Below are 144179 nucleotides of genomic sequence, written 5' to 3'. Positions count from 1 at the left end.
AAACAATTGAGATTAAACCCAAACAATGGAGATTAAATTCAAACAACTGAGATTAAACCTAAACAATTGAGATTAAATTCAAACAACTGAGATTAAACCCAAACAACTGAGATTAAATCCAAACAACTGATATTAAACCCAAACAACTGAAATTAAACATACAGAACTGTGATTAAACCCAAACAAACTGAGATTAAAACCCAAACAAACTGAGATTAAATCCAAACAACTGAGATTAAACCCTAACAACTGAGATTAAATTCAAACAACTGAGATTAAACCCAAACAACTGAGATTAAATCCAAACAACTGAGATTAAACCCAAACAACTGATATTAAATCCAAACAACTGAGATTAAAAATAAACAAACTGAGATTAAATACAAACAACTGAGATTAAATCCAAACAAACTGAGATTAAATCCAAATGACTGATATTAAATCGAATCAATTGAGATTAAACCCAAACAACTGACATTAAATCGAAACAACTGAGATTAAATCCAAACCACTGATATTAAACCCAAACAACTGAGATTAAATCCAAACCACTGATATTAAACCCAAACAACTGAGATTAAATCCAAACAACTGAGATGAATTCCAAACAACTGATACTAAACAGACAGAACTGTGATTAAACCCAAACAACTGATATTGAATCCAAACAGCTGATATTAAATCCAAACAACTGAGATTAAACCCAAACAACTGATATTAAATCCAAACAACTGAGATTAAAACTAAACAAACTTAGATTAAATCCAAACAACTGAGATTAAAACCAAACAATTGAGATTAAACCCAAACAATTGAGATTAAATTCAAACAACTGAGATTAAACCTAAACAACTGAGATTAAATCCAAACAACTGAGATTAAACTCAAACAACTGCGATTGAATCCAAACAACTGAGATTAAACCCACACAACTGAGGTTAAACCCAAACAACTGAGATGAAACGCAAACAAACTGAAATTAAATCCAAACAACTGATATTGAATCCAAACAACTGAGATTAAACTCAAACAACTGAAAGTAAATCCAAACAACTGTGATTAAACCCAAACAACTGAGATTAAATCCAAACAAACAGAGATTAAACCCAAACAACTGAGATTAAACCCACACAACTGAGATTAAACCAAAACAACTGATATTGAATTCAAACAACTAGGATTAAACCCAAAAAACCTTAGATTAAATCCAAACAACTGAGATTAAACCCAAACAACTGATATTAAACACACAGAACTGTGATTAAACCCAAACAACTGAGATTAAACCTAAACAACTGAGATTAAATCCAAACAACTGAGATTAAACCCAAACAACTGAGATTAAACCCAAACAACTGATATTAAATCGAAACAACTGAGATTAAATCCAAACCACTGAGATTAAACCCAAACAAACTGAGATTAAAACCCAAACAAACTGAGATTAAATCCAAACAACTGAGATTAAACCCTAACAACTGAGATTAAATTCAAACAACTGAGATTAAACCCAAACAACTGAGATTAAATCCAAACAACTGAGATTAAACCCAAACAACTGATATTAAATCGAATCAACTGAGATTAAATCCAAACCACTGATATTAAACCCAAACAACTGAGATCAAATCCAAACAACTGAGATTAAACCCACACAACTGATATCAAATCCAAACAACTGAGATGAAACCCAAACAACTGAAATTAAACATACAGAACTGTGATTAAACCCAAACAACTGAGATTAAACCCAAACAATTGAGATTAAACCCAAACAATTGAGATTAAATTCAAACAACTGAGATTAAAACTAAACAATTGAGATTAAATTCAAACAACTGAGATTAAACCCAAACAACTGAGATTAAATCCAAACAACTGATATTAAACCCAAACAACTGAAATTAAACATACAGAACTGTGATTAAACCCAAACAACTGAGATTAAACCCAAACAATTGAGATTAAACCCTTACAACTGAGATTAAATTCAAACAACTGAGATTAAACCCAAACAACTGAGATTAAATCCAAACAACTGAGATTAAACCCAAACAACTGATATTAAATCGAAACAACTGAGATTAAATCCAAACCACTGATATTAAACCCAAACAACTGAGATCAAATCCAAACAACTGAGATTAAACCCAAACAACTGAGATTAAACCCAAACAACTGATATCAAATCCAAACAACTGAGATGAAACCCAAACAACTGAAATTAAACACACAGAACTGTGATTAAACCCAAACAACTGAGATTAAACCCAAACAATTGAGATTAAACCCAAACAATTGAGATTAAATTCAAACAACTGAGATTAAACCTATACAATTGAGGTTAAATTCAAACAACTGAGATTAAACCCAAACAACTGAGATTAAATCCAAACAACTGATATTAAACCCAAACAAACTGAAATTAAATCCAAACAACTGAGATTAAAGCCAAACAACTGAGATTAAACTCAAACAACTGAGATTAAATCCAAACAACTGTGATTAAACCCAAACAACTGAGATTAGACCCAAACAACTGAGATTAAATCCAAACAACTGAGATTAAACCCAAACAACTGAGATTAAACCCAAACAACTGAGATTAAACCCAAACAACTGAGATTAGACCCAAACAACTGAGATTAAATCCAAACAACTGAGATTAAACCCAAACAACTGATATTAAACCCAAACAACTGAGATTAAATCCAAACAACTGAGATTAAATCCAAACAACCGAGATTAAATCCAAACAACTGATATTAAACCCAAACAACTGAGATTAAATCCAAACAACTGAGATTAAACCCAAACAACTGATATTGAATTCAAACGACTAGGATTAAACCCAAAAAATCTTAGATTAAATCCAAACAACTGAGATTAAACCCACACAACTGAGATTAAACCCAAACAACTGATATCAAATCCAAACAACTAAGATTAAATCCAAACAACTGAGATTAAACCCAAACAACTGATATTAAATCCAAACAACTGAGATTAAACCCAAACAACTGATATTAAACCCAAACAACTGATATTAAATCCAAACAAGGGAGATGGAACCCATACAGCAGACATTAAAACCAAACAACTGATATTTAACCGAAACAACTGAGATTAAACCCAAACAACTGAGATTAAATCCAAACAACTGAGATTAAACCCAAACAACTGATATTAAATCCAAACAACTGAGATTAAAAATAAACAAACTGAGATTAAATACAAACAACTGAGATTAAATCCAAACAAACTGAGATTAAATCCAAATGACTGATATTAAATCGAATCAATTGAGATTAAACCCAAACAACTGACATTAAATCGAAACAACTGAGATTAAATCCAAACCACTGATATTAAACCCAAACAACTGAGATTAAATCCAAACCACTGATATTAAACCCAAACAACTGAGATTAAATCCAAACAACTGAGATGAATTCCAAACAACTGATACTAAACAGACAGAACTGTGATTAAACCCAAACAACTGATATTGAATCCAAACAGCTGATATTAAATCCAAACAACTGAGATTAAACCCAAACAACTGATATTAAATCCAAACAACTGAGATTAAAACTAAACAAACTTAGATTAAATCCAAACAACTGAGATTAAAACCAAACAATTGAGATTAAACCCAAACAATTGAGATTAAATTCAAACAACTGAGATTAAACCTAAACAACTGAGATTAAATCCAAACAACTGAGATTAAACTCAAACAACTGCGATTGAATCCAAACAACTGAGATTAAACCCACACAACTGAGGTTAAACCCAAACAACTGAGATGAAACGCAAACAAACTGAAATTAAATCCAAACAACTGATATTGAATCCAAACAACTGAGATTAAACTCAAACAACTGAAAGTAAATCCAAACAACTGTGATTAAACCCAAACAACTGAGATTAAATCCAAACAAACAGAGATTAAACCCAAACAACTGAGATTAAACCCACACAACTGAGATTAAACCAAAACAACTGATATTGAATTCAAACAACTAGGATTAAACCCAAAAAAACCTTAGATTAAATCCAAACAACTGAGATTAAACCCAAACAACTGATATTAAACACACAGAACTGTGATTAAACCCAAACAACTGAGATTAAACCCAAACAACTGAGATTAAATCCAAACAACTGAGATTAAACCCAAACAACTGAGATTAAACCCAAACAACTGAGATTAAATCCAAACAACTGCGATTAAACCCAAACAAACTGAGATTAAATACAAACAACTGAGGTTAAACTCAACCAAATGAGATTGTATCCAAACAACTGAGATTAAACACACACAACTGAGGTTAAACCCAAAGAACTGAGATGAAACCCAAACAAACTGAAATTAAATCCAAACAACTGATATTGAATCCAAACAACTGAGATTAAACTCAAACAACTGAAATTAAATCCAAACAACTGTGATTAAACCCAAACAACTGAGATTAAACCCAAACAACTGATATCCAATCCAAACAACTGAGATTAAACCCAAACAACTGAGTTTAAACCCAAACAACTGAGATTAAACCCAAACAACTGAGATTAAACCCAAACAACTGAGATTAAACCTACACAACTGAGATTAAATCCAAACAACTGAGATTAAACCCAAACAACTGAGATTAAACCCAAACAACTGAGATTGATTCCAAACCAACTGAGATGAAACCCAAACAACTGAGATTAAACCCACACAACTGAGATTAAACCCAAACAACTGAGATTAAACCCAAACAACTGAGATTAAACCCAAACAACTGAGATTAAACCCAAACAACTGAGATGAAATCCAAACAACTGATATTAAACACACAGAACTGTGATTAAACCAAACAACTGATATTGATTCTAAACCAACTGAGATTAAACCCAAACAACTGTTATTGATTCCAAATCAACTGAGATTAAACCCAAACAAACTGAGATTAAATCCAAACAACTGAGATTAAATTCAAACAACTGAGATTAAAGCCAAACAAATTTAGACTAAATCCAAATAACTGAGATTAAAACGTAAACAAACTGAGATTAAATCCAAAAATCTGAGATTAAACCCAAACAACTGATGTTAAACCCAAACAACTGAGATTAAATCCAAACAACTGAGATTAAATCCAAACAACCGAGATTAAATCCAAACAACTGATATTAAACCCAAACAACTGAGATTAAATCCAAACAACTGAGATTAAATCCAAACAACTGAGATGAAATCCAAACAACTGAGATTAAATCCAAACAACCGAGATTAAATCCAAACAACTGATATTAAATCCAAACAACCGAGATTAAATCCAAACAACTGATATTAAACCCAAACAACTGAGATTAAGTCCAAACAACTGAGATTAAACCCAAACAACTGAGATTAAACCCAAACAACTGAGATTAAACCCAAACAACTGAGATTAAACCCACACAACTGAGATTAAATCCAAACAACTGAGATTAAACCCAAACAACTGAGATTAAACCCAAACAACTGAGATTGATTCCAAACCAACTGAGATTAAACCCAAACAACTGAGATTAAACCCACACAACTGAGATTAAACCCAAACAACTGAGATTAAACCCAAACAACTGAGATTAAACCCAAACAACTGAGATTAAACCCAAACAACTGAGATGAAATCCAAACAACTGATATTAAACACACAGAACTGTGATTAAACCAAACAACTGATATTGATTCTAAACCAACTGAGATTAAACCCAAACAACTGTTATTGATTCCAAATCAACTGAGATTAAACCCAAACAAACTGAGATTAAATCCAAACAACTGAGATTAAATCCAAACAACCGAGATTAAATCCAAACAACTGATATTAAACCCAAACAACTGAGATTAAATCCAAACAACTGAGATTAAACCCAAACAACTGATATTGAATTCAAACGACTAGGATTAAACCCAAAAAACCTTAGATTAAATCCAAACAACTGAGATTAAACCCACACAACTGAGATTAAACCCAAACAACTGAGATTAAATCCAAACAACTGCGATTAAACCCAAACAAACTGAGATTAAATACAAACAACTGAGGTTAAACTCAACCAAATGAGATTGTATCCAAACAACTGAGATTAAACACACACAACTGAGGTTAAACCCAAAGAACTGAGATGAAACCCAAACAAACTGAAATTAAATCCAAACAACTGATATTGAATCCAAACAACTGAGATTAAACTCAAACAACTGAAATTAAATCCAAACAACTGTGATTAAACCCAAACAACTGAGATTAAACCCAAACAACTGATATCCAATCCAAACAACTGAGATTAAACCCAAACAACTGAGTTTAAACCCAAACAACTGAGATTAAACCCAAACAACTGAGATTAAACCCAAACAACTGAGATTAAACCTACACAACTGAGATTAAATCCAAACAACTGAGATTAAACCCAAACAACTGAGATTAAACCCAAACAACTGAGATTGATTCCAAACCAACTGAGATGAAACCCAAACAACTGAGATTAAACCCACACAACTGAGATTAAACCCAAACAACTGAGATTAAACCCAAACAACTGAGATTAAACCCAAACAACTGAGATTAAACCCAAACAACTGAGATGAAATCCAAACAACTGATATTAAACACACAGAACTGTGATTAAACCAAACAACTGATATTGATTCTAAACCAACTGAGATTAAACCCAAACAACTGTTATTGATTCCAAATCAACTGAGATTAAACCCAAACAAACTGAGATTAAATCCAAACAACTGAGATTAAATTCAAACAACTGAGATTAAAGCCAAACAAATTTAGACTAAATCCAAATAACTGAGATTAAAACGTAAACAAACTGAGATTAAATCCAAAAATCTGAGATTAAACCCAAACAACTGATGTTAAACCCAAACAACTGAGATTAAATCCAAACAACTGAGATTAAATCCAAACAACCGAGATTAAATCCAAACAACTGATATTAAACCCAAACAACTGAGATTAAATCCAAACAACTGAGATTAAATCCAAACAACTGAGATGAAATCCAAACAACTGAGATTAAATCCAAACAACCGAGATTAAATCCAAACAACTGATATTAAATCCAAACAACCGAGATTAAATCCAAACAACTGATATTAAACCCAAACAACTGAGATTAAGTCCAAACAACTGAGATTAAACCCAAACAACTGAGATTAAACCCAAACAACTGAGATTAAACCCAAACAACTGAGATTAAACCCACACAACTGAGATTAAATCCAAACAACTGAGATTAAACCCAAACAACTGAGATTAAACCCAAACAACTGAGATTGATTCCAAACCAACTGAGATTAAACCCAAACAACTGAGATTAAACCCACACAACTGAGATTAAACCCAAACAACTGAGATTAAACCCAAACAACTGAGATTAAACCCAAACAACTGAGATTAAACCCAAACAACTGAGATGAAATCCAAACAACTGATATTAAACACACAGAACTGTGATTAAACCAAACAACTGATATTGATTCTAAACCAACTGAGATTAAACCCAAACAACTGTTATTGATTCCAAATCAACTGAGATTAAACCCAAACAAACTGAGATTAAATCCAAACAACTGAGATTAAATCCAAACAACCGAGATTAAATCCAAACAACTGATATTAAACCCAAACAACTGAGATTAAATCCAAACAACTGAGATTAAACCCAAACAACTGATATTGAATTCAAACGACTAGGATTAAACCCAAAAAACCTTAGATTAAATCCAAACAACTGAGATTAAACCCACACAACTGAGATTAAACCCAAACAACTGATATCAAATCCAAACAACTGAGATTAAATCCAAACAACTGAGATTAAACCCAAACAACTGATATTAAATCCAAACAACTGAGATTAAACCCAAACAACTGATATTAAATCCAAACAAGGGAGATGGAACCCAAACAGCAGACATTAAAACCAAACAACTGATATTTAACCGAAACAACTGAGATTAAACCCAAACAACTGAGATTAAATCCAAACAACTGAGATTAAACCCAAACAACTGATATTAAATCCAAACAACTGAGATTAAAAGTAAACAAACTGAGATTAAATACAAACAACTGAGATTAAATCCAAACAAACTGAGATTAAATCCAAATGACTGATATTAAATCGAATCAATTGAGATTAAACCCAAACAACTGACATTAAATCGAAACAACTGAGATTAAATCCAAACCACTGATATTAAACCCAAACAACTGAGATTAAATCCAAACAACTGAGATGAATTCCAAACAACTGATACTAAACAGACAGAACTGTGATTAAACCCAAACAACTGATATTGAATCCAAACAGCTGATATTAAATCCAAACAACTGAGATTAAACCCAAACAACTGATATTAAATCCAAACAACTGAGATTAAAACTAAACAAACTTAGATTAAATCCAAACAACTGAGATTAAATCCAAACAAACTGAGATTAAACCCAAACAACTGATATTAAATCGAAACAACTGAGATTAAATCCAAACCACTGAGATTAAACCCAAACAAACTGAGATTAAAACCCAAACAAACTGAGATTAAATCCAAACAACTGAGATTAAACCCTAACAACTGAGATTAAATTCAAACAACTGAGATTAAACCCAAACAACTGAGATTAAATCCAAACAACTGAGATTAAACCCAAACAACTGATATTAAATCGAATCAACTGAGATTAAATCCAAACCACTGATATTAAACCCAAACAACTGAGATCAAATCCAAACAACTGAGATTAAACCCAAACAACTGAGATTAAACCCACACAACTGATATCAAATCCAAACAACTGAGATGAAACCCAAACAACTGAAATTAAACATACAGAACTGTGATTAAACCCAAACAACTGAGATTAAACCCAAACAATTGAGATTAAACCCAAACAATTGAGATTAAATTCAAACAACTGAGATTAAACCTAAACAATTGAGATTAAATTCAAACAACTGAGATTAAACCCAAACAACTGAGATTAAACCTAAACAATTGAGATTAAATTCAAACAACTGAGATTAAACCCAAACAACTGAGATTAAATCCAAACAACTGATATTAAACCCAAACAACTGAAATTAAACATACAGAACTGTGATTAAACCCAAACAACTGAGGTTAAACCCAAACAACTGAGATGAAACGCAAACAAACTGAAATTAAATCCAAACAACTGATATTGAATCCAAACAACTGAGATTAAACTCAAACAACTGAAAGTAAATCCAAACAACTGTGATTAAACCCAAACAACTGAGATTAAATCCAAACAAACTGAGATTAAACCCAAACAACTGAGATTAAACCCACACAACTGAGATTAAACCAAAACAACTGATATTGAATTCAAACAACTAGGATTAAACCCAAAAAACCTTAGATTAAATCCAAACAACTGAGATTAAACCCAAACAACTGATATTAAACACACAGAACTGTGATTAAACCCAAACAACTGAGATTAAACCCAAACAACTGAGATTAAACCCACACAACTGAGATTAAATTCAAACAACTGAGATTAAACCCAAACAACTGAGATTAAATCCAAACAACTGATATTAAACCCAAACAAACTGAAATAAATCCAAACAACTGAGATTAAATCCAAACAACTGATATTAAACCCAAACAACTGAAATTAAATCCAAACAACTGAGATTAAATCCAAACAACTGAGATTAAACTCAAACAACTGAGATTAAATCCAAACAACTGTGATTAAACTCAAACAACTGAGATTAAACCCAAACAACTGATATTGAATTCAAACAACTAGGATTAAACCCAAAAAACCTTAGATTAAATCCAAACAACTGAGATTAAACCCAAACAACTGAGATTGAATCCAAACAACTGATATTAAATCCAAACAACTGAGATTAAACTCAAACAACTGAGATTAAACCCAAACAAACTGAGATTAAAACCCAAACAAACTGAGATTAAATCCAAACAACTGAGATTAAACCCTAACAACTGAGATTAAATTCAAACAACTGAGATTAAACCCAAACAACTGAGATTAAATCCAAACAACTGAGATTAAACCCAAACAACTGATATTAAATCGAAACAACTGAGATTAAATCCAAACCACTGATATTAAACCCAAACAAACTGAGATTAAATCCAAACAACTGAGATTAAACCCTAACAACTGAGATTAAATTCAAACAACTGAGATTAAACCCAAACAACTGAGATTAAATCCAAACAACTGAGATTAAACCCAAACAACTGATATTAAATCGAATCAACTGAGATTAAATCCAAACCACTGATATTAAACCCAAACAACTGAGATCAAATCCAAACAACTGAGATTAAACCCAAACAACTGAGATTAAACCCACACAACTGATATCAAATCCAAACAACTGAGATGAAACCCAAACAACTGAAATTAAACATACAGAACTGTGATTAAACCCAAACAACTGAGATTAAACCCAAACAATTGAGATTAAACCCAAACAATTGAGATTAAATTCAAACAACTGAGATTAAACCTAAACAATTGAGATTAAATTCAAACAACTGAGATTAAACCCAAACAACTGAGATTAAATCCAAACAACTGATATTAAACCCAAACAACTGAAATTAAACATACAGAACTGTGATTAAACCCAAACAAACTGAGATTAAAACCCAAACAAACTGAGATTAAATCCAAACAACTGAGATTAAACCCTAACAACTGAGATTAAATTCAAACAACTGAGATTAAACCCAAACAACTGAGATTAAATCCAAACAACTGAGATTAAACCCAAACAACTGATATTAAATCGAAACAACTGAGATTAAATCCAAACCACTGATATTAAACCCAAACAACTGAGATCAAATCCAAACAACTGAGATTAAACCCAAACAACTGAGATTAAACCCAAACAACTGATATCAAATCCAAACAACTGAGATGAAACCCAAACAACTGAAATTAAACACACAGAACTGTGATTAAACCCAAACAACTGAGATTAAACCCAAACAATTGAGATTAAACCCAAACAATTGAGATTAAATTCAAACAACTGAGATTAAACCTATACAATTGAGGTTAAATTCAAACAACTGAGATTAAACCCAAACAACTGAGATTAAATCCAAACAACTGATATTAAACCCAAACAAACTGAAATTAAATCCAAACAACTGAGATTAAAGCCAAACAACTGAGATTAAACTCAAACAACTGAGATTAAATCCAAACAACTGTGATTAAACCCAAACAACTGAGATTAGACCCAAACAACTGAGATTAAATCCAAACAACTGAGATTAAACCCAAACAACTGAGATTAAACCCAAACAACTGAGATTGATTCCAAACCAACTGAGATTAAACCCAAACAACTGAGATTAAACCCACACAACTGAGATTAAACCCAAACAACTGAGATTAAACCCAAACAACTGAGATTAAACCCAAACAACTGAGATTAAACCCAAACAACTGAGATGAAATCCAAACAACTGATATTAAACACACAGAACTGTGATTAAACCAAACAACTGATATTGATTCTAAACCAACTGAGATTAAACCCAAACAACTGTTATTGATTCCAAATCAACTGAGATTAAACCCAAACAAACTGAGATTAAATCCAAACAACTGAGATTAAATCCAAACAACCGAGATTAAATCCAAACAACTGATATTAAACCCAAACAACTGAGATTAAATCCAAACAACTGAGATTAAACCCAAACAACTGATATTGAATTCAAACGATTAGGATTAAACCCAAAAAACCTTAGATTAAATCCAAACAACTGAGATTAAACCCACACAACTGAGATTAAACCCAAACAAGTGATATCAAATCCAAACAACTGAGATTAAATCCAAACAACTGAGATTAAACCCAAACAACTGATATTAAATCCAAACAACTGAGATTAAACCCAAACAACTGATTAATATCAAGGGAGATGGAACCCAAACAGCAGACATTAAAACCAAACAACTGATATTTAACCGAAACAACTGAGATTAAATCCAAACAACTGAGATTAAACCCAAACAACTGAGATTAAACCCAAACAACTGAGATTGATTCCAAACCAACTGAGATTAAACCCAAACAACTGAGATTAAACCCACACAACTGAGATTAAACCCAAACAACTGAGATTAAACCCAAACAACTGATATTAAATCCAAACAACTGAGATTAAACCCAAACAACTGATTAATATCAAGGGAGATGGAACCCAAACAGCAGACATTAAAACCAAACAACTGATATTTAACCGAAACAACTGAGATTAAACCCAAACAACTGAGATTAAATCCAAACAACTGAGATTAAACCCAAACAACTGATATTAAATCCAAACAACTGAGATTAAAAGTAAACAAACTGAGATTAAATACAAACAACTGAGATTAAATCCAAACAAACTGAGATTAAATCCAAATGACTGATATTAAATCGAATCAATTGAGATTAAACCCAAACAACTGACATTAAATCGAAACAACTGAGATTAAATCCAAACCACTGATATTAAACCCAAACAACTGAGATTAAATCCAAACAACTGAGATGAATTCCAAACAACTGATACTAAACAGACAGAACTGTGATTAAACCCAAACAACTGATATTGAATCCAAACAGCTGATATTAAATCCAAACAACTGAGATTAAACCCAAACAACTGATATTAAATCCAAACAACTGAGATTAAAACTAAACAAACTTAGATTAAATCCAAACAACTGAGATTAAATCCAAACAAACTGAGATTAAACCCAAACAACTGATATTAAATCGAAACAACTGAGATTAAATCCAAACCACTGAGATTAAACCCAAACAAACTGAGATTAAAACCCAAACAAACTGAGATTAAATCCAAACAACTGAGATTAAACCCTAACAACTGAGATTAAATTCAAACAACTGAGATTAAACCCAAACAACTGAGATTAAATCCAAACAACTGAGATTAAACCCAAACAACTGATATTAAATCGAATCAACTGAGATTAAATCCAAACCACTGATATTAAACCCAAACAACTGAGATCAAATCCAAACAACTGAGATTAAACCCAAACAACTGAGATTAAACCCACACAACTGATATCAAATCCAAACAACTGAGATGAAACCCAAACAACTGAAATTAAACATACAGAACTGTGATTAAACCCAAACAACTGAGATTAAACCCAAACAATTGAGATTAAACCCAAACAATTGAGATTAAATTCAAACAACTGAGATTAAACCTAAACAATTGAGATTAAATTCAAACAACTGAGATTAAACCCAAACAACTGAGATTAAACCTAAACAATTGAGATTAAATTCAAACAACTGAGATTAAACCCAAACAACTGAGATTAAATCCAAACAACTGATATTAAACCCAAACAACTGAAATTAAACATACAGAACTGTGATTAAACCCAAACAACTGAGGTTAAACCCAAACAACTGAGATGAAACGCAAACAAAGTGAAATTAAATCCAAACAACTGATATTGAATCCAAACAACTGAGATTAAACTCAAACAACTGAAAGTAAATCCAAACAACTGTGATTAAACCCAAACAACTGAGATTAAATCCAAACAAACTGAGATTAAACCCAAACAACTGAGATTAAACCCACACAACTGAGATTAAACCAAAACAACTGATATTGAATTCAAACAACTAGGATTAAACCCAAAAAACCTTAGATTAAATCCAAACAACTGAGATTAAACCCAAACAACTGATATTAAACACACAGAACTGTGATTAAACCCAAACAACTGAGATTAAACCCAAACAACTGAGATTAAACCCACACAACTGAGATTAAATTCAAACAACTGAGATTAAACCCAAACAACTGAGATTAAATCCAAACAACTGATATTAAACCCAAACAAACTGAAATTAAATCCAAACAACTGAGATTAAATCCAAACAACTGATATTAAACCCAAACAACTGAAATTAAATCCAAACAACTGAGATTAAATCCAAACAACTGAGATTAAACTCAAACAACTGAGATTAAATCCAAACAACTGTGATTAAACTCAAACAACTGAGATTGAATCCAAACAACTGAGATTAAACCCACACAACTGAGGTTAAACTTAAACAACTGAGATGAAACGCAAACAAACTGAAATTAAATCCAAACAGCTGATATTGAATCCAAACAACTGAGATTAAACTCAAACAACTGAAATTAAATCCAAACAACTGTGATTAAACCCAAACAACTGAGATTAAATCCAAACAAACTGAGATTAAACCCAAACAACTGAGATTAAACCCACACAACTGAGATTAAACCCAAACAACTGATATTGAATTCAAACAACTAGGATTAAACCCAAAAAACCTTAGATTAAATCCAAACAACTGAGATTAAACCCAAACAACTGAGATTGAATCCAAACAACTGATATTAAATCCAAACAACTGAGATTAAACTCAAACAACTGAGATTAAACCCAAACAAACTGAGATTAAAACCCAAACAAACTGAGATTAAATCCAAACAACTGAGATTAAACCCTAACAACTGAGATTAAATTCAAACAACTGAGATTAAACCCAAACAACTGAGATTAAATCCAAACAACTGAGATTAAACCCAAACAACTGATATTAAATCGAAACAACTGAGATTAAATCCAAACCACTGATATTAAACCCAAACAAACTGAGATTAAATCCAAACAACTGAGATTAAACCCTAACAACTGAGATTAAATTCAAACAACTGAGATTAAACCCAAACAACTGAGATTAAATCCAAACAACTGAGATTAAACCCAAACAACTGATATTAAATCGAATCAACTGAGATTAAATCCAAACCACTGATATTAAACCCAAACAACTGAGATCAAATCCAAACAACTGAGATTAAACCCAAACAACTGAGATTAAACCCACACAACTGATATCAAATCCAAACAACTGAGATGAAACCCAAACAACTGAAATTAAACATACAGAACTGTGATTAAACCCAAACAACTGAGATTAAACCCAAACAATTGAGATTAAACCCAAACAATTGAGATTAAATTCAAACAACTGAGATTAAACCTAAACAATTGAGATTAAATTCAAACAACTGAGATTAAACCCAAACAACTGAGATTAAATCCAAACAACTGATATTAAACCCAAACAACTGAAATTAAACATACAGAACTGTGATTAAACCCAAACAAACTGAGATTAAAACCCAAACAAACTGAGATTAAATCCAAACAACTGAGATTAAACCCTAACAACTGAGATTAAATTCAAACAACTGAGATTAAACCCAAACAACTGAGATTAAATCCAAACAACTGAGATTAAACCCAAACAACTGATATTAAATCGAAACAACTGAGATTAAATCCAAACCACTGATATTAAACCCAAACAACTGAGATCAAATCCAAACAACTGAGATTAAACCCAAACAAATGAGATTAAACCCAAACAACTGTTATCAAATCCAAACAACTGAGATGAAACCCAAACAACTGAAATTAAACACACAGAACTGTGATTAAACCCAAACAACTGAGATTAAACCCAAACAATTGAGATTAAACCCAAACAATTGAGATTAAATTCAAACAACTGAGATTAAACCTATACAATTGAGGTTAAATTCAAACAACTGAGATTAAACCCAAACAACTGAGATTAAATCCAAACAACTGATATTAAACCCAAACAAACTGAAATTAAATCCAAACAACTGAGATTAAAGCCAAACAACTGAGATTAAACTCAAACAACTGAGATTAAATCCAAACAACTGTGATTAAACCCAAACAACTGAGATTAGACCCAAACAACTGAGATTAAATCCAAACAACTGAGATTAAACCCAAACAACTGAGATTAAACCCAAACAACTGAGATTGATTCCAAACCAACTGAGATTAAACCCAAACAACTGAGATTAAACCCACACAACTGAGATTAAACCCAAACAACTGAGATTAAACCCAAACAACTGAGATTAAACCCAAACAACTGAGATTAAACCCAAACAACTGAGATGAAATCCAAACAACTGATATTAAACACACAGAACTGTGATTAAACCAAACAACTGATATTGATTCTAAACCAACTGAGATTAAACCCAAACAACTGTTATTGATTCCAAATCAACTGAGATTAAACCCAAACAAACTGAGATTAAATCCAAACAACTGAGATTAAATCCAAACAACCGAGATTAAATCCAAACAACTGATATTAAACCCAAACAACTGAGATTAAATCCAAACAACTGAGATTAAACCCAAACAACTGATATTGAATTCAAACGACTAGGATTAAACCCAAAAAACCTTAGATTAAATCCAAACAACTGAGATTAAACCCACACAACTGAGATTAAACCCAAACAACTGATATCAAATCCAAACAACTGAGATTAAATCCAAACAACTGAGATTAAACCCAAACAACTGATATTAAATCCAAACAACTGAGATTAAACCCAAACAACTGATATTAAATCCAAACAAGGGAGATGGAACCCAAACAGCAGACATTAAAACCAAACAACTGATATTTAACCGAAACAACTGAGATTAAACCCAAACAACTGAGATTAAATCCAAACAACTGAGATTAAACCCAAACAACTGATATTAAATCCAAACAACTGAGATTAAAAGTAAACAAACTGAGATTAAATACAAACAACTGAGATTAAATCCAAACAAACTGAGATTAAATCCAAATGACTGATATTAAATCGAATCAATTGAGATTAAACCCAAACAACTGACATTAAATCGAAACAACTGAGATTAAATCCAAACCACTGATATTAAACCCAAACAACTGAGATTAAATCCAAACAACTGAGATGAATTCCAAACAACTGATACTAAACAGACAGAACTGTGATTAAACCCAAACAACTGATATTAAATCCAAACAACTGAGATTAAACCCAAACAACTGATATTAAATCCAAACAACTGAGATTAAAACTAAACAAACTTAGATTAAATCCAAACAACTGAGATTAAATCCAAACAAACTGAGATTAAACCCAAACAACTGATATTAAATCGAAACAACTGAGATTAAATCCAAACCACTGAGATTAAACCCAAACAAACTGAGATTAAAACCCAAACAAACTGAGATTAAATCCAAACAACTGAGATTAAACCCTAACAACTGAGATTAAATTCAAACAACTGAGATTAAACCCAAACAACTGAGATTAAATCCAAACAACTGAGATTAAACCCAAACAACTGATATTAAATCGAATCAACTGAGATTAAATCCAAACCACTGATATTAAACCCAAACAACTGAGATCAAATCCAAACAACTGAGATTAAACCCAAACAACTGAGATTAAACCCACACAACTGATATCAAATCCAAACAACTGAGATGAAACCCAAACAACTGAAATTAAACATACAGAACTGTGATTAAACCCAAACAACTGAGATTAAACCCAAACAATTGAGATTAAACCCAAACAATTGAGATTAAATTCAAACAACTGAAATTAAACCTAAACAATTGAGATTAAATTCAAACAACTGAGATTAAACCCAAACAACTGAGATTAAACCTAAACAATTGAGATTAAATTCAAACAACTGAGATTAAACCCAAACAACTGAGATTAAATCCAAACAACTGATATTAAACCCAAACAACTGAAATTAAACATACAGAACTGTGATTAAACCCAAACAACTGAGGTTAAACCCAAACAACTGAGATGAAACGCAAACAAACTGAAATTAAATCCAAACAACTGATATTGAATCCAAACAACTGAGATTAAACTCAAACAACTGAAAGTAAATCCAAACAACTGTGATTAAACCCAAACAACTGAGATTAAATCCAAACAAACTGAGATTAAACCCAAACAACTGAGATTAAACCCACACAACTGAGATTAAACCAAAACAACTGATATTGAATTCAAACAACTAGGATTAAACCCAAAAAACCTTAGATTAAATCCAAACAACTGAGATTAAACCCAAACAACTGATATTAAACACACAGAACTGTGATTAAACCCAAACAACTGAGATTAAACCCAAACAACTGAGATTAAACCCACACAACTGAGATTAAATTCAAACAACTGAGATTAAACCCAAACAACTGAGATTAAATCCAAACAACTGATATTAAACCCAAACAAACTGAAATTAAATCCAAACAACTGAGATTAAATCCAAACAACTGATATTAAACCCAAACAACTGAGATTAAATCCAAACAACTGAGATTAAATCCAAACAACTGAGATTAAACTCAAACAACTGAGATTAAATCCAAACAACTGTGATTAAACTCAAACAACTGAGATTGAATCCAAACAACTGAGATTAAACCCACACAACTGAGGTTAAACTCAAACAACTGAGATGAAACGCAAACAAACTGAAATTAAATCCAAACAGCTGATATTGAATCCAAACAACTGAGATTAAACTCAAACAACTGAAATTAAATCCAAACAACTGTGATTAAACCCAAACAACTGAGATTAAATCCAAACAAACTGAGATTAAACCCAAACAACTGAGATTAGACCCACACAACTGAGATTAAACCCAAACAACTGATATTGAATTCAAACAACTAGGATTAAACCCAAAAAACCTTAGATTAAATCCAAACAACTGAGATTAAACCCAAACAACTGAGATTGAATCCAAACAACTGATATTAAATCCAAACAACTGAGATTAAACTCAAACAACTGAGATTAAACCCAAACAAACTGAGATTAAAACCCAAACAAACTGAGATTAAATCCAAACAACTGAGATTAAACCCTAACAACTGAGATTAAATTCAAACAACTGAGATTAAACCCAAACAACTGAGATTAAATCCAAACAACTGAGATTAAACCCAAACAACTGATATTAAATCGAAACAACTGAGATTAAATCCAAACCACTGATATTAAACCCAAACAAACTGAGATTAAATCCAAACAACTGAGATTAAACCCTAACAACTGAGATTAAATTCAAACAACTGAGATTAAACCCAAACAACTGAGATTAAATCCAAACAACTGAGATTAAACCCAAAGAACTGATATTAAATCGAATCAACTGAGATTAAATCCAAACCACTGATATTAAACCCAAACAACTGAGATCAAATCCAAACAACTGAGATTAAACCCAAACAACTGAGATTAAACCCACACAACTGATATCAAATCCAAACAACTGAGATGAAACCCAAACAACTGAAATTAAACATACAGAACTGTGATTAAACCCAAACAACTGAGATTAAACCCAAACAATTGAGATTAAACCCAAACAATTGAGATTAAATTCAAACAACTGAGATTAAACCTAAACAATTGAGATTAAATTCAAACAACTGAGATTAAACCCAAACAACTGAGATTAAATCCAAACAACTGATATTAAACCCAAACAACTGAAATTAAACATACAGAACTGTGATTAAACCCAAACAAACTGAGATTAAAACCCAAACAAACTGAGATTAAATCCAAACAACTGAGATTAAACCCTAACAACTGAGATTAAATTCAAACAACTGAGATTATACCCAAACAACTGAGATTAAATCCAAACAACTGAGATTAAACCCAAACAACTGATATTAAATCGAAACAACTGAGATTAAATCCAAACCACTGATATTAAACCCAAACAACTGAGATCAAATCCAAACAACTGAGATTAAACCCAAACAACTGAGATTAAACCCAAACAACTGATATCAAATCCAAACAACTGAGATGAAACCCAAACAACTGAAATTAAACACACAGAACTGTGATTAAACCCAAACAACTGAGATTAAACCCAAACAATTGAGATTAAACCCAAACAATTGAGATTAAATTCAAACAACTGAGATTAAACCTATACAATTGAGGTTAAATTCAAACAACTGAGATTAAACCCAAACAACTGAGATTAAATCCAAACAACTGATATTAAACCCAAACAAACTGAAATTAAATCCAAACAACTGAGATTAAAGCCAAACAACTGAGATTAAACTCAAACAACTGAGATTAAATCCAAACAACTGTGATTAAACCCAAACAACTGAGATTAGACCCAAACAAATGAGATTAAATCCAAACAACTGAGATTAAACCCAAACAACTGAGATTAAACCCAAACAACTGAGATTAAACCCAAACAACTGAGATTAGACCCAAACAACTGAGATTAAATCCAAACAACTGAGATTAAACCCAAACAACTGAGATTAAACCCAAACAACTGAGATTAAATCCAAACAACTGAGATTAAATCCAAACAACCGAGATTAAATCCAAACAACTGATATTAAACCCAAACAACTGAGATTAAATCCAAACAACTGAGATTAAACCCAAACAACTGATATTGAATTCAAACGACTAGGATTAAACCCAAAAAATCTTAGATTAAATCCAAACAACTGAGATTAAACCCACACAACTGAGATTAAACCCAAACAACTGATATCAAATCCAAACAACTAAGATTAAATCCAAACAACTGAGATTAAACCCAAACAACTGATATTAAATCCAAACAACTGAGATTAAACCCAAACAACTGATATTAAACCCAAACAACTGATATTAAATCCAAACAAGGGAGATGGAACCCATACAGCAGACATTAAAACCAAACAACTGATATTTAACCGAAACAACTGAGATTAAACCCAAACAACTGAGATTAAATCCAAACAACTGAGATTAAACCCAAACAACTGATATTAAATCCAAACAACTGAGATTAAAAATAAACAACCTGAGATTAAATACAAACAACTGAGATTAAATCCAAACAAACTGAGATTAAATCCAAATGACTGATATTAAATCGAATCAATTGAGATTAAACCCAAACAACTGACATTAAATCGAAACAACTGAGATTAAATCCAAACCACTGATATTAAACCCAAACAACTGAGATTAAATCCAAACCACTGATATTAAACCCAAACAACTGAGATTAAATCCAAACAACTGAGATGAATTCCAAACAACTGATACTAAACAGACAGAACTGTGATTAAACCCAAACAACTGATATTGAATCCAAACAGCTGATATTAAATCCAAACAACTGAGATTAAACCCAAACAACTGATATTAAATCCAAACAACTGAGATTAAAACTAAACAAACTTAGATTAAATCCAAACAACTGAGATTAAAACCAAACAATTGAGATTAAACCCAAACAATTGAGATTAAATTCAAACAACTGAGATTAAACCTAAACAACTAAGATTAAATCCAAACAACTGAGATTAAACTCAAACAACTGCGATTGAATCCAAACAACTGAGATTAAACCCACACAACTGAGGTTAAACCCAAACAACTGAGATGAAACGCAAACAAACTGAAATTAAATCCAAACAACTGATATTGAATCCAAACAACTGAGATTAAACTCAAACAACTGAAAGTAAATCCAAACAACTGTGATTAAACCCAAACAACTGAGATTACATCCAAACAAACAGAGATTAAACCCAAACAACTGCGATTAAACCCACACAACTGAGATTAAACCAAAACAACTGATATTGAATTCAAACAACTAGGATTAAACCCAAAAAACCTTAGATTAAATCCAAACAACTGAGATTAAACCCAAACAACTGATATTAAACACACAGAACTGTGATTAAACCCAAACAACTGAGATTAAACCCAAACAACTGAGATTAAATCCAAACAACTGAGATTAAACCCAAACAACTGAGATTAAACCCAAACAACTGATATTAAATCGAAACAACTGAGATTAAATCCAAACCACTGAGATTAAACCCAAACAAACTGAGATTAAAACCCAAACAAACTGAGATTAAATCCAAACAACTGAGATTAAACCCTAACAACTGAGATTAAATTCAAACAACTGAGATTAAACCCAAACAACTGAGATTAAATCCAAACAACTGAGATTAAACCCAAACAACTGATATTAAATCGAATCAACTGAGATTAAATCCAAACCACTGATATTAAACCCAAACAACTGAGATCAAATCCAAACAACTGAGATTAAACCCAAACAACTGAGATTAAACCCACACAACTGATATCAAATCCAAACAACTGAGATGAAACCCAAACAACTGAAATTAAACATACAGAACTGTGATTAAACCCAAACAACTGAGATTAAACCCAAACAATTGAGATTAAACCCAAACAATTGAGATTAAATTCAAACAACTGAGATTAAACCTAAACAATTGAGATTAAATTCAAACAACTGAGATTAAACCCAAACAACTGAGATTAAATCCAAACAACTGATATTAAACCCAAACAACTGAAATTAAACATACAGAACTGTGATTAAACCCAAACAACTGAGATTAAACCCAAACAATTGAGATTAAACCCAAACAATTTAGATTAAATTCAAACAACTGAGATTAAACCTAAACAACTGAGATTAAATCCAAACAACTGAGATTAAACTCAAATAACTGCGATTGAATCCAAACAACTGAGATTAAACCCACACAACTGAGGTTAAACCCAAACAACTGAGATGAAACGCAAACAAACTGAAATTAAATCCAAACAACTGATATTGAATCCAAACAACTGAGATTAAACTCAAACAACTGAAAGTAAATCCAAACAACTGTGATTAAACCCAAACAACTGAGATTAAATCCAAACAAACTGAGATTAAACCCAAACAACTGAGATTAAACCCACACAACTGAGATTAAACCAAAACAACTGATATTGAATTCAAACAACTAGGATTAAACCCAAAAAACCTTAGATTAAATCCAAACAACTGAGATTAAACCCAAACAACTGATATTAAACACACAGAACTGTGATTAAACCCAAACAACTGAGATTAAACCCAAACAACTGAGATTAAATCCAAACAACTGAGATTAAACCCAAACAACTGAGATTAAACCCAAACAACTGAGATTAAATCCAAACAACTGCGATTAAACCCAAACAAACTGAGATTAAATACAAACAACTGAGGTTAAACTCAACCAAATGAGATTGTATCCAAACAACTGAGATTAAACACACAAAACTGAGGTTAAACCCAAAGAACTGAGATGAAACCCAAACAAACTGAAATTAAATCCAAACAACTGATATTGAATCCAAACAACTGAGATTAAACTCAAACAACTGAAATTAAATCCAAACAACTGTGATTAAACCCAAACAACTGAGATTAAACCCAAACAACAGATATCCAATCCAAACAACTGAGATTAAACCCAAACAACTGAGTTTAAACCCAAACAACTGAGATTAAACCCAAACAACTGAGATTAAACCCAAACAACTGAGATTAAACCTACACAACTGAGATTAAATCCAAACAACTGAGATTAAACCCAAACAACTGAGATTAAACCCAAACAACTGAGATTGATTCCAAACCAACTGAGATTAAACCCAAACAACTGAGATTAAACCCACACAACTGAGATTAAACCAAAACAACTGAGATTAAACCCAAACAACTGAGATTAAACCCAAACAACTGAGATTAAACCCAAACAACTGAGATGAAATCCAAACAACTGATATTAAACACACAGAACTGTGATTAAACCAAACAACTGATATTGATTCTAAACCAACTGAGATTAAACCCAAACAACTGTTATTGATTCCAAATCAACTGAGATTAAACCCAAACAAACTGAGATTAAATCCAAACAACTGAGATTAAATTCAAACAACTGAGATTAAAGCCAAACAAATTTAGACTAAATCCAAATAACTGAGATTAAAACGTAAACAAACTGAGATTAAATCCAAAAATCTGAGATTAAACCCAAACAACTGATATTAAACCCAAACAACTGAGATTAAATCCAAACAACTGAGATTAAATCCAAACAACTGAGATGAAATCCAAACAACTGAGATTAAATCCAAACAACCGAGATTAAATCCAAACAACTGATATTAAATCCAAACAACCGAGATTAAGTCCAAACAACTGAGATTAAACCCAAACAACTGAGATTAAACCCAAACAACTGAGATTAAACCCAAACAACTGAGATTAAACCCACACAACTGAGATTAAATCCAAACAACTGAGATTAAACCCAAACAACTGAGATTAAACCCAAACAACTGAGATTGATTCCAAACCAACTGAGATTAAACCCAAACAACTGAGATTAAACCCACACAACTGAGATTAAACCCAAACAACTGAGATTAAACCCAAACAACTGAGATTAAACCCAAACAACTGAGATTAAACCCAAACAACTGAGATGAAATCCAAACAACTGATATTAAACACAAAGAACTGTGATTAAACCAAACAACTGATATTGATTCTAAACCAACTGAGATTAAACCCAAACAACTGTTATTGATTCCAAATCAACTGAGATTAAACCCAAACAAACTGAGATTAAATCCAAACAACTGAGATTAAATTCAAACAACTGAGATTAAAGCCAAACAAATTTAGACTAAATCCAAATAACTGAGATTAAAACGTAAACAAACTGAGATTAAATCCAAAAATCTGAGATTAAACCCAAACAACTGATGTTAAACCCAAACAACTGAGATTAAATCCAAACAACTGAGATTAAATCCAAACAACCGAGATTAAATCCAAACAACTGATATTAAACCCAAACAACTGAGATTAAATCCAAACAACTGAGATTAAATCCAAACAACTGAGATGAAATCCAAACAACTGAGATTAAATCCAAACAACCGAGATTAAATCCAAACAACTGATATTAAATCCAAACAACCGAGATTAAATCCAAACAACTGATATTAAACCCAAACAACTGAGATTAAGTCCAAACAACTGAGATTAAACCCAAACAACTGAGATTAAACCCAAACAACTGAGATTAAACCCAAACAACTGAGATTAAACCCACACAACTGAGATTAAATCCAAACAACTGAGATTAAACCCAAACAACTGAGATTAAACCCAAACAACTGAGATTGATTCCAAACCAACTGAGATTAAACCCAAACAACTGAGATTAAACCCACACAACTGAGATTAAACCCAAACAACTGAGATTAAACCCAAACAACTGAGATTAAACCCAAACAACTGAGATTAAACCCAAACAACTGAGATGAAATCCAAACAACTGATATTAAACACACAGAACTGTGATTAAACCAAACAACTGATATTGATTCTAAACCAACTGAGATTAAACCCAAACAACTGTTATTGATTCCAAATCAACTGAGATTAAACCCAAACAAACTGAGATTAAATCCAAACAACTGAGATTAAATCCAAACAACCGAGATTAAATCCAAACAACTGATATTAAACCCAAACAACTGAGATTAAATCCAAACAACTGAGATTAAACCCAAACAACTGATATTGAATTCAAACGACTAGGATTAAACCCAAAAAACCTTAGATTAAATCCAAACAACTGAGATTAAACCCACACAACTGAGATTAAACCCAAACAACTGATATCAAATCCAAACAACTGAGATTAAATCCAAACAACTGAGATTAAACCCAAACAACTGATATTAAATCCAAACAACTGAGATTAAACCCAAACAACTGATATTAAATCCAAACAAGGGAGATGGAACCCAAACAGCAGACATTAAAACCAAACAACTGATATTTAACCGAAACAACTGAGATTAAACCCAAACAACTGAGATTAAATCCAAACAACTGAGATTAAACCCAAACAACTGATATTAAATCCAAACAACTGAGATTAAAAGTAAACAAACTGAGATTAAATACAAACAACTGAGATTAAATCCAAACAAACTGAGATTAAATCCAAATGACTGATATTAAATCGAATCAATTGAGATTAAACCCAAACAACTGACATTAAATCGAAACAACTGAGATTAAATCCAAACCACTGATATTAAACCCAAACAACTGAGATTAAATCCAAACAACTGAGATGAATTCCAAACAACTGATACTAAACAGACAGAACTGTGATTAAACCCAAACAACTGATATTGAATCCAAACAGCTGATATTAAATCCAAACAACTGAGATTAAACCCAAACAACTGATATTAAATCCAAACAACTGAGATTAAAACTAAACAAACTTAGATTAAATCCAAACAACTGAGATTAAATCCAAACAAACTGAGATTAAACCCAAACAACTGATATTAAATCGAAACAACTGAGATTAAATCCAAACCACTGAGATTAAACCCAAACAAGCTGAGATTAAAACCCAAACAAACTGAGATTAAATCCAAACAACTGAGATTAAACCCTAACAACTGAGATTAAATTCAAACAACTGAGATTAAACCCAAACAACTGAGATTAAATCCAAACAACTGAGATTAAACCCAAACAACTGATATTAAATCGAATCAACTGAGATTAAATCCAAACCACTGATATTAAACCCAAACAACTGAGATCAAATCCAAACAACTGAGATTAAACCCAAACAACTGAGATTAAACCCACACAACTGATATCAAATCCAAACAACTGAGATGAAACCCAAACAACTGAAATTAAACATACAGAACTGTGATTAAACCCAAACAACTGAGATTAAACCCAAACAATTGAGATTAAACCCAAACAATTGAGATTAAATTCAAACAACTGAGATTAAACCTAAACAATTGAGATTAAATTCAAACAACTGAGATTAAACCCAAACAACTGAGATTAAACCTAAACAATTGAGATTAAATTCAAACAACTGAGATTAAACCCAAACAACTGAGATTAAATCCAAACAACTGATATTAAACCCAAACAACTGAAATTAAACATACAGAACTGTGATTAAACCCAAACAACTGAGGTTAAACCCAAACAACTGAGATGAAACGCAAACAAACTGAAATTAAATCCAAACAACTGATATTGAATCCAAACAACTGAGATTAAACTCAAACAACTGAAAGTAAATCCAAACAACTGTGATTAAACCCAAACAACTGAGATTAAATCCAAACAAACTGAGATTAAACCCAAACAACTGAGATTAAACCCACACAACTGAGATTAAACCAAAACAACTGATATTGAATTCAAACAACTAGGATTAAACCCAAAAAACCTTAGATTAAATCCAAACAACTGAGATTAAACCCAAACAACTGATATTAAACACACAGAACTGTGATTAAACCCAAACAACTGAGATTAAACCCAAACAACTGAGATTAAACCCACACAACTGAGATTAAATTCAAACAACTGAGATTAAACCCAAACAACTGAGATTAAATCCAAACAACTGATATTAAACCCAAACAAACTGAAATTAAATCCAAACAACTGAGATTAAATCCAAACAACTGATATTAAACCCAAACAACTGAAATTAAATCCAAACAACTGAGATTAAATCCAAACAACTGAGATTAAACTCAAACAACTGAGATTAAATCCAAACAACTGTGATTAAACTCAAACAACTGAGATTGAATCCAAACAACTGAGATTAAACCCACACAACTGAGGTTAAACTCAAACAACTGAGATGAAACGCAAACAAACTGAAATTAAATCCAAACAGCTGATATTGAATCCAAACAACTGAGATTAAACTCAAACAACTGAAATTAAATCCAAACAACTGTGATTAAACCCAAACAACTGAGATTAAATCCAAACAAACTGAGATTAAACCCAAACAACTGAGATTAAACCCACACAACTGAGATTAAACCCAAACAACTGATATTGAATTCAAACAACTAGGATTAAACCCAAAAAACCTTAGATTAAATCCAAACAACTGAGATTAAACCCAAACAACTGAGATTGAATCCAAACAACTGATATTAAATCCAAACAACTGAGATTAAACTCAAACAACTGAGATTAAACCCAAACAAACTGAGATTAAAACCCAAACAAACTGAGATTAAATCCAAACAACTGTGATTAAACTCAAACAACTGAGATTGAATCCAAACAACTGAGATTAAACCCACACAACTGAGGTTAAACTCAAACAACTGAGATGAAACGCAAACAAACTGAAATTAAATCCAAACAACTGAGATTGAATCCAAACAACTGAGATTAAACTCAAACAACTGAAATTAAATCCAAACAACTGTGATTAAACCCAAACAACTGAGATTAAATCCAAACAAACTGAGATTAAACCCAAACAACTGAGATTAAACCCACACAACTGAGATTAAACCCAAACAACTGATATTGAATTCAAACAACTAGGATTAAACCCAAAAAACCTTAGATTAAATCCAAACAACTGAGATTAAACCCAAACAACTGAGATTGAATCCAAACAACTGATATTAAATCCAAACAACTGAGATTAAACTCAAACAACTGAGATTAAACCCAAACAAACTGAGATTAAAACCCAAACAAACTGAGATTAAATCCAAACAACTGAGATTAAACCCTAACAACTGAGATTAAATCCAAACAACTGAGATTAAATCCAAACAACCGAGATTAAATCCAAACAACTGATATTAAACCCAAACAACTGAGATTAAATCCAAACAACTGAGATTAAACCCAAACAACTGATATTGAATTCAAACGACTAGGATTAAACCCAAAAAACCTTAGATTAAATCCAAACAACTGAGATTAAACCCACACAACTGAGATTAAACCCAAACAACTGATATCAAATCCAAACAACTGAGATTAAATCCAAACAACTGAGATTAAACCCAAACAACTGATATTAAATCCAAACAACTGAGATTAAACCCAAACAACTGATATTAAATCCAAACAAGGGAGATGGAACCCAAACAGCAGACATTAAAACCAAACAACTGATATTTAACCGAAACAACTGAGATTAAACCCAAACAACTGAGATTAAATCCAAACAACTGAGATTAAACCCAAACAACTGATATTAAATCCAAACAACTGAGATTAAAAGTAAACAAACTGAGATTAAATACAAACAACTGAGATTAAATCCAAACAAACTGAGATTAAATCCAAATGACTGATATTAAATCGAATCAATTGAGATTAAACCCAAACAACTGACATTAAATCGAAACAACTGAGATTAAATCCAAACCACTGATATTAAACCCAAACAACTGAGATTAAATCCAAACAACTGAGATGAATTCCAAACAACTGATACTAAACAGACAGAACTGTGATTAAACCCAAACAACTGATATTGAATCCAAACAGCTGATATTAAATCCAAACAACTGAGATTAAACCCAAACAACTGATATTAAATCCAAACAACTGAGATTAAAACTAAACAAACTTAGATTAAATCCAAACAACTGAGATTAAATCCAAACAAACTGAGATTAAACCCAAACAACTGATATTAAATCGAAACAACTGAGATTAAATCCAAACCACTGAGATTAAACCCAAACAAGCTGAGATTAAAACCCAAACAAACTGAGATTAAATCCAAACAACTGAGATTAAACCCTAACAACTGAGATTAAATTCAAACAACTGAGATTAAACCCAAACAACTGAGATTAAATCCAAACAACTGAGATTAAACCCAAACAACTGATATTAAATCGAATCAACTGAGATTAAATCCAAACCACTGATATTAAACCCAAACAACTGAGATCAAATCCAAACAACTGAGATTAAACCCAAACAACTGAGATTAAACCCACACAACTGATATCAAATCCAAACAACTGAGATGAAACCCAAACAACTGAAATTAAACATACAGAACTGTGATTAAACCCAAACAACTGAGATTAAACCCAAACAATTGAGATTAAACCCAAACAATTGAGATTAAATTCAAACAACTGAGATTAAACCTAAACAATTGAGATTAAATTCAAACAACTGAGATTAAACCCAAACAACTGAGATTAAACCTAAACAATTGAGATTAAATTCAAACAACTGAGATTAAACCCAAACAACTGAGATTAAATCCAAACAACTGATATTAAACCCAAACAACTGAAATTAAACATACAGAACTGTGATTAAACCCAAACAACTGAGGTTAAACCCAAACAACTGAGATGAAACGCAAACAAACTGAAATTAAATCCAAACAACTGATATTGAATCCAAACAACTGAGATTAAACTCAAACAACTGAAAGTAAATCCAAACAACTGTGATTAAACCCAAACAACTGAGATTAAATCCAAACAAACTGAGATTAAACCCAAACAACTGAGATTAAACCCACACAACTGAGATTAAACCAAAACAACTGATATTGAATTCAAACAACTAGGATTAAACCCAAAAAACCTTAGATTAAATCCAAACAACTGAGATTAAACCCAAACAACTGATATTAAACACACAGAACTGTGATTAAACCCAAACAACTGAGATTAAACCCAAACAACTGAGATTAAATCCAAACAACTGAGATTAAACCCAAACAACTGAGATTAAACCCAAACAACTGAGATTAAATCCAAACAACTGCGATTAAACCCAAACAAACTGAGATTAAATACAAACAACTGAGGTTAAACTCAACCAAATGAGATTGTATCCAAATCAACTGAGATTAAACCTAAACAATTGAGATTAAATTCAAACAACTGAGATTAAACCCAAACAACTGAGATTAAATCCAAACAACTGATATTAAACCCAAACAACTGAAATTAAACATACAGAACTGTGATTAAACCCAAACAAACTGAGATTAAAACCCAAACAAACTGAGATTAAATCCAAACAACTGAGATTAAACCCTAACAACTGAGATTAAATTCAAACAACTGAGATTATACCCAAACAACTGAGATTAAATCCAAACAACTGAGATTAAACCCAAACAACTGATATTAAATCGAAACAACTGAGATTAAATCCAAACCACTGATATTAAACCCAAACAACTGAGATCAAATCCAAACAACTGAGATTAAACCCAAACAACTGAGATTAAACCCAAACAACTGATATCAAATCCAAACAACTGAGATGAAACCCAAACAACTGAAATTAAACACACAGAACTGTGATTAAACCCAAACAACTGAGATTAAACCCAAACAATTGAGATTAAACCCAAACAATTGAGATTAAATTCAAACAACTGAGATTAAACCTATACAATTGAGGTTAAATTCAAACAACTGAGATTAAACCCAAACAACTGAGATTAAATCCAAACAACTGATATTAAACCCAAACAAACTGAAATTAAATCCAAACAACTGAGATTAAAGCCAAACAACTGAGATTAAACTCAAACAACTGAGATTAAATCCAAACAACTGTGATTAAACCCAAACAACTGAGATTAGACCCAAACAAATGAGATTAAATCCAAACAACTGAGATTAAACCCAAACAACTGAGATTAAACCCAAACAACTGAGATTAAACCCAAACAACTGAGATTAGACCCAAACAACTGAGATTAAATCCAAACAACTGAGATTAAACCCAAACAACTGAGATTAAACCCAAACAACTGAGATTAAATCCAAACAACTGAGATTAAATCCAAACAACCGAGATTAAATCCAAACAACTGATATTAAACCCAAACAACTGAGATTAAATCCAAACAACTGAGATTAAACCCAAACAACTGATATTGAATTCAAACGACTAGGATTAAACCCAAAAAATCTTAGATTAAATCCAAACAACTGAGATTAAACCCACACAACTGAGATTAAACCCAAACAACTGATATCAAATCCAAACAACTAAGATTAAATCCAAACAACTGAGATTAAACCCAAACAACTGATATTAAATCCAAACAACTGAGATTAAACCCAAACAACTGATATTAAACCCAAACAACTGATATTAAATCCAAACAAGGGAGATGGAACCCATACAGCAGACATTAAAACCAAACAACTGATATTTAACCGAAACAACTGAGATTAAACCCAAACAACTGAGATTAAATCCAAACAACTGAGATTAAACCCAAACAACTGATATTAAATCCAAACAACTGAGATTAAAAATAAACAACCTGAGATTAAATACAAACAACTGAGATTAAATCCAAACAAACTGAGATTAAATCCAAATGACTGATATTAAATCGAATCAATTGAGATTAAACCCAAACAACTGACATTAAATCGAAACAACTGAGATTAAATCCAAACCACTGATATTAAACCCAAACAACTGAGATTAAATCCAAACCACTGATATTAAACCCAAACAACTGAGATTAAATCCAAACAACTGAGATGAATTCCAAACAACTGATACTAAACAGACAGAACTGTGATTAAACCCAAACAACTGATATTGAATCCAAACAGCTGATATTAAATCCAAACAACTGAGATTAAACCCAAACAACTGATATTAAATCCAAACAACTGAGATTAAAACTAAACAAACTTAGATTAAATCCAAACAACTGAGATTAAAACCAAACAATTGAGATTAAACCCAAACAATTGAGATTAAATTCAAACAACTGAGATTAAACCTAAACAACTGAGATTAAATCCAAACAACTGAGATTAAACTCAAACAACTGCGATTGAATCCAAACAACTGAGATTAAACCCACACAACTGAGGTTAAACCCAAACAACTGAGATGAAACGCAAACAAACTGAAATTAAATCCAAACAACTGATATTGAATCCAAACAACTGAGATTAAACTCAAACAACTGAAAGTAAATCCAAACAACTGTGATTAAACCCAAACAACTGAGATTACATCCAAACAAACAGAGATTAAACCCAAACAACTGCGATTAAACCCACACAACTGAGATTAAACCAAAACAACTGATATTGAATTCAAACAACTAGGATTAAACCCAAAAAACCTTAGATTAAATCCAAACAACTGAGATTAAACCCAAACAACTGATATTAAACACACAGAACTGTGATTAAACCCAAACAACTGAGATTAAACCCAAACAACTGAGATTAAATCCAAACAACTGAGATTAAACCCAAACAACTGAGATTAAACCCAAACAACTGATATTAAATCGAAACAACTGAGATTAAATCCAAACCACTGAGATTAAACCCAAACAAACTGAGATTAAAACCCAAACAAACTGAGATTAAATCCAAACAACTGAGATTAAACCCTAACAACTGAGATTAAATTCAAACAACTGAGATTAAACCCAAACAACTGAGATTAAATCCAAACAACTGAGATTAAACCCAAACAACTGATATTAAATCGAATCAACTGAGATTAAATCCAAACCACTGATATTAAACCCAAACAACTGAGATCAAATCCAAACAACTGAGATTAAACCCAAACAACTGAGATTAAACCCACACAACTGATATCAAATCCAAACAACTGAGATGAAACCCAAACAACTGAAATTAAACATACAGAACTGTGATTAAACCCAAACAACTGAGATTAAACCCAAACAATTGAGATTAAACCCAAACAATTGAGATTAAATTCAAACAACTGAGATTAAACCTAAACAATTGAGATTAAATTCAAACAACTGAGATTAAACCCAAACAACTGAGATTAAATCCAAACAACTGATATTAAACCCAAACAACTGAAATTAAACATACAGAACTGTGATTAAACCCAAACAACTGAGATTAAACCCAAACAATTGAGATTAAACCCAAACAATTTAGATTAAATTCAAACAACTGAGATTAAACCTAAACAACTGAGATTAAATCCAAACAACTGAGATTAAACTCAAATAACTGCGATTGAATCCAAACAACTGAGATTAAACCCACACAACTGAGGTTAAACCCAAACAACTGAGATGAAACGCAAACAAACTGAAATTAAATCCAAACAACTGATATTGAATCCAAACAACTGAGATTAAACTCAAACAACTGAAAGTAAATCCAAACAACTGTGATTAAACCCAAACAACTGAGATTAAATCCAAACAAACTGAGATTAAACCCAAACAACTGAGATTAAACCCACACAACTGAGATTAAACCAAAACAACTGATATTGAATTCAAACAACTAGGATTAAACCCAAAAAACCTTAGATTAAATCCAAACAACTGAGATTAAACCCAAACAACTGATATTAAACACACAGAACTGTGATTAAACCCAAACAACTGAGATTAAACCCAAACAACTGAGATTAAATCCAAACAACTGAGATTAAACCCAAACAACTGAGATTAAACCCAAACAACTGAGATTAAATCCAAACAACTGCGATTAAACCCAAACAAACTGAGATTAAATACAAACAACTGAGGTTAAACTCAACCAAATGAGATTGTATCCAAACAACTGAGATTAAACACACAAAACTGAGGTTAAACCCAAAGAACTGAGATGAAACCCAAACAAACTGAAATTAAATCCAAACAACTGATATTGAATCCAAACAACTGAGATTAAACTCAAACAACTGAAATTAAATCCAAACAACTGTGATTAAACCCAAACAACTGAGATTAAACCCAAACAACAGATATCCAATCCAAACAACTGAGATTAAACCCAAACAACTGAGTTTAAACCCAAACAACTGAGATTAAACCCAAACAACTGAGATTAAACCCAAACAACTGAGATTAAACCTACACAACTGAGATTAAATCCAAACAACTGAGATTAAACCCAAACAACTGAGATTAAACCCAAACAACTGAGATTGATTCCAAACCAACTGAGATTAAACCCAAACAACTGAGATTAAACCCACACAACTGAGATTAAACCAAAACAACTGAGATTAAACCCAAACAACTGAGATTAAACCCAAACAACTGAGATTAAACCCAAACAACTGAGATGAAATCCAAACAACTGATATTAAACACACAGAACTGTGATTAAACCAAACAACTGATATTGATTCTAAACCAACTGAGATTAAACCCAAACAACTGTTATTGATTCCAAATCAACTGAGATTAAACCCAAACAAACTGAGATTAAATCCAAACAACTGAGATTAAATTCAAACAACTGAGATTAAAGCCAAACAAATTTAGACTAAATCCAAATAACTGAGATTAAAACGTAAACAAACTGAGATTAAATCCAAAAATCTGAGATTAAACCCAAACAACTGATATTAAACCCAAACAACTGAGATTAAATCCAAACAACTGAGATTAAATCCAAACAACTGAGATGAAATCCAAACAACTGAGATTAAATCCAAACAACCGAGATTAAATCCAAACAACTGATATTAAATCCAAACAACCGAGATTAAGTCCAAACAACTGAGATTAAACCCAAACAACTGAGATTAAACCCAAACAACTGAGATTAAACCCAAACAACTGAGATTAAACCCACACAACTGAGATTAAATCCAAACAACTGAGATTAAACCCAAACAACTGAGATTAAACCCAAACAACTGAGATTGATTCCAAACCAACTGAGATTAAACCCAAACAACTGAGATTAAACCCACACAACTGAGATTAAACCCAAACAACTGAGATTAAACCCAAACAACTGAGATTAAACCCAAACAACTGAGATTAAACCCAAACAACTGAGATGAAATCCAAACAACTGATATTAAACACAAAGAACTGTGATTAAACCAAACAACTGATATTGATTCTAAACCAACTGAGATTAAACCCAAACAACTGTTATTGATTCCAAATCAACTGAGATTAAACCCAAACAAACTGAGATTAAATCCAAACAACTGAGATTAAATTCAAACAACTGAGATTAAAGCCAAACAAATTTAGACTAAATCCAAATAACTGAGATTAAAACGTAAACAAACTGAGATTAAATCCAAAAATCTGAGATTAAACCCAAACAACTGATGTTAAACCCAAACAACTGAGATTAAATCCAAACAACTGAGATTAAATCCAAACAACCGAGATTAAATCCAAACAACTGATATTAAACCCAAACAACTGAGATTAAATCCAAACAACTGAGATTAAATCCAAACAACTGAGATGAAATCCAAACAACTGAGATTAAATCCAAACAACCGAGATTAAATCCAAACAACTGATATTAAATCCAAACAACCGAGATTAAATCCAAACAACTGATATTAAACCCAAACAACTGAGATTAAGTCCAAACAACTGAGATTAAACCCAAACAACTGAGATTAAACCCAAACAACTGAGATTAAACCCAAACAACTGAGATTAAACCCACACAACTGAGATTAAATCCAAACAACTGAGATTAAACCCAAACAACTGAGATTAAACCCAAACAACTGAGATTGATTCCAAACCAACTGAGATTAAACCCAAACAACTGAGATTAAACCCACACAACTGAGATTAAACCCAAACAACTGAGATTAAACCCAAACAACTGAGATTAAACCCAAACAACTGAGATTAAACCCAAACAACTGAGATGAAATCCAAACAACTGATATTAAACACACAGAACTGTGATTAAACCAAACAACTGATATTGATTCTAAACCAACTGAGATTAAACCCAAACAACTGTTATTGATTCCAAATCAACTGAGATTAAACCCAAACAAACTGAGATTAAATCCAAACAACTGAGATTAAATCCAAACAACCGAGATTAAATCCAAACAACTGATATTAAACCCAAACAACTGAGATTAAATCCAAACAACTGAGATTAAACCCAAACAACTGATATTGAATTCAAACGACTAGGATTAAACCCAAAAAACCTTAGATTAAATCCAAACAACTGAGATTAAACCCACACAACTGAGATTAAACCCAAACAACTGATATCAAATCCAAACAACTGAGATTAAATCCAAACAACTGAGATTAAACCCAAACAACTGATATTAAATCCAAACAACTGAGATTAAACCCAAACAACTGATATTAAATCCAAACAAGGGAGATGGAACCCAAACAGCAGACATTAAAACCAAACAACTGATATTTAACCGAAACAACTGAGATTAAACCCAAACAACTGAGATTAAATCCAAACAACTGAGATTAAACCCAAACAACTGATATTAAATCCAAACAACTGAGATTAAAAGTAAACAAACTGAGATTAAATACAAACAACTGAGATTAAATCCAAACAAACTGAGATTAAATCCAAATGACTGATATTAAATCGAATCAATTGAGATTAAACCCAAACAACTGACATTAAATCGAAACAACTGAGATTAAATCCAAACCACTGATATTAAACCCAAACAACTGAGATTAAATCCAAACAACTGAGATGAATTCCAAACAACTGATACTAAACAGACAGAACTGTGATTAAACCCAAACAACTGATATTGAATCCAAACAGCTGATATTAAATCCAAACAACTGAGATTAAACCCAAACAACTGATATTAAATCCAAACAACTGAGATTAAAACTAAACAAACTTAGATTAAATCCAAACAACTGAGATTAAATCCAAACAAACTGAGATTAAACCCAAACAACTGATATTAAATCGAAACAACTGAGATTAAATCCAAACCACTGAGATTAAACCCAAACAAGCTGAGATTAAAACCCAAACAAACTGAGATTAAATCCAAACAACTGAGATTAAACCCTAACAACTGAGATTAAATTCAAACAACTGAGATTAAACCCAAACAACTGAGATTAAATCCAAACAACTGAGATTAAACCCAAACAACTGATATTAAATCGAATCAACTGAGATTAAATCCAAACCACTGATATTAAACCCAAACAACTGAGATCAAATCCAAACAACTGAGATTAAACCCAAACAACTGAGATTAAACCCACACAACTGATATCAAATCCAAACAACTGAGATGAAACCCAAACAACTGAAATTAAACATACAGAACTGTGATTAAACCCAAACAACTGAGATTAAACCCAAACAATTGAGATTAAACCCAAACAATTGAGATTAAATTCAAACAACTGAGATTAAACCTAAACAATTGAGATTAAATTCAAACAACTGAGATTAAACCCAAACAACTGAGATTAAACCTAAACAATTGAGATTAAATTCAAACAACTGAGATTAAACCCAAACAACTGAGATTAAATCCAAACAACTGATATTAAACCCAAACAACTGAAATTAAACATACAGAACTGTGATTAAACCCAAACAACTGAGGTTAAACCCAAACAACTGAGATGAAACGCAAACAAACTGAAATTAAATCCAAACAACTGATATTGAATCCAAACAACTGAGATTAAACTCAAACAACTGAAAGTAAATCCAAACAACTGTGATTAAACCCAAACAACTGAGATTAAATCCAAACAAACTGAGATTAAACCCAAACAACTGAGATTAAACCCACACAACTGAGATTAAACCAAAACAACTGATATTGAATTCAAACAACTAGGATTAAACCCAAAAAACCTTAGATTAAATCCAAACAACTGAGATTAAACCCAAACAACTGATATTAAACACACAGAACTGTGATTAAACCCAAACAACTGAGATTAAACCCAAACAACTGAGATTAAACCCACACAACTGAGATTAAATTCAAACAACTGAGATTAAACCCAAACAACTGAGATTAAATCCAAACAACTGATATTAAACCCAAACAAACTGAAATTAAATCCAAACAACTGAGATTAAATCCAAACAACTGATATTAAACCCAAACAACTGAAATTAAATCCAAACAACTGAGATTAAATCCAAACAACTGAGATTAAACTCAAACAACTGAGATTAAATCCAAACAACTGTGATTAAACTCAAACAACTGAGATTGAATCCAAACAACTGAGATTAAACCCACACAACTGAGGTTAAACTCAAACAACTGAGATGAAACGCAAACAAACTGAAATTAAATCCAAACAGCTGATATTGAATCCAAACAACTGAGATTAAACTCAAACAACTGAAATTAAATCCAAACAACTGTGATTAAACCCAAACAACTGAGATTAAATCCAAACAAACTGAGATTAAACCCAAACAACTGAGATTAAACCCACACAACTGAGATTAAACCCAAACAACTGATATTGAATTCAAACAACTAGGATTAAACCCAAAAAACCTTAGATTAAATCCAAACAACTGAGATTAAACCCAAACAACTGAGATTGAATCCAAACAACTGATATTAAATCCAAACAACTGAGATTAAACTCAAACAACTGAGATTAAACCCAAACAAACTGAGATTAAAACCCAAACAAACTGAGATTAAATCCAAACAACTGTGATTAAACTCAAACAACTGAGATTGAATCCAAACAACTGAGATTAAACCCACACAACTGAGGTTAAACTCAAACAACTGAGATGAAACGCAAACAAACTGAAATTAAATCCAAACAACTGAGATTGAATCCAAACAACTGAGATTAAACTCAAACAACTGAAATTAAATCCAAACAACTGTGATTAAACCCAAACAACTGAGATTAAATCCAAACAAACTGAGATTAAACCCAAACAACTGAGATTAAACCCACACAACTGAGATTAAACCCAAACAACTGATATTGAATTCAAACAACTAGGATTAAACCCAAAAAACCTTAGATTAAATCCAAACAACTGAGATTAAACCCAAACAACTGAGATTGAATCCAAACAACTGATATTAAATCCAAACAACTGAGATTAAACTCAAACAACTGAGATTAAACCCAAACAAACTGAGATTAAAACCCAAACAAACTGAGATTAAATCCAAACAACTGAGATTAAACCCTAACAACTGAGATTAAATCCAAACAACTGAGATTAAATCCAAACAACCGAGATTAAATCCAAACAACTGATATTAAACCCAAACAACTGAGATTAAATCCAAACAACTGAGATTAAACCCAAACAACTGATATTGAATTCAAACGACTAGGATTAAACCCAAAAAACCTTAGATTAAATCCAAACAACTGAGATTAAACCCACACAACTGAGATTAAACCCAAACAACTGATATCAAATCCAAACAACTGAGATTAAATCCAAACAACTGAGATTAAACCCAAACAACTGATATTAAATCCAAACAACTGAGATTAAACCCAAACAACTGATATTAAATCCAAACAAGGGAGATGGAACCCAAACAGCAGACATTAAAACCAAACAACTGATATTTAACCGAAACAACTGAGATTAAACCCAAACAACTGAGATTAAATCCAAACAACTGAGATTAAACCCAAACAACTGATATTAAATCCAAACAACTGAGATTAAAAGTAAACAAACTGAGATTAAATACAAACAACTGAGATTAAATCCAAACAAACTGAGATTAAATCCAAATGACTGATATTAAATCGAATCAATTGAGATTAAACCCAAACAACTGACATTAAATCGAAACAACTGAGATTAAATCCAAACCACTGATATTAAACCCAAACAACTGAGATTAAATCCAAACAACTGAGATGAATTCCAAACAACTGATACTAAACAGACAGAACTGTGATTAAACCCAAACAACTGATATTGAATCCAAACAGCTGATATTAAATCCAAACAACTGAGATTAAACCCAAACAACTGATATTAAATCCAAACAACTGAGATTAAAACTAAACAAACTTAGATTAAATCCAAACAACTGAGATTAAATCCAAACAAACTGAGATTAAACCCAAACAACTGATATTAAATCGAAACAACTGAGATTAAATCCAAACCACTGAGATTAAACCCAAACAAGCTGAGATTAAAACCCAAACAAACTGAGATTAAATCCAAACAACTGAGATTAAACCCTAACAACTGAGATTAAATTCAAACAACTGAGATTAAACCCAAACAACTGAGATTAAATCCAAACAACTGAGATTAAACCCAAACAACTGATATTAAATCGAATCAACTGAGATTAAATCCAAACCACTGATATTAAACCCAAACAACTGAGATCAAATCCAAACAACTGAGATTAAACCCAAACAACTGAGATTAAACCCACACAACTGATATCAAATCCAAACAACTGAGATGAAACCCAAACAACTGAAATTAAACATACAGAACTGTGATTAAACCCAAACAACTGAGATTAAACCCAAACAATTGAGATTAAACCCAAACAATTGAGATTAAATTCAAACAACTGAGATTAAACCTAAACAATTGAGATTAAATTCAAACAACTGAGATTAAACCCAAACAACTGAGATTAAACCTAAACAATTGAGATTAAATTCAAACAACTGAGATTAAACCCAAACAACTGAGATTAAATCCAAACAACTGATATTAAACCCAAACAACTGAAATTAAACATACAGAACTGTGATTAAACCCAAACAACTGAGGTTAAACCCAAACAACTGAGATGAAACGCAAACAAACTGAAATTAAATCCAAACAACTGATATTGAATCCAAACAACTGAGATTAAACTCAAACAACTGAAAGTAAATCCAAACAACTGTGATTAAACCCAAACAACTGAGATTAAATCCAAACAAACTGAGATTAAACCCAAACAACTGAGATTAAACCCACACAACTGAGATTAAACCAAAACAACTGATATTGAATTCAAACAACTAGGATTAAACCCAAAAAACCTTAGATTAAATCCAAACAACTGAGATTAAACCCAAACAACTGAGATTGAATCCAAACAACTGATATTAAATCCAAACAACTGAGATTAAACTCAAACAACTGAGATTAAACCCAAACAAACTGAGATTAAAACCCAAACAAACTGAGATTAAATCCAAACAACTGAGATTAAACCCTAACAACTGAGATTAAATTCAAACAACTGAGATTAAACCCAAACAACTGAGATTAAATCCAAACAACTGAGATTAAACCCAAACAACTGATATTAAATCGAAACAACTGAGATTAAATCCAAACCACTGATATTAAACCCAAACAACTGAGATCAAATCCAAACAACTGAGATTAAACCCAAAAAAACTGAGATTAAACCCAAACAACTGATATCAAATCCAAACAACTGAGATGAAACCCAAACAACTGAAATTAAACACACAGAACTGTGATTAAACCCAAACAACTGAGATTAAAACCAAACAATTGAGATTTAACCCAAACAATTGAGATTAAATTCAAACAACTGAGATTAAACCTATACAATTGAGGTTAAATTCAAACAACTGAGATTAAACCCAAACAACTGAGATTAAATCCAAACAACTGATATTAAACCCAAACAAACTGAAATTAAATCCAAACAACTGAGATTAAAGCCAAACAACTGAGATTAAACTCAAACAACTGAGATTAAATCCAAACAACTGTGATTAAACCCAAACAACTGAGATTAGACCCAAACAACTGAGATTAAATCCAAACAACTGAGATTAAACCCAAACAACTGAGATTAAACCCAAACAACTGAGATTAAATCCAAACAACTGCGATTAAATCCAAACAAACTGAGATTAAATACAAACAACTGAGGTTAAACTCAACCAAATGAGATTGAATCCAAACAACTGAGATTAAACACACACAACTGAGGTTAATCCAAACAACTGAAATTAAACACACAGAACTGTGATTAAACCCAAACAACTGAGATTAAAACCAAACAATTGAGATTTAACCCAAACAATTGAGATTAAATTCAAACAACTGAGATTAAACCTATACAATTGAGGTTAAATTCAAACAACTGAGATTAAACCCAAACAACTGAGATTAAATCCAAACAACTGATATTAAACCCAAACAAACTGAAATTAAATCCAAACAACTGAGATTAAAGCCAAACAACTGAGATTAAACTCAAACAACTGAGATTAAATCCAAACAACTGAGATTAATCCAAACAACTGAGATAAAACCCAAATAACTGAGATTAAACCCAAACAACTGAGATTAAACCCAAACAACTGAGATTAAACCCAAACAACTGAGATTAAACCCAAACAACTGATATCCAATGCAAACAACTGAGATTAAACCCAAACAACTGATATTAAATCCAAACAAACTGAGATTAAACCCAAACAACTGAGATGAAATCCAAACAACTGAGATTAAAACCAAACAACTGAGATTAAACCCAAACAACTGAGATTAAATCCAAACAACTGAGATTAAATCCAAACAACAGAGATTAAACCCAAACAACTGAGATTAAACCCAAACAACTGAGATTAAATCCAAACAACAGAGATTAATCCAAACAACTGAGATAAAACCCAAATAACTGAGATTAAACCTAAACAACTGAGATTAAATCCAAACAACTGAGATTAAACCCAAACAACTGAGAGTAAACCCAAACAACTGAGATTAAACCCAAACAACTGAGATTAAATCCAAACAACAGAGATTAATCCAAACAACTGAGATAAAACCCAAATAACTGAGATTAAACCCAAACAACTGAGATTAAATCCAAACAACTGAGATTAAACCCAAACAACTGAGATTGAACCCAAACAACTGATATCCAATCCAAACAACTGAGATTAAACCCAAACAACTGAGATTAAACCCAAACAACTGAGATGAAATCCAAACAACTGCGTTTAAACACACAGAACAGTGATTAAACCCAAACAACTGATATTAAATCCAAACAACTGAGATTAAATCCAAACAACTGAGATTCAATCCAAACAACTCACATTAAACCCAAACAACTCACATTAAACCCAAACAACTGAGATTAAATCCAAACAACTGAGATTAAATCCAAACAACTCACATTAAACCCAAACAACTGATATCAAATCCAAACAACTGAGATTAAACCCAAACAACTGAGATTAAATCCAAACAACTGAGATTAAACCCAAACAACTGAGATTAAATCCAAACAACTGAGATTAAATCCAAACAACTGAGATTAATCCAAACAACTGAGATAAAACCCAAATAACTGAGATTAAACCCAAACAACTGAGGTTAAACCCAAACAACTGAGATTAAACCCAAATAACTGAGATGAAACCCAAATAACTGAGATTAAACCCAAACAACTGGGATTGAACCCAAACAACTGATATCCAATCCAAACAACTGAGATTAAACCCAAACAACTGAGATTAATCCAAACAACTGAGATAAAACCCAAATAACTGAGATTAAACCCAAACAACTGAGATTAAACCCAAACAACTGAGATTAAACCCAAATAACTGAGATTAAACCCAAACAACTGAGATTAAACCCAAACAACTGAGATTAAACCCAAACAACTGAGATTAAATCCAAGCAAACTGAGATTAAACCCAAACAACTGAGATGAAATCCAAACAACTGAGATTAAACACACAGAACTGTGATTAAACCCAAACAACTGAGATGAAATCCAAACAACTGAGATTAAACACACAGAACTGTGATTAAACCCAAACAACTGATATTAAATCCAAACAACTGAGAATAAATCCAAACAACTGAGATTAAATCCAAACAACTCACATTAAACCCAAACAACTGATATTAAATCCAAACAACTGAGATTAAACCCAAACAACTGAGATTAAATCCAAACAACTGAGATTAAATCCAAACAACTGAGATTAAACCCAAACAACTGAGATTAAGTCCAAACAACTGAGATTAAATCCAAACAACTGAGATTAATCCAAACAACTGAGATAAAACCCAAATAACTGAGATTAAACCCAAATAACTGAGATTAAACCCAAACAACTGATATCCAATCCAAACAACTGAGATTAAACCCAAACAACTGAGATTAAACCCAAACCACTGAGATTAAACCCAAATAAATTAGATTAAACCCAAACAACTGAGATTAAACCCAAACAACTGAGATTAATCCAAACAACTGAGATAAAACCCAAATAACTGAGATTAAACCCAAACAACTGAGATTAAACCCAAACAACTGATATCCAACCCAAACAACTGAGATTTTTTTTTTAATTATAGAATTATAGAAACCCTACAGTGTAGAAAGTGGCCATTCGGCCCATCGAGTCTACACCGACCACAATCCCACCCAGGCCCTACACCCATATCCCGACATATTTACCCACTAATCCCTCTAACCTAACCATCTCGACACTAAGGGTCAATTTTAGCACGGCCAATCAACCTAACCCGCACATCTTTGGACTGTGGGAGGAAACCGGAGCACCCGGAGGAAACACACGCAGTGATGCACCCCAATGAGCACCCGGAAACAAGGCTTTATAACTGAAGGCTTTAATCAGATAACAACGAAACTGCTAACACTAATACAACCGTTCAGACTGAAGGGGTCCTGCCGGAGCAGGGGGTCTTATACCCTGCCACCGGAGGCGGGGCCCCACTGGAGTGTGCCATGACAGCACTTAGAACAGGTAAACACCCTAACCCAACAACATAGTACTAACAACCCCAGTGGTGAACCAACGATGGTTCACCACATTCACCCCTCCTTTAGGAACCAAAGGTGGCGGGTGAATGAGAACAGACAATGACTAAAAAAAATAAATAATAAATAACAGGATTCACAAGTCCAGACGGTCTGGAGGACCACACCGACGCTGCGATCGTCTCAACACCGGTTGCGAAACCGGAGCAGGTGCTTGCGGTGGCTCTCTCAAAGCAACATCTGGCTGTCCCCTCAAAGACTCCCGGGCCGGCCGGCCCTGATGAGGCGATGGTGCAGGGGATCCTGGAACGATTGGTGGTGCTGGTGGTGGTGATGATGGTGGCGCCGATCTCCGAGTCTCAGGTAAGCTGTACATGGGAGTAAAAGTGTGATGCACTGGTCCCGGTGCTGACCGCGCCACGTCTGGGGAAGAAATGAGGAGTAGTGGATCTGTGACTGGGGGAATAGGAGCGACAGGAGTTGCTACGTCCCCTGCGGGCGCCAGGTCTCTAATGGAGACAGTGTCCTCTCGCCCGTCAGGATATGCCACATAGGCATACTGAGGGTTGGCGTGGAGGAGTTGGACCGGTTCGACCAAGGGGTCGGACTTGCGAGCCCTCACATGGCGCCGCAGAAGGACGGGTCCTGGGTACGTCAACCAGGCTGGCAATGAGGTCCCCGAGGACGACTTCCGAGGGAATGAGAACATCCTCTCGTGGGGAGTAGCATTGGTTGCCGTACACAGGAGGGAGCGGATAGAATGGAGCGCATTTGGAAGGACCTCCTGCCACCGGGAGACTGGAAGGCCCTTGGATTTTAGTGCCAGTAGGACAGCCTTCCAGACTGTAGCATTCTCCCTTTCCACCTGTCCGTTACCCCTAGGGTTGTAGCTCGTGGTTCTACTAGAGGCAATCCCGAATGAGAGCAGGAATTGCCTCAAGTCGTTGCTCATGAACGACGAGCCCCTGTCGCTATGAATATAGCAGGGGTACCCGAACAGGGTAAAAAGCTCACTGAATGCCTTGATGACGGTGGCAGTCGATGTGTCCGCACAGGGGAAAACAAACGGAAACCGGGAAAATTCGTCTATTATGTTAAGGAAATAGACATTCCGATCCGTTGAGGGAAGGGGGCCCTTAAAATCTACACTCAGCCTCTCAAAAGGGCGAGTGGCCTTGACCAAATGTGCCCGGTCTGGTCGATAAAAGTGTGGTTTGCATTCTGCGCAAGTCCTACAACTTCTCGTAACTGACCTGACCTCCTCCACCGAGTAGGGTAGGTTGCGGGCTTTTATAAAGTGGTAGAGTCTGGTGACTCCAGGATGACATAGATCATTGTGGAGAGCCTTCAAGCGGTCCTCCTGCATGATGGCGCATGTTCCGCGCGAGAGGGCATCCGAGGGCTCATTGAGTTTCCCTGGACGATACATAATATCGTAATTATAGGTGGAGAGCTCAATTCTCCACCGCAAGATCTTATCGTTCTTGATCTTGCCCCTCTGCGTGTTACTAAACATAAACGCCACGGATCGTTGATCCGTGATCAGGGTGAACCGCTTACCTGCCAGGTAATGGCGCCAGTGTCTGACTGCCTCCACAATGGCCTGAGCCTCCTTCTCCACCGCTGAGTGCCGAATTTCGGGGCCTTGAAGGGTGCGGGAAAAAAACGCGACGGGCCTGCCTGCCTGGTTTAGTGTGGCGGCTAGGGCGAAGTCAGATGCATCACTCTCCACCTGGAAGGGGATGGATTCATCCACCGCGTGCATCGTGGCTTTCGAAATGTCGCTTTTCAAAACCTTGAAGGCCAATTGGGCCTCCGGCGTAAGTGGGAATGTCGTGGACTTAATGAGCGGACGAGCTTTGTCCGCATAGTTGGGGACCCACTGTGCATAGTACGAAAAGAACCCGAGGCATCTCCTGAGTGCTTTCGTGCTAGCGGGCAAGGGAAGTTCAGTAAGTGGGCGCATACGGTCTGGATCAGGGCCAATGACCCCGTTTTCCACCACGTATCCGAGGATGGCTAACTTACGCGTACGGAATACGCACTTCTCCCTGTTATAGGTCAGATTCAGGCGAGATGCAGTGCGCAGAAAGTGTTGGAGATTCGTGTCATGGTCCTGCTGGTCATGGCCGCAGATGGTGACGTTATCCAGGTACGGGAAGGTAGCCCGCAACCCGTTCTGGTCCACCATTCGGTCCATAGCACGCTGGAAGACCGAGACCCCATTGGTGACACCAAATGGAACCCTGAGGAATTGGTATAGACGACCATCCGCCTCAAAGGCCGTATATTGTCGGTCCTCTGGGCGGATGGGGAGTTGATGGTAGGCGGACTTAAGGTCTATGGTAGAAAACACTCGGTACTGCGCAATCTGATTGACCATATCAGAAATGCGCGGGAGAGGATACGCATCCAGCTGCGTGTATCTATTAATGGTCTGACTATAGTCGATGACCATCCGAGGTTTGTTCCCGCTTTTGACTACCACGACCTGCGCTCTCCACGGACTAGCACTGGCCTGTATGATCCCTTCCTTGAGGAGCCGCTGAACCTCAGATCTAATAAAGATCCGGTCCTCAGCGCTGTAACGCCTACTTTTAGTAGCGATGGGCTTGCAGCCAGGTACCAGATTTTTAAAAAGGGATGGTGTCGTGATCTTCAGGGTGGATAGATTGCACGCGGGGCGCTTTGGGCAATTTGGAGGCTGCGGCTGGTTCCCTACGGCCAGTGAAGGGAGTGGCCCACCGTACTGTAGGATCACACTCTTCATGTGGACCATAAAATTTAGTCCGAGGAGAATTGGCGCGCAAAGGTGAGGTAACACAAGGAGCCTGTATTGCTCGTAAACTGTGCCCTGTACCTCAAGAGTTACCATACATCGTCCTTGGATCGGTACAGACCGGGACTGTGATGCCATGGAAATGGTCTGTTTGGCAGGGAGAACCCGGAGTCCACACCTTTTAGCAGTTTCAGGGTGTATGAAACTTTCGGTGCTCCCACTGTCAAACAGACAATTTACAGTTTTGCCACTAACCTTTACCTCCATCATAGAATGTTCCAGCCTGAAATGCCTGGTCTGATCCAGAGAGATCGACGCCACCGTTGGCCCCTGGGCGTCACTGCCTGCTGCCGATGTTGATGTTGAGGACCCCTGCTGGTCGCTGCTGCATGCTGCCGATGTGGATGCTGAGGACCCCTGCTGGTCACTGCTGCATGCTGCCGATGTGGATGCTGAGGACCCCTGCTGGTCGCTCCTAGTCGTCGTGGACCATGATGGCCGCCCCCATGAATCGCATGTGGCCGAGGGCTCCAAGCGCAGCGACTCCTGGTGGTCTTCCTGCTCCTCTGTTTGCCACGATGGCGCCGTCCTGAGGTCGCACGTGGTCGGACCTCGTGGGTACTGCAGCGCCGAAGGAGATGATCTCCGTTCTGGAGGGTTACCAGCTGCACTGCCGTTTTTAGGTTTGGACCTGCAGACTTTGCTGTAGTGGCCTTTTTTACCACACTGGCTGCAGATTGCCGTTCTTGCCGGACACTGCCGCCGTGGATGCTTGGCCCCACCGCAAAAATAGCATCGCTGGCCACCTGGAGCTGCCGCCGTCGTCGAATCGATCTGGGAGCGCGTGTTCGCGGGGCGAGGAGGGAGCAGAGCTTGCTCCAACCACGTTGACTGCACGTGGTCCTCGGGGTACAGCGCCAAGCTCTTCGACGCCGCCTCCAACCTCACGGCCATCCCCATTGCCTGGGTCAAATTGAGTTTCCCCTTTTCTAATAATTTTAGTCTGATGTATGAGGACCCTACCCCTGCTACGAACGCGTCTCGGGCGAGGTCGTGCATGTACTGCTCGGCGGAGACGTCCTTACAGTCACAAGCCCTGGCAAGCTGCAGGAGTTCATTGGCGTAGTCTTCTATGGTCTCGCCCGACTGCCGACGTCGTGTAGCGAGGAGATAACGAGCGTGAATCTCGTTGGGTGGCGTAATGTACCTATTCTTTAGGAGCTCGACGGCACCCTGGTAAGTGGAAGCTGCACGAATGGCTAGGTAAATCGTGTCGCTTACCCTAGCGTGGAGGACTTGGAGTCTATCACTGTCCGTAGTGATAGCTACCGAGGCTGCCAGGTAGTCCTCGAAGCACTTCCACCAGTGTTCGAACGTGTTAGCTGCACCGACCGCATGTGGGTCCAGTGTCAGACGATCCGGTTTTAGAATCTGTTCCATGTTCTAAGTTATCTGATTAAATTGATGCACCCCAATGAGCACCCGGAAACAAGGCTTTATAACTGAAGGCTTTAATCAGATAACAACGAAACTGCTAACACTAATACAACCGTTCAGACTGAAGGGGTCCTGCCGGAGCAGGGGGTCTTATACCCTGCCACCGGAGGCGGGGCCCCACTGGAGTGTGCCATGACAGCACTTAGAACAGGTAAACACCCTAACCCAACAACATAGTACTAACAACCCCAGTGGTGAACAAACTGAGATTAAACCCAAACAACTGAGATGAAATCCAAACAACTGAGATTAAACACACAGAACTGTGATTAAACCTAAACAACTGATATTAAATCCAAACAACTGAGATTAAACCCAAACAACTGAGATTAAATCCAAACAACTGAGATTAAATCCAAACAACTGAGATTAAACCCAAACAACTGAGATTAAGTCCAAACAACTGAGATTAAATCCAAACAACTGAGATTAATCCAAACAACTGAGATAAAACCCAAATAACTGAGATTAAACCCAAATAACTGAGATTAAACCCAAACAACTGATATCCAATCCAAACAACTGAGATTAAACCCAAACAACTGAGATTAAACCCAAACCACTGAGATTAAACCCAAATAAATTAGATTAAACCCAAACAACTGAGATTAAACCCAAACAACTGAGATTAATCCAAACAACTGAGATAAAACCCAAATAACTGAGATTAAACCCAAACAACTGATATCCAACCCAAACAACTGAGATTTTTTTTTTAATTATAGAATTATAGAAACCCTACAGTGTAGAAAGTGGCCATTCGGCCCATCGAGTCTACACCGACCACAATCCCACCCAGGCCCTACACCCATATCCCGACATATTTACCCACTAATCCCTCTAACCTAACCATCTCGACACTAAGGGTCAATTTTAGCACGGCCAATCAACCTAACCCGCACATCTTTGGACTGTGGGAGGAAACCGGAGCACCCGGAGGAAACACACGCAGACACGAGGAGAATGTGCAAACTCCACACAGACGGTGACCCAAGCCGGTATTCGAACGCAGGTCCCTGGAGCTGTAAAGCAGCAATGCTAACCACTGTGCTACCGTGCCGCCCAATTAAAGAGTAAACCCAAACAACTGAGATTAAACCCAAACAAACTGAGATTAAACCCAAACAACTGAGATGAAATCCAAACAACTGAGATTAAACACAGAGAACTGTGATTAAACCCAAACAACTGATATTAAATCCAAACAACTGAGATTAAATCCAAACAACTGAGATTAAATCCAAACAACTCACATTAAACCCAAACAACTGATATTAAATCCAAACAACTGAGATTAAACCCAAACAACTGAGATTAAATCCAAACAACTGAGATTAAATCCAAACAACTGAGATTAAACCCAAACAACTGAGATTAAATCCAAACAACTGAGATTAATCCAAACAACTGAGATAAAACCCAAATAACTGAGATTAAACCCAAACAACTGATATCCAATCCAAACAACTGAGATTAAACCCAAACAACTGAGATTAAACCCAAACAACTGAGATTAAACCCAAATAACTGAGATTAAACCCAAACAACTGAGATTAAACCCAAACAACTGATATCCAATCCAAACAACTGAGATTAAACTCAAACAACTGAGAATAAACCCCAACAACTGAGATTAAACTCAATCAAACTGAGATTTAACCCAAACAACTGAGATGAAATCCAAACAACTGAGATTAAACACACAGAACTGTGATTAAACCCAAACAACTGATATTAAATCCAAACAACTGAGAATAAATCCAAACAACTGAGATTAAATCCAAACAACTCACATTAAACCCAAACAACTGATATTAAATCCAAACAACTGAGATTAAACCCAAACAACTGAGATTAAATCCAAACAACTGAGATTAAATCCAAACAACTGAGATTAAACCCAAACAACTGAGATTAAATCCAAACAACTGAGATTTATCCAAACAACTGAGATAAAACCCAAATAACTGAGATTAAACCCAAACAACTGAGATTAAACCCAAACAACTGAGATTAAACCCAAATAACTGAGATTAAACCCAAACAACTGAGATTAAACCCAAATAACTGAGATTAAACCCAAACAACTGAGATTAAACCCAAATAACTGAGATAAACCCAAACAACTGAGATTAAACCCAAATAACTGAGATTAAACCCAAACAACTGAGATGAAACCCAAACAACTGAGATTAAATCCAAACAAACTGAGATTAAACCCAAACAACTGAGATGAAATCCAAACAACTGAGATTAAACACACAGACCTGTGATTGAACCCAAACAACTGATATTAAATCCAAACAACTGAGAATGAATCCAGACAACCGAGATTAAATCCAAACAACTGAGATTAAACCCAAACAACTGAGATTAAATCCAAACAACTGAGATTAAATCCAAACAACTGAGATTAATCCATCAACTGAGATAAAACCCAAATAACTGAGATTAAACCCAAACAACTGATATCCAATCCAAACAACTGAGATTAAACCCAAACAACTGAGATTAAACCCAAACAACTGAGATTTTAAACCCAAATAACTGAGATTAAACCCAAACAACTGAGATTGAACGCAAACAACTGATATCCAATCCAAACAACTGAGATTAAACCCAAACAACTGAGATTAAATCCAAACAACTGAGATTAAACCCAAACAACTGAGATTAAATCCAAACAACTGAGATTTATCCAAACAACTGAGATAAAACCCAAATAACTGAGATTAAACCCAAATAACTGAGATTAAACCCAAACAACTGAGATTAAACCCAAATAACTGAGATTAAACCCAAACAACTGAGATTAAACCCAAATAACTGAGATTAAACCCAAACAACTGAGATTAAACCCAAATAACTGAGATTAAACCCAAACAACTGAGATTAAACCCAAATAACTGAGATTAAACCCAAACAACTGAGATTAAACCCAAACAACTGAGATTAAATCCAAACAAACTGAGATTAAACCCAAACAACTGAGATGAAATCCAAACAACTGAGATTAAACACACAGACCTGTGATTGAACCCAAACAACTTATATTAAATCCAAACAACTGAGAATGAATCCAAACAACTGAGATTAAACCCAAACAACTCACATTAAACCCAAACAACTGATATTAAATCCAAACAACTGAGATGAAACCCAAACAACTGAGATTAAACCCAAACAACTGAGATTAAATCCAAACAACTGAGATTAAACCCAAACAACTGAGATTAAATCCAAACAACTGAGATTAAATCCAAACAACTGAGATTAATCCATCAACTGAGATAAAACCCAAATAACTGAGATTAAACCCAAACAACTGATATCCAATCCAAACAACTGAGATTAAACCCAAACAACTGAGATTAAACCCAAACAACTGAGATTTTAAACCCAAATAACTGAGATTAAACCCAAACAACTGAGATTGAACGCAAACAACTGATATCCAATCCAAACAACTGAGATTAAACCCAAACAACTGAGATTAAATCCAAACAAACTGAGATTAGACCCAAACAACTGAGATGAAATCCAAACAACTGAGATTAAACCCAAACAACTGAGATTAAACTCAGACAACTGAGATTAACCCAAACAACTGAGATTAGACCCAAACAACAGAGATTAAACCCAAACAACTGAGATTAAACCCAAACAACTGAGATTAAACCCAAACAACTGAGATTAAACCCAAACAACTGAGATTAAATCCAAACAACTGAGATTAAATCCAAACAACTGAGATTGAACCCAAACAACTGAGATTAAAACCAAACAACTGATATTAAATCCAAACAACTGAGATTAAACCCAAACAACTGAGAGTAAATCCAAACAACTGAGATTAAATCCAAACAACAGAGATTAATCCAAACAACTGAGATAAAACCCAAATAACTGAGATTAAACCCAAACAACTGAGATTAAAACCAAACAACTGAGATTAAACCCTAACAACTGATATCCAATCCAAACAACTGAGATTAAACCCAAACAACTGAGATTAAATCCAAACAAACTGAGATTAGACCCAAACAACTGAGATGAAATCCAAACAACTGAGATTAAACCCACACAACTGAGATTAAACTCAGACAACTGAGGTTAACCCAAACAACTGAGATTAGACCCAAAAAACAGAGATTAAACCCAAACAACTGAGATTAAACCCAAACAACTGAGATTAATCCCAAACAACTGAGATTAAACCCAAACAACTGAGATTAAATCCAAACAACTGAGATTAAATCCAAACAACTGAGATTAAACCCAAACAACTGAGATTAAATCCAAACAACTACGATTAAATCCAAACAACTGAGATTAAACCCAAACAACTGAGATTCAACCCAAACAACTGAGATTAAACTCAAACAACTGAGATTAACCCAAACAACTGAGATTAAACCCAAACAACTGAGATTAAACCCAAACAACTGAGATTAAAACCAAACAACTGATATTAAATCCAAACAACTGAGATTAAATCCAAACAACTGAGATTAAATCCAAACAACAGAGATTAAACCCAAACAACTGAGATTAAATCCAAACAACTGAGATTAAATCCAAACAACTGAGATTAAATCCAAACAACTGAGATTAAACCCAAACAACCGAGATTAAAACCAAACAACTGATATTAAATCCAAACAACTGAGATTAAACCCAAACAACTGAGAGTAAATCCAAACAACTGAGATTAAATCCAAACAACAGAGATTAATCCAAACAACTGAGATAAAACCCAAATAACTGAGATGAAACCCAAACAACTGAGATTAAAACCAAACAACTGAGATTAAACCCTAACAACTGAGATTAAATCCAAACAACTGAGATTAAATCCAAACAACTGAGATTAAAACCAAACAACTGATATTAAATCCAAACAACTGAGATTAAACCCAAACAACTGAGAGTAAATCCAAACAACTGAGATTAAATCCAAACAACAGAGATTAATCCAAACAACTGAGATAAAACCCAAATAACTGAGATTAAACCCAAACAACTGAGATTAAAACCAAACAACTGAGATTAAACCCTAACAACTGAGATTAAATCCAAACAACTGAGATTAAATCCAAACAACTGAGATTAAACCCAAACAACTGAGATGAAATCCAAACAACTGAGATTAAATCCAAACAACTGAGATTAAACCCAAACAACTGAGATTAAACCCAAATAACTGAGATTAAACCCAAACAACTGAGATTAAACCCAAACAACTGATATCCAATCCAAACAACTGAGATTTGTTTTTTAATTATAGAATTATAGAAACCCTACAGTGTAGAAAGAGGCCATTCGGCCCATCGAGTCTACACCGACCACAATCCCACCCAGGCCCTACACCCATATCCCGACACATTTACCCACTAATCCCTCTAACCTAACCATCTCGACACTAAGGGTCAATTTTAGCACGGCCAATCAACCTAACCCGCACATCTTTGGACTGTGGGAGGAAACCGGAGCACCCGGAGGAAACACACGCAGACACGAGGAGAATGTGCAAACTCCACACAGACAGTGACCCAAGCCGGTATTCGAACCCAGGTCCCTGGAGCTGTAAAGCAGCAGTGCTAACCACTGTGCTACCGTGCCGCCCAATTAAAGATTAAACCCAAACAACTGAGATTAAATCCAAACAAACTGAGATTAAACCCAAACAACTGAGATGAAATCCAAACAACTGAGATTAAACACACAGAACTGTGATTAAACCCAAACAACTGATATTAAATCCAAACAACTGAGATTAAATCCAAACAACTGAGATTAAATCCAAACAACTCACATTAAACCCAAACAACTGATATTAAATCCAAACAACTGAGATTAAACCCAAACAACTGAGATTAAATCCAAACAACTTGAGATTAAATCCAAACAACTGAGATTAAACCCAAACAACTGAGATTAAATCCAAACAACTGAGATTAATCCAAACAACTGAAATAAAACCCAAATAACTGAGATTAAACCCAAACAACTGAGATTAAACCCAAACAACTGATATCCAATCCAAACAACTGAGATTAAACCCAAACAACTGAGATTAAACCCAAACAACTGAGATTAAACCCAAACAACTGATATCCAATCCAAACAACTGAGATTAAACCCAAACAACTGAGATTACATCCAAACAAACTGAGATTAAACCCAAACAACTGAGATGAAATCCAAACAACTGAGATTAAACACACAGAACTGTGATTAAACCCAAACAACTGATATTAAATCCAAACAACTGAGAATAAATCCAAACAACTGAGATTAAATCCAAACAACTGATATTAAATCCAAACAACTGAGATTAAACCCAAACAACTGAGATTAAATCCACACAACTGAGATTAAATCCAAACAACTGAGATTAATCCAAACAACTGAGATAAAACCCAAATAACTGAGATTAAACCCAAACAACTGAGATTAAATCCAAACAACTGAGATTAAATCCAAACAACTGAGATTAATCCAAACAACTGAGATAAAACCCAAATAACTGAGATTAAACCCAAACAACTGATATCCAATCCAAACAACTGAGATTAAACTCAAACAACTGAGATTAACCCAAACAACTGAGATTAAACCCAAATAACTGAGATTAAACCCAAACAACTGAGATTAAAACCAAACAACTGATATTAAATCCAAACAACTGAGATTAAACCCAAACAACTGAGATTAAATCCAAACAACTGAGATTAAATCCAAACAACAGAGATTAAACCCAAACAACTGAGATGAAATCCAAACAACTGAGATGAAATCCAAACAACTGAGATTAAATCCAAACAACTGAGATTGAACCCAAACAACTGAGATTAAAACCAAACAACTGATATTAAATCCAAACAACTGAGATTAAACCCAAACAACTGAGAGTAAATCCAAACAACTGAGATTAAATCCAAACAACAGAGATTAATCCAAACAACTGAGATAAAACCCAAATAACTGAGATTAAACCCAAACAACTGAGATTAAAACCAAACAACTGAGATTAAACCCTAACAACTGATATCCAATCCAAACAACTGAGATTAAACCCAAACAACTGAGATTAAATCCAAACAAACTGAGATTAGACCCAAACAACTGAGATGAAATCCAAACAACTGAGATTAAACCCAAACAACTGAGATTAAACTCAGACAACTGAGATTAACCCACACAACTGAGATTAGACCCAAAAAACAGAGATTAAACCCAAACAACTGAGATTAAACCCAAACAACTGAGATTAATCCCAAACAACTGAGATTAAACCCAAACAACTGAGATTAAATCCAAACAACTGAGATTAAATCCAAACAACTGAGATTAAACCCAAACAACTGAGATTAAATCCAAACAACTACGATTAAATCCAAACAACTGAGATTAAACCCAAACAACTGAGATTCAACCCAAACAACTGAGATTAAACTCAAACAACTGAGATTAACCCAAACAACTGAGATTAAACCCAAACAACTGAGATTAAACCCAAACAACTGAGATTAAAACCAAACAACTGATATTAAATCCAAACAACTGAGATTAAATCCAAACAACTGAGATTAAATCCAAACAACAGAGATTAAACCCAAACAACTGAGATTAAATCCAAACAACTGAGATTAAATCCAAACAACTGAGATTAAATCCAAACAACTGAGATTAAACCCAAACAACTGAGATTAAAACCAAACAACTGATATTAAATCCAAACAACTGAGATTAAACCCAAACAACTGAGAGTAAATCCAAACAACTGAGATTAAATCCAAACAACAGAGATTAATCCAAACAACTGAGATAAAACCCAAATAACTGAGATTAAACCCAAACAACTGAGATTAAAACCAAACAACTGAGATTAAACCCTAACAACTGAGATTAAATCCAAACAACTGAGATTAAATCCAAACAACTGAGATTAAAACCAAACAACTGATATTAAATCCAAACAACTGAGATTAAACCCAAACAACTGAGAGTAAATCCAAACAACTGAGATTAAATCCAAACAACAGAGATTAATCCAAACAACTGAGATAAAACCCAAATAACTGAGATTAAACCCAAACAACTGAGATTAAAACCAAACAACTGAGATTAAACCCTAACAACTGAGATTAAATCCAAACAACTGAGATTAAATCCAAACAACTGAGATTAAACCCAAACAACTGAGATGAAATCCAAACAACTGAGATTAAATCCAAACAACTGAGATTAAACCCAAACAACTGAGATTAAACCCAAATAACTGAGATTAAACCCAAACAACTGAGATTAAACCCAAACAACTGATATCCAATCCAAACAACTGAGATTTGTTTTTTAATTATAGAATTATAGAAACCCTACAGTGTAGAAAGAGGCCATTCGGCCCATCGAGTCTACACCGACCACAATCCCACCCAGGCCCTACACCCATATCCCGACATATTTACCCACTAATCCCTCTAACCTAACCATCTCGACACTAAGGGTCAATTTTAGCACGGCCAATCAACCTAACCCGCACATCTTTGGACTGTGGGAGGAAACCGGAGCACCCGGAGGAAACACACGCAGACACGAGGAGAATGTGCAAACTCCACACAGACAGTGACCCAAGCCGGTATTCGAACCCAGGTCCCTGGAGCTGTAAAGCAGCAGTGCTAACCACTGTGCTACCGTGCCGCCCAATTAAAGATTAAACCCAAACAACTGAGATTAAATCCAAACAAACTGAGATTAAAACCAAACAACTGAGATGAAATCCAAACAACTGAGATTAAACACACAGAACTGTGATTAAACCCAAACAACTGATATTAAATCCAAACAACTGAGATTAAATCCAAACAACTGAGATTAAATCCAAACAACTCACATTAAACCCAAACAACTGATATTAAATCCAAACAACTGAGATTAAACCCAAACAACTGAGATTAAATCCAAACAACTTGAGATTAAATCCAAACAACTGAGATTAAACCCAAACAACTGAGATTAAATCCAAACAACTGAGATTAATCCAAACAACTGAGATAAAACCCAAATAACTGAGATTAAACCCAAACAACTGAGATTAAACCCAAACAACTGATATCCAATCCAAACAACTGAGATTAAACCCAAACAACTGAGATTAAACCCAAACAACTGAGATTAAACCCAAACAACTGATATCCAATCCAAACAACTGAGATTAAACCCAAACAACTGAGATTACATCCAAACAAACTGAGATTAAACCCAAACAACTGAGATGAAATCCAAACAACTGAGATTAAACACACAGAACTGTGATTAAACCCAAACAACTGATATTAAATCCAAACAACTGAGAATAAATCCAAACAACTGAGATTAAATCCAAACAACTGAGATTAAACCCAAACAACTCACATTAAACCCAAACAACTGATATTAAATCCAAACAACTGAGATTAAACCCAAACAACTGAGATTAAACCCAAACAACTGAGATTAAATCCACACAACTGAGATTAAATCCAAACAACTGAGATTAATCCAAACAACTGAGATAAAACCCAAATAACTGAGATTAAACCCAAACAACTGAGATTAAATCCAAACAACTGAGATTAAATCCAAACAACTGAGATTAATCCAAACAACTGAGATAAAACCCAAATAACTGAGATTAAACCCAAACAACTGATATCCAATCCAAACAACTGACATTAAACCCAAACAACTGAGAGTAAATCCAAACAACTGAGATTAAATCCAAACAACAGAGATTAATCCAAACAACTGAGATAAAACCCAAATAACTGTGATTAAACCCAAACAACTGAGATTAAAACCAAACAACTGAGATTAAACCCTAACAACTGAGATTAAATCCAAACAACTGAGATTAAACCCAAACAACTGAGATGAAATCCAAACAACTGAGATTAAATCCAAACAACTGAGATTAATCCAAACAACTGGGATAAAACCCAAATAACTGAGATTAAACCCAAACAACTAAGATTAAATCCAAATAACTGAGATTAAACCCAAACAACTGAGATTAAACCCAAATAACTGAGATTAAACCCAAACAACTGATATCCAATCCAAACAACTGAGATTAAACCCAAACAACTGAGATTAAAGTCAAACAAACTGAGATTAAACCTAAACAACTGAGATTAAACCCACACAACTGATATTAAATCCAAACAACTGAGATTAAATCCAAACAACTGAGATTAAACACACAGAACTGTGATTAAACCCAAACAACTGATATTAAATCCAAACAAACTGAGATTAGACCCAAAGAACTGAGATGAAATCCAAACAACTGAGATTAAACCCAAACAACTGAGATTAAACTCAAACAACTGAGATTAACCCAAACAACTGAGACGAGACCCAAACAACAGAGATTAAACCCAAACAACTGAGATTAAACCCAAACAACTGAGATTAAACCCAAACAACTGAGATTAAACCCAAACAACTGAGATTAAATCCAAACAACTGAGATTAAATCCAAACAACTGAGATTAAACCCAAACAACTGAGATTAAATGCAAACAACTGAGATTAAATCCAAACAAATGAGATTAAATCCAAACAACTGAGATTAAATCCAAACAACTGAGATTAAACCCAAACAACTGAGATTAAACCCAAATAACTGAGATTAAACCCAAACAACTGAGATTGAACCCAAACAACTGATATCCAATCCAAACAACTGAGATTAAACCCAAACAACTGAGATTAAATCCAAACAAACTGAGATTAAACCCAAACAACTGAGATGAAATCCAAACAACTGAGATTAAACACACAGAACTGTGATTAAACCCACATAACTGAGATGAAATCCAAACAACTGAGATTAAACACACAGAACTGTGATTAAACCCAAATAACTGATATTAAATCCAAACAACTGAGATTAAATTCAAACAACTCACATTAAACCCAAACAACTGATATTAAACCCAAATAACTGAGATTAAACCCAAACAACTGAGATTAAACCCAAATAACTGAGATTAAACCCAAACAACTGAGATTGAACCCAAACAACTGATATCCAATCCAAACAACTGAGGTTAAACCCAAACAACTGAGATTAAATCCAAACAAACTGAGATTAGACCCAAACAACTGAGATGAAACCCAAACAACTGAGATTAAACTCAAACAACTGAGATTAAATCCAAACAACTGAGATTAAACCCAAACAACTGAGATTAAATCCAAACAACTGAGATTAAATCCAAACAACTGAGATTAATCCAAACAACTGAGATAAAACCCAAATAACTGAGATTAAACCCAAACAACTGATATCCAATCCAAACAACTGAGATTAAACCCACACAACTGACATTAAACCCAAATAACTGAGATTAAACCCAAACAACTGAGATTAAATCCAAACAAACTGAGATTAGACCCAAACAACTGAGATGAAACCCAAACAACTGAGATTAAACCCAAACAACTGAGATTAAATCCAAACAAACTGAGATTAGACCCAAACAACTTAGATGAAACCCAAACAACTGAGATTAAACTCAAACAACTGAGATTAACCCAAACAACTGAGAGTAAATCCAAACAACTGAGATTAAACCCAAACAACTGAGATTAAACACACAGAACTGAGATTAAACCGAAACAACTGAGATTAAACCCAAACAACTGAGATTAAACCCAAACAACTGAGATGAAATCCAAACAACTGATATTAAATCCAAACAACTGAGATTAAACCCAAACAACTGAGATTAAATCCAAACAACTGAGATTAAATCCAAACAACAGAGATTAAACCCAAACAACTGAGATTAAATCCAAACAACTGAGATTAAATCCAAACAACTGAGATTAAACCCAAACAACTGAGATTGAACCCAAACAACTGATATTAAATCCAAACAACTGACATTAAACCCAAACAACTGAGAGTAAATCCAAACAACTGAGATTAAATCCAAACAACAGAGATTAATCCAAACAACTGAGATAAAACCCAAATAACTGTGATTAAACCCAAACAACTGAGATTAAAACCAAACAACTGAGATTAAACCCTAACAACTGAGATTAAATCCAAACAACTGAGATTAAATCCAAACAACTGAGATTAAACCCAAACAACTGAGATGAAATCCAAACAACTGAGATTAAATCCAAACAACTGAGATTAATCCAAACAACTGGGATAAAACCCAAATAACTGAGATTAAACCCAAACAACTAAGATTAAATCCAAATAACTGAGATTAAACCCAAACAACTGAGATTAAACCCAAATAACAGAGATTAAACCCAAACAACTGATATCCAATCCAAACAACTGAGATTAAACCCAAACAACTGAGATTAAACTCAAACAACTGAGATTAACCCAAACAACTGAGATTAAATCCAAACAACTGAGATTAATCCAAACAACTGAGATAAAACCCAAATAACTGAGATTAAACCCAAACAACTGAGATTAAATCCAAACAACTGAGATTAAATCCAAACAACTGAGATTAATCCAAACAACTGAGATAAAACCCAAATAACTGAGATTAAACCCAAACAACTGATATCCAATCCAAACAACTGACATTAAACCCAAACAACTGAGAGTAAATCCAAACAACTGAGATTAAATCCAAACAACAGAGATTAATCCAAACAACTGAGATAAAACCCAAATAACTGTGATTAAACCCAAACAACTGAGATTAAAACCAAACAACTGAGATTAAACCCTAACAACTGAGATTAAATCCAAACAACTGAGATTAAACCCAAACAACTGAGATGAAATCCAAACAACTGAGATTAAATCCAAACAACTGAGATTAATCCAAACAACTGGGATAAAACCCAAATAACTGAGATGAAACCCAAACAACTAAGATTAAATCCAAATAACTGAGATTAAACCCAAACAACTGAGATTAAACCCAAATAACTGAGATTAAACCCAAACAACTGATATCCAATCCAAACAACTGAGATTAAACCCAAACAACTGAGATTAAAGTCAAACAAACTGAGATTAAACCTAAACAACTGAGATTAAACCCACACAATTGATATTAAATCCAAACAACTGAGATTAAATCCAAACAACTGAGATTAAACACACAGAACTGAGATTAAACCCAAACAACTAAGATTAAATCCAAATAACTGAGATTAAACCCAAACAACTGAGATTAAACCCAAATAACTGAGATTAAACCCAAACAACTGATATCCAATCCAAACAACTGAGATTAAACCCAAACAACTGAGATTAAAGTCAAACAAACTGAGATTAAACCTAAACAACTGAGATTAAACCCACACAACTGATATTAAATCCAAACAACTGAGATTAAATCCAAACAACTGAGATTAAACACACAGAACTGTGATTAAACCCAAACAACTGATATTAAATCCAAACAAACTGAGATTAGACCCAAAGAACTGAGATGAAATCCAAACAACTGAGATTAAACCCAAACAACTGAGATTAAACTCAAACAACTGAGATTAACCCAAACAACTGAGACGAGACCCAAACAACAGAGATTAAACCCAAACAACTGAGATTAACCCAAACAACTGAGACGAGACCCAAACAACAGAGATTAAACCCAAACAACTGAGATTAAACCCAAACAACTGAGATTAAACCCAAACAACTGAGATTAAATCCAAACAACTGAGATTAAATCCAAACAACTGAGATTAAACCCAAACAACTGAGATTAAATGCAAACAACTGAGATTAAATCCAAACAACTGAGATTAAATCCAAACAACTGAGATTAAATCCAAACAACTGAGATTAAACCCAAACAACTGAGATTAAACCCAAATAACTGAGATTAAACCCAAACAACTGAGATTGAACCCAAACAACTGATATCCAATCCAAACAACTGAGATTAAACCCAAACAACTGAGATTAAATCCAAACAAACTGAGATTAAACCCAAACAACTGAGATGAAATTCAAACAACTGAGATTAAACACACAGAACTGTGATTAAACCCAAATAACTGAGATGAAATCCAAACAACTGAGATTAAACACACAGAACTGTGATTAAACCCAAATAACTGATATTAAATCCAAACAACTGAGATTAAATTCAAACAACTCACATTAAACCCAAACAACTGATATTAAACCCAAATAACTGAGATTAAACCCAAACAACTGTGATTAAACCCAAACAACTGTGATTAAACCCAAATAACTGAGATTAAACCCAAACAACTGAGATTGAACCCAAACAACTGATATCCAATCCAAACAACTGAGGTTAAACCCAAACAACTGAGATTAAATCCAAACAAACTGAGATTAGACCCAAACAACTGAGATGAAACCCAAACAACTGAGATTAAACTCAAACAACTGAGATTAAATCCAAACAACTGAGATTAAACCCAAACAACTGAGATTAAATCCAAACAACTGAGATTAAATCCAAACAACTGAGATTAATCCAAACAACTGAGATAAAACCCAAATAACTGAGATTAAACCCAAACAACTGATATCCAATCCAAACAACTGAGATTAAACCCACACAACTGACATTAAACCCAAATAACTGAGATTAAACCCAAACAACTGAGATTAAATCCAAACAAACTGAGATTAGACCCAAACAACTGAGATGAAACCCAAACAACTGAGATTAAACCCAAAAAACTGAGATTAAATCCAAACAACTGAGATTAAATCCAAACAACAGAGATTAAACCCAAACAACTGAGATTAAATCCAAACAACTGAGATTAAATCTAAACAACTGAGATTAAACCCAAACAACTGAGATTGAACCCAAACAACTGATATTAAATCCAAACAACTGACATTAAACCCAAACAACTGAGAGTAAATCCAAACAACTGAGATTAAATCCAAACAACAGAGATTAATCCAAACAACTGAGATAAAACCCAAATAACTGTGATTAAACCCAAACAACTGAGATTAAAACCAAACAAACTGAGATTAAACCCTAACAACTGAGATTAAATCCAAACAACTGAGATTAAATCTAAACAACTGAGATTAAACCCAAACAACTGAGATGAAATCCAAACAACTGAGATTAAATCCAAACAACTGAGATTAATCCAAACAACTGGGATAAAACACAAATAACTGAGATTAAACCCAAACAACTAAGATTAAATCCAAATAACTGAGATTAAACCCAAACAACTGAGATTAAACCCAAATAACAGAGATTAAACCCAAACAACTGATATCCAATCCAAACAACTGAGATTAAACCCAAACAACTGAGATTAAACTCAAACAACTGAGATTAACCCAAACAACTGAGATTAAATCTTAACAACTGAGATTAATCCAAACAACTGAGATAAAACCCAAATAACTGAGATTAAACCCAAACAACTGAGATTAAATCCAAACAACTGAGATTAAATCCAAACAACTGAGATTAATCCAAACAGCTGAGATAAAACCCAAATAACTGAGATTAAACCCAAACAACTGATATCCAATCCAAACAACTGACATTAAACCCAAACAACTGAGAGTAAATCCAAACAACTGAGATTAAATCCAAACAACAGAGATTAATCCAAACAACTGAGATAAACCCAAATAACTGTGATTAAACCCAAACAACTGAGATTAAAACCAAACAACTGAGATTAAACCCTAACAACTGAGATTAAATCCAAACAACTGAGATTAAACCCAAACAACTGAGATGAAATCCAAACAACTGAGATTAAATCCAAACAACTGAGATTAATCCAAACAACTGGGATAAAACCCAAAAACTGAGATTAAACCCAAACAACTAAGATTAAATCCAAATAACTGAGATTAAACCCAAACAACTGAGATTAAACCCAAATAACTGAGATTAAACCCAAACAACTGATATCCAATCCAAACAACTGAGATTAAACCCAAACAACTGAGATTAAAGTCAAACAAACTGAGATTAAATCTAAACAACTGAGATTAAACCCACACAGTTGATATTAAATCCAAACAACTGAGATTAAATCCAAACAACTGAGATTAAACACACAGAACTGTGATTAAACCCAAACAACTGATATTCAATCCAAACAAACTGAGATTAGACCCAAAGAACTGAGATGAAATCCAAACAACTGAGATTAAACCCAAACAACTGAGATTAAACTCAAACAACTGAGATTAACCCAAACAACTGAGACGAGACCCAAACAACAGAGATTAAACCCAAACAACTGAGATTAAACCCAAACAACTGAGATTAAATCCAAACAACTGAGATTAAATCCAAACAACTGAGATTAAACCCAAACAACTGAGATTAAATGCAAACAACTGAGATTAAATCCAAACAACTGAGATTAAATCCAAACAACTGAGATTAAATCCAAACAACTGAGATTAAACCCAAACAACTGAGATTGAACCCAAACAACTGATATCCAATCCAAACAACTGAGATGAAACCCAAACAACTGAGATTAAATCCAAACAAACTGAGATTAAACCCAAACAACTGAGATGAAATCCAAACAACTGAGATTAAACACACAGAACTGTGATTAAACCCAAATAACTGAGATGAAATCCAAACAACTGAGATTAAACACACAGAACTGTGATTAAACCCAAATTACTGATATTAAATCCAAACAACTGAGATTAAATTCAAACAACTCACATTAAACCCAAACAACTGATATTAAACCCAAATAACTGAGATTAAACCCAAACAACTGAGATTAAACCCAAATAACTGAGATTAAACCCAAACAACTGAGATTGAACCCAAACAACTGATATCCAATCCAAACAACTGAGGTTAAACCCAAACAACTGAGATTAAATCCAAACAAACTGAGATTAGACCCAAACAACTGAGATGAAACCCAAACAACTGAGATTAAACTCAAACAACTGAGATTAAATCCAAACAACTGAGATTAAACCCAAACAACTGAGATTAAATCCAAACAACTGAGATTAAATCCAAACAACTGAGATTAATCCAAACAACTGAGATAAAACCCAAATAACTGAGATTAAACCCAAACAACTGATATCCAATCCAAACAACTGAGATTAAACCCACACAACTGACATTAAACCCAAATAACTGAGATTAAACCCAAACAACTGAGATTAAATCCAAACAAACTGAGATTAGACCCAAACAACTGAGATGAAACCCAAACAACTGAGATTAAACCCAAACAACTGAGATTAAATCCAAACAAACTGAGATTAGACCCAAACAACTGAGATGAAACCCAAACAACTGAGATTAAACTCAAACAACTGAGATTAACCCAAACAACTGAGAGTAAATCCAAACAACTGAGATTAAACCCAAACAACTGAGATTAAACACACAGAACTGAGATTAAACCGAAACAACTGAGATTAAACCCAAACAACTGAGATTAAACCCAAACAACTGAGATTAAAACCAAACAACTGATATTAAATCCAAACAACTGAGATTAAACCCAAACAACTGAGATTAAATCCAAACAACTGAGATTAAATCCAAACAACAGAGATTAAACCCAAACAACTGAGATTAAATCCAAACAACTGAGATTAAATCCAAACAACTGAGATTAAACCCAAACAACTGAGATTAAAACCAAACAACTGATATTAAATCCAAACAACTGACATTAAACCCAAACAACTGAGAGTAAATCCAAACAACTGAGATTAAATCCAAACAACAGAGATTAATCCAAACAACTGAGATAAAACCCAAATAACTGTGATTAAACCCAAACAACTGAGACTAAAACCAAACAACTGAGATTAAACCCTAACAACTGAGATTAAATCCAAACAACTGAGATTAAATCCAAACAACTGAGATTAAACCCAAACAACTGAGATGAAATCCAAACAACTGAGATTAAATCCAAACAACTGAGATTAATCCAAACAACTGGGATAAAACCCAAATAACTGAGATTAAACCCAAACAACTAAGATTAAATCCAAATAACTGAGATTAAACCCAAACAACTGAGATTGAACCCAAATAACTGAGATTAAACCCAAACAACTGATATCCAATCCAAACAACTGAGACTAAACACAAACAACTGAGATTAAATTCAAACAAACTGAGATTAAACCTAAACAACTGAGATTAAACCCACACAACTGATATTAAATCCAAACAACTGAGATTAAATCCAAACAACTGAGATTAAACACACAGAACTGTGATTAAACCCAAACAACTGATATTAAATCCAAACAAACTGAGATTAGACCCAAAGAACTGAGATGAAATCCAAACAACTGAGATTAAACCCAAACAACTGAGATTAAACCCAAACAACTGAGATTAACCCAAACAACTGAGACGAGACCCAAACAACAGAGATTAAACCCAAACAACTGAGATTAAACCCAAACAACTGAGATTAAACGCAAACAACTGAGATTAAACCCAAACAACTGAGATTAAATCCAAACAACTGAGATTAAATCCAAACAACTGAGATTAAACCCAAACAACTGAGATTAAATGCAAACAACTGAGATTAAATCCAAACAACTGAGATTAAATCCAAACAACTGAGATTAAATCCAAACAACTGAGATTAAACCCAAACAACTGAGATTAAACCCAAAAAACTGAGATTAAACCCAAACAACTGAGATTGAACCCAAACAACTGAGATTAAACCCAAACAACTGAGATTAAACCCAAACAACTGAGATTAAACCCAAACAAACTGAGATTAAACCCAAACAACTGAGATTAAATCCAAACAACTGACATTAAACCCAAACAACTGATATCCAATCCAAACAACTGAGATTAAACCCAAACAACTGAGATTAAATCCAAACAAACTGAGATTAAACCCAAACAACTGAGATGAAATCCAAACAACTGAGATTAAACACACAGAACTGTGATTAAACCCAAATAACTGAGATGAAATCCAAACAACTGAGATTAAACACACAGAACTGTGATTAAACCCAAATAACTGATATTAAATCCAAACAACTGAGATTAAATTCAAACAACTCACATTAAACCCAAACAACTGATATTAAACCCAAATAACTGAGATTAAACCCAAACAACTGAGATTAAACGCAAACAACTGAGATTAAATCCGAACAACTGAGATTAAACCCAAACAACTGAGATTAAATCCAAACAACTGAGATTAAACCCAAACAACTGAGATTAAATCCAAACAACTGAGATAAAACCCAAATAACTGAGATTAAACCCAAACAACTGAGATTAAAACCAAACAACTGATATCCAACCCAAACAACTGAGATTAAACCCAAACAACTGAGATTAAACCCAAACAACTGAGATTAAACCCAAATAACTGAGATTAAACCCAAACAACTGAGATTAAACCCAAACAACTGAGATTAAACCCAAATAACTGAGATTAAACCCAAACAACTGAGATTAAACCCAAACAACTGAGATTCAACCCAAACAACTGAGATTAAACTCAAACAACTGAGATTAACCCAAACAACTGAGATTAAACCCAAACAACTGAGATTAAACCCAAACAACTGAGATTAAAACCAAACAACTGAGATTAAATCCAAACAACTGAGATTAAACCCAAACAACTGAGATTAAATCCAAACAACTGAGATTAAACCCAAACACCTGAGATTAAATCCAAACAACTGAGATTAAATCCAAACAACAGAGATTAAACCCAAACAACTGAGAGTAAATCCAAACAACTGAGATTAAATCCAAACAACTGAGATTAAATCCACACAACAGAGATTAAATCCAAACAACAGAGATTAAACCCAAACAACTGATATCCAACCCAAACAACTGAGATTAAACCCAAATAACTGAGATGAAATCCAAACAACTGAGATTAAACACACAGAACTGTGATTAAACCCAAATAACTGATATTAAATCCAAACAACTGAGATTAAATTCAAACAACTCACATTAAACCCAAACAACTGATATTAAACCCAAATAACTGAGATTAAACCCAAACAACTGAGATTAAACGCAAACAACTGAGATTAAATCCGAACAACTGAGATTAAACCCAAACAACTGAGATTAAATCCAAACAACTGAGATTAAACCCAAACAACTGAGATTAAATCCAAACAACTGAGATAAAACCCAAATAACTGAGATTAAACCCAAATAACTGAGATTAAACCCAAACAACTGAGATAAAATCCAAACAAACTGAGATTAGACCCAAACAACTGAGATGAAACCCAAACAACTGAGATTAAACCCAAACAACTGAGATTAAATCCAAACAAACTGAGATTAGACCCAAACAACTGAGATGAAACCCAAACAACTGAGATTAAACTCAAACAACTGAGATTAACCCAAACAACTGAGAGTAAATCCAAACAACTGAGATTAAACCCAAACAACTGAGATTAAACACACAGAACTGAGATTAAACCGAAACAACTGAGATTAAACCCAAACAACTGAGATTAAACCCAAACAACTGAGATGAAATCCAAACAACTGAGATTAAACACACAGAACTGTGATTAAACCCAAATAACTGAGATGAAATCCAAACAACTGAGATTAAACACACAGAACTGTGATTAAACCCAAATAACTGATATTAAATCCAAACAACTGAGATTAAATTCAAACAACTCACATTAAACCCAAACAACTGATATTAAACCCAAATAACTGAGATTAAACCCAAACAACTGAGATTAAACGCAAACAACTGAGATTAAATCCGAACAACTGAGATTAAACCCAAACAACTGAGATTAAATCCAAACAACTGAGATTAAACCCAAACAACTGAGATTAAATCCAAACAACTGAGATAAAACCCAAATAACTGAGATTAAACCCAAACAACTGAGATTAAAACCAAACAACTGATATCCAACCCAAACAACTGAGATTAAACCCAAACAACTGAGATTAAACCCAAACAACTGAGATTAAACCCAAATAACTGAGATTAAACCCAAACAACTGAGATTAAACCCAAACAACTGAGATTCAACCCAAACAACTGAGATTAAACTCAAACAACTGAGATTAACCCAAACAACTGAGATTAAACCCAAACAACTGAGATTAAACCCAAACAACTGAGATTAAAACCAAACAACTGAGATTAAATCCAAACAACTGAGATTAAACCCAAACAACTGAGATTAAATCCAAACAACTGAGATTAAACCCAAACAACTGAGATTAAATCCAAACAACTGAGATTAAATACAAACAACAGAGATTAAACCCAAACAACTGAGATTAAATCCAAACAACTGAGATTAAATCCAAACAACTGAGATTAAATCCACACAACAGAGATTAAATCCAAACAACAGAGATTAAACCCAAACAACTGATATCCAACCCAAACAACTGAGATTAAACCCAAATAACTGAGATGAAATCCAAACAACTGAGATTAAACACACAGAACTGTGATTAAACCCAAATAACTGATATTAAATCCAAACAACTGAGATTAAATTCAAACAACTCACATTAAACCCAAACAACTGATATTAAACCCAAATAACTGAGATTAAACCCAAACAACTGAGATTAAACGCAAACAACTGAGATTAAATCCGAACAACTGAGATTAAACCCAAACAACTGAGATTAAATCCAAACAACTGAGATTAAACCCAAACAACTGAGATTAAATCCAAACAACTGAGATAAAACCCAAATAACTGAGATTAAACCCAAATAACTGAGATTAAACCCAAACAACTGAGATTAAATCCAAACAAACTGAGATTAGACCCAAACAACTGAGATGAAACCCAAACAACTGAGATTAAACCCAAACAACTGAGATTAAATCCAAACAAACTGAGATTAGACCCAAACAACTGAGATGAAACCCAAACAACTGAGATTAAACTCAAACAACTGAGATTAACCCAAACAACTGAGAGTAAATCCAAACAACTGAGATTAAACCCAAACAACTGAGATTAAACACACAGAACTGAGATTAAACCGAAACAACTGAGATTAAACCCAAACAACTGAGATTAAACCCAAACAACTGAGATTAAAACCAAACAACTGATATTAAATCCAAACAACTGAGATTAAACCCAAACAACTGAGATTAAATCCAAACAACTGAGATTTAATCCAAACAACAGAGATTAAACCCAAACAACTGAGATTAAATTCAAACAACTGAGATTAAATCCAAACAACTGAGATTAAACCCAAACAACTGAGATTAAAACCAAACAACTGATATTAAATCCAAACAACTGACATTAAACCCAAACAACTGAGAGTAAATCCAAACAACTGAGATTAAATCCAAACAACAGAGATTAATCCAAACAACTGTGATAAAACCCAAATAACTGTGATTAAACCCAAACAACTGAGATTAAAACCAAACAACTGAGATTAAACCCTAACAACTGAGATTAAATCCAAACAACTGAGATTAAATCCAAACAACTGAGATTAAACCCAAACAACTGAGATGAAATCCAAACAACTGAGATTAAATCCAAACAACTGAGATTAATCCAAACAACTGGGATAAAACCCAAATAACTGAGATTAAACCCAAACAACTAAGATTAAATCCAAATAACTGAGATTAAACCCAAACAACTGAGATTAAACCCAAATAACTGAGATTAAACCCAAACAACTGAGATTAAACCCAAACAACTGAGATGAAATCCAAACAACTGAGATTAAATCCAAACAACTGAGATTAAACCCAAACAACTGAGATTAAACCCAAATAACTGAGATTAAACCCAAACAACTGAGATTAAACCCAAACAACTGATATCCAATCCAAACAACTGAGATTTGTTTTTTAATTATAGAATTATAGAAACCCTACAGTGTAGAAAGAGGCCATTCGGCCCATCGAGTCTACACCGACCACAATCCCACCCAGGCCCTACACCCATATCCCGACACATTTACCCACTAATCCCTCTAACCTAACCATCTCGACACTAAGGGTCAATTTTAGCACGGCCAATCAACCTAACCCGCACATCTTTGGACTGTGGGAGGAAACCGGAGCACCCGGAGGAAACACACGCAGACACGAGGAGAATGTGCAAACTCCACACAGACAGTGACCCAAGCCGGTATTCGAACCCAGGTCCCTGGAGCTGTAAAGCAGCAGTGCTAACCACTGTGCTACCGTGCCGCCCAATTAAAGATTAAACCCAAACAACTGAGATTAAATCCAAACAAACTGAGATTAAACCCAAACAACTGAGATGAAATCCAAACAACTGAGATTAAACACACAGAACTGTGATTAAACCCAAACAACTGATATTAAATCCAAACAACTGAGATTAAATCCAAACAACTGAGATTAAATCCAAACAACTCACATTAAACCCAAACAACTGATATTAAATCCAAACAACTGAGATTAAACCCAAACAACTGAGATTAAATCCAAACAACTTGAGATTAAATCCAAACAACTGAGATTAAACCCAAACAACTGAGATTAAATCCAAACAACTGAGATTAATCCAAACAACTGAAATAAAACCCAAATAACTGAGATTAAACCCAAACAACTGAGATTAAACCCAAACAACTGATATCCAATCCAAACAACTGAGATTAAACCCAAACAACTGAGATTAAACCCAAACAACTGAGATTAAACCCAAACAACTGATATCCAATCCAAACAACTGAGATTAAACCCAAACAACTGAGATTACATCCAAACAAACTGAGATTAAACCCAAACAACTGAGATGAAATCCAAACAACTGAGATTAAACACACAGAACTGTGATTAAACCCAAACAACTGATATTAAATCCAAACAACTGAGAATAAATCCAAACAACTGAGATTAAATCCAAACAACTGATATTAAATCCAAACAACTGAGATTAAACCCAAACAACTGAGATTAAATCCACACAACTGAGATTAAATCCAAACAACTGAGATTAATCCAAACAACTGAGATAAAACCCAAATAACTGAGATTAAACCCAAACAACTGAGATTAAATCCAAACAACTGAGATTAAATCCAAACAACTGAGATTAATCCAAACAACTGAGATAAAACCCAAATAACTGAGATTAAACCCAAACAACTGATATCCAATCCAAACAACTGAGATTAAACTCAAACAACTGAGATTAACCCAAACAACTGAGATTAAACCCAAATAACTGAGATTAAACCCAAACAACTGAGATTAAAACCAAACAACTGATATTAAATCCAAACAACTGAGATTAAACCCAAACAACTGAGATTAAATCCAAACAACTGAGATTAAATCCAAACAACAGAGATTAAACCCAAACAACTGAGATGAAATCCAAACAACTGAGATGAAATCCAAACAACTGAGATTAAATCCAAACAACTGAGATTGAACCCAAACAACTGAGATTAAAACCAAACAACTGATATTAAATCCAAACAACTGAGATTAAACCCAAACAACTGAGAGTAAATCCAAACAACTGAGATTAAATCCAAACAACAGAGATTAATCCAAACAACTGAGATAAAACCCAAATAACTGAGATTAAACCCAAACAACTGAGATTAAAACCAAACAACTGAGATTAAACCCTAACAACTGATATCCAATCCAAACAACTGAGATTAAACCCAAACAACTGAGATTAAATCCAAACAAACTGAGATTAGACCCAAACAACTGAGATGAAATCCAAACAACTGAGATTAAACCCAAACAACTGAGATTAAACTCAGACAACTGAGATTAACCCAAACAACTGAGATTAGACCCAAAAAACAGAGATTAAACCCAAACAACTGAGATTAAACCCAAACAACTGAGATTAATCCCAAACAACTGAGATTAAACCCAAACAACTGAGATTAAATCCAAACAACTGAGATTAAATCCAAACAACTGAGATTAAACCCAAACAACTGAGATTAAATCCAAACAACTACGATTAAATCCAAACAACTGAGATTAAACCCAAACAACTGAGATTCAACCCAAACAACTGAGATTAAACTCAAACAACTGAGATTAACCCAAACAACTGAGATTAAACCCAAACAACTGAGATTAAACCCAAACAACTGAGATTAAAACCAAACAACTGATATTAAATCCAAACAACTGAGATTAAATCCAAACAACTGAGATTAAATCCAAACAACAGAGATTAAACCCAAACAACTGAGATTAAATCCAAACAACTGAGATTAAATCCAAACAACTGAGATTAAATCCAAACAACTGAGATTAAACCCAAACAACTGAGATTAAAACCAAACAACTGATATTAAATCCAAACAACTGAGATTAAACCCAAACAACTGAGAGTAAATCCAAACAACTGAGATTAAATCCAAACAACAGAGATTAATCCAAACAACTGAGATAAAACCCAAATAACTGAGATTAAACCCAAACAACTGAGATTAAAACCAAACAACTGAGATTAAACCCTAACAACTGAGATTAAATCCAAACAACTGAGATTAAATCCAAACAACTGAGATTAAAACCAAACAACTGATATTAAATCCAAACAACTGAGATTAAACCCAAACAACTGAGAGTAAATCCAAACAACTGAGATTAAATCCAAACAACAGAGATTAATCCAAACAACTGAGATAAAACCCAAATAACTGAGATTAAACCCAAACAACTGAGATTAAAACCAAACAACTGAGATTAAACCCTAACAACTGAGATTAAATCCAAACAACTGAGATTAAATCCAAACAACTGAGATTAAACCCAAACAACTGAGATGAAATCCAAACAACTGAGATTAAATCCAAACAACTGAGATTAAACCCAAACAACTGAGATTAAACCCAAATAACTGAGATTAAACCCAAACAACTGAGATTAAACCCAAACAACTGATATCCAATCCAAACAACTGAGATTTGTTTTTTAATTATAGAATTATAGAAACCCTACAGTGTAGAAAGAGGCCATTCGGCCCATCGAGTCTACACCGACCACAATCCCACCCAGGCCCTACACCCATATCCCGACATATTTACCCACTAATCCCTCTAACCTAACCATCTCGACACTAAGGGTCAATTTTAGCACGGCCAATCAACCTAACCCGCACATCTTTGGACTGTGGGAGGAAACCGGAGCACCCGGAGGAAACACACGCAGACACGAGGAGAATGTGCAAACTCCACACAGACAGTGACCCAAGCCGGTATTCGAACCCAGGTCCCTGGAGCTGTAAAGCAGCAGTGCTAACCACTGTGCTACCGTGCCGCCCAATTAAAGATTAAACCCAAACAACTGAGATTAAATCCAAACAAACTGAGATTAAAACCAAACAACTGAGATGAAATCCAAACAACTGAGATTAAACACACAGAACTGTGATTAAACCCAAACAACTGATATTAAATCCAAACAACTGAGATTAAATCCAAACAACTGAGATTAAATCCAAACAACTCACATTAAACCCAAACAACTGATATTAAATCCAAACAACTGAGATTAAACCCAAACAACTGAGATTAAATCCAAACAACTTGAGATTAAATCCAAACAACTGAGATTAAACCCAAACAACTGAGATTAAATCCAAACAACTGAGATTAATCCAAACAACTGAGATAAAACCCAAATAACTGAGATTAAACCCAAACAACTGAGATTAAACCCAAACAACTGATATCCAATCCAAACAACTGAGATTAAACCCAAACAACTGAGATTAAACCCAAACAACTGAGATTAAACCCAAACAACTGATATCCAATCCAAACAACTGAGATTAAACCCAAACAACTGAGATTACATCCAAACAAACTGAGATTAAACCCAAACAACTGAGATGAAATCCAAACAACTGAGATTAAACACACAGAACTGTGATTAAACCCAAACAACTGATATTAAATCCAAACAACTGAGAATAAATCCAAACAACTGAGATTAAATCCAAACAACTGATATTAAATCCAAACAACTGAGATTAAACCCAAACAACTGAGATTAAATCCACACAACTGAGATTAAATCCAAACAACTGAGATTAATCCAAACAACTGAGATAAAACCCAAATAACTGAGATTAAACCCAAACAACTGAGATTAAATCCAAACAACTGAGATTAAATCCAAACAACTGAGATTAATCCAAACAACTGAGATAAAACCCAAATAACTGAGATTAAACCCAAACAACTGATATCCAATCCAAACAACTGAGATTAAACTCAAACAACTGAGATTAACCCAAACAACTGAGATTAAACCCAAATAACTGAGATTAAACCCAAACAACTGAGATTAAAACCAAACAACTGATATTAAATCCAAACAACTGAGATTAAACCCAAACAACTGAGATTAAATCCAAACAACTGAGATTAAATCCAAACAACAGAGATTAAACCCAAACAACTGAGATGAAATCCAAACAACTGAGATGAAATCCAAACAACTGAGATTAAATCCAAACAACTGAGATTGAACCCAAACAACTGAGATTAAAACCAAACAACTGATATTAAATCCAAACAACTGAGATTAAACCCAAACAACTGAGAGTAAATCCAAACAACTGAGATTAAATCCAAACAACAGAGATTAATCCAAACAACTGAGATAAAACCCAAATAACTGAGATTAAACCCAAACAACTGAGATTAAAACCAAACAACTGAGATTAAACCCTAACAACTGATATCCAATCCAAACAACTGAGATTAAACCCAAACAACTGAGATTAAATCCAAACAAACTGAGATTAGACCCAAACAACTGAGATGAAATCCAAACAACTGAGATTAAACCCAAACAACTGAGATTAAACTCAGACAACTGAGATTAACCCAAACAACTGAGATTAGACCCAAAAAACAGAGATTAAACCCAAACAACTGAGATTAAACCCAAACAACTGAGATTAATCCCAAACAACTGAGATTAAACCCAAACAACTGAGATTAAATCCAAACAACTGAGATTAAATCCAAACAACTGAGATTAAACCCAAACAACTGAGATTAAATCCAAACAACTACGATTAAATCCAAACAACTGAGATTAAACCCAAACAACTGAGATTCAACCCAAACAACTGAGATTAAACTCAAACAACTGAGATTAACCCAAACAACTGAGATTAAACCCAAACAACTGAGATTAAACCCAAACAACTGAGATTAAAACCAAACAACTGATATTAAATCCAAACAACTGAGATTAAATCCAAACAACTGAGATTAAATCCAAACAACAGAGATTAAACCCAAACAACTGAGATTAAATCCAAACAACTGAGATTAAATCCAAACAACTGAGATTAAATCCAAACAACTGAGATTAAACCCAAACAACTGAGATTAAAACCAAACAACTGATATTAAATCCAAACAACTGAGATTAAACCCAAACAACTGAGAGTAAATCCAAACAACTGAGATTAAATCCAAACAACAGAGATTAATCCAAACAACTGAGATAAAACCCAAATAACTGAGATTAAACCCAAACAACTGAGATTAAAACCAAACAACTGAGATTAAACCCTAACAACTGAGATTAAATCCAAACAACTGAGATTAAATCCAAACAACTGAGATTAAAACCAAACAACTGATATTAAATCCAAACAACTGAGATTAAACCCAAACAACTGAGAGTAAATCCAAACAACTGAGATTAAATCCAAACAACAGAGATTAATCCAAACAACTGAGATAAAACCCAAATAACTGAGATTAAACCCAAACAACTGAGATTAAAACCAAACAACTGAGATTAAACCCTAACAACTGAGATTAAATCCAAACAACTGAGATTAAATCCAAACAACTGAGATTAAACCCAAACAACTGAGATGAAATCCAAACAACTGAGATTAAATCCAAACAACTGAGATTAAACCCAAACAACTGAGATTAAACCCAAATAACTGAGATTAAACCCAAACAACTGAGATTAAACCCAAACAACTGATATCCAATCCAAACAACTGAGATTTGTTTTTTAATTATAGAATTATAGAAACCCTACAGTGTAGAAAGAGGCCATTCGGCCCATCGAGTCTACACCGACCACAATCCCACCCAGGCCCTACACCCATATCCCGACATATTTACCCACTAATCCCTCTAACCTAACCATCTCGACACTAAGGGTCAATTTTAGCACGGCCAATCAACCTAACCCGCACATCTTTGGACTGTGGGAGGAAACCGGAGCACCCGGAGGAAACACACGCAGACACGAGGAGAATGTGCAAACTCCACACAGACAGTGACCCAAGCCGGTATTCGAACCCAGGTCCCTGGAGCTGTAAAGCAGCAGTGCTAACCACTGTGCTACCGTGCCGCCCAATTAAAGATTAAACCCAAACAACTGAGATTAAATCCAAACAAACTGAGATTAAAACCAAACAACTGAGATGAAATCCAAACAACTGAGATTAAACACACAGAACTGTGATTAAACCCAAACAACTGATATTAAATCCAAACAACTGAGATTAAATCCAAACAACTGAGATTAAATCCAAACAACTCACATTAAACCCAAACAACTGATATTAAATCCAAACAACTGAGATTAAACCCAAACAACTGAGATTAAATCCAAACAACTTGAGATTAAATCCAAACAACTGAGATTAAACCCAAACAACTGAGATTAAATCCAAACAACTGAGATTAATCCAAACAACTGAGATAAAACCCAAATAACTGAGATTAAACCCAAACAACTGAGATTAAACCCAAACAACTGATATCCAATCCAAACAACTGAGATTAAACCCAAACAACTGAGATTAAACCCAAACAACTGAGATTAAACCCAAACAACTGATATCCAATCCAAACAACTGAGATTAAACCCAAACAACTGAGATTACATCCAAACAAACTGAGATTAAACCCAAACAACTGAGATGAAATCCAAACAACTGAGATTAAACACACAGAACTGTGATTAAACCCAAACAACTGATATTAAATCCAAACAACTGAGAATAAATCCAAACAACTGAGATTAAATCCAAACAACTGAGATTAAACCCAAACAACTCACATTAAACCCAAACAACTGATATTAAATCCAAACAACTGAGATTAAACCCAAACAACTGAGATTAAACCCAAACAACTGAGATTAAATCCACACAACTGAGATTAAATCCAAACAACTGAGATTAATCCAAACAACTGAGATAAAACCCAAATAACTGAGATTAAACCCAAACAACTGAGATTAAATCCAAACAACTGAGATTAAATCCAAACAACTGAGATTAATCCAAACAACTGAGATAAAACCCAAATAACTGAGATTAAACCCAAACAACTGATATCCAATCCAAACAACTGACATTAAACCCAAACAACTGAGAGTAAATCCAAACAACTGAGATTAAATCCAAACAACAGAGATTAATCCAAACAACTGAGATAAAACCCAAATAACTGTGATTAAACCCAAACAACTGAGATTAAAACCAAACAACTGAGATTAAACCCTAACAACTGAGATTAAATCCAAACAACTGAGATTAAACCCAAACAACTGAGATGAAATCCAAACAACTGAGATTAAATCCAAACAACTGAGATTAATCCAAACAACTGGGATAAAACCCAAATAACTGAGATTAAACCCAAACAACTAAGATTAAATCCAAATAACTGAGATTAAACCCAAACAACTGAGATTAAACCCAAATAACTGAGATTAAACCCAAACAACTGATATCCAATCCAAACAACTGAGATTAAACCCAAACAACTGAGATTAAAGTCAAACAAACTGAGATTAAACCTAAACAACTGAGATTAAACCCACACAACTGATATTAAATCCAAACAACTGAGATTAAATCCAAACAACTGAGATTAAACACACAGAACTGTGATTAAACCCAAACAACTGATATTAAATCCAAACAAACTGAGATTAGACCCAAAGAACTGAGATGAAATCCAAACAACTGAGATTAAACCCAAACAACTGAGATTAAACTCAAACAACTGAGATTAACCCAAACAACTGAGACGAGACCCAAACAACAGAGATTAAACCCAAACAACTGAGATTAAACCCAAACAACTGAGATTAAACCCAAACAACTGAGATTAAACCCAAACAACTGAGATTAAATCCAAACAACTGAGATTAAATCCAAACAACTGAGATTAAACCCAAACAACTGAGATTAAATGCAAACAACTGAGATTAAATCCAAACAACTGAGATTAAATCCAAACAACTGAGATTAAATCCAAACAACTGAGATTAAACCCAAACAACTGAGATTAAACCCAAATAACTGAGATTAAACCCAAACAACTGAGATTGAACCCAAACAACTGATATCCAATCCAAACAACTGAGATTAAACCCAAACAACTGAGATTAAATCCAAACAAACTGAGATTAAACCCAAACAACTGAGATGAAATCCAAACAACTGAGATTAAACACACAGAACTGTGATTAAACCCACATAACTGAGATGAAATCCAAACAACTGAGATTAAACACACAGAACTGTGATTAAACCCAAATAACTGATATTAAATCCAAACAACTGAGATTAAATTCAAACAACTCACATTAAACCCAAACAACTGATATTAAACCCAAATAACTGAGATTAAACCCAAACAACTGAGATTAAACCCAAATAACTGAGATTAAACCCAAACAACTGAGATTGAACCCAAACAACTGATATCCAATCCAAACAACTGAGGTTAAACCCAAACAACTGAGATTAAATCCAAACAAACTGAGATTAGACCCAAACAACTGAGATGAAACCCAAACAACTGAGATTAAACTCAAACAACTGAGATTAAATCCAAACAACTGAGATTAAACCCAAACAACTGAGATTAAATCCAAACAACTGAGATTAAATCCAAACAACTGAGATTAATCCAAACAACTGAGATAAAACCCAAATAACTGAGATTAAACCCAAACAACTGATATCCAATCCAAACAACTGAGATTAAACCCACACAACTGACATTAAACCCAAATAACTGAGATTAAACCCAAACAACTGAGATTAAATCCAAACAAACTGAGATTAGACCCAAACAACTGAGATGAAACCCAAACAACTGAGATTAAACCCAAACAACTGAGATTAAATCCAAACAAACTGAGATTAGACCCAAACAACTTAGATGAAACCCAAACAACTGAGATTAAACTCAAACAACTGAGATTAACCCAAACAACTGAGAGTAAATCCAAACAACTGAGATTAAACCCAAACAACTGAGATTAAACACACAGAACTGAGATTAAACCGAAACAACTGAGATTAAACCCAAACAACTGAGATTAAACCCAAACAACTGAGATGAAATCCAAACAACTGATATTAAATCCAAACAACTGAGATTAAACCCAAACAACTGAGATTAAATCCAAACAACTGAGATTAAATCCAAACAACAGAGATTAAACCCAAACAACTGAGATTAAATCCAAACAACTGAGATTAAATCCAAACAACTGAGATTAAACCCAAACAACTGAGATTGAACCCAAACAACTGATATTAAATCCAAACAACTGACATTAAACCCAAACAACTGAGAGTAAATCCAAACAACTGAGATTAAATCCAAACAACAGAGATTAATCCAAACAACTGAGATAAAACCCAAATAACTGTGATTAAACCCAAACAACTGAGATTAAAACCAAACAACTGAGATTAAACCCTAACAACTGAGATTAAATCCAAACAACTGAGATTAAATCCAAACAACTGAGATTAAACCCAAACAACTGAGATGAAATCCAAACAACTGAGATTAAATCCAAACAACTGAGATTAATCCAAACAACTGGGATAAAACCCAAATAACTGAGATTAAACCCAAACAACTAAGATTAAATCCAAATAACTGAGATTAAACCCAAACAACTGAGATTAAACCCAAATAACAGAGATTAAACCCAAACAACTGATATCCAATCCAAACAACTGAGATTAAACCCAAACAACTGAGATTAAACTCAAACAACTGAGATTAACCCAAACAACTGAGATTAAATCCAAACAACTGAGATTAATCCAAACAACTGAGATAAAACCCAAATAACTGAGATTAAACCCAAACAACTGAGATTAAATCCAAACAACTGAGATTAAATCCAAACAACTGAGATTAATCCAAACAACTGAGATAAAACCCAAATAACTGAGATTAAACCCAAACAACTGATATCCAATCCAAACAACTGACATTAAACCCAAACAACTGAGAGTAAATCCAAACAACTGAGATTAAATCCAAACAACAGAGATTAATCCAAACAACTGAGATAAAACCCAAATAACTGTGATTAAACCCAAACAACTGAGATTAAAACCAAACAACTGAGATTAAACCCTAACAACTGAGATTAAATCCAAACAACTGAGATTAAACCCAAACAACTGAGATGAAATCCAAACAACTGAGATTAAATCCAAACAACTGAGATTAATCCAAACAACTGGGATAAAACCCAAATAACTGAGATGAAACCCAAACAACTAAGATTAAATCCAAATAACTGAGATTAAACCCAAACAACTGAGATTAAACCCAAATAACTGAGATTAAACCCAAACAACTGATATCCAATCCAAACAACTGAGATTAAACCCAAACAACTGAGATTAAAGTCAAACAAACTGAGATTAAACCTAAACAACTGAGATTAAACCCACACAATTGATATTAAATCCAAACAACTGAGATTAAATCCAAACAACTGAGATTAAACACACAGAACTGAGATTAAACCCAAACAACTAAGATTAAATCCAAATAACTGAGATTAAACCCAAACAACTGAGATTAAACCCAAATAACTGAGATTAAACCCAAACAACTGATATCCAATCCAAACAACTGAGATTAAACCCAAACAACTGAGATTAAAGTCAAACAAACTGAGATTAAACCTAAACAACTGAGATTAAACCCACACAACTGATATTAAATCCAAACAACTGAGATTAAATCCAAACAACTGAGATTAAACACACAGAACTGTGATTAAACCCAAACAACTGATATTAAATCCAAACAAACTGAGATTAGACCCAAAGAACTGAGATGAAATCCAAACAACTGAGATTAAACCCAAACAACTGAGATTAAACTCAAACAACTGAGATTAACCCAAACAACTGAGACGAGACCCAAACAACAGAGATTAAACCCAAACAACTGAGATTAACCCAAACAACTGAGACGAGACCCAAACAACAGAGATTAAACCCAAACAACTGAGATTAAACCCAAACAACTGAGATTAAACCCAAACAACTGAGATTAAATCCAAACAACTGAGATTAAATCCAAACAACTGAGATTAAACCCAAACAACTGAGATTAAATGCAAACAACTGAGATTAAATCCAAACAACTGAGATTAAATCCAAACAACTGAGATTAAATCCAAACAACTGAGATTAAACCCAAACAACTGAGATTAAACCCAAATAACTGAGATTAAACCCAAACAACTGAGATTGAACCCAAACAACTGATATCCAATCCAAACAACTGAGATTAAACCCAAACAACTGAGATTAAATCCAAACAAACTGAGATTAAACCCAAACAACTGAGATGAAATTCAAACAACTGAGATTAAACACACAGAACTGTGATTAAACCCAAATAACTGAGATGAAATCCAAACAACTGAGATTAAACACACAGAACTGTGATTAAACCCAAATAACTGATATTAAATCCAAACAACTGAGATTAAATTCAAACAACTCACATTAAACCCAAACAACTGATATTAAACCCAAATAACTGAGATTAAACCCAAACAACTGTGATTAAACCCAAATAACTGAGATTAAACCCAAACAACTGAGATTGAACCCAAACAACTGATATCCAATCCAAACAACTGAGGTTAAACCCAAACAACTGAGATTAAATCCAAACAAACTGAGATTAGACCCAAACAACTGAGATGAAACCCAAACAACTGAGATTAAACTCAAACAACTGAGATTAAATCCAAACAACTGAGATTAAACCCAAACAACTGAGATTAAATCCAAACAACTGAGATTAAATCCAAACAACTGAGATTAATCCAAACAACTGAGATAAAACCCAAATAACTGAGATTAAACCCAAACAACTGATATCCAATCCAAACAACTGAGATTAAACCCACACAACTGACATTAAACCCAAATAACTGAGATTAAACCCAAACAACTGAGATTAAATCCAAACAAACTGAGATTAGACCCAAACAACTGAGATGAAACCCAAACAACTGAGATTAAACCCAAAAAACTGAGATTAAATCCAAACAACTGAGATTAAATCCAAACAACAGAGATTAAACCCAAACAACTGAGATTAAATCCAAACAACTGAGATTAAATCTAAACAACTGAGATTAAACCCAAACAACTGAGATTGAACCCAAACAACTGATATTAAATCCAAACAACTGACATTAAACCCAAACAACTGAGAGTAAATCCAAACAACTGAGATTAAATCCAAACAACAGAGATTAATCCAAACAACTGAGATAAAACCCAAATAACTGTGATTAAACCCAAACAACTGAGATTAAAACCAAACAAACTGAGATTAAACCCTAACAACTGAGATTAAATCCAAACAACTGAGATTAAATCTAAACAACTGAGATTAAACCCAAACAACTGAGATGAAATCCAAACAACTGAGATTAAATCCAAACAACTGAGATTAATCCAAACAACTGGGATAAAACCCAAATAACTGAGATTAAACCCAAACAACTAAGATTAAATCCAAATAACTGAGATTAAACCCAAACAACTGAGATTAAACCCAAATAACAGAGATTAAACCCAAACAACTGATATCCAATCCAAACAACTGAGATTAAACCCAAACAACTGAGATTAAACTCAAACAACTGAGATTAACCCAAACAACTGAGATTAAATCTTAACAACTGAGATTAATCCAAACAACTGAGATAAAACCCAAATAACTGAGATTAAACCCAAACAACTGAGATTAAATCCAAACAACTGAGATTAAATCCAAACAACTGAGATTAATCCAAACAGCTGAGATAAAACCCAAATAACTGAGATTAAACCCAAACAACTGATATCCAATCCAAACAACTGACATTAAACCCAAACAACTGAGAGTAAATCCAAACAACTGAGATTAAATCCAAACAACAGAGATTAATCCAAACAACTGAGATAAACCCAAATAACTGTGATTAAACCCAAACAACTGAGATTAAAACCAAACAACTGAGATTAAACCCTAACAACTGAGATTAAATCCAAACAACTGAGATTAAACCCAAACAACTGAGATGAAATCCAAACAACTGAGATTAAATCCAAACAACTGAGATTAATCCAAACAACTGGGATAAAACCCAAAAACTGAGATTAAACCCAAACAACTAAGATTAAATCCAAATAACTGAGATTAAACCCAAACAACTGAGATTAAACCCAAATAACTGAGATTAAACCCAAACAACTGATATCCAATCCAAACAACTGAGATTAAACCCAAACAACTGAGATTAAAGTCAAACAAACTGAGATTAAATCTAAACAACTGAGATTAAACCCACACAGTTGATATTAAATCCAAACAACTGAGATTAAATCCAAACAACTGAGATTAAACACACAGAACTGTGATTAAACCCAAACAACTGATATTCAATCCAAACAAACTGAGATTAGACCCAAAGAACTGAGATGAAATCCAAACAACTGAGATTAAACCCAAACAACTGAGATTAAACTCAAACAACTGAGATTAACCCAAACAACTGAGACGAGACCCAAACAACAGAGATTAAACCCAAACAACTGAGATTAAACCCAAACAACTGAGATTAAATCCAAACAACTGAGATTAAATCCAAACAACTGAGATTAAACCCAAACAACTGAGATTAAATGCAAACAACTGAGATTAAATCCAAACAACTGAGATTAAATCCAAACAACTGAGATTAAATCCAAACAACTGAGATTAAACCCAAACAACTGAGATTGAACCCAAACAACTGATATCCAATCCAAACAACTGAGATGAAACCCAAACAACTGAGATTAAATCCAAACAAACTGAGATTAAACCCAAACAACTGAGATGAAATCCAAACAACTGAGATTAAACACACAGAACTGTGATTAAACCCAAATAACTGAGATGAAATCCAAACAACTGAGATTAAACACACAGAACTGTGATTAAACCCAAATTACTGATATTAAATCCAAACAACTGAGATTAAATTCAAACAACTCACATTAAACCCAAACAACTGATATTAAACCCAAATAACTGAGATTAAACCCAAACAACTGAGATTAAACCCAAATAACTGAGATTAAACCCAAACAACTGAGATTGAACCCAAACAACTGATATCCAATCCAAACAACTGAGGTTAAACCCAAACAACTGAGATTAAATCCAAACAAACTGAGATTAGACCCAAACAACTGAGATGAAACCCAAACAACTGAGATTAAACTCAAACAACTGAGATTAAATCCAAACAACTGAGATTAAACCCAAACAACTGAGATTAAATCCAAACAACTGAGATTAAATCCAAACAACTGAGATTAATCCAAACAACTGAGATAAAACCCAAATAACTGAGATTAAACCCAAACAACTGATATCCAATCCAAACAACTGAGATTAAACCCACACAACTGACATTAAACCCAAATAACTGAGATTAAACCCAAACAACTGAGATTAAATCCAAACAAACTGAGATTAGACCCAAACAACTGAGATGAAACCCAAACAACTGAGATTAAACCCAAACAACTGAGATTAAATCCAAACAAACTGAGATTAGACCCAAACAACTGAGATGAAACCCAAACAACTGAGATTAAACTCAAACAACTGAGATTAACCCAAACAACTGAGAGTAAATCCAAACAACTGAGATTAAACCCAAACAACTGAGATTAAACACACAGAACTGAGATTAAACCGAAACAACTGAGATTAAACCCAAACAACTGAGATTAAACCCAAACAACTGAGATTAAAACCAAACAACTGATATTAAATCCAAACAACTGAGATTAAACCCAAACAACTGAGATTAAATCCAAACAACTGAGATTAAATCCAAACAACAGAGATTAAACCCAAACAACTGAGATTAAATCCAAACAACTGAGATTAAATCCAAACAACTGAGATTAAACCCAAACAACTGAGATTAAAACCAAACAACTGATATTAAATCCAAACAACTGACATTAAACCCAAACAACTGAGAGTAAATCCAAACAACTGAGATGAAATCCAAACAACAGAGATTAATCCAAACAACTGAGATAAAACCCAAATAACTGTGATTAAACCCAAACAACTGAGACTAAAACCAAACAACTGAGATTAAACCCTAACAACTGAGATTAAATCCAAACAACTGAGATTAAATCCAAACAACTGAGATTAAACCCAAACAACTGAGATGAAATCCAAACAACTGAGATTAAATCCAAACAACTGAGATTAATCCAAACAACTGGGATAAAACCCAAATAACTGAGATTAAACCCAAACAACTAAGATTAAATCCAAATAACTGAGATTAAACCCAAACAACTGAGATTGAACCCAAATAACTGAGATTAAACCCAAACAACTGATATCCAATCCAAACAACTGAGACTAAACACAAACAACTGAGATTAAATTCAAACAAACTGAGATTAAACCTAAACAACTGAGATTAAACCCACACAACTGATATTAAATCCAAACAACTGAGATTAAATCCAAACAACTGAGATTAAACACACAGAACTGTGATTAAACCCAAACAACTGATATTAAATCCAAACAAACTGAGATTAGACCCAAAGAACTGAGATGAAATCCAAACAACTGAGATTAAACCCAAACAACTGAGATTAAACCCAAACAACTGAGATTAACCCAAACAACTGAGACGAGACCCAAACAACAGAGATTAAACCCAAACAACTGAGATTAAACCCAAACAACTGAGATTAAACGCAAACAACTGAGATTAAACCCAAACAACTGAGATTAAATCCAAACAACTGAGATTAAATCCAAACAACTGAGATTAAACCCAAACAACTGAGATTAAATGCAAACAACTGAGATTAAATCCAAACAACTGAGATTAAATCCAAACAACTGAGATTAAATCCAAACAACTGAGATTAAACCCAAACAACTGAGATTAAACCCAAAAAACTGAGATTAAACCCAAACAACTGAGATTGAACCCAAACAACTGAGATTAAACCCAAACAACTGAGATTAAACCCAAACAACTGAGATTAAACCCAAACAAACTGAGATTAAACCCAAACAACTGAGATTAAATCCAAACAACTGACATTAAACCCAAACAACTGATATCCAATCCAAACAACTGAGATTAAACCCAAACAACTGAGATTAAATCCAAACAAACTGAGATTAAACCCAAACAACTGAGATGAAATCCAAACAACTGAGATTAAACACACAGAACTGTGATTAAACCCAAATAACTGAGATGAAATCCAAACAACTGAGATTAAACACACAGAACTGTGATTAAACCCAAATAACTGATATTAAATCCAAACAACTGAGATTAAATTCAAACAACTCACATTAAACCCAAACAACTGATATTAAACCCAAATAACTGAGATTAAACCCAAACAACTGAGATTAAACGCAAACAACTGAGATTAAATCCGAACAACTGAGATTAAACCCAAACAACTGAGATTAAATCCAAACAACTGAGATTAAACCCAAACAACTGAGATTAAATCCAAACAACTGAGATAAAACCCAAATAACTGAGATTAAACCCAAACAACTGAGATTAAAACCAAACAACTGATATCCAACCCAAACAACTGAGATTAAACCCAAACAACTGAGATTAAACCCAAACAACTGAGATTAAACCCAAATAACTGAGATTAAACCCAAACAACTGAGATTAAACCCAAACAACTGAGATTAAACCCAAATAACTGAGATTAAACCCAAACAACTGAGATTAAACCCAAACAACTGAGATTCAACCCAAACAACTGAGATTAAACTCAAACAACTGAGATTAACCCAAACAACTGAGATTAAACCCAAACAACTGAGATTAAACCCAAACAACTGAGATTAAAACCAAACAACTGAGATTAAATCCAAACAACTGAGATTAAACCCAAACAACTGAGATTAAATCCAAACAACTGAGATTAAACCCAAACACCTGAGATTAAATCCAAACAACTGAGATTAAATCCAAACAACAGAGATTAAACCCAAACAACTGAGAGTAAATCCAAACAACTGAGATTAAATCCAAACAACTGAGATTAAATCCACACAACAGAGATTAAATCCAAACAACAGAGATTAAACCCAAACAACTGATATCCAACCCAAACAACTGAGATTAAACCCAAATAACTGAGATGAAATCCAAACAACTGAGATTAAACACACAGAACTGTGATTAAACCCAAATAACTGATATTAAATCCAAACAACTGAGATTAAATTCAAACAACTCACATTAAACCCAAACAACTGATATTAAACCCAAATAACTGAGATTAAACCCAAACAACTGAGATTAAACGCAAACAACTGAGATTAAATCCGAACAACTGAGATTAAACCCAAACAACTGAGATTAAATCCAAACAACTGAGATTAAACCCAAACAACTGAGATTAAATCCAAACAACTGAGATAAAACCCAAATAACTGAGATTAAACCCAAATAACTGAGATTAAACCCAAACAACTGAGATTAAATCCAAACAAACTGAGATTAGACCCAAACAACTGAGATGAAACCCAAACAACTGAGATTAAACCCAAACAACTGAGATTAAATCCAAACAAACTGAGATTAGACCCAAACAACTGAGATGAAACCCAAACAACTGAGATTAAACTCAAACAACTGAGATTAACCCAAACAACTGAGAGTAAATCCAAACAACTGAGATTAAACCCAAACAACTGAGATTAAACACACAGAACTGAGATTAAACCGAAACAACTGAGATTAAACCCAAACAACTGAGATTAAACCCAAACAACTGAGATGAAATCCAAACAACTGAGATTAAACACACAGAACTGTGATTAAACCCAAATAACTGAGATGAAATCCAAACAACTGAGATTAAACACACAGAACTGTGATTAAACCCAAATAACTGATATTAAATCCAAACAACTGAGATTAAATTCAAACAACTCACATTAAACCCAAACAACTGATATTAAACCCAAATAACTGAGATTAAACCCAAACAACTGAGATTAAACGCAAACAACTGAGATTAAATCCGAACAACTGAGATTAAACCCAAACAACTGAGATTAAATCCAAACAACTGAGATTAAACCCAAACAACTGAGATTAAATCCAAACAACTGAGATAAAACCCAAATAACTGAGATTAAACCCAAACAACTGAGATTAAAACCAAACAACTGATATCCAACCCAAACAACTGAGATTAAACCCAAACAACTGAGATTAAACCCAAACAACTGAGATTAAACCCAAATAACTGAGATTAAACCCAAACAACTGAGATTAAACCCAAACAACTGAGATTCAACCCAAACAACTGAGATTAAACTCAAACAACTGAGATTAACCCAAACAACTGAGATTAAACCCAAACAACTGAGATTAAACCCAAACAACTGAGATTAAAACCAAACAACTGAGATTAAATCCAAACAACTGAGATTAAACCCAAACAACTGAGATTAAATCCAAACAACTGAGATTAAACCCAAACAACTGAGATTAAATCCAAACAACTGAGATTAAATCCAAACAACAGAGATTAAACCCAAACAACTGAGATTAAATCCAAACAACTGAGATTAAATCCAAACAACTGAGATTAAATCCACACAACAGAGATTAAATCCAAACAACAGAGATTAAACCCAAACAACTGATATCCAACCCAAACAACTGAGATTAAACCCAAATAACTGAGATGAAATCCAAACAACTGAGATTAAACACACAGAACTGTGATTAAACCCAAATAACTGATATTAAATCCAAACAACTGAGATTAAATTCAAACAACTCACATTAAACCCAAACAACTGATATTAAACCCAAATAACTGAGATTAAACCCAAACAACTGAGATTAAACGCAAACAACTGAGATTAAATCCGAACAACTGAGATTAAACCCAAACAACTGAGATTAAATCCAAACAACTGAGATTAAACCCAAACAACTGAGATTAAATCCAAACAACTGAGATAAAACCCAAATAACTGAGATTAAACCCAAATAACTGAGATTAAACCCAAACAACTGAGATTAAATCCAAACAAACTGAGATTAGACCCAAACAACTGAGATGAAACCCAAACAACTGAGATTAAACCCAAACAACTGAGATTAAATCCAAACAAACTGAGATTAGACCCAAACAACTGAGATGAAACCCAAACAACTGAGATTAAACTCAAACAACTGAGATTAACCCAAACAACTGAGAGTAAATCCAAACAACTGAGATTAAACCCAAACAACTGAGATTAAACACACAGAACTGAGATTAAACCGAAACAACTGAGATTAAACCCAAACAACTGAGATTAAACCCAAACAACTGAGATTAAAACCAAACAACTGATATTAAATCCAAACAACTGAGATTAAACCCAAACAACTGAGATTAAATCCAAACAACTGAGATTTAATCCAAACAACAGAGATTAAACCCAAACAACTGAGATTAAATTCAAACAACTGAGATTAAATCCAAACAACTGAGATTAAACCCAAACAACTGAGATTAAAACCAAACAACTGATATTAAATCCAAACAACTGACATTAAACCCAAACAACTGAGAGTAAATCCAAACAACTGAGATTAAATCCAAACAACAGAGATTAATCCAAACAACTGTGATAAAACCCAAATAACTGTGATTAAACCCAAACAACTGAGATTAAAACCAAACAACTGAGATTAAACCCTAACAACTGAGATTAAATCCAAACAACTGAGATTAAATCCAAACAACTGAGATTAAACCCAAACAACTGAGATGAAATCCAAACAACTGAGATTAAATCCAAACAACTGAGATTAATCCAAACAACTGGGATAAAACCCAAATAACTGAGATTAAACCCAAACAACTAAGATTAAATCCAAATAACTGAGATTAAACCCAAACAACTGAGATTAAACCCAAATAACTGAGATTAAACCCAAACAACTGATATCCAATCCAAACAACTGAGATTAAACCCAAACAACTGAGATTAAATTCAAACAAACTGAGATTAAACCTAAACAACTGAGATTAAACCCACACAACTGATAATAAATCCAAACAACTGAGATTAAATCCAAACAACTGAGATTAAACACACAGAACTGTGATTAAACCCAAACAACTGATATTAAATCCAAACAAACTGAGATTAGACCCAAAGAACTGAGATGAAATCCAAACAACTGAGATTAAACCCAAACAACTGAGATTAAACTCAAACAACTGAGATTAACCCAAACAACTGAGACGAGACCCAAACAACAGAGATTAAACCCAAACAACTGAGATTAAACCCAAACAACTGAGATTAAACCCAAACAACTGAGATTAAACCCAAACAACTGAGATTAAATCCAAACAACTGAGATTAAATCCAAACAACTGAGATTAAACCCAAACAACTGAGATTAAATGCAAACAACTGAGATTAAATCCAAACAACTGAGATTAAATCCAAACAACTGAGATTAAATCCAAACAACTGAGATTAAACCCAAACAACTGAGATTAAATCCAAATAACTGAGATTAAACCCAAACAACTGAGATTGAACCCAAACAACTGATATCCAATCCAAACAACTGAGATTAAACCCAAACAACTGAGATTAAATCCAAACAAACTGAGATTAAACCCAAACAACTGAGATGAAATCCAAACAACTGAGATTAAACACACAGAACTGTGATTAAACCCAGTAACTGAGATGAAATCCAAACAACTGAGATTAAACACACAGAACTGTGATTAAACCCAAATAACTGATATTAAATCCAAACAACTGAGATTAAATTCAAACAACTCACATTAAACCCAAACAACAGATATTAAACCCAAATAACTGAGATTAAACCCAAACAACTGAGATTAAACACAAACAACTGAGATTAAATCCGAACAACTGAGATTAAACCCAAACAACTGAGATTAAATCCAAACAACTGAGATTAAACCCAAACAACTGAGATTAAATCCAAACAACTGAGATAAAACCCAAATAACTGAGATTAAACCCAAACAACTGAGATTAAAACCAAACAACTGATATCCAACCCAAACAACTGAGATTAAACCCAAACAACTGAGATTAAACCCAAACAACTGAGATTAAACCCAAATAACTGAGATTAAACCCAAACAACTGAGATTAAACCCAAACAACTGAGATTCAACCCAAACAACTGAGATTAAACCCAAACAACTGAGATTAAACTCAAACAACTGAGATTAACCCAAACAACTGAGACGAGACCCAAACAACAGAGATTAAACCCAAACAACTGAGATTAAACCCAAACAACTGAGATTAAACCCAAACAACTGAGATTAAACCCAAACAACTGAGATTAAATCCAAACAACTGAGATTAAATCCAAACAACTGAGATTAAACCCAAACAACTGAGATTAAATGCAAACAACTGAGATTAAATCCAAACAACTGAGATTAAATCCAAACAACTGAGATTAAATCCAAACAACTGAGATTAAACCCAAACAACTGAGATTAAACCCAAATAACTGAGATTAAACCCAAACAACTGAGATTGAACCCAAACAACTGATATCCAATCCAAACAACTGAGATTAAACCCAAACAACTGAGATTAAATTCAAACAACTCACATTAAACCCAAACAACTGATATTAAACCCAAATAACTGAGATTAAACCCAAACAACTGAGATTAAACGCAAACAACTGAGATTAAATCCGAACAACTGAGATTAAACCCAAACAACTGAGATTAAATCCAAACAACTGAGATTAAACCCAAACAACTGAGATTAAATCCAAACAACTGAGATAAAACCCAAATAACTGAGATTAAACCCAAACAACTGAGATTAAAACCAAACAACTGATATCCAACCCAAACAACTGATATCCAACCCAAACAACTGAGATTAAACCCAAACAACTGAGATTAAACCCAAACAACTGAGATTAAACCCAAATAACTGAGATTAAACCTAAACAACTGAGATTAAACCCAAACAACTAAGATTCAACCCAAACAACTGAGATTAAACTCAAACAACTGAGATTAACCCAAACAACTGAGATTAAACCCAAACAACTGAGATTAAACCCAAACAACTGAGATTAAAACCAAACAACTGAGATTAAATCCAAACAACTGAGATTAAACCCAAACAACTGAGATTAAATCCAAACAACTGAGATAAAACCCAAATAACTGTGATTAAACCCAAACAACTGAGATTAAAACCAAACAACTGAGATTAAACCCTAACAACTGAGATTAAATCCAAACAACTGAGACTAAATCCAAACAACTGAGATTAAACCCAAACAACTGAGATGAAATCCAAACAACTGAGATTAAATCCAAACAACTGAGATTAATCCAAACAACTGGGATAAAACCCAAATAACTGAGATTAAACCCAAACAACTAAGATTAAATCCAAATAACTGAGATTAAACCCAAACAACTGAGATTAAACCCAAATAACTGAGATTAAACCCAAACAACTGATATCCAATCCAAACAACTGAGATTAAACCCAAACAACTGAGATTAAATTCAAACAAACTGAGATTAAACCTAAACAACTGAGATTAAACCCACACAACTGATATTAAATCCAAACAACTGAGATTAAATCCAAACAACTGAGATTAAACACACAGAACTGTGATTAAACCCAAACAACTGATATTAAATCCAAACAAACTGAGATTAGACCCAAAGAACTGAGATGAAATCCAAACAACTGAGATTAAACCCAAACAACTGAGATTAAACTCAAACAACTGAGATTAACCCAAACAACTGAGACGAGACCCAAACAACAGAGATTAAACCCAAACAACTGAGATTAAACCCAAACAACTGAGATTAAACCCAAACAACTGAGATTAAACCCAAACAACTGAGATTAAATCCAAACAACTGAGATTAAATCCAAACAACTGAGATTAAACCCAAACAACTGAGATTAAATGCAAACAACTGAGATTAAATCCAAACAACTGAGATTAAATCCAAACAACTGAGATTAAATCCAAACAACTGAGATTAAACCCAAACAACTGAGATTAAATCCAAATAACTGAGATTAAACCCAAACAACTGAGATTGAACCCAAACAACTGATATCCAATCCAAACAACTGAGATTAAACCCAAACAACTGAGATTAAATCCAAACAAACTGAGATTAAACCCAAACAACTGAGATGAAATCCAAACAACTGAGATTAAACACACAGAACTGTGATTAAACCCAGTAACTGAGATGAAATCCAAACAACTGAGATTAAACACACAGAACTGTGATTAAACCCAAATAACTGATATTAAATCCAAACAACTGAGATTAAATTCAAACAACTCACATTAAACCCAAACAACTGATATTAAACCCAAATAACTGAGATTAAACCCAAACAACTGAGATTAAACACAAACAACTGAGATTAAATCCGAACAACTGAGATTAAACCCAAACAACTGAGATTAAATCCAAACAACTGAGATTAAACCCAAACAACTGAGATTAAATCCAAACAACTGAGATAAAACCCAAATAACTGAGATTAAACCCAAACAACTGAGATTAAAACCAAACAACTGATATCCAACCCAAACAACTGAGATTAAACCCAAACAACTGAGATTAAACCCAAACAACTGAGATTAAACCCAAATAACTGAGATTAAAACCAAACAACTGAGATTAAACCCAAACAACTGAGATTCAACCCAAACAACTGAGATTAAACCCAAACAACTGAGATTAAACTCAAACAACTGAGATTAACCCAAACAACTGAGACGAGACCCAAACAACAGAGATTAAACCCAAACAACTGAGATTAAACCCAAACAACTGAGATTAAACCCAAACAACTGAGATTAAACCCAAACAACTGAGATTAAATCCAAACAACTGAGATTAAATCCAAACAACTGAGATTAAACCCAAACAACTGAGATTAAATGCAAACAACTGAGATTAAATCCAAACAACTGAGATTAAATCCAAACAACTGAGATTAAATCCAAACAACTGAGATTAAACCCAAACAACTGAGATTAAACCCAAATAACTGAGATTAAACCCAAACAACTGAGATTGAACCCAAACAACGGATATCCAATCCAAACAACTGAGATTAAACCCAAACAATTGAGATTAAATTCAAACAACTCACATTAAACCCAAACAACTGATATTAAACCCAAATAACTGAGATTAAACCCAAACAACTGAGATTAAACGCAAACAACTGAGATTAAATCCGAACAACTGAGATTAAACCCAAACAACTGAGATTAAATCCAAACAACTGAGATTAAACCCAAACAACTGAGATTAAATCCAAACAACTGAGATAAAACCCAAATAACTGAGATTAAACCCAAACAACTGAGATTAAAACCAAACAACTGATATCCAACCCAAACAACTGATATCCAACCCAAACAACTGAGATTAAACCCAAACAACTGAGATTAAACCCAAACAACTGAGATTAAACCCAAATAACTGAGATTAAACCTAAACAACTGAGATTAAACCCAAACAACTGAGATTCAACCGAAACAACTGAGATTAAACTCAAACAACTGAGATTAACCCAAACAACTGAGATTAAACCCAAACAACTGAGATTAAACCCAAACAACTGAGATTAAAACCAAACAACTGAGATTAAATCCAAACAACTGAGATTAAACCCAAACAACTGAGATTAAATCCAAACAACTGAGATTAAACCCAAACAACTGAGATTAAATCCAAACAACTGAGATTAAATCCAAACAACAGAGATTAAACCCAAACAACTGAGATTAAATCCAAACAACTGAGACTAAATCCAAACAACTGAGATTAAATCCACACAACAGAGATTAAATCCAAACAACAGAGATTAAACCCAAACAACTGATATCCAACCCAAACAACTGAGATTAAACCCAAATAACTGAGATGAAATCCAAACAACTGAGATTAAACACACAGAACTGTGATTAAACCCAAATAACTGATATTAAATCCAAACAACTGAGATTAAATTCAAACAACTCACATTAAACCCAAACAACTGATATTAAACCCAAATAACTGAGATTAAACCCAAACAACTGAGATTAAACGCAAACAACTGAGATTAAATCCGAACAACTGAGATTAAACCCAAACAACTGAGATTAAATCCAAACAACTGAGATTAAACCCAAACAACTGAGATTAAATCCAAACAACTGAGATAAAACCCAAATAACTGAGATCAAACCCAAACAACTGAGATTAAACCCAAACAACTGATATCCAACCCAAACAACTGAGATTAAACCCAAACAACTGAGATTAAACCCAAACAACTGAGATTAAACCCAAATAACTGAGATTAAACCCAAACAACTGAGATTAAACCCAAACAACTGAGATTCAACCCAAACAACTGAGATTAAACCCAAACAACTGAGATTAAATCCAAACAACTGAGATTAAATCCAAACAACTGAGATTAAACCCAAACAACTGAGATTAAATGCAAACAACTGAGATTAAATCCAAACAACTGAGATTAAATCCAAACAACTGAGATTAAATCCAAACAACTGAGATTAAATCCAAACAACTGAGATTAAACCCAAACAACTGAGATTAAACCCAAATAACTGAGATTAAACCCAAACAACTGAGATTGAACCCAAACAACTGATATCCAATCCAAACAACTGAGATTAAACCCAAACAACTGAGATTAAATTCAAACAACTCACATTAAACCCAAACAACTGATATTAAACCCAAATAACTGAGATTAAACCCAAACAACTGAGATTAAACGCAAACAACTGAGATTAAATCCGAACAACTGAGATTAAACCCAAACAACTGAGATTAAATCCAAACAACTGAGATTAAACCCAAACAACTGAGATTAAATCCAAACAACTGAGATAAAACCCAAATAACTGAGATTAAACCCAAACAACTGAGATTAAAACCAAACAACTGATATCCAACCCAAACAACTGAGATTAAACCCAAACAACTGAGATTAAACCCAAACAACTGAGATTAAACCCAAATAACTGAGATTAAACCCAAACAACTGAGATTAAACCCAAACAACTGAGATTCAACCCAAACAACTGAGATTAAACTCAAACAACTGAGATTAACCCAAACAACTGAGATTAAACCCAAACAACTGAGATTAAACCCAAACAACTGAGATTAAAACCAAACAACTGAGATTAAATCCAAACAACTGAGATTAAACCCAAACAACTGAGATTAAATCCAAACAACTGAGATTAAACCCAAACAACTGAGATTAAATCCAAACAACTGAGATTAAATCCAAACAACAGAGATTAAACCCAAACAACTGAGATTAAATCCAAACAACTGAGACTAAATCCAAACAACTGAGATTAAATCCACACAACAGAGATTAAATCCAAACAACAGAGATTAAACCCAAACAACTGATATCCAACCCAAACAACTGAGATTAAACGCAAATAACTGAGATGAAATCCAAACAACTGAGATTAAACACACAGAACTGTGATTAAACCCAAATAACTGATATTAAATCCAAACAACTGAGATTAAATTCAAACAACTCACATTAAACCCAAACAACTGATATTAAACCCAAATAACTGAGATTAAACCCAAACAACTGAGATTAAACGCAAACAACTGAGATTAAATCCGAACAACTGAGATTAAACCCAAACAACTGAGATTAAATCCAAACAACTGAGATTAAACCCAAACAACTGAGATTAAATCCAAACAACTGAGATAAAACCCAAATAACTGAGATCAAACCCAAACAACTGAGATTAAACCCAAACAACTGATATCCAACCCAAACAGCTGAGATTAAACCCAAACAACTGAGATTAAACCCAAACAACTGAGATTAAACCCAAATAACTGAGATTAAACCCAAACAACTGAGATTAAACCCAAACAACTGAGATTCAACCCAAACAACTGAGATTAAACTCAAACAACTGAGATTAACCCAAACAACAGAGATTAAACCCAAACAACTGAGATTAAACCCAAACAACTGAGATTAAAACCAAACAACTGAGATTAAATCCAAACAACTGAGATTAAACCCAAACAACTGAGATTAAATCCAAACAACTGAGATTAAACCCAAACAACTGAGATTAAATCCAAACAACTGAGATTAAATCCAAACAACAGAGATTAAACCCAAACAACTGAGATTAAATCCAAACAACTGAGATTAAATCCAAACAACTGAGATTAAATCCACACAACAGAGATCAAATCCAAACAACAGAGATTAAACCCAAACAAGTGATATCCAACCCAAAAAACTGAGATTAAATCCAAACAACTGAGATTAAATCCAAACAACTGAGATTAAACCCAAACAACTGAGATTAAATCCAAACAACTGAGATTAAATCCAAACAACTGAGATTAAATCCAAACAACAGAGATTAAATCCAAACAACAGAGATTAAACCCAAACAACTGATATTAAATCCAAACAACTGAGATTAAACCCAAACAACTGAGATTAAATCCAAACAACAGAGATTAATCCAAACAACTGAGATAAAACCCAAATAACTGAGATTAAACCCAAACAACTGAGATTAAAACCAAACAACTGAGATTAAACCCTAACAACTGAGATTAAATCCAAACAACTGAGATTAAATACAAACAACTGAGATTAAACCCAAACAACTGAGATGAAATCCAAACAACTGGGATTAAATCCAAACAACTGAGATTAATCCAAACAACTGAGATAAAACACAAATAACTGAGATTAAACCCAAACAACTGAGATTCAATCCAAATAACTGAGATTAAACCCAAACAACTGAGATTAAACCCAAATAACTGAGATTAAATCCAAACAAACTGAGATTAAACCCAAACAACTGAGATGAAATCCAAACAACTGAGATTAAATCCAAACAACTGAGATTAAATCCACACAACAGAGATTAAATCCAAACAACAGAGATTAAACCCAAACAAGTGATATCCAACCCAAAAAACTGAGATTAAATCCAAACAACTGAGATTAAACCCAACAACTGAGATTAAACCCAAACAACTGAGATGAAATCCAAACAACTGAGATTAAATCCAAACAACTGAGATTAATCCAAACAACTGGGATAAAACCCAAATAACTGAGATTAAACCCAAACAACTAAGATTAAATCCAAATAACTGAGATTAAACCCAAACAACTGAGATTAAACCCAAATAACTGAGATTAAACCCAAACAACTGATATCCAATCCAAACAAATGAGATTAAACCCAAACAACTGAGATTAAACTCAAACAACTGAGATTAACCCAAACAACTGAGACGAGACCCAAACAACAGAGATTAAACCCAAACAACTGAGATTAAACCCAAACAACTGAGATTAAACCCAAACAACTGAGATTAAACCCAAACAACTGAGATTAAATCCAAACAACTGAGATTAAATCCAAACAACTGAGATTAAACCCAAACAACTGAGATTAAATGCAAACAACTGAGATTAAATCCAAACAACTGAGATTAAATCCAAACAACTGAGATTAAATCCAAACAACTGAGATTAAACTCAAACAACTGAGATTAACCCAAACAACTGAGACGAGACCCAAACAACAGAGATTAAACCCAAACAACTGAGATTAAACCCAAACAACTGAGATTAAACCCAAACAACTGAGATTAAACCCAAACAACTGAGATTAAATCCAAACAACTGAGATTAAATCCAAACAACTGAGATTAAACCCAAACAACTGAGATTAAATGCAAACAACTGAGATTAAATCCAAACAACTGAGATTAAATCCAAACAACTGAGATTAAATCCAAACAACTGAGATTAAACCCAAACAACTGAGATTAAATCCAAATAACTGAGATTAAACCCAAACAACTGAGATTGAACCCAAACAACTGATATCCAATCCAAACAACTGTGATTAAACCCAAACAACTGAGATTAAATCCAAACAAACTGAGATTAAACCCAAACAACTGAGATGAAATCCAAACAACTGAGATTAAACACACAGAACTGTGATTAAACCCAGTAACTGAGATGAAATCCAAACAACTGAGATTAAACACACAGAACTGTGATTAAACCCAAATAACTGATATTAAATCCAAACAACTGAGATTAAATTCAAACAACTCACATTAAACCCAAACAACTGATATTAAACCCAAATAACTGAGATTAAACCCAAACAACTGAGATTAAACACAAACAACTGAGATTAAATCCGAACAACTGAGATTAAACCCAAACAACTGAGATTAAATCCAAACAACTGAGATTAAACCCAAACAACTGAGATTAAATCCAAACAACTGAGATAAAACCCAAATAACTGAGATTAAACCCAAACAACTGAGATTAAAACCAAACAACTGATATCCAACCCAAACAACTGAGATTAAACCCAAACAACTGAGATTAAACCCAAACAACTGAGATTAAACCCAAATAACTGAGATTAAACCCAAACAACTGAGATTAAACCCAAACAACTGAGATTCAACCCAAACAACTGAGATTAAACCCAAACAACTGAGATTAAACTCAAACAACTGAGATTAACCCAAACAACTGAGACGAGACCCAAACAACAGAGATTAAACCCAAACAACTGAGATTAAACCCAAACAACTGAGATTAAACCCAAACAACTGAGATTAAACCCAAACAACTGAGATTAAATCCAAACAACTGAGATTAAATCCAAACAACTGAGATTAAACCCAAACAACTGAGATTAAATGCAAACAACTGAGATTAAATCCAAACAACTGAGATTAAATCCAAACAACTGAGATTAAATCCAAACAACTGAGATTAAACCCAAACAACTGAGATTAAACCCAAATAACTGAGATTAAACCCAAACAACTGAGATTGAACCCAAACAACGGATATCCAATCCAAACAACTGAGATTAAACCCAAACAATTGAGATTAAATTCAAACAACTCACATTAAACCCAAACAACTGATATTAAACCCAAATAACTGAGATTAAACCCAAACAACTGAGATTAAACGCAAACAACTGAGATTAAATCCGAACAACTGAGATTAAACCCAAACAACTGAGATTAAATCCAAACAACTGAGATTAAACCCAAACAACTGAGATTAAATCCAAACAACTGAGATACAACCCAAATAACTGAGATTAAACCCAAACAACTGAGATTAAAACCAAACAACTGATATCCAACCCAAACAACTGATATCCAACCCAAACAACTGAGATTAAACCCAAACAACTGAGATTAAACCCAAACAACTGAGATTAAACCCAAATAACTGAGATTAAACCTAAACAACTGAGATTAAACCCAAACAACTGAGATTCAACCCAAACAACTGAGATTAAACTCAAACAACTGAGATTAACCCAAACAACTGAGATTAAACCCAAACAACTGAGATTAAACCCAAACAACTGAGATTAAAACCAAACAACTGAGATTAAATCCAAACAACTGAGATTAAACCCAAACAACTGAGATTAAATCCAAACAACTGAGATTAAACCCAAACAACTGAGATTAAATCCAAACAACTGAGATTAAATCCAAACAACAGAGATTAAACCCAAACAACTGAGATTAAATCCAAACAACTGAGACTAAATCCAAACAACTGAGATTAAATCCACACAACAGAGATTAAATCCAAACAACAGAGATTAAACCCAAACAACTGATATCCAACCCAAACAACTGAGATTAAACCCAAATAACTGAGATGAAATCCAAACAACTGAGATTAAACACACAGAACTGTGATTAAACCCAAATAACTGATATTAAATCCAAACAACTGAGATTAAATTCAAACATCTCACATTAAACCCAAACAACTGATATTAAACCCAAATAACTGAGATTAAACCCAAACAACTGAGATTAAACGCAAACAACTGAGATTAAATCCGAACAACTGAGATTAAACCCAAACAACTGAGATTAAATCCAAACAACTGAGATTAAACCCAAACAACTGAGATTAAATCCAAACAACTGAGATAAAACCCAAATAACTGAGATCAAACCCAAACAACTGAGATTAAACCCAAACAACTGATATCCAACCCAAACAACTGAGAGTAAACCCAAACAACTGAGATTAAACCCAAACAACTGAGATTAAACCCAAATAACTGAGATTAAACCCAAACAACTGAGATTAAACCCAAACAACTGAGATTCAACCCAAACAACTGAGATTAAACCCAAACAACTGAGATTAAATCCAAACAACTGAGATTAAATCCAAACAACTGAGATTAAACCCAAACAACTGAGATTAAATGCAAACAACTGAGATTAAATCCAAACAACTGAGATTAAATCCAAACAACTGAGATTAAATCCAAACAACTGAGATTAAACCCAAACAACTGAGATTAAACCCAAATAACTGAGATTAAACCCAAACAACTGAGATTGAACCCAAACAACTGATATCCAATCCAAACAACTGAGATTAAACCCAAACAACTGAGATTAAATTCAAACAACTCACATTAAACCCAAACAACTGATATTAAACCCAAATAACTGAGATTAAACCCAAACAACTGAGATTAAACGCAAACAACTGAGATTAAATCCGAACAACTGAGATTAAACCCAAACAACTGAGATTAAATCCAAACAACTGAGATTAAACCCAAACAACTGAGATTAAATCCAAACAACTGAGATAAAACCCAAATAACTGAGATTAAACCCAAACAACTGAGATTAAAACCAAACAACTGATATCCAACCCAAACAACTGAGATTAAACCCAAACAACTGAGATTAAACCCAAACAACTGAGATTAAACCCAAATAACTGAGATTAAACCCAAACAACTGAGATTAAACCCAAACAACTGAGATTCAACCCAAACAACTGAGATTAAACTCAAACAACTGAGATTAACCCAAACAACTGAGATTATACCCAAACAACTGAGATTAAACCCAAACAACTGAGATTAAAACCAAACAACTGAGATTAAATCCAAACAACTGAGATTAAACCCAAACAACTGAGATTAAATCCAAACAACTGAGATTAAACCCAAACAACTGAGATTAAATCCAAACAACTGAGATTAAATCCAAACAACAGAGATTAAACCCAAACAACTGAGATTAAATCCAAACAACTGAGACTAAATCCAAACAACTGAGATTAAATCCACACAACAGAGATTAAATCCAAACAACAGAGATTAAACCCAAACAACTGATATCCAACCCAAACAACTGAGATTAAACCCAAATAACTGAGATGAAATCCAAACAACTGAGATTAAACACACAGAACTGTGATTAAACCCAAATAACTGATATTAAATCCAAACAACTGAGATTAAATTCAAACAACTCACATTAAACCCAAACAACTGATATTAAACCCAAATAACTGAGATTAAACCCAAACAACTGAGATTAAACGCAAACAACTGAGATTAAATCCGAACAACTGAGATTAAACCCAAACAACTGAGATTAAATCCAAACAACTGAGATTAAACCCAAACAACTGAGATTAAATCCAAACAACTGAGATAAAACCCAAATAACTGAGATCAAACCCAAACAACTGAGATTAAACCCAAACAACTGATATCCAACCCAAACAGCTGAGATTAAACCCAAACAACTGAGATTAAACCCAAACAACTGAGATTAAACCCAAATAACTGAGATTAAACCCAAACAACTGAGATTAAACCCAAACAACTGAGATTCAACCCAAACAACTGAGATTAAACTCAAACAACTGAGATTAACCCAAACAACAGAGATTAAACCCAAACAACTGAGATTAAACCCAAACAACTGAGATTAAAACCAAACAACTGAGATTAAATCCAAACAACTGAGATTAAACCCAAACAACTGAGATTAAATCCAAACAACTGAGATTAAACCCAAACAACTGAGATTAAATCCAAACAACTGAGATTAAATCCAAACAACAGAGATTAAACCCAAACAACTGAGATTAAATCCAAACAACTGAGATTAAATCCAAACAACTGAGATTAAATCCACACAACAGAGATCAAATCCAAACAACAGAGATTAAACCCAAACAAGTGATATCCAACCCAAAAAACTGAGATTAAATCCAAACAACTGAGATTAAATCCAAACAACTGAGATTAAACCCAAACAACTGAGATTAAATCCAAACAACTGAGATTAAATCCAAACAACTGAGATTAAATCCAAACAACAGAGATTAAATCCAAACAACAGAGATTAAACCCAAACAACTGATATTAAATCCAAACAACTGAGATTAAACCCAAACAACTGAGATTAAATCCAAACAACAGAGATTAATCCAAACAACTGAGATAAAACCCAAATAACTGAGATTAAACCCAAACAACTGAGATTAAAACCAAACAACTGAGATTAAACCCTAACAACTGAGATTAAATCCAAACAACTGAGATTAAATCCAAACAACTGAGATTAAACCCAAACAACTGAGATGAAATCCAAACAACTGGGATTAAATCCAAACAACTGAGATTAATCCAAACAACTGAGATAAAACCCAAATAACTGAGATTAAACCCAAACAACTGAGATTCAATCCAAATAACTGAGATTAAACCCAAACAACTGAGATTAAACCCAAATAACTGAGATTAAATCCAAACAAACTGAGATTAAACCCAAACAACTGAGATGAAATCCAAACAACTGAGATTAAATCCAAACAACTGAGATTAAATCCACACAACAGAGATTAAATCCAAACAACAGAGATTAAACCCAAACAAGTGATATCCAACCCAAAAAACTGAGATTAAATCCAAACAACTGAGATTAAACCCAACAACTGAGATTAAACCCAAACAACTGAGATGAAATCCAAACAACTGAGATTAAATCCAAACAACTGAGATTAATCCAAACAACTGGGATAAAACCCAAATAACTGAGATTAAACCCAAACAACTAAGATTAAATCCAAATAACTGAGATTAAACCCAAACAACTGAGATTAAACCCAAATAACTGAGATTAAACCCAAACAACTGATATCCAATCCAAACAAATGAGATTAAACCCAAACAACTGAGATTAAACTCAAACAACTGAGATTAACCCAAACAACTGAGACGAGACCCAAACAACAGAGATTAAACCCAAACAACTGAGATTAAACCCAAACAACTGAGATTAAACCCAAACAACTGAGATTAAACCCAAACAACTGAGATTAAATCCAAACAACTGAGATTAAATCCAAACAACTGAGATTAAACCCAAACAACTGAGATTAAATGCAAACAACTGAGATTAAATCCAAACAACTGAGATTAAATCCAAACAACTGAGATTAAATCCAAACAACTGAGATTAAACTCAAACAACTGAGATTAAACCCAAATAACTGAGATTAACCCCAAACAACTGAGATTGAACCCAAACAACTGATATCCAATCCAAACAACTGAGATTAAACCCAAACAACTGAGATTAAATCCAAACAAACTGAGATTAAACCCAAACAACTGAGATGAAATCCAAACAACTGAGATTAAACACACAGAACTGTGATTAAACCCAAATAACTGAGATGAAATCCAAACAACTGAGATTAAACACACAGAACTGTGATTAAACCCAAATAACTGATATTAAATCCAAACAACTGAGATTAAATTCAAACAACTCACATTAAACCCAAACAACTGATATTAAACCCAAATAACTGAGATTAAACCCAAACAACTGAGATTAAACCCAAATAACTGAGATTAAACCCAAACAACTGAGATTGAACCCAAACAACTGATATCCAATCCAAACAACTGAGGTTAAACCCAAACAACTGAGATTAAATCCAAACAAACTGAGATTAGACCCAAACAACTGAGACGAAACCCAAACAACTGAGATTAAACTCAAACAACTGAGATTAAATCCAAACAACTGAGATTAAATCCAAACAACTGAGATTAAATCCAAACAACTGAGATTAATCCAAACAACTGAGATAAAACCCAAATAACTGAGATTAAACCCAAACAACTGATATCTAATCCAAACAACTGAGATTAAACCCACACAACTGGGATTAAACCCAAATAACTGAGATTAAACCCAAACAACTGAGATTAAATCCAAACAAACTGAGATTAGACCCAAACAACTGAGATGAAACCCAAACAACTGAGATTAAACCCAAACAACTGAGATTAAATCCAAACAAACTGAGATTAGACCCAAACAACTGAGATGAAACCCAAACAACTGAGATTAAACTCAAACAACTGAGATTAACCCAAACAACTGAGAGTAAATCCAAACAACTGAGATTAAACCCAAACAACTGAGATTAAATCCAAACAACTGAGATTAAACTCAAACAACTGAGATTAAACCCAAATAACTGAGATTAACCCCAAACAACTGAGATTGAACCCAAACAACTGATATCCAATCCAAACAACTGAGATTAAACCCAAACAACTGAGATTAAATCCAAACAAACTGAGATTAAACCCAAACAACTGAGATGAAATCCAAACAACTGAGATTAAACACACAGAACTGTGATTAAACCCAAATAACTGAGATGAAATCCAAACAACTGAGATTAAACACACAGAACTGTGATTAAACCCAAATAACTGATATTAAATCCAAACAACTGAGATTAAATTCAAACAACTCACATTAAACCCAAACAACTGATATTAAACCCAAATAACTGAGATTAAACCCAAACAACTGAGATTAAACCCAAATAACTGAGATTAAACCCAAACAACTGAGATTGAACCCAAACAACTGATATCCAATCCAAACAACTGAGGTTAAACCCAAACAACTGAGATTAAATCCAAACAAACTGAGATTAGACCCAAACAACTGAGACGAAACCCAAACAACTGAGATTAAACTCAAACAACTGAGATTAAATCCAAACAACTGAGATTAAATCCAAACAACTGAGATTAAATCCAAACAACTGAGATTAATCCAAACAACTGAGATAAAACCCAAATAACTGAGATTAAACCCAAACAACTGATATCTAATCCAAACAACTGAGATTAAACCCACACAACTGGGATTAAACCCAAATAACTGAGATTAAACCCAAACAACTGAGATTAAATCCAAACAAACTGAGATTAGACCCAAACAACTGAGATGAAACCCAAACAACTGAGATTAAACCCAAACAACTGAGATTAAATCCAAACAAACTGAGATTAGACCCAAACAACTGAGATGAAACCCAAACAACTGAGATTAAACTCAAACAACTGAGATTAACCCAAACAACTGAGAGTAAATCCAAACAACTGAGATTAAACCCAAACAACTGAGATTAAACACACAGAACTGAGATTAAACCGAAACAACTGAGATTAAACCCAAACAACTGAGATTAAACCCAAACAACTGAGATTAAAACCAAACAACTGATATTAAATCCAAACAACTGAGATTAAACCCAAACAACTGAGATTAAATCCAAACAACTGAGATTAAATCCAAACAACAGAGATTAAACCCAAACAAATGAGATTAAATCCAAACAACTGAGATTAAATCCAAACAACTGAGATTAAACCCAAACAACTGAGATTAAAACCAAACAACTGATATTAAATCCAAACAACTGACATTAAACCCAAACAACTGAGAGTAAATCCAAACAACTGAGATTAAATCCAAACAACAGAGATTAATCCAAACAACTGAGATAAAACCCAAATAACTGTGATTAAACCCAAACAACTGAGATTAAAACCAAACAACTGAGATTAAACCCTAACAACTGAGATTAAATCCAAACAACTGAGATTAAATCCAAACAACTGAGATTAAACCCAAACAACTGAGATGAAATCCAAACAACTGAGATTAAATCCAAACAACTGAGATTAATCCAAACATAGAACATAGAACATAGAACATTACAGCGCAGAACAGGCCCTTCGGCCCACGATGTTGCATCGACCAGTTAAAAAAAAAACTGTGACCCTCCAACCTAAACCAATTTCTTTTCGTCCATGAACCTATCTACGGATCTCTTAAACGCCCCCAAACTAGGCGCATTTACTACTGATGCTGGCAGGGCATTCCAATCCCTCACCACCCTCTGGGTAAAGAACCTACCCCTGACATCGGTTCTATAACTACCCCCCCTCAATTTAAAGCCATGCCCCCTCGTGCTGGATTTCTCCATCAGAGGAAAAAGGCTATCACTATCCACCCTATCTAAACCTCTAATCATCTTATATGTTTCAATAAGATCCCCTCTTAGCCGCCGCCTTTCCAGCGAAAACAATCCCAAATCCCTCAGCCTCTCCTCATAGGATCTCCCCTCCATACCAGGCAACATCCTGGTAAACCTCCTCTGCACCCTCTCCAAAGCCTCCACATCCTTCCTGTAATGTGGGGACCAGAACTGCACACAGTACTCCAAGTGCGGCCGCACCAGAGTTGTGTACAGTTGCAACATAACGCTACGACTCCTAAATTCAATCCCCCTACCAATAAACGCCAAGACACCATATGCCTTCTTAACAACCTTATCTACTTGATTCCCAACTTTCAGGGATCTATGCACACATACACCTAGATCCCTCTGCTCCTCCACACTATTCAAAGTCCTCCCGTTAGCCCTATACTCAACACATCTGTTATTCCTACCAAAGTGAATTACCTCACACTTCTCCGCATTAAACTCCATCCGCCACCTCTCGGCCCAACTTTGCAACCTGTCTAAGTCTTCCTGCAGACTACGACACCCTTCCTCACTGTCTACCACACCACCGACTTTGGTGTCATCAGCAAATTTGCTAATCCACCCAACTATACCCTCATCCAGATCATTAATAAATATTACAAACAGCAGTGGCCCCAAAACAGATCCCTGAGGTACACCACTTGTAACCGCACTCCATGATGAATATTTACTATCAACCACCACCCTCTGTTTCCTATCCGCTAGCCAATTCCTGATCCAATTTCCTAGATCACCCCCAATCCCATACATCTGCATTTTCTGCAGAAGCCTACCATGGTGAACCTTATCAAACGCCTTACTAAAATCCATATATACCACGTCCACTGCCTTGCCCCCATCCACCTCCTTGGTCACTTTCTCAAAAAACTCAATAAGGTTAGTAAGGCACGACCTACCTGCCACAAAACCATGCTGACTATCACCTATCAATTCATTACTCTCCAAATAACTATAAATCCTATCCCTTATAATTTTTTCCAACATCTTGCCGACAACAGAAGTGAGACTCACCGGTCTATAATTCCCGGGGAAGTCTCTGTTCCCCTTCTTAAACAATGGGACAACATTCGCTAACCTCCAATCTTCTGGTACTATACCAGAGGCCAACGACGACCTGAAGATCAGAGCCAGAGGCTCTGCAATCACTTCTCTTGCCTCCCAGAGAATCCTTGGATAAATCCCATCCGGACCAGGGGATTTATCTATTTTCAGACCCTCCAGAATATCCTGCACATCCTCCTTATCAACTGTAATACTGTCTATTCTACTCCCTTGCAACCCAGTGTCCTCCTCAGCTATATTCATGTCCCCTTGCGTGAACACCGAAGAGAAATATTGGTTCAATGCTTCACCAATCTCCTCCGGTTCCACACATAACTTCCCTCTGCCATCTATAACTGGCCCTAAACTTGCCCTAACCAACCTTCTGTTCTTGACATACCTATAGAACGCCTTAGGATTCTCTTTAACCCTATCCGCCAAAGTCTTCTCATGTCCCCTTTTAGCCCTTCTAAGCTCGCTCTTCAACTCCCTCTTAGCCAATCTAAAGCTTTCTAGTGCACTACCCGAGTGCTCACGTCTCATCAAACAACTGGGATAAAACCCAAATAACTGAGATTAAACCCAAACAACTAAGATTAAATCCAAATAACTGAGATTAAACCCAAACAACTGAGATTAAACCCAAATAACTGAGATTAAACCCAAACAACTGATATCCAATCCAAACAACTGAGATTAAACCCAAACAACTGAGATTAAATTCAAACAAACTGAGATTAAACCTAAACAACTGAGATTAAACCCACACAACTGTTATTAAATCCAAACAACTGAGATTAAATCCAAACAACTGAGATTAAACACACAGAACTGTGATTAAACCCAAACAACTGATATTAAATCCAAACAAACTGAGATTAGACCCAAAGAACTGAGATGAAATCCAAACAACTGAGATTAAACCCAAACAACTGAGATTAAACTCAAACAACTGAGATTAACCCAAACAACTGAGACGAGACCCAAATAACAGAGATTAAACCCAAACAACTGAGATTAAACCCAAACAACTGAGATTAAACCCAAACAACTGAGATTAAACCCAAACAACTGAGATTAAATCCAAACAACTGAGATTAAATCCAAACAACTGAGATTAAACCCAAACAACTGAGATTAAATGCAAACAACTGAGATTAAATCCAAACAACTGAGATTAAATCCAAACAACTGAGATTAAATCCAAACAACTGAGATTAAACCCAAACAACTGAGATTAAACCCAAATAACTGAGATTAAACCCAAACAACTGAGATTGAACCCAAACAACTGATATCCAATCCAAACAACTGAGATTAAACCCAAACAACTGAGATTAAATCCAAACAAACTGAGATTAAACCCAAACAACTGAGATGAAATCCAAACAACTGAGATTAAACACACAGAACTGTGATTAAACCCAAATAACTGAGATGAAATCCAAACAACTGAGATTAAACACACAGAACTGTGATTAAACCCAAATAACTGATATTAAATCCAAACAACTGAGATTAAATTCAAACAACTCACATTAAACCCAAACAACTGATATTAAACCCAAATAACTGAGATTAAACCCAAACAACTGAGATTAAACGCAAACAACTGAGATTAAATCCGAACAACTGAGATTAAACCCAAACAACTGAGATTAAATCCAAACAACTGAGATTAAACCCAAACAACTGAGATTAAATCCAAACAACTGAGATAAAACCCAAATAACTGAGATTAAACCCAAACAACTGAGATTAAAACCAAACAACTGATATCCAACCCAAACAACTGAGATTAAACCCAAACAACTGAGATTAAACCCAAACAACTGAGATTAAACCCAAATAACTGAGATTAAACCCAAACAACTGAGATTAAACCCAAACAACTGAGATTCAACCCAAACAACTGAGATTAAACTCAAACAACTGAGATTAACCCAAACAACTGAGATTAAACCCAAACAACTGAGATTAAACCCAAACAACTGAGATTAAAACCAAACAACTGAGATTAAATCCAAACAACTGAGATTAAACCCAAACAACTGAGATTAAATCCAAACAACTGAGATTAAACCTAAACAACTGAGATTAAATCCAAACAACTGAGATTAAATCCAAACAACAGAGATTAAACCCAAACAACTGAGATTAAATCCAAACAACTGAGATTAAATCCAAACAACTGAGATTAAATCCACACAACAGAGATTAAATCCAAACAACAGAGATTAAACCCAAACAACTGATATCCAACCCAAACAACTGAGATTAAACCCAAATAACTGAGATGAAATCCAAACAACTGAGATTAAACACACAGAACTGTGATTAAACCCAAATAACTGATATTAAATCCAAACAACTGAGATTAAATTCAAACAACTCACATTAAACCCAAACAACTGATATTAAACCCAAATAACTGAGATTAAACCCAAACAACTGAGATTAAACGCAAACAACTGAGATTAAATCCGAACAACTGAGATTAAACCCAAACAACTGAGATTAAATCCAAACAACTGAGATTAAACCCAAACAACTGAGATTAAATCCAAACAACTGAGATAAAACCCAAATAACTGAGATTAAACCCAAATAACTGAGATTAAACCCAAACAACTGAGATTAAATCCAAACAAACTGAGATTAGACCCAAACAACTGAGATGAAACCCAAACAACTGAGATTAAACCCAAACAACTGAGATTAAATCCAAACAAACTGAGATTAGACCCAAACAACTGAGATGAAACCCAAACAACTGAGATTAAACTCAAACAACTGAGATTAACCCAAACAACTGAGAGTAAATCCAAACAACTGAGATTAAACCCAAACAACTGAGATTAAAACCAAACAACTGAGATTAAACCCTAACAACTGAGATTAAATCCAAACAACTGAGATTAAATCCAAACAACTGAGATTAAACCCAAACAACTGAGATGAAATCCAAACAACTGAGATTAAATCCAAACAACTGAGATTAATCCAAACAACTGGGATAAAACCCAAATAACTGAGATTAAACCCAAACAACTAAGATTAAATCCAAATAACTGAGATTAAACCCAAACAACTGAGATTAAACCCAAATAACTGAGATTAAACCCAAACAACTGATATCCAATCCAAACAACTGAGATTAAACCCAAACAACTGAGATTAAATTCAAACAAACTGAGATTAAACCTAAACAACTGAGATTAAACCCACACAACTGATATTAAATCCAAACAACTGAGATTAAATCCAAACAACTGAGATTAAACACACAGAACTGTGATTAAACCCAAACAACTGATATTAAATCCAAACAAACTGAGATTAGACCCAAAGAACTGAGATGAAATCCAAACAACTGAGATTAAACCCAAACAACTGAGATTAAACTCAAACAACTGAGATTAACCCAAACAACTGAGACGAGACCCAAACAACAGAGATTAAACCCAAACAACTGAGATTAAACCCAAACAACTGAGATTAAACCCAAACAACTGAGATTAAACCCAAACAACTGAGATTAAATCCAAACAACTGAGATTAAATCCAAACAACTGAGATTAAACCCAAACAACTGAGATTAAATGCAAACAACTGAGATTAAATCCAAACAACTGAGATTAAATCCAAACAACTGAGATTAAATCCAAACAACTGAGATTAAACCCAAACAACTGAGATTAAACCCAAATAACTGAGATTAAACCCAAACAACTGAGATTGAACCCAAACAACTGATATCCAATCCAAACAACTGAGATTAAACCCAAACAACTGAGATTAAATCCAAACAAACTGAGATTAAACCCAAACAACTGAGATGAAATCCAAACAACTGAGATTAAACACACAGAACTGTGATTAAACCCAAATAACTGAGATGAAATCCAAACAACTGAGATTAAACACACAGAACTGTGATTAAACCCAAATAACTGATATTAAATCCAAACAACTGAGATTAAATTCAAACAACTCACATTAAACCCAAACAACTGATATTAAACCCAAATAACTGAGAATAAACCCAAACAACTGAGATTAAACGCAAACAACTGAGATTAAATCCGAACAACTGAGATTAAACCCAAACAACTGAGATTAAATCCAAACAACTGAGATTAAACCCAAACAACTGAGATTAAATCCAAACAACTGAGATTAAACCCAAACAACTGAGATTAAAACCAAACAACTGATATTAAATCCAAACAACTGACATTAAACCCAAACAACTGAGAGTAAATCCAAACAACTGAGATTAAATCCAAACAACAGAGATTAATCCAAACAACTGAGATAAAACCCAAATAACTGTGATTAAACCCAAACAACTGAGATTAAAACCAAACAACTGAGATTAAACCCTAACAACTGAGATTAAATCCAAACAACTGAGATTAAATCCAAACAACTGAGATTAAACCCAAACAACTGAGATGAAATCCAAACAACTGAGATTAAATCCAAACAACTGAGATTAATCCAAACAACTGGGATAAAACCCAAATAACTGAGATTAAACCCAAACAACTAAGATTAAATCCAAATAACTGAGATTAAACCCAAACAACTGAGATTAAACCCAAATAACTGAGATTAAACCCAAACAACTGATATCCAATCCAAACAACTGAGATTAAACCCAAACAACTGAGATTAAATTCAAACAAACTGAGATTAAACCTAAACAACTGAGATTAAACCCACACAACTGATATTAAATCCAAACAACTGAGATTAAATCCAAACAACTGAGATTAAACACACAGAACTGTGATTAAACCCAAACAACTGATATTAAATCCAAACAAACTGAGATTAGACCCAAAGAACTGAGATGAAATCCAAACAACTGAGATTAAACCCAAACAACTGAGATTAAACTCAAACAACTGAGATTAACCCAAACAACTGAGACGAGACCCAAACAACAGAGATTAAACCCAAACAACTGAGATTAAACCCAAACAACTGAGATTAAACCCAAACAACTGAGATTAAACCCAAACAACTGAGATTAAATCCAAACAACTGAGATTAAATCCAAACAACTGAGATTAAACCCAAACAACTGAGATTAAATGCAAACAACTGAGATTAAATCCAAACAACTGAGATTAAATCCAAACAACTGAGATTAAATCCAAACAACTGAGATTAAACCCAAACAACTGAGATTAAATCCAAATAACTGAGATTAAACCCAAACAACTGAGATTGAACCCAAACAACTGATATCCAATCCAAACAACTGAGATTAAACCCAAACAACTGAGATTAAATCCAAACAAACTGAGATTAAACCCAAACAACTGAGATGAAATCCAAACAACTGAGATTAAACACACAGAACTGTGATTAAACCCAAATAACTGAGATGAAATCCAAACAACTGAGATTAAACACACAGAACTGTGATTAAACCCAAATAACTGATATTAAATCCAAACAACTGAGATTAAATTCAAACAACTCACATTAAACCCAAACAACTGATATTAAACCCAAATAACTGAGATTAAACCCAAACAACTGAGATTAAACACAAACAACTGAGATTAAATCCGAACAACTGAGATTAAACCCAAACAACTGAGATTAAACCCAAATAACTGAGATTAAACCCAAACAACTGAGATTAAACCCAAACAACTGAGATTCAACCCAAACAACTGAGATTAAACTCAAACAACTGAGATTAACCCAAACAACTGAGATTAAACCCAAACAACTGAGATTAAACCCAAACAACTGAGACTAAAACCAAACAACTGAGATTAAATCCAAACAACTGAGATTAAACCCAAACAACTGAGATTAAATCCAAACAACTGAGATTAAACCCAAACAACTGAGATTAAATCCAAACAACTGAGATTAAATCCAAACAACAGAGATTAAACCCAAACAACTGAGATTAAATCCAAACAACTGAGATTAAATCCAAACAACTGAGATTAAATCCACACAACAGAGATTAAATCCAAACAACAGAGATTAAACCCAAACAACTGATATCCAACCCAAACAACTGAGATTAAACCCAAATAACTGAGATGAAATCCAAACAACTGAGATTAAACACACAGAACTGTGATTAAACCCAAATAACTGATATTAAATCCAAACAACTGAGATTAAATTCAAACAACTCACATTAAACCCAAACAACTGATATTAAACCCAAATAACTGAGATTAAACCCAAACAACTGAGATTAAACGCAAACAACTGAGATTAAATCCGAACAACTGAGATTAAACCCAAACAACTGAGATTAAATCCAAACAACTGAGATTAAACCCAAACAACTGAGATTAAATCCAAACAACTGAGATAAAACCCAAATAACTGAGATTAAACCCAAACAACTGAGATTAAACCCAAACAACTGATATCCAACCCAAACAACTGAGATTAAACCCAAACAACTGAGATTAAACCCAAACAACTGAGATTAAACCCAAATAACTGAGATTGAACCCAAACAACTGAGATTAAACCCAAACAACTGAGATTCAACCCAAACAACTGAGATTAAACTCAAACAACTGAGATTAACCCAAACAACTGAGATTAAACCCAAACAACTGAGATTAAACCCAAACAACTGAGATTAAAACCAAACAACTGAGATTAAATCCAAACAACTGAGATTAAACCCAAACAACTGAGATTAAATCCAAACAACTGAGATTAAACCCAAACAACTGAGATTAAATCCAAACAACTGAGATTAAATCCAAACAACAGAGATTAAACCCAAACAACTGAGATTAAATCCAAACAACTGAGATTAAATCCAAACAACTGAGATTAAATCCACACAACAGAGATTAAATCCAAACAACAGAGATTAAACCCAAACAAGTGATATCCAACCCAAAAAACTGAGATGAAATCCAAACAACTGAGATTAAATCCAAACAACTGAGATTAAACCCAAACAACTGAGATTAAATCCAAACAACTGAGATTAAATCCAAACAACTGAGATTAAATCCAAACAACAGAGATTAAATCCAAACAACAGAGATTAAACCCAAACAACTGATATTAAATCCAAACAACTGAGATTAAACCCAAACAACTGAGATTAAATCCAAACAACAGAGATTAATCCAAACAACTGAGATAAAACCCAAATAACTGAGATTAAACCCAAACAACTGAGATTAAAACCAAACAACTGAGATTAAACCCTAACAACTGAGATTAAATCCAAACAACTGAGATTAAATACAAACAACTGAGATTAAACCCAAACAACTGAGATGAAATCCAAACAACTGGGATTAAATCAAAACAACTGAGATTAATCCAAACAACTCAGATAAAACCCAAATAACGGAGATTAAACCCAAACAACTGAGATTAAATCCAAACAACTGATATTAAATCCAAACAAACTGAGATTAAACCCAAACAACTGAGATGAAATCCAAACAACTGAGATTAAATCCAAACAACTGAGATTAAATCCACACAACAGAGATTAAATCCAAACAACAGAGATTAAACCCAAACAAGTGATATCCAACCCAAAAAACTGAGATTAAATCCAAACAACTGAGATTAAATCCAAACAACTGAGATTAAACCCAAACAACTGAGATTAAATCCAAACAACTGAGATTAAATCCAAACAACTGAGATTAAATCCAAACAACAGAGATTAAATCCAAACAACAGAGATTAAACCCAAACAACTGATATTAAATCCAAACAACTGAGATTAAACCCAAACAACTGAGATTAAATCCAAACAACAGAGATTAATCCAAACAACTGAGATAAAACCCAAATAACTGAGATTAAACCCAAACAACTGAGATTAAAACCAAACAACTGAGATTAAACCCTAACAACTGAGATTAAATCCAAACAACTGAGATTAAATACAAACAACTGAGATTAAACCCAAACAACTGAGATGAAATCCAAACAACTGGGATTAAATCCAAACAACTGAGATTAATCCAAACAACTGAGATAAAACCCAAATAACTGAGATTAAACCCAAACAACTGAGATTAAATCCAAATAACTGAGATTAAACCCAAACAACTGAGATTAAACCCAAATAACTGAGATTAAACCCAAACAACTGATATCCAATCCAAACAACTGAGATTAAACCCAAACAACTGAGATTAAACCCAAACAACTGAGATTAAACCCAAACAACTGAGATTAAACCCAAACAACTGAGATTAAACCCAAACAACTGAGATTAAACCCAAACAACTGAGATTAAACCCAAACAACTGAGATTAAACCCAAATAACTGAGATTAAACCCAAACAACTGAGATTAAACCCAAACAACTGAGATTAAACCCAAACAACTGAGATTAAACCCAAACAACTGAGATTAAACCCAAACAACTGATATCCAATCCAAACAACTGAGATTAAACCCAAACAACTGAGATTAAATCCAAACAAACTGAGATTAAACCCAAACAACTGAGATGAAATCCAAACAACTGAGATTAAACACAGAGAACTGTGATTAAACCCAAACAACTGATATTAAATCCAAACAAACTGAGATTAGACCCAAAGAACTGAGATGAAATCCAAACAACTGAGATTAAACCCAAACAACTGAGATTAAACTTAAACAACTGAGATTAACCCAAACAACTGAGATTAGACCCAAACAACAGAGATTAAACCCAAACAACTGAGATTAAACCCAAACAACTGAGATTAAACCCAAACAACTGAGATTAAACCCAAACAACTGAGATTAAATCCAAACAACTGAGATTAAATCCAAACAACTGAGATTAAACCCAAACAACTGAGATTAAATCCAAACAACTGAGATTAAATCCAAACAACTGAGATTAAATCCAAACAACTGAGATTAAATCCAAACAACTGAGATTAAACCCAAACAACTGAGATTAAACACAGAGAACTGTGATTAAACCCAAACAACTGATATTAAATCCAAACAAACTGAGATTAGACCCAAAGAACTGAGATGAAATCCAAACAACTGAGATTAAACCCAAACAACTGAGGTTAAACTTAAACAACTGAGATTAAACCCAAACAACTGAGATTGAACCCAAACAACTGATATCCAATCCAAACAACTGAGATTAAACCCAAAAAACTGAGATTAAATCCAAACAAACTGAGATTAAACCCAAACAACTGAGATGAAATCCAAACAACTGAGATTAAACACACAGAACTGTGATTAAACCCAAACAACTGAGATGAAATCCAAACAACTGAGATTAAACACACAGAACTGTGATTAAACCCAAATAACTGATATTAAATCCAAACAACTGAGATTAAATTCAAACAACTCACATTAAACCCAAACAACTGATATTAAACCCAAATAACTGAGATTAAACCCAAACAACTGAGATTAAACGCAAACAACTGAGATTAAATCCGAACAACTGAGATTAAACCCAAACAACTGAGATTAAATCCAAACAACTGAGATTAATCCAAACAACTGAGATAAAACCCAAATAACTGAGATTAAACCCAAACAACTGAGATTAAACCCAAACAACTGATATCCAACCCAAACAACTGAGATTAAACCCAAACAACTGAGATTAAACCCAAACAACTGAGATTAAACCCAAATAACTGAGATTAAACCCAAACAACTGAGATTAAACCCAAACAACTGATATCCAATCCAAACAACTGAGATTTGTTTTTTAATTATAGAATTATAGAAAGCCTACATTGTAGAAAGAGGCCATTCAGCCCATCGAGTCTACACCGACCACAATCCCACCCAGGCCCTACACCCATATCCCGACATATTTACCCACTAATCCCTCTAACCTAACCATCTCGACACTAAGGGTCAATTTTAGCACGGCCAATCAACCTAACCCGCACATCTTTGGACTGTGGGAGGAAACCGGAGCACCCGAAGGAAACACACGCAGACACGAGGAGAATGTGCAAACTCCACACAGACAGTGACCCAAGCCGGGAATCGAACCCAGGTCCCTGGAGCTGTAAAGCAGCAGTGCTAACCACTGTGCTACCGTGCCGCCCAATTAAAGATTAAACCCAAACAACTGAGATTAAATCCAAACAAACTGAGATTAAACCCAAACAACTGAGATGAAATCCAAACAACTGAGATTAAACACACAGAACTGTGATTAAACCCAAACAACTGATATTAAATCCAAACAACTGAGATTAAATCCAAACAACTCACATTAAACGCAAACAACTGATATTAAATCCAAACAACTGAGATTAAACCCAAACAACTGAGATTAAATACAAACAACTGAGATTAAATACAAACAACTGAGATTAAACCCAAACAACTGAGATTAAATCCAAACAACTGAGATTAAATCCAAACAACTGAGATTAATCCAAACAACTGAGATAAAACCCAAATAACTGAGATTAAACCCAAACAACTGAGATTAAACCCAAACAACTGATATCCAATCCAAACAACTGAGATTAAACCCAAACAACTGAGATTAAATCCAAATAACTGAGATTAAACCCAAACAACTGAGATTAAACCCAAATAACTGAGATGAAACCCAAACAACTGATATCCAATCCAAAAAACTGAGATTAAACCCAAACAACTGAGATTAAACCCAAACAACTGCGATTAAACCCAAATAACTGAGATTAAACCCAAACAACTGAGATTAAACCCAAACAACTGAGATTAAACCCAAACAACTGAGATTAAACCCAAACAACTGAGATTAAACCCAAATAACTGAGATTAAACCCAAACAACTGAGATTAAACCCAAACAACTGAGATTAAACCCAAACAACTGAGATTAAACCCAAACAACTGAGAATAAACCCAAACAACTGATATCCAATCCAAACAACTGAGATTAAACCCAAACAACTGAGATTAAATCCAAACAAACTGAGATTAAACCCAAACAACTGAGATGAAATCCAAACAACTGAGATTAAACACACAGAACTGTGATTAAACCCAAACAACTGATATTAAATCCAAACAAACTGAGAGTAGACCCAAAGAACTGAGATGAAATCCAAACAACTGAGATTAAACCCAAACAACTGAGATTAAACTTAAACAACTGAGATTAACCCAAACAACTGAGATTAGACCCAAACAACAGAGATTAAACCCAAACAACTGAGATTAAACCCAAACAACTGAGATTAAACCCAAACAACTGAGATTAAACCCAAACAACTGAGATTAAATCCAAACAACTGAGATTAAATCCAAACAACTGAGATTAAACCCAAACAACTGAGATTAAATCCAAACAACTGAGATTAAATCCAAACAACTGAGATTAAATCCAAACAACTGAGATTAAACCCAAACAACTGAGATTAAACCTAAATAACTGAGATTAAACCCAAACAACTGAGATTGAACCCAAACAACTGATATCCAATCCAAACAACTGAGATTAAACCCAAAAAACTGAGATTAAATCCAAACAAACTGAGATTAAACCCAAACAACTGAGATGAAATCCAAACAACTGAGATTAAACACACAGAACTGTGATTAAACCCAAACAACTGAGATGAAATCCAAACAACTGAGATTAAACACACAGAACTGTGATTAAACCCAAATAACTGATATTAAATCCAAACAACTGAGATTAAATTCAAACAACTCACATTAAACCCAAACAACTGATATTAAACCCAAATAACTGAGATTAAACCCAAACAACTGAGATTAAACGCAAACAACTGTGATTAAATCCGAACAACTGAGATTAAACCCAAACAACTGAGATTAAATCCAAACAACTGAGATTAATCCAAACAACTGAGATAAAACCCAAATAACTGAGATTAAACCCAAACAACTGAGATTAAACCCAAACAACTGATATCCAACCCAAACAACTGAGATTAAACCCAAACAACTGAGATTAAACCCAAACAACTGAGATTAAACCCAAATAACTGAGATTAAACCCAAACAACTGAGATTAAACCCAAACAACTGATATCCAATCCAAACAACTGAGATTTGTTTTTTAATTATAGAATTATAGAAAGCCTACATTGTAGAAAGATGCCATTCAGCCCATCGAGTCTACACCGACCACAATCCCACCCAGGCCCTACACCCATATCCCGACATATTTACCCACTAATCCCTCTAACCTAACCATCTCGACACTAAGGGTCAATTTTAGCACGGCCAATCAACCTAACCCGCACATCTTTGGACTGTGGGAGGAAACCGGAGCACCCGAAGGAAACACACGCAGACACGAGGAGAATGTGCAAACTCCACACAGACAGTGACCCAAGCCGGGAATCGAACCCAGGTCCCTGGAGCTGTAAAGCAGCAGTGCTAACCACTGTGCTACCGTGCCGCCCAATTAAAGATTAAACCCAAACAACTGAGATTAAATCCAAACAAACTGAGATTAAACCCAAACAACTGAGATGAAATCCAAACAACTGAGATTAAACACACAGAACTGTGATTAAACCCAAACAACTGATATTAAATCCAAACAACTGAGATTAAATCCAAACAACTCACATTAAACCCAAACAACTGATATTAAATCCAAACAACTGAGATTAAACCCAAACAACTGAGATTAAATACAAACAACTGAGATTAAATACAAACAACTGAGATTAAACCCAAACAACTGAGATTAAATCCAAACAACTGAGATTAAATCCAAACAACTGAGATTAATCCAAACAACTGAGATAAAACCCAAATAACTGAGATTAAACCCAAACAACTGAGATTAAACCCAAACAACTGATATCCAATCCAAACAACTGAGATTAAACCCAAACAACTGAGATTAAACCCAAACAACTGAGATTAAACCCAAACAACTGAGATTAAACCCAAATAACTGAGATGAAACCCAAACAACTGATATCCAATCCAAACAACTGAGATTAAACCCAAACAACTGAGATTAAACCCAAACAACTGAGATTAAACCCAAATAACTGAGATTAAACCCAAACAACTGAGATTAAACCCAAACAACTGAGATTAAACCCAAACAACTGAGATTAAACCCAAACAACTGAGATTAAACCCAAATAACTGAGATTAAACCCAAACAACTGAGATTAAACCCAAACAACTGAGATTAAACCCAAACAACTGAGATTAAACCCAAACAACTGAGAATAAACCCAAACAACTGATATCCAATCCAAACAACTGAGATTAAACCCAAACAACTGAGATTAAATCCAAACAAACTGAGATTAAACCCAAACAACTGAGATGAAATCCAAACAACTGAGATTAAACACACAGAACTGTGATTAAACCCAAACAACTGATATTAAATCCAAACAAACTGAGATTAGACCCAAAGAACTGAGATGAAATCCAAACAACTGAGATTAAACCCAAACAACTGAGATTAAACTTAAACAACTGAGATTAACCCAAACAACTGAGATTAGACCCAAACAACAGAGATTAAACCCAAACAACTGAGATTAAACCCAAACTACTGAGATTAAACCCAAACAACTGAGATTAAACCCAAACAACTGAGATTAAATCCAAACAACTGAGATTAAATCCAAACAACTGAGATTAAACCCAAACAACTGAGATTAAATCCAAACAACTGAGATTAAATCCAAACAACTGAGATTAAATCCAAACAACTGAGATTAAACCCAAACAACTGAGATTAAACCTAAGTAACTGAGATTAAACCCAAACAACTGAGATTGAACCCAAACAACTGATATCCAATCCAAACAACTGAGATTAAACCCAAAAAACTGAGATTAAATCCAAACAAACTGAGATTAAACCCAAACAACTGAGATGAAATCCAAACAACTGAATTTAAACACACAGAACTGTGATTAAACCCAAACAACTGAGATGAAATCCAAACAACTGAAATTAAACACACAGAACTGTGATTAAACCCAAATAACTGATATTAAATCCAAACAACTGAGATTAAATTCAAACAACTCACATTAAACCCAAACAACTGATATTAAACCCAAATAACTGAGATTAAACCCAAACAACTGAGATTAAACGCAAACAACTGTGATTAAATCCGAACAACTGAGATTAAACCCAAACAACTGAGATTAAATCCAAACAACTGAGATTAATCCAAACAACTGAGATAAAACCCAAATAACTGAGATTAAACCCAAACAACTGAGATTAAACCCAAACAACTGATATCCAACCCAAACAACTGAGATTAAACCCAAACAACTGAGATTAAACCCAAACAACTGAGATTAAACCCAAATAACTGAGATTAAACCCAAACAACTGAGATTAAACCCAAACAACTGATATCCAATCCAAACAACTGAGATTTGTTTTTTAATTATAGAATTATAGAAAGCCTACAGTGTAGAAAGAGGCCATTCAGCCCATCGAGTCGACACCGACCACAATCCCACCCAGGCCCTACACCCATATCCCGACATATTTACCCACTAATCCCTCTAACCTAACCATCTCGACACTAAGGGTCAATTTTAGCACGGCCAATCAACCTAACCCGCACATCTTTGGACTGTGGGAGGAAACCGGAGCACCCGAAGGAAACACACGCAGACACGAGGAGAATGTGCAAACTCCACACAGACAGTGACCCAAGCCGGGAATCGAACCCAGGTCCCTGGAGCTGTAAAGCAGCAGTGCTAACCACTGTGCTACCGTGCCGCCCAATTAAAGATTAAACCCAAACAACTGAGATTAAATCCAAACAAACTGAGATTAAACCCAAACAACTGAGATGAAATCCAAACAACTGAGATTAAACACACAGAACTGTGATTAAACCCAAACAACTGATATTAAATCCAAACAACTGAGATTAAATCCAAACAACTCACATTAAACCCAAACAACTGATATTAAATCCAAACAACTGAGATTAAACCCAAACAACTGAGATTAAATACAAACAACTGAGATTAAATACAAACAACTGAGATTAAACCCAAACAACTGAGATTAAATCCAAACAACTGAGATTAAATCCAAACAACTGAGATTAATCCAAACAACTGAGATAAAACCCAAATAACTGAGATTAAACCCAAACAACTGAGATTAAACCCAAACAACTGATATCCAATCCAAACAACTGAGATTAAACCCAAACAACTGAGATTAAACCCAAACAACTGAGATTAAACCCAAACAACTGAGATTAAACCCAAACAACTGATATCCAATCCAAACAACTGAGATTAAACCCAAACAACTGAGATTAAACCCAAACAACTGAGATTAAACCTAAATAACTGAGATTAAACCCAAACAACTGAGATTGAACCCAAACAACTGATATCCAATCCAAACAACTGAGATTAAACCCAAAAAACTGAGATTAAATCCAAACAAACTGAGATTAAACCCAAACAACTGAGATGAAATCCAAACAACTGAGATTAAACACACAGAACTGTGATTAAACCCAAACAACTGAGATGAAATCCAAACAACTGAGATTAAACACACAGAACTGTGATTAAACCCAAATAACTGATATTAAATCCAAACAACTGAGATTAAATTCAAACAACTCACATTAAACCCAAACAACTGATATTAAACCCAAATAACTGAGATTAAACCCAAACAACTGAGATTAAACGCAAACAACTGTGATTAAATCCGAACAACTGAGATTAAACCCAAACAACTGAGATTAAATCCAAACAACTGAGATTAATCCAAACAACTGAGATAAAACCCAAATAACTGAGATTAAACCCAAACAACTGAGATTAAACCCAAACAACTGATATCCAACCCAAACAACTGAGATTAAACCCAAACAACTGAGATTAAACCCAAACAACTGAGATTAAACCCAAATAACTGAGATTAAACCCAAACAACTGAGATTAAACCCAAACAACTGATATCCAATCCAAACAACTGAGATTTGTTTTTTAATTATAGAATTATAGAAAGCCTACATTGTAGAAAGATGCCATTCAGCCCATCGAGTCTACACCGACCACAATCCCACCCAGGCCCTACACCCATATCCCGACATATTTACCCACTAATCCCTCTAACCTAACCATCTCGACACTAAGGGTCAATTTTAGCACGGCCAATCAACCTAACCCGCACATCTTTGGACTGTGGGAGGAAACCGGAGCACCCGAAGGAAACACACGCAGACACGAGGAGAATGTGCAAACTCCACACAGACAGTGACCCAAGCCGGGAATCGAACCCAGGTCCCTGGAGCTGTAAAGCAGCAGTGCTAACCACTGTGCTACCGTGCCGCCCAATTAAAGATTAAACCCAAACAACTGAGATTAAATCCAAACAAACTGAGATTAAACCCAAACAACTGAGATGAAATCCAAACAACTGAGATTAAACACACAGAACTGTGATTAAACCCAAACAACTGATATTAAATCCAAACAACTGAGATTAAATCCAAACAACTCACATTAAACCCAAACAACTGATATTAAATCCAAACAACTGAGATTAAACCCAAACAACTGAGATTAAATACAAACAACTGAGATTAAATACAAACAACTGAGATTAAACCCAAACAACTGAGATTAAATCCAAACAACTGAGATTAAATCCAAACAACTGAGATTAATCCAAACAACTGAGATAAAACCCAAATAACTGAGATTAAACCCAAACAACTGAGATTAAACCCAAACAACTGATATCCAATCCAAACAACTGAGATTAAACCCAAACAACTGAGATTAAACCCAAACAACTGAGATTAAACCCAAACAACTGAGATTAAACCCAAATAACTGAGATGAAACCCAAACAACTGATATCCAATCCAAACAACTGAGATTAAACCCAAACAACTGAGATTAAACCCAAACAACTGAGATTAAACCCAAATAACTGAGATTAAACCCAAACAACTGAGATTAAACCCAAACAACTGAGATTAAACCCAAACAACTGAGATTAAACCCAAACAACTGAGATTAAACCCAAATAACTGAGATTAAACCCAAACAACTGAGATTAAACCCAAACAACTGAGATTAAACCCAAACAACTGAGATTAAACCCAAACAACTGAGAATAAACCCAAACAACTGATATCCAATCCAAACAACTGAGATTAAACCCAAACAACTGAGATTAAATCCAAACAAACTGAGATTAAACCCAAACAACTGAGATGAAATCCAAACAACTGAGATTAAACACACAGAACTGTGATTAAACCCAAACAACTGATATTAAATCCAAACAAACTGAGATTAGACCCAAAGAACTGAGATGAAATCCAAACAACTGAGATTAAACCCAAACAACTGAGATTAAACTTAAACAACTGAGATTAACCCAAACAACTGAGATTAGACCCAAACAACAGAGATTAAACCCAAACAACTGAGATTAAACCCAAACTACTGAGATTAAACCCAAACAACTGAGATTAAACCCAAACAACTGAGATTAAATCCAAACAACTGAGATTAAATCCAAACAACTGAGATTAAACCCAAACAACTGAGATTAAATCCAAACAACTGAGATTAAATCCAAACAACTGAGATTAAATCCAAACAACTGAGATTAAACCCAAACAACTGAGATTAAACCTAAGTAACTGAGATTAAACCCAAACAACTGAGATTGAACCCAAACAACTGATATCCAATCCAAACAACTGAGATTAAACCCAAAAAACTGAGATTAAATCCAAACAAACTGAGATTAAACCCAAACAACTGAGATGAAATCCAAACAACTGAATTTAAACACACAGAACTGTGATTAAACCCAAACAACTGAGATGAAATCCAAACAACTGAAATTAAACACACAGAACTGTGATTAAACCCAAATAACTGATATTAAATCCAAACAACTGAGATTAAATTCAAACAACTCACATTAAACCCAAACAACTGATATTAAACCCAAATAACTGAGATTAAACCCAAACAACTGAGATTAAACGCAAACAACTGTGATTAAATCCGAACAACTGAGATTAAACCCAAACAACTGAGATTAAATCCAAACAACTGAGATTAATCCAAACAACTGAGATAAAACCCAAATAACTGAGATTAAACCCAAACAACTGAGATTAAACCCAAACAACTGATATCCAACCCAAACAACTGAGATTAAACCCAAACAACTGAGATTAAACCCAAACAACTGAGATTAAACCCAAATAACTGAGATTAAACCCAAACAACTGAGATTAAACCCAAACAACTGATATCCAATCCAAACAACTGAGATTTGTTTTTTAATTATAGAATTATAGAAAGCCTACAGTGTAGAAAGAGGCCATTCAGCCCATCGAGTCGACACCGACCACAATCCCACCCAGGCCCTACACCCATATCCCGACATATTTACCCACTAATCCCTCTAACCTAACCATCTCGACACTAAGGGTCAATTTTAGCACGGCCAATCAACCTAACCCGCACATCTTTGGACTGTGGGAGGAAACCGGAGCACCCGAAGGAAACACACGCAGACACGAGGAGAATGTGCAAACTCCACACAGACAGTGACCCAAGCCGGGAATCGAACCCAGGTCCCTGGAGCTGTAAAGCAGCAGTGCTAACCACTGTGCTACCGTGCCGCCCAATTAAAGATTAAACCCAAACAACTGAGATTAAATCCAAACAAACTGAGATTAAACCCAAACAACTGAGATGAAATCCAAACAACTGAGATTAAACACACAGAACTGTGATTAAACCCAAACAACTGATATTAAATCCAAACAACTGAGATTAAATCCAAACAACTCACATTAAACCCAAACAACTGATATTAAATCCAAACAACTGAGATTAAACCCAAACAACTGAGATTAAATACAAACAACTGAGATTAAATACAAACAACTGAGATTAAACCCAAACAACTGAGATTAAATCCAAACAACTGAGATTAAATCCAAACAACTGAGATTAATCCAAACAACTGAGATAAAACCCAAATAACTGAGATTAAACCCAAACAACTGAGATTAAACCCAAACAACTGATATCCAATCCAAACAACTGAGATTAAACCCAAACAACTGAGATTAAACCCAAACAACTGAGATTAAACCCAAACAACTGAGATTAAACCCAAACAACTGATATCCAATCCAAACAACTGAGATTAAACCCAAACAACTGAGATTAAATCCAAACAAACTGAGATTAAACCCAAACAACTGAGATGAAATCCAAACAACTGTGATTAAACCCAAACAACTGATATTAAATCCAAACAACTGAGAATAAATCCAAACAACTGAGATTAAATCCAAACAACTGAGATTAAACCCAAACAACTCACATTAAACCCAAACAACTGATATTTAATCCAAACAACTGAGATTAAACCCAAACAACTGAGATTAAACCAAAACAACTGAGATTAAATCCAAACAACTGAGATTAAATCCAAACAACTGAGATTAATCCAAACAACTGAGATAAAACCCAAATAACTGAGATTAAACCCAAACAACTGAGATTAAATCCAAACAACTGAGATTAAATCCAAACAACTGAGATTAATCCAAACAACTGAGATAAAACTCAAATAACTGAGATTAAACCCAAACAACTGATATCCAATCCAAACAACTGAGATTAAACCCAAACAACTGAGATTAAACCCAAACAACTGAGATTAAACCCAAATAACTGAGATTAAACCCAAACAACTGAGATTGAACCCAAACAACTGATATCCAATCCAAACAACTGAGATTAAACCCAAACAACTGAGATTAAATCCAAACAAACTGAGATTAGACCCAAACAACTGAGATGAAACCCAAACAACTGAGATTAAACTCAAACAACTGAGATTAAATCCAAACAACTGAGATTAAACCCAAACAACTGAGATTAAATCCAAACAACTGAGATTAAATCCAAACAACTGAGATTAATTCAAACAACTGAGATAAAACCCAAATAACTGAGATTAAACCCAAACAACTGATATCCAATCCAAACAACTGAGATTAAACCCAAACAACTGAGATTAAACCCAAACAACTGAGATTAAACCCAAATAACTGAGATTAAACCCAAACAACTGGGATTGAACCCAAACAACTGATATCCAATCCAAACAACTGAGATTCAACCCAAACAACTGAGATTAAATCCAAACAAACTGAGATTAGACCCAAACAACTGAGATGAAACCCAAACAACTGAGATTAAACTCAAACAACTGAGATTAACCCAAACAACTGAGATTAGACCCAAACAACAGAGATTAAACCCAAACAACTGAGATTAAACCCAAACAACTGAGATTAAACCGAAACAACTGAGATTAAACCCAAACAACTGAGATTAAACCCAAACAACTGAGATTAAAACCAAACAACTGATATTAAATCCAAACAACTGAGATTAAACCCAAACAACTGAGATTAAATCCAAACAACTGAGATTAAATCCAAACAACAGAGATTAAACCCAAACAACTGAGATTAAATCCAAACAACTGAGATTAAATCCAAACAACTGAGATTAAATCCAAACAACTGAGATTAAACCCAAACAACTGAGATTAAAACCAAACAACTGATATTAAATCCAAACAACTGAGATGAAACCCAAACAACTGAGAGTAAATCCAAACAACTGAGATTAAATCCAAACAACAGAGATTAATCCAAACAACTGAGATAAAACCCAAATAACTGTGATTAAACCCAAACAACTGAGATTAAAACCAAACAACTGAGATTAAACCCTAACAACTGTGATTAAATCCAAACAACTGAGATTAAATCCAAACAACTGAGATTAAATCCAAACAACTGAGATTAAACCCAAACAACTGAGGTGAAATCCAAACAACTGAGATTAAATCCAAACAACTGAGATTAAACCCAAACAACTGAGATTAAATCCAAATAACTGAGATTAAACCCAAACAACTGAGATTAAATCCAAACAACTGAGATTAAATCCAAACAACTGAGATTAAATCCAAACAACTGAGATTAAACCCAAACAACTGAGATTAAACCTAAATAACTGAGATTAAACCCAAACAACTGAGATTGAACCCAAACAACTGATATCCAATCCAAACAACTGCGATTAAACCCAAAAAACTGAGATTAAATCCAAACAAACTGAGATTAAACCCAAACAACTGAGATGAAATCCAAACAACTGAGATTAAACGCACAGAACTGTGATTAAACCCAAACAACTGAGATGAAATCCAAACAACTGAGATTAAACACACAGAACTGTGATTAAACCCAAATAACTGAGATTAAACCCAAACAACTGAGATTAAACGCAAACAACTGTGATTAAATCCGAACAACTGAGATTAAACCCAAACAACTGAGATTAAATCCAAACAACTGAGATTAATCCAAACAACTGAGATAAAACCCAAATAACTGAGATTAAACCCAAACAACTGAGATTAAACCCAAACAACTGATATCCAACCCAAACAACTGAGATTAAACCCAAACAACTGAGATTAAACCCAAACAACTGAGATTAAACCCAAATAACTGAGATTAAACCCAAACAACTGAGATTAAACCCAAACAACTGATATCCAATCCAAACAACTGAGATTTGTTTTTTAATTATAGAATTATAGAAAGCCTACATTGTAGAAAGAGGCCATTCAGCCCATCGAGTCTACACCGACCACAATCCCACCCAGGCCCTACACCCATATCCCGACATATTTACCCACTAATCCCTCTAACCTAACCATCTCGACACTAAGGGTCAATTTTAGCACGGCCAATCAACCTAACCCGCACATCTTTGGACTGTGGGAGGAAACCGGAGCACCCGAAGGAAACACACGCAGACACGAGGAGAATGTGCAAACTCCACACAGACAGTGACCCAAGCCGGGAATCGAACCCAGGTCCCTGGAGCTGTAAAGCAGCAGTGCTAACCACTGTGCTACCGTGCCGCCCAATTAAAGATTAAACCCAAACAACTGAGATTAAATCCAAACAAACTGAGATTAAACCCAAACAACTGAGATGAAATCCAAACAACTGAGATTAAACACACAGAACTGTGATTAAACCCAAACAACTGATATTAAATCCAAACAACTGAGATTAAATCCAAACAACTCACATTAAACGCAAACAACTGATATTAAATCCAAACAACTGAGATTAAACCCAAACAACTGAGATTAAATACAAACAACTGAGATTAAATACAAACAACTGAGATTAAACCCAAACAACTGAGATTAAATCCAAACAACTGAGATTAAATCCAAACAACTGAGATTAATCCAAACAACTGAGATAAAACCCAAATAACTGAGATTAAACCCAAACAACTGAGATTAAACCCAAACAACTGATATCCAATCCAAACAACTGAGATTAAACCCAAACAACTGAGATTAAACCCAAACAACTGAGATTAAACCCAAACAACTGAGATTAAACCCAAACAACTGATATCCAATCCAAACAACTGAGATTAAACCCAAACAACTGAGATTAAATCCAAACAAACTGAGATTAAACCCAAACAACTGAGATGAAATCCAAACAACTGTGATTAAACCCAAACAACTGATATTAAATCCAAACAACTGAGAATAAATCCAAACAACTGAGATTAAATCCAAACAACTGAGATTAAACCCAAACAACTCACATTAAACCCAAACAACTGATATTAAATCCAAACAACTGAGATTAAACCCAAACAACTGAGATTAAACCAAAACAACTGAGATTAAATCCAAACAACTGAGATTAAATCCAAACAACTGAGATTAATCCAAACAACTGAGATAAAACCCAAATAACTGAGATTAAACCCAAACAACTGAGATTAAATCCAAACAACTGAGATTAAATCCAAACAACTGAGATTAATCCAAACAACTGAGATAAAACCCAAATAACTGAGATTAAACCCAAACAACTGATATCCAATCCAAACAACTGAGATTAAACCCAAACAACTGAGATTAAACCCAAACAACTGAGATTAAACCCAAATAACTGAGATTAAACCCAAACAACTGAGATTGAACCCAAACAACTGATATCCAATCCAAACAACTGAGATTAAACCCAAACAACTGAGATTAAATCCAAACAAACTGAGATTAGACCCAAACAACTGAGATGAAACCCAAACAACTGAGATTAAACTCAAACAACTGAGATTAAATCCAAACAACTGAGATTAAACCCAAACAACTGAGATTAAATCCAAACAACTGAGATTAAATCCAAACAACTGAGATTAATTCAAACAACTGAGATAAAACCCAAATAACTGAGATTAAACCCAAACAACTGATATCCAATCCAAACAACTGAGATTAAACCCAAACAACTGAGATTAAACCCAAACAACTGAGATTAAACCCAAATAACTGAGATTAAACCCAAACAACTGGGATTGAACCCAAACAACTGATATCCAATCCAAACAACTGAGATTAAACCCAAACAACTGAGATTAAATCCAAACAAACTGAGATAAGACCCAAACAACTGAGATGAAACCCAAACAACTGAGATTAAACTCAAACAACTGAGATTAACCCAAACAACTGAGATTAGACCCAAACAACAGAGATTAAACCCAAACAACTGAGATTAAACCCAAACAACTGAGATTAAACCGAAACAACTGAGATTAAACCCAAACAACTGAGATTAAACCCAAACAACTGAGATTAAAACCAAACAACTGATATTAAATCCAAACAACTGAGATTAAATCCAAACAACTGAGATTAAACCCAAACAACTGAGATTAAAACCAAACAACTGATATTAAATCCAAACAACTGAGATGAAACCCAAACAACTGAGAGTAAATCCAAACAACTGAGATTAAATCCAAACAACAGAGATTAATCCAAACAACTGAGATAAAACCCAAATAACTGTGATTAAACCCAAACAACTGAGATTAAAACCAAACAACTGAGATTAAACCCTAACAACTGTGATTAAATCCAAACAACTGAGATTAAATCCAAACAACTGAGATTAAATCCAAACAACTGAGATTAAACCCAAACAACTGAGGTGAAATCCAAACAACTGAGATTAAATCCAAACAACTGAGATTAAACCCAAACAACTGAGATTAAATCCAAATAACTGAGATTAAACCCAAACAACTGAGATTAAATCCAAACAACTGAGATTAAATCCAAACAACTGAGATTAAATCCAAACAACTGAGATTAAACCCAAACAACTGAGATTAAACCTAAATAACTGAGATTAAACCCAAACAACTGAGATTGAACCCAAACAACTGATATCCAATCCAAACAACTGAGATTAAACCCAAAAAACTGAGATTAAATCCAAACAAACTGAGATTAAACCCAAACAACTGAGATGAAATCCAAACAACTGAGATTAAACACACAGAACTGTGATTAAACCCAAACAACTGAGATGAAATCCAAACAACTGAGATTAAACACACAGAACTGTGATTAAACCCAAATAACTGAGATTAAACCCAAACAACTGAGATTAAACGCAAACAACTGTGATTAAATCCGAACAACTGAGATTAAACCCAAACAACTGAGATTAAATCCAAACAACTGAGATTAATCCAAACAACTGAGATAAAACCCAAATAACTGAGATTAAACCCAAACAACTGAGATTAAACCCAAACAACTGATATCCAACCCAAACAACTGAGATTAAACCCAAACAACTGAGATTAAATACAAACAACTGAGATTAAACCCAAACAACTGAGATTAAATCCAAACAACTGAGATTAAACCCAAACAACTGAGATTAAACCCAAACAACTGAGATTAAACCCAAACAACTGATATCCAATCCAAACAACTGAGATTAAACCCAAACAACTGAGATAAAATCCAAACAAACTGAGATTAAACCCAAACAACTGAGATGAAATCCAAACAACTGTGATTAAACCCAAACAACTGATATTAAATCCAAACAACTGAGAATAAATCCAAACAACTGAGATTAAATCCAAACAACTGAGATTAAACCCAAACAACTCACATTAAACCCAAACAACTGATATTAAATCCAAACAACTGAGATTAAACCCAAACAACTGAGATTAAACCAAAACAACTGAGATTAAATCCAAACAACTGAGATTAAATCCAAACAACTGAGATTAATCCAAACAACTGAGATAAAACCCAAATAACTGAGATTAAACCCAAACAACTGAGATTAAATCCAAACAACTGAGATTAAATCCAAACAACTGAGATTAATCCAAACAACTGAGATAAAACCCAAATAACTGAGATTAAACCCAAACAACTGATATCCAATCCAAACAACTGAGATTAAACCCAAAAAACTGAGATTAAATCCAAACAAACTGAGATTAAACCCAAACAACTGAGATGAAATCCAAACAACTGAGATTAAACACACAGAACTGTGATTAAACCCAAACAACTGAGATGAAATCCAAACAACTGAGATTAAACACACAGAACTGTGATTAAACCCAAATAACTGAGATTAAACCCAAACAACTGAGAGTAAACGCAAACAACTGTGATTAAATCCGAACAACTGAGATTAAACCCAAACAACTGAGATTAAATCCAAACAACTGAGATTAATCCAAACAACTGAGATAAAACCCAAATAACTGAGATTAAACCCAAACAACTGAGATTAAACCCAAACAACTGATATCCAACCCAAACAACTGAGATTAAACCCAAACAACTGAGATTAAATACAAACAACTGAGATTAAACCCAAACAACTGAGATTAAATCCAAACAACTGAGATTAAACCCAAACAACTGAGATTAAACCCAAACAACTGAGATTAAACCCAAACAACTGATATCCAATCCAAACAACTGAGATTAAACCCAAACAACTGAGATAAAATCCAAACAAACTGAGATTAAACCCAAACAACTGAGATGAAATCCAAACAACTGTGATTAAACCCAAACAACTGATATTAAATCCAAACAACTGAGAATAAATCCAAACAACTGAGATTAAATCCAAACAACTGAGATTAAACCCAAACAACTCACATTAAACCCAAACAACTGATATTAAATCCAAACAACTGAGATTAAACACAAACAACTGAGATTAAACCAAAACAACTGAGATTAAATCCAAACAACTGAGATTAAATCCAAACAACTGAGATTAATCCAAACAACTGAGATAAAACCCAAATAACTGAGATTAAACCCAAACAACTGAGATTAAATCCAAACAACTGAGATTAAATCCAAACAACTGAGATTAATCCAAACAACTGAGATAAAACCCAAATAACTGAGATTAAACCCAAACAACTGATATCCAATCCAAACAACTGAGATTAAACCCAAACAACTGAGATTAAACCCAAACAACTGAGATTAAACCCAAATAACTGAGATTAAACCCAAACAACTGAGATTGAACCCAAACAACTGATATCCAATCCAAACAACTGAGATTAAACCCAAACAACTGAGATTAAATCCAAACAAACTGAGATTAGACCCAAACAACTGAGATGAAACCCAAACAACTGAGATTAAACTCAAACAACTGAGATTAAATCCAAACAACTGAGATTAAACCCAAACAACTGAGATTAAATCCAAACAACTGAGATTAAATCCAAACAACTGAGATTAATTCAAACAACTGAGATAAAACCCAAATAACTGAGATTAAACCCAAACAACTGATATCCAATCCAAACAACTGAGATTAAACCCAAACAACTGAGATTAAACCCAAACAACTGAGATTAAACCCAAATAACTGAGATTAAACCCAAACAACTGGGATTGAACCCAAACAACTGATATCCAATCCAAACAACTGAGATTAAACCCAAACAACTGAGATTAAATCTAAACAAACTGAGATTAGACCCAAACAACTGAGATGAAACCCAAACAACTGAGATTAAACTCAAACAACTGAGATTAACCCAAACAACTGAGATTAGACCCAAACAACAGAGATTAAACCCAAACAACTGAGATTAAACCCAAACAACTGAGATTAAACCGAAACAACTGAGATTAAACCCAAACAACTGAGATTAAACCCAAACAACTGAGATTAAAACCAAACAACTGATATTAAATCCAAACAACTGAGATTAAACCCAAACAACTGAGATTAAATCCAAACAACTGAGATTAAATCCAAACAACAGAGATTAAACCCAAACAACTGAGATTAAATCCAAACAACTGAGATTAAATCCAAACAACTGAGATTATATCCAAACAACTGAGATTAAACCCAAACAACTGAGATTAAAACCAAACAACTGATATTAAATCCAAACAACTGAGATGAAACCCAAACAACTGAGAGTAAATCCAAACAACTGAGATTAAATCCAAACAACAGAGATTAATCCAAACAACTGAGATAAAACCCAAATAACTGTGATTAAACCCAAACAACTGAGATTAAAACCAAACAACTGAGATTAAACCCTAACAACTGTGATTAAATCCAAACAACTGAGATTAAATCCAAACAACTGAGATTAAATCCAAAGAACTGAGATTAAATCCAAACAACTGAGGTGAAATCCAAACAACTGAGATTAAATCCAAACAACTGAGATTAATCCAAACAACTGAGATAAAACCCAAATAACTGAGATTAAACCCAAACAACTGAGATTAAATCCAAATAACTGAGATTAAACCCAAACAACTGAGATTAAATTCAAACAAACTGAGATTAAACCCAAACAACTGAGATTAAACCCACACAACTGATATTAAATCCAAACAACTGATATTAAATCCAAACAAACTGAGGTTAGAACCAAAGAACTGAGATTAAACCCAAACAACTGATATCCAATCGAAACAACTGAGATTAAACCCAAACAACTGAGATTAAACCCAAACAACTGAGATTAAACCCAAATAACTGAGATTAAACCCAAACAACTGAGATTGAACCCAAACAACTGATATCCAATCCAAACAACTGAGATTAAACCCAAACAACTGAGATTAAATCCAAACAAACTGAGATTAGACCCAAACAACTGAGACGAAACCCAAACAACTGAGATTAACCCAAACAACTGAGATTAGACCCAAACAACAGAGATTAAACCCAAACAACTGAGATTAAACCCAAACAACTGAGATTAAACCGAAACAACTGAGATTAAACCCAAACAACTGAGATTAAACCCAAACAACTGAGATTAAAACCAAACAACTGATATTAAATCCAAACAACTGAGATTAAACCCAAACAACTGAGATTAAATCCAAACAACTGAGATTAAACTCAAACAACTGAGATTAACCCAAACAACTGAGATTAGACACAAACAACAGAGATTAAACCCAAACAACTGAGATTAAACCCAAACAACTGAGATTAAACCGAAACAACTGAGATTAAACCCAAACAACTGAGATTAAACCCAAACAACTGAGATTAAAACCAAACAACTGATATTAAATCCAAACAACTGAGATTAAACCCAAACAACTGAGATTAAATCCAAACAACTGAGATTAAATCCAAACAACAGAGATTAAACCCAAACAACTGAGATTAAATCCAAACACTGAGATTAAATCCAAACAACTGAGATTAAACCCAAACAACTGAGATTAAAACCAAACAACTGATATTAAATCCAAAAAACTGAGATTAAACCCAAACAACTGAGATTAAATCCAAACAACAGAGATTAATCCAAACAACTGAGATAAAACCCAAATAACTGTGATTAAACCCAAACAACTGAGATTAAAACCAAACAACTGAGATTAAACCCTAACAACTGAGATTAAATCCAAACAACTGAGATTAAATCCAAACAACTGAGATTAAACCCAAACAACTGAGGTGAAATCCAAACAACTGAGATTAAATCCAAACAACTGAGATTAATCCAAACAACTGAGATAAAACCCAAATAACTGAGATTAAACCCAAACAACTGAGATTAAATCCAAATAACTGTGATTAAACCCAAACAACTGAGATTAAACCCAAATAACTGAGATTAAAACGAAACAACTGATATCCAATCCAAACAACTGAGATTAAACCCAAACAACTGAGATTAAACCCAAACAACTGAGATTAAACCCAAATAACTGAGATTAAACCCAAACAACTGAGATTAAACCCAAACAACTGATATCCAATCCAAACAACTGAGATTCAACCCAAAAAACTGAGATTAAATTCAAACAAACTGAGATTAAACCCAAACAACAGAGATTAAACCCACACAACTGATATTAAATCCAAACAACTGAGATTAAATCCAAACAACTGAGATTAAACACACAGAACTGTGATGAAACCCAAACAACTGATATTAAATCCAAACAAACTGAGATTAGACCCAAAGAACTGAGATGAAATCCAAACAACTGAGATTAAACTCAAACAACTGAGATTAACCCAAACAACTGAGAATAAACCCAAACAACTGAGATTAAACCCAAACAACTGAGATTAAACCCAAACAACTGAGATTAAACCCAAACACCTGAGATTAAATCCAAACAACTGAGATTAAATCCAAACAACTGAGATTAAACCCAAACAACTGAGATTAAATCCAAACAACTGAGATTAAATCCAAACAACTGAGATTAAATCCAAACAACTGAGATTAAACCCAAACAACTGAGATTAAACCCAAATAACTGAGATTAAACCCAAACAACTGAGATTGAACCCAAACAACTGATATCCAATCCAAACAACTGAGATTAAACCCAAACAACTGAGATTAAATCCAAACAAACTGAGATTAAACCCAAACAACTGAGATGAAATCCAAACAACTGAGATTAAACACACAGAACTGTGATTAAACCCAAATAACTGAGATGAAATCCAAACAACTGAGATTAAACACACAGAACTGTGATTAAACCCAAATAACTGATATTAAATCCAAACAACTGAGATTAAATTCAAACAACTCACATTAAACCCAAACAACTGATATTAAACCCAAATAACTGAGATTAAACCCAAACAACTGAGATTAAACGCAAACAACTGAGATTAAATCCGAACAACTGAGATTAAACCCAAACAACTGAGATTAAATCCAAACAACTGAGATTAATCCAAACAACTGAGATAAAACCCAAATAACTGAGATTAAACCCAAACAACTGAGATTAAACCCAAACAACTGATATCCAACCCAAACAACTGAGATTAAACCCAAACAACTGAGATTAAACCCAAACAACTGAGATTAAACCCAAATAACTGAGATTAAACCCAAACAACTGAGATTAAACCCAAACAACTGATATCCAATCCAAACAACTGAGATTTGTTTTTTAATTATAGAATTATAGAAACCCTACAGTGTAGAAAGAGGCCGTTCGGCCCATCGAGTCTACACCGACCACAATCCCACCCAGGCCCTACACCCATATCCCGACATATTTACCCACTAATCCCTCTAACCTAACCATCTCGACACTAAGGGTCAATTTTAGCACGGCCAATCAACCTAACCCGCACATCTTTGGACTGTGGGAGGAAACCGGAGCACCCGGAGGAACCCCACGCAGACACGAGGAGAATGTGCAAACTCCACACAGACAGTGACCCAAGCCGGGAATCGAACCCAGGTCCCTGGAGCTGTAAAGCAGCAGTGCTAACCACTGTGCTACCGTGCCGCCCAATTAAAGATTAAACCCAAACAACTGAGATTAAATCCAAACAAACTGAGATTAAACCCAAACAACTGAGATGAAATCCAAACAACTGAGATTAAACACACAGAACTGTGATTAAACCCAAACAACTGATATTAAATCCAAACAACTGAGATTAAATCCAAACAACTGAGATTAAATCCAAACAACTCACATTAAACCCAAACAACTGATATTAAATCCAAACAACTGAGATTAAACCAAAACAACTGAGATTAAATCCAAACAACTGAGATTAAATCCAAACAACTGAGATTAAACCCAAACAACTGAGATTAAATCCAAACAACTGAGATTAATCCAAACAACTGAGATAAAACCCAAATAACTGAGATTAAACCCAAACAACTGAGATTAAACCCAAACAACTGAGATTAAACCCAAACAACTGATATCCAATCCAAACAACTGAGATTAAACCCAAACAACTGAGATTAAATCCAAACAACTGAGAATGAATCCAAACAACTGAGATTAAACCCAAACAACTGAGATGAAATCCAAACAACTGAGATTAAACACACAGAACTGTGATTAAACCCAAACAACTGATATTAAATCCAAACAACTGAGAATGAATCCAAACAACTGAGATTAAATCCAAACAACTCACATTAAACCCAAACAACTGATATTAAATCCAAACAACTGAGATTAAACCCAAACAACTGAGATTAAACCCAAACAACTGAGATTAAATCCACACAACTGAGAGTAAACCCAAACAACTGAGATTAAATCCAAACAACTGAGATTAAATCCAAACAACTGAGATTAATCCAAACAACTGAGATAAAACCCAAATAACTGAGATTAAACCCAAACAACTGATATCCAATCCAAACAACTGAGATTAAACCCAAACAACTGAGATTAAACCCAAACAACTGAGATTAAACCCAAATAACTGAGATTAAACCCAAATAACTGAGATTGAACCCAAACAACTGATATCCAATCCAAACAACTGAGATTAGACCCAAACAACTGAGATGAAACCCAAACAACTGAGATTAAACTCAAACAACTGAGATTAACCCAAACAACTGAGATTAGACCCAAACAACAGAGATTAAACCCAAACAACTGAGATTAAACCCAAACAACTGAAATTAAACCGAAACAACTGAGATTAAACCCAAACAACTGAGATTAAACCCAAATAACTGAGATTAAATCCAAACAACTGAGATTAAACCCAAACAACTGAGATTAAATCCAAACAACTGAGATTAAATCCAAACAACTGAGATTAAATCCAAACAACTGAGATTAAACGCAAACAACTGAGATTAAATCCAAACATCTGTGATTAAACCCAAAAAACTGAAACTGATATTAAACCCAAACAGCAGAGATTAAAACCAAACAACTGAGATTAAATCCAAACAACTGAGATTGAACCCACACAACTGAGATTAAACCCACACAACTGAGATTAATCCCAAACAAAGATCAAAGAACCAAGAACAATACAGCACAGGAACAGGCCCTTCGCCCCTCCAAGCCTGCGCCGCTCCCTGGTCCAAACTAGACCATTCTTTTGTATCCCTCCATTCCCACTCTGTTCATATGGCTGTCTAGATAAGTCTTAAACGTTCCCAGTGTGTCCGCCTCCACCATCTTGCCTGGCAGCGCATTCCAGGCCCCCACCACCCTCTGTGTAAAATATGTCCGTCTGATATCTGTGTTATACCTCCCCCCCTTCACCTTGAACCTATGACCCCTCGTGAACGTCACCACCGACCTGGGGAAAAGCTTCCCACCGTTCACCCTATCTATGCCTTTCATAATTTTATACACCTCTATTAAGTCTCCCCTCATCCTCCGTCTTTCCAGGGAGAACAACCCCAGTTTACCCAATCTCTCCTCATAACTAAGCCCCTTCATACCAGGTAACATCCTGGTAAACCTCCTCTGTACTCTCTCCAAAGCCTCCGCGTCCTTCTGGTAGTGTGGCGACCAGAACTGGACGCAGTATTCCAGATGCGGCCGAACCAACGTTCTATACATCTGCAACATCAGA

Source organism: Mustelus asterias, chromosome 8, assembly GCF_964213995.1.
Source record: "Mustelus asterias chromosome 8, sMusAst1.hap1.1, whole genome shotgun sequence".
NCBI lineage: Eukaryota > Metazoa > Chordata > Chondrichthyes > Carcharhiniformes > Triakidae > Mustelus > Mustelus asterias.
Note: the sequence above shows the minus strand (reverse complement) of the source record.